Source organism: Choloepus didactylus, chromosome 22, assembly GCF_015220235.1.
Source record: "Choloepus didactylus isolate mChoDid1 chromosome 22, mChoDid1.pri, whole genome shotgun sequence".
Classification (NCBI taxonomy): domain Eukaryota; kingdom Metazoa; phylum Chordata; class Mammalia; order Pilosa; family Megalonychidae; genus Choloepus; species Choloepus didactylus.
In genome coordinates, this window is record NC_051328.1 from 17,398,592 (window position 1) to 17,542,770 (window position 144,179).

Sequence of the window (144,179 nt, forward strand, 5' to 3'; positions counted from 1 at the left end):
TTAACAAATTAATTAGCTAAATTTGGGAGCTGGGGTGCTAAAGAAGGGCTGGGCTCCGAGAAGTGGGGGCACGTAAAAGTGGGCACCCATTCCCAGACTCCAAAAAAGCCATTTTTTTTCCCCTACATTTTGTCCCTTCTGGCTTCTGACTGATCCCTTATCTTTTTGCATTTCAATAGCCCCCAGCAGGGGTGGAACTGAAGCCATTGGAGGTAATTCTCAGACAACAGCCCAAAGCATATCTTTAAATGCTCTATTCTGACACTGACAAAACTTCCAGGCTGGGGAAAGACTTTTAAAAGAGACTCTTTTTTTTTTTTTTTTTCCTTTTTTCTTTTTCTTGATTTCTTTTCTACTTTTTTTTTTTTTTAATCTAAAAATAATATATGTGGTTATTTTCTATCGGAAAGCCCAGGTTGAGGGACTAGGCTGGGCTTCAGGGGAGACAGAGTACCCACAGTGTCTTTGAGTTCCGTATTCACTACTGAAGGCCTCCAGCCCCATCTTTAATTGGCAACTCAGGCTGACCAAGGAATCTACCTGGAGAGGCCCCAAAGAGGAGAGAGGAGAAGGGAATAGTGCCCCTGAGAAACAACTGGAGTTCTGAGGATTGGGAGAGTGGAGGGAGGTCCAGCTCAACTGGCAGTCCTCCTTCTGGGAATTCAGACCCCAGGGGCTGGAATTCAGATTCCAGCTTCAGTCAGCCATGCCCCTGACAGGATCAGAGTCACCAGGAGAACTAAAGGCTCCACACCTCCTTACACTGGTGGGGGAGCTGCAGGCTGGCCAGTGCCACCTGCTGGACAGGAGAGGAAAAGCACCAATTCTAAAGGCCTCATAGGAGGGTCTCATTCTCAGGAAAACTCCATACCCTCCCAATGAGACCTGGGCCTCACTAGACTGGGAAAATCTGACTAGGGTCAACCATATCTGAGGAGGCCCACTCACAGAAAGGTTACATAGAGACAGAGCAAGAAACAGAAAAAACAAGAGGGGAAAAATTCTGATCAACTAAATAGAACCTAAGTTAGAGGTCTAGAATAAGTTGAACTGAACAACAGAGGCCAGAGAACAAAGCCAACCAACAAGAAAACCACTAGGTAAAAGATAGAAAACAAGCTCCAAAATAAACTAATCAAGAAAATCAGATGCCTAGACAACTTAAGATAACAACCCATACCATGAAACACAAAAACATGGAACAGCCAGAGGAACAAACTAATAGCTCAGTTGAGACACAGGAGTGGAGGCAACTAATGCTAAATAAATTTGATGAAATGAAGGAAGATATAGCAAAAGAGCTGAAGGATATAAAGAAGACACTGGCTGACCATAAAGAAGAATTCATAAACCTAAAAAACAAATGGCAGAACTCATGGGAATGAAGGCCACAATGGAGGAGATGAAAAACACAATGGAGGGACACAACAGTAGATTTGAACAGGCAGAAGAAAGGATCAGTGAACTGGAAGACAGGTCATTCGAATTCATACACACAAAAGAACAGATGGTGAAAAAAATGGAAAAAATATGAGCAGGGTCTTAGGGAGCTGAGTGACAACATGAAACGCACAAATATACGTGTTATGGGTATCCCAGAAGGAGAAGAGAGGGGAAAAGGGGCAGAAAGAGTAATAGAAGACATATTCACTGAAAATTTCCCAACTCTTAAAAAGACAGAAAATTAGAGATTCAAGAAGTACAACGTACCCCAAATAGAATAGATCCCAATAGACCTACTCCAAGACACTTACTGGTTAGATTGTCCAATGTCAAAGACAAAGAGAGGATTCTGAAAGCAGCAAGAGAAAAGCAATCCATCACATACAAGGGAAGGTCAATAAGACTATGTACAGATTTCTCTGCAGAAACCATGGAGGCAAGAAGACAGTGGCATGATATATTTAAGATACTGAAAGAGAAAAACTGCCAACCAAGAATTCTATATCCAGCAAAACTTTCCTTCAAAAATGAGGGAGAGATTAAAACATTTTCAGACAAACAGACACTGAGAGAGTTTGTGAATAAGAGACCGGCACTACAAGAAATACTAAAGGGAGTGCTACAGGCTGATAGGAAAAGACAGGAGAGAGAGAGTTGGAGAAGAGTGCAGAAATGAAGATTATCAGGAAAGGTAAAAGGAGAGGAAAAAATAAGATATGACATATAAATTCCAAAAAACAAAATGGTAGTAGAAAGTACTGCCCTTACAGTAATAACACTAAATGTAAATGGATTAAACTCCCTAATAAAAAGACACAGACTGGCAGAATGGATTAAAAAACAGGACCCATCTATATGCTGTCTACAAGAAACTCACTTTAGACACAAGGACAAACATAGACTGAAAGTGAAAGGTTGGAAAAAGATATTTCATGCAAACAACAACCACAAAAAAGTGGGAGTAGCTATATTAATATCAGACAAGTTAGACTTCAAACGTGAAACAATTAAAAGAGACAAATATATAGTGATATATTAATAAAAGGGTCAATTCATCAAGAAAACATAACAGTCATAAATATTTATGCACCAAACCAGAATGCCCCAAAATTCATGAGGCAAACACTGCGATCACTGAAAGGAGAAATAGATACCTCTACAATAACAGTTGGAGACTTCAATACACCACTCTCATTAATGGATAGAACATCTAGACAGAGGATCACTAAAGAAACAGAGATGTTGAATTGTATGATAAATGAACTAGACTTGACAGACATTTATAGAACGCTGCATCCAACAACAGCAGGATACACTTTTTTCTCAAGTGCTCATGGAACATTCTCTAGGATAGACCACATGTTGGGTCACAAAGCAAGTCTCAATAAATTTAAAAATATTGATATTATACAAAACACTTTCTCAGACCACAATGGAATGAAGTTGGAAATAAATAAAAGGCAGAAGGTCATAAAATTCACAAACATATGGAGGCTAAACAACACCCTCTCAGAAAACCAGTGGGTAAAGGAAGAAATTACAAGAGAAATTAGTAAATACCTCGAGGCAAATGACAATGAAAACACAACTTATCAAAATTTATGGGATGCAGCAAAGGCGGTGCTGAGAGGGAAATTTATTGCCCTAAATGCCTATGTTAAAAGAGAAGAGAGAGCAAAAATTGAAGAGTTAACTGCTCACCTGGAGGAATTAGAGAAAGAACAGCAAACTAACCCCAAAGCAAGCAGAAGGGAAGAAATAACAAAGATTAGAGCAGAAATAAATGCAACTGAGAACAGGAGAACAATCGAGAGAATCAACAAAACCAGAAGTTGGTTCTTTGAGAAAATCAATAAAATCGATGGACCACTTGCTAGGCTAACAAAAAAAAAAGAGAGCAGATGCAAATAAATGCAGTCAGAAATGGGAAAGGAAATATAACTACCAACCCTGCAGAAATTAAGGAGATAATGAGAAGATACTATGATTAACTATATGCTAATAAACTAGACAACTTAGATGAAATGGACAACTTCCTAGAAAAGCATAAACAACCAACATTAACTCAAGAAGAAATAGATGACCTCAACAAACCAATCACAAGTAAAGAGATTGAGACAGCCTTCAAAAAGCTCCCAAAAAGGAAAAGCCCAGGACCAGATGGTTTCACATGTGAATTCTACCAAGCATTCAAGAACGAATTAGTACCAGTCCTGCTCAATCTCTTCAAAAAAATTGAAGAAGAGGGAAAGCTACCTAACTCTTTCTATGATGCCATCATCACCCTAATACCAAACAAGGCAAAGATACTACACAAAAAAGAAAATTATAGACCAATTTCTTTAATGAATATAGATGCAAAAATCCTCAACAAAATACTCGCAAATCGAATCCAGCAGCACATTAAAAGAATTATACACCACGACCAGGTGGGATTTGTTCCAGGTATGCAAGACTGGTTCAACACAAGAAAATAAATTAATGTAATATACCACATCAATAAATCAAAGCAGAAGAACCACATGATCATCTCGATTGATGCAGAAAAGGCATTTGACAAAATTCAACATCCTTTCCTGATGAAAACACTTCAAAGGATAGGAATAGAAGGGAACTTTTTCAATATGATAAAGGCAATATATGAAACACCCACAGCTAACATCACACTCAATGGGGAGAGACTGAAAGCTTTTCCTCTAAAATCAGGAACAAGACAGGGATGCCCAATATCACCATTGCTATTCAACATTGTGCTGGAAGTTCTAGCTAGAGCAATTAGGCAAGAAAAAGAAATAAAAGGCATCCAAATTGGAGAGGAAGAAGTAAAACTTTCACTATTTGCAGATGACATGATTCTATATGTAGGAAATCCAGAAAAATCTACAGCAAAGCTACTAGAACTAGTCAATGAATACAGCAAAGTAGCAGGCTATGAGATCAACATGCAAAAATCTGTAGTGTTCCTATACACAAGTATGTGTAACAAGAGGAGGAAATAAAGAAAAAAATCCCATTTACAATAGCAACCAGAAGAATCAAGTATTTAGGAATAAATTTAACCAAGGACACAAAAGACCTTTACATAGAAAACTATAAGAAACTGCTAAAAGAAATTGAACAAGACCTGAAAAAATGGAAGAACATACCATGTTCATGGATTGGAAGACTAACTATAGTTAAGATGGCAATTTTACCTAAACTGATTTACAGATTCAATGCAATACCAATTCAAATCCCAACAACTTACTTTACAGAAATAGAAAAACCAATAACTAAATTTATTTGGAAGGGTAAGTTGCCCCGAATAGCCAAAAATGTCTTGAGAAAGAGGAGTGAGGTGGGAGGTCTCACACTAACTGACTTTGAAGCATATTACAAAGCTACAGTGCTCAAAACAGCATGGTACTGGCATAAAGACAGATACACTGATCAATGGAATCGAATTGAGTGTTCAGAAGTAGACCCTCACATCTATGGACAACTGATCTTTGATAAGGCAGTGAAGCCGAAGCAACTGGGAAAGAGCAGCCTGTTCAATAAATGGTGTTTGGAGAACTGGATATCCATTTCCAAAAGAATGAAAGAGGATGTCCATCTCACACCTTATACCAAAATTTACTCAAAGTGGATCAAAGACCTAAACATTAGCACCAAGACCATAAAACTCTTAGAAGAAAATGTAGGGCAATATCTTAAAGATCTTGTGAAAGGAGGTGGTTTCTTAGACCTCACACCCAAGGCACGAGCAACCAAAGAACAAATAGACAAATGGGATCTCCTCAAAATTAAACACTTTTGTACATCAAAGGACTTTGTCAGAAAAGTCAAAAGGCAACCTACACAATGGGAGATGATATTTGGAAACTACATATCAGATAAGAGTTTAATATCCCGAATATATAAAGGAATCCTGCATCTCAATAACAGAAAGACAAACAATCCAATTAAAAAATGGGCAAAAGACATGAACAGACATTTTTCTGAAGAGGAAATACAAATGGCTCAAAAGCATATGAAAAAATGCTCAACTTCACTGGCTATTAAGGAAATGCAAATCAAAACCACAATGAGATATCATCTCACACCTACCAGAATGGCCATTATCCAAAAAACAGAAAATGACAAGTGCTGGAGAGGATGTGGAGAAAGAGGCACACTTATTCATTGTTGGTGGGAATGTAGAATGGTGCAACCACTCTGGAAGACAGTATGGAGGTTCCTCAGGAAGCTAAATATACATTTGCCATATGACCCAGCTATTCCATTGCTGGGTATATACTCAGAGGAACTGAAACTTAAGACACAGACAGACATTTGTAAACCAATGTTTATTGCAGCATTATTCACAATTGCCAAGAGATGGAAACAGCCCAAATGTCCAGCAAAGGACGAGTGGATAAACAAACTGTGGTATATACACATGATGGAATATTAAGCAGGTGTAAGACAGAACAAAAACATGGATCATGTAATAATGTGGATGAACCTTGAGGACATTATGTTGAGTGAAGTTAGCCAGAAACAAAAGGACAGATTCTGTATGGTCTCACTAATATGAACAGACATTAATGAACAAACTTTGGGAGTTAAAAGCTGACAACACAGGCGACCAGGAGATAGAAAGAGGGCAGAGATCAGCCATTTGATGCTGAAGGACTACAGAATGTTTAGGATTGATTGCATAGATCCAGAAATAGATAGCATAATACTGTGTGATGGTAGCACGGTATTGTAAGTACACTGAACAAAGATGTCTGTGAGTAAAGCTGAAAGAGGTGGGATAGGAGAATGTATGACACCAGAGGTAAAGATAGATGGTAAAGACTGGGACTGTATAACATGGCAAAAACTAGAGTGGCCAATGACTGTTACTAAATATACAAATATAAAAATGTTTTTGCATGTGGGAAAGCAAATGAATGTCAACCATGTAGAAATTTGAAAAAGGGATGGCATTCAGGAAAAAACATAATCAAAGCAAACTGGAGTCTGTGGTCAACAGTAACATTGTAATATACCTCCATTAAATGTAACAAAGGCAATATGCCAATGCTAAATGTATATGAGAGGGGGATATAGGGGAGTCATATGGAATTCTTGGTAGTGGTGTTATTTGCTGTGCTTAGTAGTATATTGTATTGTATGACATGTTATTTTTCTTTTTATCATTTTTTCGTATTGCTAAAAAAAAAAAGAAATTTTTTTTTCTTGTAGTAATCAGTATGTTCAAGTGCTGATTGTGGTGATAAATGTACAACTTTATGATGATACCATGAACAACTGATTGTACACTGTGGATAAATGTATGGTATGTGAATATAACTCTATAAAATTGTAGGAAAATATATATATAGGAGTAAAAGTGTTGGAGAAAACATGGTGAGAGGGATGATGCCTCACCAATATGGACTAACTACAATGTGTAAACTCAGAATTGAATCTTAGAACATAGCCTAACGTGGACACAATAATTGTAATACTCCCTAGATTGTAAGCTCTTACAGCAGTTAACTCTATCCCTGAATTGTAAGGCCTATCTCTAAACTCTGAGATGCTGATCCCCTAGTGTATAACCTGATTGGTCTCTGGAACAATGCATATCTCTGAGACACCTGAAACTCAGAGCTAGAGCTCGGCAGATATGAATGTCAGTATTAGTGCATACAGCCACTGTCAAAAAAAAAAAAAAAAAAAAAAGCTGAAAAAGAGCCAAGACTTCAATTAGTGATATGAATGAAGTAGGTCTGGTTAAGACCAGGGCAAGCCAGGCCAAAGGGTAAAGGTTGAAACTGATTGTGTTTTAAAACTTCAACTTTCATATGAGACCAAGGGAATAGATATCTATTTGGTACAGGATCTAAATTTTCTAAACGGTACAACTCTACAGTCGATTTGTTCAAACACCACAATTGCCTGGAACTTCGAATAGGAAGTGAGATACTGTAGGTTAGTGTAGGCTGGAGTGAAATAGTTTCACATCCTAGAGTAATTTGGGCAGATAATAAAAAATATATTTACAGCCTCCCCCTCCCCAGCCCCGAGGATCTGGGGGAAGGTGCGGATGTGTTGGACATCCTCACCTGGACTGGTGTTGATGTTGTCACAAACATTGGGACTCGCGGTTTGATGTGCTGAGCCCTCGAGCATGGGACTTGCCCTTATGAAGCTCATTACCACAAAGGAGAGTCTAAAGGTGTATGTAATGGTGCCTAAGAGTCTCCCCCTGAGTACCTCTTTGTTGCTCAGATGTGGCCCTCTCTCTCTCTCTAACTGAGCCATCTTGACAGGTGAACTCGCTGCCCTCCCCTCTACATGGGACCCGACTCCCAGGGGTGTAAATCTCCCTGGCAACGCAGAGTATGACTCCCGGGGATGAATGTGGACCCAGCATCGTGGGACTGAGAGTATCTTCTTGACCAAAAGGGGGATGCAAAATGAGATGAAATAGTTTCAGTGGCTGAGAGATTCCAAATGGAGTCGAGAGGTCACTCTGGTGGACATTCTTATGCACTATATAGATAACACCTCTTAGGCTTTATTGGAATAGCTAGAAGTAAACACCTGAAACTACCAAACTCCAACCCAGCAGTCTGGACTCCTGAAGACAATTATATAATAATGTAGATTACAAGGGGTGACAGTGTGATTGTGAAGACCTTGTGGATCACACCCCTTTTATCTAGCGTATAGATGAGTGGAGGAATGGGGATAAAAATTAAAGGACAAATGGGGTGGGATGGGGGGATGATTTGGGTGTTCTTTTTTTCACTTTTATTTTTTATTCTTGTTCTGGTTCTTTCTGATGTAAGGAAAATGTTCAGAGATAGATTGTGGTGATGAACGCATAACTATGTTATCATACTGTGGACAGTGGATTGTATATCATGGATGATTGTATGGTGTGTGAATGTATTTCAGTAAAACTGAATTTAATAATAATAAAAAAAAAAAGAAACCATTGCCTACCACAAGATCTTGAAAATGCTTCCCCACATTTTCTTCTAGGAGTTTTACGGTTCTGCTTTATGTATTTAGGTCTTTGATACATTTTGAGTTAATTTTTGTATAAGGTATGAAATAGGGGTTCTCTTTCATTCTTTTACATATGAATTTCCAGTTCTCATAGCACCATTTGTTGAAAAGACTGTTCTGTCCCAGTTGAGTGGGCTTAGTAGCCTTGTCAAGTATCAATTGGCAATAGATATGAGCGTCTATTTCTGAACTCTCAGTTTGATTCCTTTGGTTGATATATCTTGTGCCAGTACCATGCTGTTTTGCATACAACAGCTTTGTAATATGCTTTAAAGTCAGGAAGAATTGTGAGTCCTTCATCTTTGTTCTTTTTCAAGATGTTTTTGGCTATTTGGGGCCCTTACCCTTCCAAATAAATTTGATAATTGACTTTTCCTTTTCTGCAAAGTAGGCTGTTGGAATTCTTATGGGGACTGCATTGAATCTGTAAATCTGTTTGGGTAGAATTGACATCTTAACAATATTGAGTCTTTCAATCCATGAACATGGAATGTTCTCCCATTTATTTAGTTCTTCTTTGATTTATTTTAGCAATGATTTGTAGTTTTCTGAATATAAGTCTTTATATCCTTGGTTTAATTTATTCTTATTTAAATATTTGATTATTTTAATTGCTATTGTAAATTGACATTTTTCTTGATTTCCTCCTCAGATTGCTCATTACTACTGTATATAAACACTACTGACTTTTGCATTTTGATCCCCTATCCTGGCACTTTTGTGAACTCATTTATTGGAGCTGGTAGTTTTGTTGTAGATTTTTGGGTACTTTCTATATATAGGATCATGTCATCTGCAAATAATAAAAGTTTTACTTCTTCCTTTCCAATTTGGATGCCTTATTTCTTTTTCTTGCCTAATTGCTCTAGTTAGAACTTCTAGCAAAATGGTTAATAACAGCAGTGACAATGGGCATCCTTGTCTTGTTCCAGATCTTAGAGGAAAAGCTTTAATTTGTTCACCCTTGAGTATGTTAGCCGTAGGTTTTCATAGATGCCCTTTATTATGTTGAGGAAGTTTCCTCTATTCTAACCTTTTGAATTGTTTTTATCAAGAAAGAATGCTGGATTTTGTCAAATGCCTTTTCTGCACCAATCGAGATGATCATGTGGTTTTCCCCTTCAATTTGTTCATATGGTGTGTTACATTAATTGATTTCCTTATGTTGAACCACCTATGCATAGCTGGGATAAAACCCACTTGATCATGGTAGATAATTATTTTAATGTGCTATTGGATTCAATTTGCAAGTATTATTTTGAGGATTTTTGCAGCTATATTCATTAGAGAAATTGGTCTGTAATTTCCTTTTCTTATGTTTATCTGGCTTTGGTATTAGGGTGATGTTGGCTTCATATATAGAGTTAAGTGTTGTTTCCTCCTCTTCAATTTTTTCAAAGAGTTTGGGCAGGATTGCTATTAATTCTCCTTGGAATGATTGGTAGAATTCAGATTTGAATCTATCTGCCCCTGGGCTTTTCTCCATTAGAAGGTGTTTCATGACTGCTTCAATCTCTACTTATAATTGGTCTGTTGAGGTCTTCTATTTCTTCTAGAGTCAGTGTAGGTTGTTCAAGTGTTTCTAGGAATTTGTCCATTTCATCTAAATTGTCTATTTTGTTGGCATACAGTTGTTGATAGAATCCTTTTGTGATCATTTTTATTTCTGTGGGATCAGTAGTAATTCCTCCCCTCTCATTTCTGATTTTATTTATTTGTGTCTTCTCTCTTTTTCCTTTATCAGTCTGGGTGTTTGTCAATTTTATTGATCCTCTCAAAGAATCAACTTTGGGTTTTGTTAATTCTCTCTATTGTTTTTTGTTGTTGTTGTTCTCAATTTCATTTATTTCTGCTCTAATCTTTATCATTTCTTTCCTTCTCGTTGCTTTAGGATTAGTTTGCTGTTCTTTTGCTAATTTCTTTTTAATTTAGTAGATCTTTGATTTTAATTCTTTCTTCTATGATATTTCACTTGTCTTCCCTTCTAGTTGGCTGATTCTTTCTTCCACCTATTCAAATCTGCTGCTGTTTGCCTCTGGCATATTTTTAATCTCTTCTATTTTGCCTTTCATTCTCCATAAGTTCTGTTATTTTTCTATTCATACTTTCAAATTCTTCTTTATGCTTACTCAGTGTCTTCTTAATATCCTTTATCTCTTTAGCCATATTTTCCTTCATCTCCTTGAATTAATTTAGGATATTTGTTTGAATATCTTTGATTAGTTGTTCCAAATTCTGTGTCTCCTCCAAGGTTTTAATTTGTTCATTTGACTGGGGTGTTTCTTAGTATGGCCTGTAATTTTTTGTTGATGTCTGGGCATCTGATTATCTCAATGAGTTTACACTGAAAGTCAGCTTCTCTCACTTGCCTAGGGCTTTGTTGTTGATTGGCTTTGTGTTGAGGCTCTTCTTTGACACTTGGTTCAACTTATTCTAGACCTTTAGAAATGCCATGTTTGACTGATTAGATCTTTTCAGCTCTTCTTCATTTGTTTCTTGTCCTGGGTATGCAGTACAATTTTTAAGATTTGTGCAATTGTTTCACCCACAGGGGAAAGCTTCTTTTCCTCTGTTCCTTCTCAGGGAATTCTAATCTGGCCTGTTTGTTTTTGTTTTTCCTGTATAATTTTGTTTTTTCAATCTCTTTTTCTTAACTCTAGCTGTTTTTGCTTGTAGGGCAAAGTCTAGGAGGAAGGTCGCCTCTGAGAGGACTGTTCCTTTTTTTTTAGAAAATAAATTCAAAGTTATAGGAACAGTTGCAAAAACAATACTAACCCCATACACAGAATTTCATCATACCAGGACCCCCCCTCCCCTGATAGCTCAATCCACCAACTTTAATATGCTGTCACATCGCTATTTCTTTCCCTCCCTCCCTCCCTCCCTATCTATCATCCATCATCTATTGCTCTGTCTTCTGAACATATGAGAGCTAGCTGCACACATCCTTGAACATACACTATAATTCACGTATACGCTTCCCATGAACAAGAACATTCTTTTATGCAATCCCATTAAATGCAGCTAAGAAGTACAAGAGATTCAACAATGATACAAAGCTTTCATTCTATATTTCCTTTTCCTTATGTCTCAACTGTGTCCCTTTGAGCCACCTGTCCTCTGTCCTCCAATCCCAACCATATTCATCCTTGGCATTCAATTGTCATCTGTTTAGACTTTTTATTTTTTTTCAGTTGTGGAAACATATATATAGCCTAAATCTTCCAATTCCACCCCCTCCCTAGCCTTCCATTAGCAGAATTAATCACATTTAGAATGTTGTAATGCTCTTTCCCACCATCCATTACTAGAAATTTCCCTTCACCTTAAACAGCAACCCTACACTCATTTCTTAACTCCCCATTGCCCCTTCCCCCATTTCTCTTAACCCAAATTCTACTTTTCATCTCTATGGTTATATTCTTTGATAATTTCTTTGTGTTTACTGTAGGGCTTAAAATTAACCTGTTAAATCCGTATCAATCTTGTTTTCCTTTGATACCACCTTCACTTCAGTAGGACACATAAACTATGTTCCTATACTCCTTCATTCTCCCACCTTTATATAGTTGTCTAAAATTACATATTTTACATTGAGTTGAAAACCACTGATTTGTCATTAGAGTTTGTGTATTTTATATCATGTAGGAAGTAAATAGTGGAGTTAAAGTTCAAAAATTATTCACTTCTATTTGTATTCCATTGTGGTTGGAGAATGTGCTTTGAGTATATTCAAATTTTTTTTTTTTTTTTTTTTTTTTTTTTTACTTTCTTGAGGCTTGTTTTATGTCCCAGCTTATGGTCCCTTCTGGAGAAAGATCTGTGATCACTAGAGAAAAATGAGTGTCTTGGTAATTTGAGATGTAAGGTACTATATATGTCTGTTAAAATTCTCTATATCTCTTTCTCCTTTCTTTGTTTCTCTGTTGATAGGGCTCCCTTTAGAATCTGAAGTAGGGCAGGTCTTTTATTGGCAAAGTCTCTCAGGATTTGTTTGTCTGTGAAAAATTTAAGCTCTCCCTCAAATTTGAAGGAGAGTTTTGCTGGATAAAGTATTCTTGGTTGAAAATTTTCTCTCTCAGAATTTTAAATATGTCATACCACTGCCTTCTTGCCTCCCTGGTGGCCGCTGAGTAGTCACAACTTAGTCTTATGTTGTTTCCTTTGTATGTGGTGAATTGCTTTTCTCTTGCTGCTTTCAGAACTTGCTCCTTCTCTTCAGTATTTGAGATTCTGAGCAGAATATGTCTTGGGGTGTGTTTATTTGGATTTATTCTATTTGGAGTTCGCTGGGCATTTATGCTTTGTGTATTTATATTGTGTAGAAGCTTTGGGAAGTTTTCCCCAACAATTTCTTTGAATACTCTTTCTAGACCTTTACCCTTCTCTTCCCCTTCTGGGACACCAATGAGTCTTAAGTTTGGACGTTTTATTTTATCTATCATATCCCTGAGATCCATTTCGATCTTTTCGATTTTTTTCTCCATTCTTTCTTTTGTTCTTTCATTTTCTGTTCTGTGGACTTCTAGGACACTGAGATGTTGTTCAGCTTCCTCTAATCTTGTATTGTGAATACCCAGAGTCTTTTTAATTTGGCCAACAGTTTCTTTTATTTCCATAAGATCTTCTATTTTTTTATTTACTCTTGCAATGTCTTCTTTATGCTCTTCTAGGGTCTTCTTTATGTCACTTATATCCTGGGCCACGGTCTTCTTGATGTCCTTTAAATCCTTTGCCATGTTTCATTCCTCGATTGTAGTTCTTTGATTAATTGTGCGAGGTAGTGTGTTTCTTCCAATATCTTGATTTGTATGTTTGGAGTTGGATTCTCCATATCGTCTGGTTTTATCATATGCATTAAGATTTTCTGTTGTTTTTGGCCTCTTGGCATTTGTTTTGCTTGATAGGGTTCTTTCAAGTTGTAAAAAAAAAAAAGGATATCAATCTAATTTTTCAGAAACACAGTTTGGTGATGTACACTTTCTCTAACTAACCAGCAGATGGCATCTGTGAGTCGCCTTTTCAGAAACACAGTTTGGTGATGTACACTTTCTCTAACTAACCAGCAGATGGCATCTGTGAGTCGCCTATACCCCTCAAGTCAGTTCTCAACCTTGTTCCCGCAGTGTGTGAGGAAATGATTCTTGTGGGATTCAGTTGGTGAACTCAGTTTGGGCGTGTTGCTGGAGCCATCCACCCTGAATGTGGGGCGTGTGTATGGGTGGCCAGGGAGGAAGGGCAGTTTTAATATTCAAATCCTCCAGGTTCCCGGAGATTCAAGGCCGCAGCAGGAGTCTAAGCCTTCATTTCATTTCAGCCCCAGCCCCTCTCTCTCGCTGTCTCACAAACTACCGGACTTGGCATAGCATCCCTGGGTTCTCCAAGCGGGTCACCCCTCCCAGCCACAATCCTCCAGAAGCTCAGCCGAGGGAATGCCATGCTACGTCACCAGTGCACACCATCCCTCAAGGGAAGTCCCAGGCCACCGGGCCGTGCAGTGGCGTGCTCTCAGCCTGAAGCAAAAACGGCTGAACAGGGCGTCTCAACCCCCTCCTCCTCGCACAGTTCCTCCTTCCCAGCTCTGTGACAACTGGCGGGGTTCTGGGCTGTGGGCACAGCCTCAGGCAGGAGTTTATCCAAGGGCTGGGGAGCCAGCTGCTAGCCACGGGGTTTCTTTCTGCTTCCGGCTCTCCCCTCCGTTCCCCCAACCCCAAGGGTATCTGAGTGGGCTATCCTCCAGGCCAAACACCGAGAGGCCAGCCCAGCCCCCTCTTGCTGTGTTTTACAGCGTGGTTCCCACTATTGCAGCTTCAGCCGTTCCTGGGTTTTTCCCCTTTTTTTTTTTTTTTTAAAGAGCCAGTTGGTCTCCAAACGCCAAACCCTGGCTTCCCTAGACCGCTGCGCGGCTGCGGGTCTTCCAGCCAGCTTACTCACTCGTTTCAGAATGCAGACTCCCGGTTTCACCAAGTATATGGCCCCTCTGGAACTAGGAGACCTCGTCCAACTGGTGCATCGCTGTAACTGGTATTCTGGGTCACTTTCTGGTTTTTCTCTAGTGTTTTTCACGGAGGTGTTTTTTCACCCTGTCTTACCTAGCCGCCATCTTAGTTCCTCAATACTGTCTGAAAAGACTTTCTAAGTCAGTATTTCCCAATCAAAATAAGGTCAGGGATCTACAAAGATAGTGCAGACAAGTTCCAAAGAGCCCTGGGCAAAGGATCAGGGAAGATGCCCAAAAGCCTTTTTGACAGCTCTCCAAAGCTGTGCTTTCTTGGCCTACCTAGCAGATCGTGTTCTTCAGCAAACTTTTCCCAGCAGCCCCACATAGGCCCTATTTCTTCAAATCTCTACTGCTTTCACCCCCATCAGGGGTGGGGTTGAATCAAGACATGGTCATCCCTGTCCAGGGTAGTCTGAAGAGCAGCTCAGAGCTGGAACCCAGTGATCCAAACTCACTGATAAAGAGCCATGATCAGTACTTTACCTTGCCCCCTACCCTGCTCCACTCTTGAGGAAGACAACTTCTATTTCCCTCTCTGTCTGCAGGAGCCAGCTAGGAACCAGACCCCAGGCAGCTGGCCTTGAGAGTGGGGATAGGTTCCCATAGTCAATGCTGAGCAATTTACTCCCAGTTTTTTTTTTACCAGTGTCTCAGCCTCTTTGTCCCACTCTTCCTTGGATGTTGTACCATGCTCGCCTGGTCTCCATAGATCCAGAACAGTTGTTTCGGACAGTTTCTGTCCATCCACTAGCTGTTTTTGGAGGAGGAGTGATTACTGCAGCCCCACTACTCCACTATCTTCCTTGGAAGTCAAATTCAGTGCAATGAAGGTGCCACTGCAGCTGGGACCCATTAATATTTTTCCTGGAAGAAGTCACTAGCCCTATCCAACAGAAACACTGTTTGCTTTTGCTACTCAGAGTGGTTAAAAACATGCTTTCTATTTGTTTCAATATTTGTGTTTTCCCTTGTAAGAACCTAAGAGTGAGGACTACAAGGGCTAATCTGGAAGAAGATATGGGCACCAGTCACAGTAGTTGTATTAATAATTAGTACCTCTCAGCAAGCATCAACCAAACCAAGTTGGACTAGGAAGAAGGGGGGCCTCAAATGAATCAAGGCATTCTTGATCCACCCGATAAATATACTCTTTGAAGGACCACCCCAACAATTATCTCAACCTCAACTTACCTGCTTTGGTGTTCAACAATGTAGCCTGTTGCAGTGGCCGAATAAGAAGTGAATACACTCATTGGTCTAGATAACATTGTCTTATTTTTACAAACAAGACTTCCATCAGGACAAAGCTAAAGTATTTGCGAATTTACCACTGTGAACCTAACATTGTAGAAATTTTTCTTAGGTCTGTGAAATATAAAATGAAGGCATCAATTTAGCTATGCTTACAGGCTTTTTGTCCAACTATGTATTTATGACCCAATCTTCAAATAATAAATCTATTTTTCTAATGCCATTGTCACCTACTTGACTCCAGAGATAAATGTTTCTTCTATGATTATTGATCTTTTAAGTAATGCATCATTGTGGTGTGTGTATGTGTGTGTGCTGGAGGGGAGACAGGAAAGGAGGGTTACTTTTAAAAAGACTTTTTAATAATAAGGACTTTGAAATCAGACCTGAATTCTCCTCATTGTGAAATTAATACGACATAGATATTGATAATGTAGTGAGAACCCTAAAAATCTGAATTCCTGCTTAGACATGTATCAGTGACTAGCTCTTTGACTTTGAGACTATCGTATCACCCTTGCGAGCCTTATCTATAAAATTAAAATAATGATGTATCTTGCACATAGTTATTGTGTGATCAGAGAGACAATCAAAATAAATTACTGAGCACTAAGCATTTGGACATTAAAAAAAAAGTAAAACAAAACGGTCTGTATGAATGCCTTCATTGTTTCCTAAGAGACAACAAAGTTGATGTTTTGCTGACTGTTTGTTCTTCTCCCCAAATAGCTATGTGAAACTTCTATTCTCTTTGAGCTGTGCTGAGCCAACCTTGAACATTATTTTTTTTTTTCCTTCTTGTCCTGAAACCAGTGCTGGATCACCAAACCACTCAAATAAATGTATGTTTAGGACACCAGAAAAATAAGCAAGCAGTCCATCCAGAAAGTGGACCAGAACCTATTGACCCATCAAATATTCTTCATGATGCTGTTGATTAAACTGCATGACATTTTCTCTGCAAAGTGACCTCCCAAGGGAGACTGTGGAGTTCCAGCCCAGGTCAAAAAGAAATATAATCAGATGGAGAACTCTTTGGAGTTTGCTTCTTCTCAAATTCTCTTACATGTTCTTATCAGAGGTTCCCTAGCTCTGGAAAAAGGCTATTCTAGGAGAGGTAGGGATTAGATAACTTGTCATAAGTGTTCTCAGTGTCCTACTTATCACCTGCAGGCAGAAAGGGCACAGAAAGAAAATTACATATAGGGAGCATAGATAAAACTATTATGCTTTGTCTTTGAAAGAATTTAAATACAATCATAGCTAATAGATAATTATAGTTCCATTAAGGTAATGAGTTAATTATTATGTTAATTGACGGTTTAATGGGACTCTAATATGGATTTTTAAAGTGCGCATTTAAATAACAGAGAATCAATATATTATGTTAAGAATTTTCTTTAGATAATGTATCTTTATAGAAATGCAGCCCACCCCACCTCCATGAAGATTTCCCAATGGCATATTTATTCCCTTTGAACCACTATCTTGGAAATACTTAAATAAGAAAGCTTGGCAGACACCAACAGTATGCAAAGATTTCAAATGCTGTTTAAAGACTAAAATTGTGATTTGAGATATGAAGTTGTCACTGTCTTTTAAACTTGATTTCTATTTATGGGGGAAATATTTTAAGTGATGATTTCATATTCCTCTAGTTTGATAGTTGCTGCCATTTGCAGTTCTTTCAAGGTTGAATCACACTCAGTTCAACATGGGACAGGTCATTCTAATAAGTGTTAACATTCATTTTCCTCCTTTCAACTAGTTTGCCAGAGACTGCAACCTGTAATATACAAATCCTGCAACATCTCTGTGTTGGAAGTCAACAGGTTTAGTAGAAAGATCATGAGCTTTGTTGTTTCAGAGATTAAATTCCGATATCGTTTCTAGTTAAAGGAGGTACAAAAGTGACGCCCTTCTTAAAATTGCCTCCCCATCAATAAAATAATATATGATGCTGGTGCTGGCACAGCCTTTACCAAAGCTATGGCCATTTATGGTCATAGATTCATAAGACAGACTTGATCAAGAATTTGAGATGATAGGTAGACAGATCCAAATTTGCCTTTTTGATACAGAAACATGAACAGACATCTCCAATCTTGATTTTTTTTTTTAAAGACATTCTGAGCAAGAGAGAAAAAATTCTTACTCTCTTCAATAGTTCATTACTTTCCTATTATGTTCAGCCCATTTTCAACCAAACAAACAAAAACCCTACGTTTTCAGAGGGAAAAAGGAGTCCAATTCCTGGTTCTTGGAAAAAGAAAAAGAAAAAATATTTTCTCTGTAATATTTGCCTTTAACCTGGAAATGTTTGTCTATCTTGTGAATTATTGCAGTCCTTAATATTCAACTCAGCATCTTAGATTTGGATACATCCCCAAAGTCCAGTATAATTAGATCAAACCAATCAACAGAAATACGTAGTTTCTATGCATTGGTATGGGGAAGGGTAAACTAATGGAAAACACTACTAATTATCATGCTGGATGTGAGTCTATAACATTACTTAATTTCAGAGTCTCACTGACTCTACTCCCCATCCATTTAAGCTTGAAGTTCAGAATAGGCCTTTAAATTCTCACTGAAACTGCCTTCAACAATTGTGACCTGGCATTTCTGTTAAACAATACATGGAAAGCATGGCCAGCCCCTGGTACATATTAGATTCTCAACAAATATTTCTTCCCTTTTTTTATCTACTTGGAAATCTCCCAATTGCTGTCACTCTGGTGGTTTCCAAGGTTTTCAGAATACTGTGTTTGATATTAGCAGGTGATCAGCACCTATCTCCAGCAGTGAGGGCCACCACACTTTTGCCAACATTCTAATCCAGTCTCTGAAGTCACTGCAAGGGTATATATTATGTGTCTCCAGAGAACTTCATATTAGCACTTGCTGAGTAGTACAATTGCTGAGATACAGACGTTTCATTAGGAGACAAAAAACTCATCAGGCAGTGAAATCTTGGTGACGACAAAATCGTGCTTTTTTCTTCACTAGCTCATTAATTTCAACTGTGCACACCAACTGAAATAGGAGCCTTAGCTGGAATTTATGTAAATGTTACGTAACACATTCTTACTAGATAGGAACAAAACAATTTTCTCAAAATCCAATGAATTCCTTCCAAAGTGTTCAGAGGAATCCTCTGCAAAGCAAATTCATCATCGCAAAGAAGATAGAAGTCCATTGAAGATTCCATAGCAGGTGCTTGATTTAGCTTCTTCAGAAGAAGTCAATTAAATGTGATTCCTGAAGCTATTACTCAATGTATACATTTTGTTGTTGTTGTTGGTTTCGGTGTTTTTAGTGATTTTAGATAACATTCTTTAGCTTAGAAGTCAATTTGCCTTTAATGATGATGGTAACTCAACATTAAAGATACAAATTGATTCTCAGTTTAATTGTTTTAACTACTGTAATTTCTTTTTTCCTAAGGTACCAGCGTGCTTTAGAAATACTAATTATTCCTTAAGCAGTTTTAGACTGGTGACATTATTCTGCAGTTTTAAAAAGATAAAATTAGAGAAAAACCAGTCATTACTCTAATATTTACACCCAGAGTATGCAGTAGCTGAAGAAAGGAACATATTTAGAGAGCAAAGTGTCATGCAAAGATGTGGAACAAAGACTGGCCTTTCATGGCCTAAATTTTGTACATCACCCTTTTTGTAAAATGGCATCATCACAAGATCAAACATATCTGTTTACCTGTCTCTGGTTTGCACCCCAGAGATTCCATCACTTAGCTCAACAATAAGCAGAGAAATGTCATTTATGAGTAGAGAAAAGTCCAGTATGTCAGACCATGAGCATTAAAAGTCAAAAGAACCCATGCAGGTATGAAATTTTCTTGCAATTGTTCTAATTCCGATGTAACAGGAATGCCAAATATTCTGGTTTTGTTTCTTACCACCACTACCAGAATGAAGTCCTCAAGACTTTCTTCCATTTCCCATGTTTATCAAGGAAGAAGAAAAAAAATGAGCTATTTGGAGGTTACCTGAGAAATGTTTTATATAAACTTTGAACATTGTCAATTTGGGGTTGCTGTCAAGATCACTAGTCCTCCACATCCTGTTATCTTTCTGAGTAGATCACCAATTGCCTCAGAATTTAGGACACTCTGTGGCTTCTTGCACTGAAAAACCACCTGAAAATGGGCAGCAAGAAGTTTGACACTCTTTCTGGAATGTCACATTCAAGGAAATCAATTGGGAGGCAATCCTCCTCTAAACTACTCTGCAAGTGGCAGTCAAACCTTTTTCTCATTTTGCAGCATTTCCAAGAAACTTAAGAAAGAGAAGTGGCCCAGAAAACCCTCATTGCCACAAATACTGAGAGGGAGATGCAAAGAGAATGGTTTCTGTGGCAGAACAGAACAGCCCATGGTGGCTTTTCTGCAGGAGTTATAAAAGTGAGGCTAACACTCAGTGTGAGCTCTCCATCGCCTCAGCCATGGAGATGCAGAAAGCTCATGAATACTTACTTTCCAGCAACTGCCACAGCTGCCAGGCTCCACAGGGAGGAGAAGCAACGTGTATATTCATTCTGTTCGGAGGGAAGAGCAAACGGGCGAGATGTCTGTGCCCATGCTGGCTTGGGACTCCAGGTGAGCCTCCCAGGCACGCATGGTCAGCATCAAGAAGGGCAAGTTCATCCACTTCCTCTGGGCTTCTGCTGACCCTTCTCTCATTGGTTTTCTAATTGATCTTAATTTATTCTGTCTGACTATACTGTATGTTTGCTAACTGATTTAAATGCATTTTTGGAGTAAAGCAAGTTATTTCCAATTAATCATCTAAAAGTAAAAGTGAAGGCTCATATTTTAAGTTTTAAGGTAACTTCTCAGGCCTGCCTAGCCTACTCCCACACCCCATCCCTCCTCTAAGCTCTCCTGGGTTCACCTGATGTCTCTCTCACCCTTTGCATCCTCTTGTTGCCAGTTTTTAACTTTGTCATCAGATATGGCAACTGATCCTGAATCTTGATTCTAGACTGTTGACTGACTTCTTTGGATGCAATTATTTATTCAGGACTAGTGTGCTTCTGGCTATGCCAATGTCCTGCCCAGTGGCACTGAAACTCTCTGGGGACTTGTTACAGATGCAAATTTTCTGGCCCCATCCCAGACCTACAGCATCAGAAATTCTGGTGGCAGGGCACACCAATCTGGTTTGTGACAATCTCACCAGGTAATGCTGTTTTACCAAGACCCTCAGTTGATGCCGGTGACAACCATTAGGCTATGCAATTCACCCTACTTTAACCAGCCTGGGTCCCAGAATACAGGTACATTGTCAGCACCCAAGCCCTAGCCCCTCCCCAGAAGGCTTCAGGGCTAGACAGAATGCAGGCAGGTGCCACTAAGCTGGGCCAGGCAACTATGATCATAAGACAAAAGAATAAGCATACTCAGTGATCTTGAACTGGAAATATATATACACAATGGCAAGCAGAAATTATTGCCCAAATCTAACAAGTGAACTTATCTTAAGGGAGTATAGGTTCCCATATTGGGATTAGAAATAAAAGGACAACCTGGAAGAAGAAAAATAGGAAGGAGAAAGCAAGGAGGGAAGGAAACTAGGAGGGAAGAAAAGGGGGAGGAAGGGAGAGGGGCAGGAAGGAAGTATAGGGAAAAAGAGATAGAAAAGGAAGAGAGTAAGAGGAAAGAAGGAGAAGGAAAAGCCATAAAGTGAGTGACAGATGAGGGGCATGGATTGAAAGACATGAGGTCTGGCTGACTTCAAGGACAATCCGATGGAGAATAGAGAAGGTGTTTACACAAGGGAGCAGAGTCCTGAGTCTATTAGTTGGAAGACAAAATAGGCTTATTTCCCTGATGCCCCTAATCATAAGTTAGGCTCAATAGCTGCAGATTACAAGGAGGTAAATTCCAGCACATCCTGAGAAAAGTTGTGATCTCATACAAGAAAGAATCAACTGCTTGATATGGTTAGGAGAGATCTGTCACTAGAACTATTCAAAGAGCAGTTACAAAACATGCACAGAGGTAATGAGATGTATTTGGAGACGGGGTGCAGCTGAGAATGTTCCATTCCAATTTCAAGTTAATTCCATTTTAAGAGACCACAATTCAGTGTTTAAGAAATATAAAAGTAGTCATTTCACAAAAGGCAATTTTATTTAAAAAAAAAAAACAACTGAGAATCCATGCATGTTTCATAATTTCATAATCATAAATCAGGTATTAGAAAGTTTATTTAGCATCACTGTAGATGACAGTGTCATGGGTAAAGAGTGATAGCCTCAATTCCCCTCACCTTCACCCTCCCCCCCAACCATGTCCAAGTCAGAAAGCTGGTAGCTCAACAAGACAGCCTAACAGCTGGAACTTATATTTCATACAAATTTTCTCTAATTATGAAAAATAATTAGACCGTGTCTCAAGCCCTTTCCATCTGCCATTATCAGTGTTGTGAAAAAGAAAAAGCAGCAAATGCCCTCTCCAAAGTTACCCTCAGAAGCTGGACTTTCTTAGAAGTTCTTTTGACATGCCATAGAAATAAGGTGGCCTTTAGGGTCCCAAGAGGTGTGATCGAACCACAGTTCTTCTGACTAGCTGTGTGACACTGAGCAAGTTCCTTTGCCTATTTGAGCCTTAGCGTTTTCATCTGCAAAGTTGAATGCATCGACAAAACTTCTGTAAGGGTACATGAGAAGAAGTGCAGCTTGTTAGAGTGTGGCTGACTGAAAGCTTCTCAAAGGGTAGGGAACTCAGGTTTGCTGCTTTCCAGAGCCTGACCTGAAGCCAACCTGGGTCTCAGGGTGGACAGATTTAGGGTTTCTGGCTCAGAAGAGATGATTCTGTGAAACTTGAATACCTTTATTTTTATATATGCTGTGAGGTTTAATTGCCCAGAAAACTCAGTACTCCTCATCCACTGGCAAGCTTATTTTGAGAAGCAAAATTATAATCTGAAAGGGGGTTGGTGAATAAGAAATTAAGGGTGATAGATGGGTGGATTATGTGTCATTATTCACGTTTCATGATTTCAAGCCAAGAAAACCCAGTAGAGCTGCTTCCATGTAGAAATTCCCTTGATCTGGGACAATAATACGTTCATTACATTGTCCAAGGCACTCTCTTCCCAGTATAGTCTTTGATTAGCTACTGCCTACCTTGATATTCTTGACTTGCCTTTATTCTTTGTTACCTTCCCTAAGCCATGCCCTTCTGATTGACACACTCTTTACTCAAAAGAGGATGTATATTGTAATTTAAGAAGTGAAATTTGAAATAATGCAGACTGAGTTTCACATCCTTGCTCTGCCAAGGTTGAAACATTGAATGAGTAACTTAACTCTTCATGTCTTAGTTTCGCATATGTTAAATGGCTATAATAGCAGCATCTGCTTCATGGGTTTATGTTGAGGAATAAATAAAATAATGTTTGCCCATTATTTAGTCATTATTATTATTTCTACCGTATAGATTAGTATATTCAGGCTTATAGAAGTTAAATGTCTGCCCAATACTACAACACTAATAAGTGGCTAATCCAAGATTCAAACATAAATGTTTAGACTACAAAGGTCACCATGCTTAACCACTACTCCATCAAGGGAGCTGAGAGGCTACCATGTCAAACCTCTTAAAACAGAATATACTTCATGTCATAAACACTTCTGAAGCTTGACCTTTGTAAATAGTGAGGGATTAGGTGAAGAAAATGTTCTCTATTCAGCATCTTCCTCAGAGCTAGAGACCTCCTCCTTCCTAGTGGATCCTTGTCTTTTCTTGGTCAACTCTCTGACTTTTACCACTTTTGATCTCTTGACATTTTGCTGGCACGATAAGGAAAAGCTCACTACTACTTGGAACAATCTATTTGTGACATCTCTAAGACTCCATTTCAGTTTTAAACTCCATTTTGTTTAGATTAACATTGACATGAGTGCTTTAAACCCCACACGCCCCCCACACACCCACTTGCCTCTCCCAAAGCCCTTCCTGATCACCTCTGACCCTTCTTCTGCTCTCCAGCCCCCAGTTGTGTTCCTCCCATAAGAGGCCCTCCTGGCAGGCTGTAATAAATGTGTTTACGACGTGGTAACCGCAGAGAACCTGCACACACAGTTGTGATTTACATAAGCCATTCAGCCTACATCCCAGTTCATCCTGCCTTCCTTCCTCCCTAACCACTTAAATATTTTCGCTTCTGTACTTGGTTTGTTTCCCCTTTTTGCTTTGTCTCCAAATGTGGAGGAGCCCCTTCAATCCAGAGGATCCCCTGCTTTGTGAACATTAACAAACATTTGCGCCTTACATCTCTGGTGCCTGTCATGTCATTAGCCAAGATATCCAATTAGTTCTTGTATGAGTCACAGTTGAAAACTTTGGAAAGGGGATTTTATGTAAGTTGATAAAAATATTGCTTAAATTCTGTCTTCCTATTCTGTCACATAGTTTTTCTTTCAAAAGGTTTTATAAAGATATCAAACTTAAATGGGCATTTCTCAAAAACAATCTAAAATTCAACACCTCATTGGATTTCTCCTCTCTCCTGATATCCCTCTTTTTTTAGTCTAAGCTGCAAAGCTCTCCTCTATTATCCAAATTATGCAGTGGGAAACAGAAGACACAAAGATGAAAACCATGTTAAATATAGTTACCATACATTTCTTTTCCTTTGCTGTCTTGGAATTCAGGTAGACGGAAGTCATCAATTGTTCATGCATAATATTTTCTTAACATTCAACCTAGTTTGTTTTTTTAACTACTATTACTATTCTTCACTTTAATATTCCAATAGCCTCCACTTTGTGTCAGCACTACAAATGGCACTGTGACGCCCGCCACACCACACATACACAGAGCATCCTTATATCATATACACGCAATTCTTCTGTCCTTTTTTAAAACACACAGGGATTCAAATTACAAAATGAATTTCAAACATCACAATTTAAAAACTAATAATACCAGACACTCTACCTACCCTTTATATTTTCCTACTTTGCATGTTCCCAACTTTTCACTCAATTCATTCTTATGCTCTCTCTTGAACCAAGTTTACTTTCCCCACTCCAATTTCATCTATCACAAATCCTACTCTTTCTTTTTTCTCCAACTTTTGATTTTGAATAATTTTAAACTTACACTAAAGCTGAAAGAATGGTACAAGGGAGTTTACTTCATTGAACTTTAACTCTCTGTCTCTCTCTTTCTCTGTCTCCATACACACACACACACTCATACACTCGTACACAGTCATACCTATAAGATCTATTTGATATTAAATGGTAAACACCTGGACATTTCGCTCTTTCAGTATTTACCTCATAAAAACAAGACATTATCTTACATTACCACAGTAACATTGTGTATACAACTGGTGCCTTATGCCACATGCCCTCACCTCAGTTTTGAGTTTGGCTGCTGCTCACATTGAAAACTTCCAACTTCATGCACCCTGCCATATATATTAACTCTTACTCCCTTCAGTCCTTTACAAATGGGCTTGGAAATGTAGGTGAGCTAATACCCCTCCAAAGCAACTCAACTAATAAATCTTGAATCAGCGGATAAAAGCCCCACACCCTTGTCTTCCAGTTACATTTCTGGGACACATTTTATGCAATTCCTCAGAGAATTCCTGGATTAACAGATCCCTAGAATTAATAACTCTGTTAAAGGAGAAGCATTTATAGGTGGTTACCACTTCCCCCTTTCATTCCCTTCACTACATATCTCTTCCTGGGACTACCTTCAACATAAAAACTGCCAACTCCCAGTTGATGTCTCAGGCTCATTTTGGAAGAATCATAACTATACCAAGAAAGTACATATTCAAATGTCCTTAATTCTCTAAAAAGGTTGCCCCCCCAATCTAGGATCCAATCGAGGGTCACACATTACATTTGGTAGTCCTTGAAACTAGAGCACCCCTCCCCAATCATTTTTGTTTCTTTCACGGCATTGACAATTTTAAACAGCCTAGGCCAGTTTTCTTGCAGAATGTCCCACAATCGGGATTTGTCTGATTGTTTCCTTATATTATTTCAGGTTAAACACTATGTGAGTGATATTGTATAAATCCCATTGTATCATGCCAGGAAAAATCTACCAACTTTTTAAAAAACTGCTAAACAATTTATTATTTCCAAGAGATAATAGTTGCCAACATATACCATTCAAACATGTGGTTGAACAAGACATGGGAGATTCTTGCTTAAGAGTTTCCAGTTCTCTTTTAAATTAGTTTTGCAAACAATGGCTTAGAGAACACAGCACAGCAAGCTACCTGGCCTTTTTTTTTTTTTTTTTTTAACTCTCCTCTTATCACTTCAAAATTCCCTTTGTGGCAACAGGCATTTCTGGTTGGCTCTACCTGCTGAAGGCTGCTTTTCCAAACAATGACAGAGTTTAATTCTCACTTTCTATGCCTCCAGCCTCTGATAGCTTCCTGGAATTTTTGTTTCCATCCCGTAACTTCTTTTTCTTCTTTGTTTTCATTCTAGGTTAAACTGCATGACCTCTTCATTTTTCTCTCCGATGTATTTTAGCTTGCAGACATTTCAAGGTCTTTGGCAAAAATTTTGCACTATAAAAGAGTCACCTCTGAAATCTCTGCAATGGCTTGTTTGCTGAACTGCATCTTTGTCTGATGCAACTTTTTCTCAAAGACTATCCACAGTTGGGTGAACTGGTACTTTTAGCGTCAGTCGTAAGAAAATCCAGACTCCTCAAATTCATGGTTCTCCATCATGGCAGGCAGTTCTGGACCGGCATGTGAGGACAGAAAGGGCAAATTCAATCGATTATTAAATAGTGCTGTCTGGCCTCTGTATTGGGAAGCATTTTTCTTTGCTCATTCCAGAAATGACCATTCCCTGGATGAACTGTGTCTCTTTCACACAAGGGACTTCCATACATACCTCAGGACTCAAGTGACTTTCAAAATGTTGATGGTTTTCAACTGTGTGAGTGAAAATATAAATAACACCAATGTAAGTTTCTAGATGTTATAACAATCCCTCTCCCTAGTATATTAATTAACATCATGATAATGTGTTTCTCCTTCACTTACTAAACTATTTAAAAATAAACAAACCAGCATAGTTGGGGTCATCTAATCAAAGGAAAGTAAACAGAATATGTTTATCCATACATTGCATGTGTACAAATAAATGTATGCACAGAAATATACATCTACATACATAATTCTATGAATTTTTTATCCTTCCTGGGAATTCAATAGTCTCTTTTTAAATTATGAAATATGGCCTGCTATTTCAGTAATTGAGTATTAAAATTTTTGACATTTTCATCTTTAGAAATACAGCCCATTCACAACCAGTCATTTGTTAAATTTGGAAACTGCTCATTTTCTGGGTAAGTTTTTCCCCTTCGGGACACACATACAATGCAAGTGATTGCACCAAGATTTTTTTAAAACATATCCTACAGAGAGCTAAACTTCAAACTCATGTGGTGAAAAAAATAAATTTACCCTGTATCCTAGTGTTTTCAAAGACAGGGCAGCTTTTTGATCTCCCACTCTTTGCTCACCTGCATAGCCATTGTGTGCTAACCAAACATTATTTGAGTTGGCAGTGTTGCTCCCCCCCCCCCCAATCTACAATGGCACCACAAAACCTGCTACTCAAAATGTCTCTATGAGGTGCTATCTATTTCAAATAAGGGATATGGTATGGAGGGGGAAAAAAAACCCTTCTTTTAAGAGAAGTATTATTTTATATTATAATATTGCCCTGTAAAGCATATTACCCTGTGACTACTTGAGCTTTGAAAGAAATCCTGTCCTTCAATTCTCTCCAAAACCCCAATGATCCTAACCATTCTAAGGTTAATTTACCCAAACAAAGGACTTTACTTTGTTAATCCACAATGTCTGCCATCTTTTTCGGTCTAGCCCAGCAGAATTATCGGAACACCAAATCTACTGGCCCATAATAAGATTAACTATAATCAACCCCTAAATTTTGTATCACTCTCCAAGGTCCATCCTTAATTGTTTTGACTTGCTTTTGTTTCATCTAGCTTTCATCTGATATCTGGATTTTGTACCCATATGCCATTTAGATTATGAGTTCCTGCCTTTTCTATTTTGTAGTGACATCTCATCTCCCCATGTCTTCACTCTTGTTTCTTCATCAAAGACCCAGGCTTTTTGCTTTTCTGGTTATTGCTGAATGGACTTCCACATTAGAGAACTAAAAACTAACTCTTTGGGATCTATCAGTGCTTTGTTTTTCCTGAAACATACCCCTCCATATCTCTCCATGGCAGAGGAAGTACAGAGAGATGCAGAATTTTGTTTTTATTTTTCCAATTTCCATTGGAGAGTGTGCCAGTTTGAAACTGTTTTACCCCAGGAAAGACTATGTTCTTTTAATCCAGTCTTTTGGGGGCAGGCTTATTGTGGGTGGGATCTTTTGATTAGGTTGTTTCCATGGAGGTATGACCCCACCCATTCAAGGTGGGTCTTAATTAATTTGCTGGAGTCCTTAAGAGAGCTCACAGATAGAGAGATGCTTAGAGAGGAAACACCTAGAGCCAACACAGACCCGAACCTTTGGAGAGCTAAGCTAAGAAATGAAGCCCAGAATTTACCCCGGAGAAGCTAAGTGAGAACCTACAGATGCTTAAGGAGAAACCACTGGAATCAGAAGCCAAAAGCAGTGCAACTCAGGAGCAAAGGACTCGCAGATGCCACCCTTCCCAGCTGACAGAGGTGTTTCAGATGCCATTGGCCTTTTCCTCAGAAGATATCTACTTCTTGATGCCTTAATTGGGACATTTTCATGGCCTTAGAGCTGTAAATTTGTGAACTAATTAACCCCTATTGTAAAAACCAATCCATTTCTGGTATATTGCATTTCCAGTAGCTTTAGCAAACTGGAACAGAAAGGTCAAAATCACATCTTATATGCATATGATTATTTAGGAATATCACTGTATAACATTTATTACATACCTACTCTATTTGCAAGTATTGTGCAATACTCCTGGGATGCAGAACTACTCAAACCTTAGTTCTTCAAAATCAGATAATGTATTGGTTTTCATTTATTTTAGAAACAACCCTCTGATATCTGGAAGGCTTGGATTTTCATCATGAAACAGACTGATAAAAAGTTTAAGCACCTTTTCCAAGATCACACATCTAATAAATGGCTGTGCTGGACCTGGAGACCAGGGCCTAGACCTTGCCACAGAGTCCTGTTGCCAAACCACACAAGTCAAGAGAGACGTTTCCATCACAACAATGATTTTGAGCGCAGATTGACTAGTTCTGTCATATTTTGATTGCTTTTTCTGGGCTCCTAGAATCTGTGACTCTCAAAATGTACAATTAGTTGTATGACTATACAAGAACTTGGTGAGAATGATTAAATTTACTCTGATTGATGCACATTTCATGCACAGTATATGGCTATAATATTTTTGATTGAAAATAGAATGTCATTTGGGAAGCATTTGTATATTCTCTTTGAGAATGCTCACTTTTTAAAGTAAATCCCAAGTTTATTTGCAGATACTTTGAAAGTTTTGCAAGTACATCACAGGTTTACTTATAAATACCATGAATATTTTGTAACCAAATTCTAGAGTACTGATTTAGGGGAATATGTGTTATGTAATTAACCAAATGTGTCTGTGAATAGCAGATGAGATCTTTACTTTATAGAGAGCACTATCTCCCTTTGATCACTCATCACTCATGCATTCATTGGTTCATTTATTAATGCATTCCTTTATTCTTTAGCATATGTTTATTAGGGGCTTACTTTGTACTGGGCTCTCATTTTTCTGAAAACTTATGGAATCACCATAGATTGGAACATGCAATCTTATTACTTAAGGACATTTATCCTCCTTATAGTGTCTTTTCATATTTGAGGAGAAATTTAAGTTTTGTAGTTGCTGTTTTTAATCTAATCAACTTACGCTTTCCCCTTGCACCCTCGCAACACAACCTGGAGGGCTGAAAATGGTCAGTAGCAAACATGATACTCAGAAAACTGGGAAGTTATTGCTTGAGTGATTTGAATTGTGTTTTATTCTACTCTATTCAATATATATTAGTATTTTCAGCTGCTACCTTGTTATCAAAGCCTAGAAATTTCTCTGATGGGCATGGTTCTTGTTCACAGGAACAGTAGTTTTATGGGAAAACTGTGCTGCTGTTACTGGTGACAGTGGGTAAGGTGAATTGTTTGCAAAAACAACAATAAATGAAAATAAGCCATAAGAACAAGGCAATTATGGTAGTCTGAAAAAGTGCTCCCCAAAAGATATGCATGTTCTAATCTCTGGAACCTAAGAATGTTACCTCTTATGGCAAAACTAGGGTCTTTGAAATGTGATTAAGTTAATGATCTTGAGATTGGGAGTTTATTCTGTATTATCAGGGTGGACTTAACTGAAATCAAAGTATCTTTAGAAGAGAGAGGCGGAGGGAGATTTCATACACACAAAGGATCAGGTGATGTGAAGATGGAGCGGAGAGACAATTGAAAATGCTGACACAGGAAGAGATGCCAGCAAACACTAAAAGCTGGAAGGGATGAGGAATGTATTCCCTGCTAGAGCCTCTGGAGGAAGCACAGCCATGCTGACATTTTGATTTTGGCCCAGTGATGCTGATTTCAGACTCCTGACCTCCAAAATTCTAAGAGAATAAATGTGTGTTGTTTGATGCCTCAAAGTTTGTAATGACTTGTTATAGCAGCCTCGAGAAACTATTGCATTTTAATAAGAACATTGGATGAATATATTGAGTTCAGAAGTAAACAGGTAGTCACTGTGTGACTTTAATGGATTGATAAATTTGCTGGCATCATTTTCTTCAAATACAAAATGGTGGTAAAGTAGCATCTCTTCCCCTTTCCAGCCTAAGTGGAGTAACCAGATTTACCCTCCACCTTAAAACCTAGAAAACTGCAAAAAAAAAAAAAAAAAAAAAAAAAAAAACATGAAACATGAAACAAAGATTTTTTACACACTGAATATAAGGCCCCACAGGACAGTGATCATTCAGAGAATGGAAACAAAAGAGGCAAGGCCCACAGTTGTCCGATTAATGCCAAGAGGGAGCTTTTAGGTCAAAGCACAAGAAGGGTAAACCAAAACAAAAGTCCAGAGGTATCATTGAGTGAGGAATATCAAAATGTCTGTTGAATTATGTATCCCAAAGTAAAACATGTTCTTTATCTTAATCCACATTCCTGTGGGTGTGAAACCATTTGTAAATAGGACATTTTGGAGATGTTACTTTTAGTTAAGTTGTGACCAGACTGAGTCTTTATCCATATTACTGAAGGCCTTATAAAGGGAAGAAACTGGAAGCCAGAAGTCAGAGAAAGCCAGAAGAAGGTGCCAGAAGTCAGTGGAAACCAGAAGAGCAGACACAAGGAGGGGGAGCTTGCCATGTGTTGGGAGGTGGAGATGCAAGCCAGTGAACCCCAAGGATTTGACAAGCCAGCACTGGAACACCAGTCTTCAGGGAGAAAGCCTGGTCTTGCCAAATCCTTGATTTTGGACTTCCAGCCTCCAAACCATGAAATAACAAATTTCTGTTTTTAAGTTAACAAGTGTGTGGTATTTGTCATAGCAGCATGGCAAATTGAGACAGGAAGGGAGAGATGAGAGTTATGGGACGCTAAAGTGGTAAAATATGTAAGGCAAAATGCAGAATTGGAGAAAGTTTCCCAGGATGAAGATTAACGAGATCTGTGAGATGGGAAACATAGAGGTACTGAGTAAACACTTTGTAGGATTGTGAGTATATATATATTGTCATATACGCTACTGTCATATACGCTGAGTTCTTGGAATATACATAAAGTAGAACACTGCTATTTGAAGGAAGACTGTGATAAACTATGACATATGTTGTAAACCTAAGAGAAACCATAGAAATTAAAACAAAAAAAGAACACAGAGATTTATAGCTAAGAAGCCAATATGGAGAAAAAAAAAATGGAATCATAAAAAATATTAATCAAAAAGAATGAAAGAAAGAAAGATAGAGTTAAAAAGAAGAGAGGGGACAAATAGAAAGAAAAAATAGCAAGATGGTAGATTTAAACACAAATGAAAAACATACTAAATGTAAATGCTCACATTAAAAGGCAGAGATAGTCAGATTTGATGAAAAACAAAGACCAAACTATATGTTGTCTATGAAAACACCCATTTAAAACCTACCTTAAAAACAAATAAGTGGATGATGTCATCAACATGGCGATGTAAACAGCTACTGAAAACTCCTCTCCAGAGATTCAACAAAAAAAAAGGACAATTTTTAATTGCTTGAAACTTTGGAGGAGGATATAGACTGGAGAAGAACCCTGCAGATGCCAAATTGAAGAAAGAGAAGAAATACCAGGTAGGAATTTTTAATCCCAGACCAGCTGTTTCTCTCCCCGCCCCCCAATCGGTCTCCATGTGAGAAAGGCACAGAATCAGCAGATGGGACCCCTCCCACCAGGGACACAGATTTGAAAATCTCTCACAGCAGTGAGACATACGCCCACCATTTGAAGACCTGGGGGTCAGGGGAGAATATTTCAAGGCCCAGCTTAGTGAGGGACAAAGAGACTGAGTAAACATGGACAGAGACTGCATTTCCAGCCCTAGGTCTGAAAACCCTTCCTTCAGCCTTGAAAGAAGCAGCAGCTGGCAGCCATTTCCTTCCCTAGGGGATGACTGGAGTACTGGTCAGCTGAAGGAGAACTCTGCCACAGGTGTAGCCCCACATCAAGCCAGATTTTGACCAGCAAAGTGAGGGCATAGGAATCCTGCAGTTTCAGCTCACCTGTGTAGATATAGCCTGTGCTTGGAGGCAAAGGAGCCTCAGAGGATGATTAAGTTACTAACAGTGCCATCTGATGGACTGTCCAGAAAATGCAAGGGAATGAAAGACTTAAAAATGATGCTCCAGATCCTTCATTAGGACCACAGGAGCTGATCTACATGCCCTGCACAGAAATCCAGCCCTGTTTTGCCTGAGAAATACAGAAAATCCAATTGTTTAAGCAGGGCTCGAAAACAAACCCAGGTCTTGCTGACTGGTGGAAAACAGAGCACCACTGGAAGCCAGCAGATCTATATTGCCAAACACAGTGAACATGCTATGGTGCCCAGTGCCTACCTTCCATCCCTGTGGCAGGCATGGTGGGTGCCTGATTTTGGGGGAAAACTGGGGGTGGAGGTGGAGAGACAACCTGACAATTGGCCAGCAAGAGAAACAAAGAAATATAGAGATCAAAGAAAACCCAAAGGAAAAGAGAGGAAAAAACCTCCCAAATAAACTAATCAAGAAAATCAGATACCTAGACAGCAAAATATCATGAGCTACACTAGGAAACATGAAGATATGGCCCAGCCAAAGAAACAAACTAACACCACAACAGAGACTCAAGAGTTGAAACAACTAATTAAAAATGTTCAAACAAATCTTCTAAATCAAATCAACGAGTTGAAGGGAATTGTGACAAAAGAGATGAAGGGTATAAAGAAGACACTGGGTGATCATAAGGAAGAAGCTGTAAGCTTGAAAAAAAAACAAATAGCAGAACTTATGGGAATGAAAGGCACAATAGAAGAGACGAAAAACACAGTGGAGACATACAACAGCAGACTTGGAGAGGCAGAAGAAAGGATTACTGAATTAGAGGACAAGACATCTGAAATCCTACGCACAAAAGAACAGAAAGGGAAAAGAATGGAATAATAAGAGCGGGGTCTCAGGGAACTGAATGACAACGTGAAGTGCATCAATATATGTGTTTTAGGTGTCCCAGGAGAAGAGTAGGGAAAAGGAGCAGAAACAATAATAAAGGAAATAATCAATGAAAATTTCCCAACTCTTATGAAACACATAAAATCATAAGTCCAAGTAGTGCAGCATACCCCAAACAGAATTGATCCAAATAAACCTACTCCAAGACACTTACTAATCAGATTTTCAAGGGTCAAAGACAGAGAATTCTGAAAGTGCAAGAGAAAAGCAATCCATCACATACCAGGGAAGCTCAATAAGATTAAGTGTGGATTTCTCAGTGGAAATCATAGAGGTGAGAAGGCAGTGGTATGATATATTCAAGGCACTGAAAGAGAAGAACTGCCAACCAAGAATCCTATGTCTGCCAAAACTGTCCTTCAAAAATGAGGGAGCATTTAAAATATTTACAGATAGACACTGAGAGAGTTCATGAACAGGAGACCTCCTCTATAAGAAATACTAAAGTGAGTGCTACAGATAGGAAAAGACAGGAGGGAGAGGTTTGGAGAAGAGTGTAGAAATGAAGATACCAGGAGATAGAAAGAGGGTAAAGATCACACATGTGATGCTGAAGGAGTACAGATTGTTCAACAGGATTGATTGTGTAGATCTAGAAATGGATAGCACAATGCTGGGTGGTAGTAGCACAATATTGTGAGTACACTGAACAAAGATGACTGTGAGTACAGTTGAAAGAGGAAGATTAGGGGCATGTAAGACAATAGAAGGGAAGACGGATAAAGACTGGGATGGTATACCTTAGTGAAACCTAGAGTAGTCATGATTGTGAATAAATGTACAAATATAAGAATGTTTTTACGTGAGGGAGAAAAAATGGATGTCAAATTTGAAAGGTGTTGAAAATGGGATGGTATTGGGAAAAAATACAATCAATGCAAAGTAGAATCTGTAGTTAACAGTAACATGTAATATGCTTCCATGAATTGTAACAAAGGCAATATACCAAAGTTAAATGTCTATAAGAGGGGAATATAAGGGAGGGGTAAAGGATTCTTGGCATTGGCATTGTTGTCTGATGTTTTTATTGTATTCTATTTTATTTCAATTTTATTTTTTCTTTTTCTTTAGTCATAATTTTTTCTCTTTCTTTTTCTATTTTTCTTTTTTCACCTCTTCCTCTTCCTTTGTGGAAGAAATGGAAATGTCCTCATATAGATCATGATGGTGAATGCATAACTATGTAATTATACAGGGAACAACTGATTATTTACTTGGAGGAAATGTATGGTATGTGAATAAAACTGCATTAAAATAAATAGAGGATACAAGTGCTAGAGAGAAATGTGGAGAGACAGAGTACCTAATCACCATTTGTGGGGAAGTAGAATGGTGCAGCCCATCTGGAGGGCAGTGTGGTGGTTCCACAGGAAGCTAAGCATGGGGTTGCCATATGGTCCTGCAACCCTGTTATTGGTATATACTTGGACTTGGTTAGGACTAAAATAAAACAGATTAAAGGGTAAAGGACAAATTGACAGTGTTTTAAAACTTCAACTTCTGTGTGAGTCCAAAGGAAGAGATGTTTACTAGGTGAAAAATCTGTATTTTTTGTAGCACACTATATAATTTAACTTGTATGGTCAGTTAATTCAAACACCATAATTACATGGAACTTTGAAAAAGGAGTGAAATCTCATTGGTTTGTACAGGATAATGTGAAGCCCTGATACATCCCAGAGTAATTTGGGCAGAGAATAAAAATGTATTTGAAAAGCCCCCTTGAGAGATTGGGGGAAAATGTGGAAATATTAAATTTCCCTACCTGGGGAATTCCTGATATTCTCACAAGCATTGGAGACTACCAATTTAGAAGGCTGAGCCCTCGATCTTGGGGCTTGCCTTTATGAAGCTTTTTACTGAAAAGGAGAGGCTAAGTGTATTAGTTAGGGTTCTCCAGGGAAACAGAATCAATGAGAGATATCTATAAATATAAGATTTATAAAAGTGACTCACGCAACTGTGGGTATGCACGAGTCCAAATTCTGTAGGGCAGTCAGCAAACTGGCAACTCCAATGAAGATGTGCAATGAACTCAGGAAACAAACTGGCAACTTCAACAAACTCCTCGGGAAATGAACTGGAATCTTCAAAGAACGTGTTCGATGAATTCCTCAGGAAATGAACTGGCAACTTCAATGAACTCCTCAGGAAATGCTTTGCTGGGCAACTGGAGAAGAAGAAGTGAAGGTCCTCTTACCTGTCTTGCTTAAAAGTCTTCAACTGACTGATTGGATTAAATCCAGACAATTGCATACTCTCATTGTGGAAGACAAGCCCTTCGTTGATTCATCAGTCACAGCTGCAGCCAATTGACTGATGATTTAATAAACCAGCCTGTTGGTTTATTAACCAGCCACAAACATCCTCACAGCAACGGTTAGGCCAGTGCTTGCTTGTAATTGTGCCTGAGTCACCCCCAGAGAACCTCTTTTTTTTATTTTTTTTTGGCTCAGATATGGTATCTCTCTCTAAGCCAACTCTGCAGGTAAACTCACTGCCTTCCCCCCTGTGTGGGACATGACTTCCAGTGGTGTGAATCTCCCTGGCAATGTGGGACATGACTTATGGGGATGAGCTTGGCCCTGGCATCATGGGATTCAGAAAGCCTTCTTGGACCAAAAGGAGGAAGAGAAAAGAAACAAAATAAAGTTTCAGTGGCTGAGAGATTTCAAATAGAGTTGAAAAGTCATTCTGGAGGTTATTCTTATGCATTATACAGATATCCCTTTTTAGTTTTTAGTGTATTGGAATAGCTAGAAGGAAATACCCTGAACTGTTGAACTGCAACCCAGTAGCCTTGATTCTTGAAGATGATTGTATAGCTATATCGCTTACACTGTGTGATCATGTGATTGTGAAAAATTTGTGGCTCATACTCACTTTATCCAGTGTATAGAGAGATGAGTAAAAACATGAGGACAAAAAGTAAATGATAGGGAGGGATGTGGAGTATGAAATGTTTTGGGTGTTCTTTTTTACTTTATTTTTTCTTCTTATTCTTTTTTTGTAGTAATGAAAATGTTCAAAAATTGATTGTGGTGCTGAATGCACAACTATGTGATGGTACTGTGAACAAATGATTGTACACTGGATGACTGTATGGTGAATATAGCTCAATAAAATTGAATTAAAAAAACAAGTTAAAATAAAAGGGTGAAAAAGATATACCATAGAAAAACTAATTTTTAAAAGCTGCAATAGTTATCTTAATATCATATAATGTAGCTTTCAGAACAAGGAATATCACCAAGGATAAAGGAGGATATTTCATAATGATAAAATAAAAAGTTTATCCATCAAAAGGATGCACAATCTTAAAATGCATTTACCTAATATCAGAACTTAAAAATACAGGAAGCAAAATATGAAAGAACTGAAAGAAAAGAATAGACAAATCCATAATTTTAAGTAGAGATTTCAACATTCCTTTCTCAATGCTTGATAGGATAAGTAGACAGAAAATCAGTAAGTATACTGAAGACCTGATCTACTCTATTAGTAAACTTGATCTAATTGACATTTTAAAAATATACCCCCCCAAATAACAGTACAGTTCTTTTCAGTTGTGCGTAGCACACTCACCAAGATAGACCACATTTTGAACCATAAAACAAGCAACCAATAAATTTAAAATGATTGCAGTCATACAAAATATGTCCTATGGTCTACAACAGAAATAAACTAGAAATGAATAATTGAAATATATCTGGAAAATCCCCAAACAGTTGGAAATCAAAAAAACATATTTCTAAGCAATCCTTGCATCAGAGAAGAAATAACAAGAGAAATTAGAAAATAATTTGAATTGAAGAAAATCTGAACAAAATAACAAAATTCATGAAATGCAACTAAATCTGTGCTTCTTGGGAAATTTATGGCATTATACTAGAAAGAAGGAAAATCTCAAATCAGTGATCTAAGATTACATCTTAAGAAACTAGAAATAAATTATATCCAAAGAAAGCAGGAGAAACAAATAATAAAATAAAATGAAATATCAATGAAATAGAAAAACAAGACAAAAATTCATAAAACTAGCATTGGTTCTTTAAAAAGATGAAAAAATTGATAAACTCCTTGTCAAACTGATCTGGAACAAAAGAGGGAAGACAAAAAGTGCTATCATCAACAGTGACCACATATTCCACAGACATTAAAAGGATAATAGTGGAATAAGATGAACAACTATATTGCAATGAATTTAAAAATTCATATAAAATTGAAAATTTTCTTGAAGTATACTGTGATGGTTCAGCTCACATGTCAACTTGGCCAGGAAATAGTGCCCAGTTGTTTGGTCAAGCAAGCACTAGACTAACTGTTACTGTGAGGATATTTCATGGACTTAAAGCATCAGCAAGCTGATTGTATCTATTGCTGATTATATCTACAATCAACTGAGGAGATTGCCATCAGCCATGAGAAACATTTTATCCAATCAGTTGAAGGCTTTAAAAGGAGAAGTGATGATTTCATCAGTCAGAAAAGAGAATTTTCATCTCTTCTCCAGCTGGTGAGATTCTCCCCAGGAATTCATCGAAAAGGTTCACTGGAGTTCCCAGCTTGCAGGCTGCCCTATGGAATTTAGACTTGTACATCTCCACAGTTTAGTGACACAATTTTATAAAATCTCAATATGTACAGATATCTCCTGTTGGGTTTTGTTTCCCTAGAGAACCCTAACACAGATTCAACCTACCAAACCAACTCAAGAAGAAATAAAAACCTGAGAAGTCCTATATCCATAAAAGAAATTGAATTCTTACTTACAACTTTGTCATGAATAAAACTTGAGGACCATGTGGCTTCACTGGTGAATTCTACTACATATATAAGGAATAACTGGTACCAATTTTACACAAATTCTTCCAGAAAATAAAAGAGGAAACATTTCTCGTCTCCTTTCATTACACCAGCATACTCAGGCAAAGGTATTACGAGAGAACTTCAGACAACTAATCCTCATGAATATAAAAGAAAAAGTCTTAACAAAATATGAGCTAACCAAATCCAGCAATATATTTAAAAGATAACATATCAAGACAAAGTGAGATTTAGCCTAGAAGGGTAAATTATAAATTCATTATATTCACTACATTCACATGGTAAAAAAAAAAGTATGATTATCTTAATAGATGTCAAAACAGCATTTGACAAAATTCAACTTAGGAATAGAATGGAAATTCTTCAACCTGATTAAGGGCATCCATGAAAAACTGACAGCTAACATCGTACTTAATTATGAAAGACTTGGTTCTTTTTTCCTGAGATTAGGAACATGGTGGATGTTTTTTCTTGCCACTTCTTTTCAACATTGTACTGGATGTACTAGCAAATGCAAGATAAGAAAAAGAAAACATATTTAAAAATGTCCTAATGATTAGAAAGTAAGTATAAAACTGCCTTGATTCACAAGTGAAATGTTTGCCTATGTAGAAAATCTTAAGGAATGTAAGAGTCTACTGGCACTTGGAAGTGAGTTTAATAAGGCTGAATGAAGGTAAAAAAAATTAAGTCATTATATTAGCAATGAACAAATGGAAAGTAAAATAAAAATAATACCATTTACAATTTCACAGCTTATGAAATACTTAGGGAAAATTTTACCCCCCAAAATATGCAAGCCCTGTATATTGAAAACTACAAAAACATTCCCAAGAAAAATTAAAGTAGGCCTTAATAAATCAGAAGATTCATGAACAGAAGTTTCAGTATTTTAAGATCCCTATTTTCCCCAAATTGAGCTATAGGTTCAACTGAATCACTGTCAAAATCCCCGAAGACTTTTATTTTGTAAAATTTGGCAGGCTGATTCACATATTTCAGTACTCTCACTACCTGATTTGAAGACCTACTATAAAAGTTAAGGAGTATGGGTAGAATATTATTATTGATATTAAGATATCTATTTCCTGATAAGACAAAATAGTTCAAAAATAGACTAACACATTCATAGTCAATTAATTTTCAACTGAGCTTCAAAGGGAATTCAATAGAGAAAGAATAATCTTTCAACATATTGTGCTATAATATTTGCATATCAATATACAAAACAATGAGTCTCAATCAACCCTTACCTCACTCCATTGAGAAATTATCTCAAAATGGATCATAAATCCAGCTATTAGTCAAAAAACTATAAAACTTCAAAAAGAAAACATACAAAATAATATAAGTGTTGTGGGTTAGGGAAAACTTTTTTGAATAACAAAAATAAATCATGAAGTAGAAAAATGATATATTAGACTCCATCAAAATTTCAAAGTTTATTTCTCAAAAGGAAGCATTCAGGAAACTGAAAATGCAAACCATAGACTGGAAGAATATAAGAACAGGACATATCTTATAAACAACTTGTATCTAGAATTTTTAAGAATTCTTACAAGTCGCTACAACAAAATACCTGTGTTTTTGTTTTAAATTAGCAAAGGATTTGAAAAGACATTTTACCAAAGAAGAGACTCAAAGGGCAAATGAACCAATTTTTCAAGGTTTCTTAAATGCATTTGTGAAATGCAAATAAAGACTATAATGAAATACTATTATAATATAATATAATATAATATAATGTAATATAATATAATATAATATAATATAATATGCTAAAATTAAAGACTTACTGAGTTTTGGCAATACTGTAGAACAACTGAACCTCTCATACATTTCTGGTGTAAATGCAAAACAGTGCAGCACCTTTGGAACACAGTTTGGCAGTTTATTATAAAGTTAAAAATGCTTTTACCATATGACCCAGCAATTCCACACCTGGATATTTACCAACAGAAATTAGAACCTATGTCTACCCAAAGACTTGCATTCAAATATCCATTGCAACTTCCATTATAATAGTTAAAACCTGGATACAACTCAAATGTTCAACTGGTGAATAGATAAAAATATTGTGGTATGTCCACATATAAAGTTTATCAAAAACTTCTATCAGTTAAAATTTTCTCATATAGGTTGTAGTGGTGAATGCATAACCCTGTGATTGTACTGGGAACTATTGATTTTACCCTTAGGATGGATTGTATAGTGTATGACTAAAACTGTCTAGAAAATAAACAGAAGGATACAAGTGCTGGAGAAGAGGTGAAGAGAGAGATATACCTATTCACTGTTGGTGGGGAAGTGAAATGGTGCGGCCCCTCTGGAGGGCAGTGTGGTGGTCCACAGGAGGCTAGAGTGGTGTTGCCAAGTAATCCTGCAACCCCACTATTAGGCAAAGACTTGGAAGAACTAAAAACAGTGACACATACAGGCATTTGCACACTAGGGTTTACGGTGGCATTATTCACAATTTGCAATGGATGGCGGTGCAATTATTCACATCAACTGAAGAATGGAAGGGCAAACCATGGTGTATATGTACAATGGAATACTGAGCTACAGCAGGAAGGAATGAAATCATGTGGCATGCAACTAGGTGAAGGAACCTTGAAGACATTATGTTGAGTGAAATAAGCCCAAAACAAAAGGACAAATATGTATGGTCTCAGTAATATAAACTAACTATAATGAGCAAACTCTGAGAATTGAATTTGAGTGCACAGGTTATCAGGGGATAGAAAGTGGGCAGAGAATGGCAATTGATGATTAAGGAGTACAGAATGTTCAACTAAGTCTCAATGTAAAGGTTCCTAAATTGTAGCTCTTAACAGCAGTCACATCTATTCCTGAGTTTTAACTGTTGTCTCTAAATTCTGAGATGCTTGTACTCTTTGTGTATAACCTAGTAGTTCCCTGGAACATTGAGTATCTGTGTGACACCTAAGACTCAGAGTTAGAATTATGCAGTTCTGAAAGTCAGCATTACTCCACACAGCAACTGTTAAAGGAGCTGAATAAGAGATCAGACTCCAAATAGAAATATGAATGAAATGGACTTGGCTAGACTAAGGCAAATCAGAGTACATGGTTAAGGATGATATTGTCTGTATTTTAAAATTTCAACTTCTGTGTGAGACCAAAGGAAGAGATGTTTATTTGGTCCAAAATTTAAATTTTTCTGTACCATGCTGTCTAATTTAATCTGTCTAGTCAGTTAATTTAAACAACCCAAACACATGGAACCTAGAATAGTGAATGAGTTCTTATTATTCTGTATAGGCTAATGTAATACCCAGATACATTCAGTGTATATTGGGCAGAAAATAAAACTTGCAAAGTCTACTTGAGGAACTGGAGAAAGATGTAGAACTATTAAACTTCCCCACCTGGGGAATTCCTGATATTCTTTCAGGCACTAGGGGCTCACAATTGATTAAGCCAAGCCCTCAATCTTGAGGCTTGCCTTTATGAAACTTTTTTCTGTAGTGGCAAAGCTAGGCCTGCATGTAATTATGCATAAAAGTCACCCCCAGAGAACCACTTTTGTTGCTCGGATGTGGCCTCTCTCTATGCCAACTCGGCAAATGAACTTACTACACTCCCGCTTAAATGGGACATGATTTCCAGGGGTGTAAGTCTCCCTGGCAACATGGGTCATGACTCCCAGGGTGAGCTTAACCCTGGTATCATGGGATTGAAAATGCCTTCTGGACCAAAAGGGAGAAACAAACGGAACAAAATAAAGTTTTGTGGCTAAGAGATTTCAAATAGAGTCAAGAGGTCATTCTGCAGTTTACTCCTATGCAAGCTATAGCCAGATATTGCAAACTACCACAGTATGCCAAGCCCCAAACAACAGTATTCCTGAAAACCCTAGGGAGTACACTGGGCTCTGTCTAAGTCTCTATAAATTTTTTTCTTGGTAAGTTTATTTTTTTCAGAAACTTAGGGCCTTCTGATTGATCCTATGCCAGATAAGCCCTGAAGCTCAGAGGTACTGGTCTCTCCAAGAACATCAACCAAGTTCATGCCTATACCCCATAAGGTCAACACCCCTTTCCAGCACAAATTTAAAGTGGTCATTGCCCACATATTCCTAAAGATTGAGAGAAAGATCAAATGAGAGGGAGGGGGTGTAACAGAAAAATTTGGATTTAACAAATGACTGTGAATACTGACTCATTAAATAGATATTTCTTTTTAGTGTCCAGTGTTTTAGAATAGCCAGAGGGAAATACCTGAATTTGTTGAACTGTAATCCAGTGGCCTTGATCTTTGATAACGATTGTATAACTATATAGAAAAAAAAAAAAGAGTTGGTTTCCCGTGTTTGTGTGAATCTATTTCTGGATGTTTTGTTCTATTCCACTGATCTATATATCTATCTCTGGCAATACGACACTGTCTTAGTAAACCTACTTCTATTGTTAGTCTTGAATTGGGTAGCGTACAATACTAGTGATCAATAAGAGGGAAGGGTAAGGGGTATGGGATTGTTTGGGGTCTTCTTTTGTCTTTTTATTACTTTTCTGGAGTAATGCAAGTGTTCTAAAAATGATCATGGTGATGAATACACAAATATGTGATGATGCTATGAACCATTGATTGTATACTTTGGAAGGATTGTATGGTATGTGAATATATCTCAATAAAATTACATTTAAAAAAAGATAAAAGGAATGTAAAGATCAGTGAACAAAGAGTCCTGTGATAGGAATCCCATCCTTATCTCCCACCCTCTTCAATAAAAGAAAATTTAAGGGGAGGAAAAGGCTCTTAAATGTTGAGTTGTAGAGAGAGATAATATAGTTTAGCAAGGATAACTTTCATTTACCAAAGTGAAGAAAGAGAGAGATATCACTGATGTTAGATATAAACAGAAAATATCACATGTTTCAAATTTGTGGGAAATAAAATTTGAAGGAAATTTAAAAAAATAAAAAGAGGGTTTAGAGGTCAGACTCAAAGCAACAGAGATACTTTCCTGTTGGATTAGAAGAAGCAAACTCCCATCTTGCCAGGTGGCAGAGCACATTACACAGTTTCTAGGACCTGAGTGCCTCATCCTATGACCACAAGAAACTGAATTCTGCCAACAACCACTGAGCCTGTAAGGAGACTTGGAGTTTTGGGTGAGAATGGAGGCCTTGTGAGACCCAAAGCAGAGGACCCACCTGAGTTATGCCTGAACTCCTGATCAACAGAAAATATGAGATAATAAATGTGTATTATTTAAACAAGTAAGTTTTTGGTATATTATAATGCAGCATTAGAAAACTAATACACATTTGAAACCACCACCAAATTTCTTGATTTGTGTTATGGGATTTCCTGTATGTATAACACATTTGCAAAAATATTTACAGAACATCATCTCTTAAACTTACCAAAATGTCAATTTTTCTTTCATTAATTTTAATAGATGTGTGGTGTCTTTCATTTTTGCATATATTGCATTTCAAAATAAAATGTTGTCATGTAATAAACTATTTCTAAAATTAAAAAAAAATTATCAGCAACTGCAAAGACTATAGCAATTCAATTCAACTTAATTCTGAATCCAACCACTGGATTTAGGCCAGAATCCACAGATTAAGGGCAATCTTCTACAAAATTTCCCATCAGGCTATGGTCACAAATTCGCATCCCAGGCCACCGCACTTCTGACCAATTGGGTACAAATTTTGAGTTTCCCACCACTCCTTAGTTTTGATCATTTGCTAGAAAGACTCACAGAACTCTCTGAAAGCACTGTACTTATGATTCTAGTTTTATTATAATAAAAGGATACAAATAAGAAGCCAAAAGAAGAGACATATACGATGAAGTCTGGGAGAGTCTCAAGCATAAGCTTCCATGTCCACTCCCTGTGGAGTAAGAAAGTAGGCATGATTGAAAGAATCAATGTCCCCATTGTTGAACACAATCTGGAGCCCCCCCTCCCCTCCCTGAGGTGGGACTGATAATGATGTGGCTCAAAGCCCTAGCCCCCTAATCATCTGGTTATCTTTCTGGTATGGCCACACCACCCCCACAAGACTGCAGGTGTGGCTGCCACCCCATCTCCCACCCCCCACTTTTTTCTCATTAGCATATAAACTGGTCCTGGGTCCACCATGAATAACAAAAGACAGTTCTATCATAAGAAATTCTAAAGATTCAGAGGCTGCTTTCCCAAGGAACTGGGGACAAAGACCAGCCAAGTCTTTCATTACAGTACACCATGCAAAGGAATACTACTTAGCAATGAAAACAAAGGAAATAATGATACACGCAACTAATCTCAAAGGCATTAGGCTAACTCGAAGAAACCAGACACAAACACTATATCCTATATGATTCCTTTTTTGAAAAAAATCAGTTTTATTGAGATATATTCACATACTATACAGTCATCCATGGTGTACAATCAGCTGTTCACAGTACCATCATATAGTTGTGCCTTCATCACCCCAATCCATTTTGAACATTTTTTTTACACCAGAAAGGATAAAAATAAGAATAAAAACGAAAAAAGAACACCCAAATCATCCCCCCCATCCTACCCCAATCTTCATTTAGCCCCTGTTCCCATTTTTCTGCTCATCCATCCATACTCTGGGTAAAGGGAGTGTGATCCACAAGGTTTTCACCATCACACTGTCACCCCTTGTAAGCTACATAGTTATACAATCACCTTCAAGTGTCAAGCCACTGGGTTGGAGTTTGATAGTTTCAGGTATTCACTTCTAGCTATTCCAATTCACTAAAACTTAAAAAGGGATATTGTTCTGGTTTGCTAATACTGCCATTTTGGATTGACTTTTATAAAAGGGGTTTATTTGGTTACAAAGTTACAGTCTTAAGGCCACTAAGTGTCCAAGGTAAGGCATCTATAATAGGGTACCTTCACTGGAGAAAGGCCATTGGCATCCGGAAAACCTGTTAGCTGGGAAGGCATGTGGCTGGCGTCTGCTTGCTCCCAGGTTGCGTTTCAAAATGTCATTCTCCAAAATGTCAGTGTCAGCTTTCAACGGCCATTTTCAAAATGTCTGTGTGAGCTACAGCAGCAAGCTCCTTCTGCCTGAGCTCTTATATAGGGCTCTAGTACACTAATAAAGGCCCATGCTGAATGCACAGGGCCATGTCTCCATGGAAATTATCTAGTCAGAGTTAACACCTACAATTGGGTGGGTCACATCTCCATGGAAACAACTTAATCCAAAGGCTCCAACCTTATCAACACTAATACATCTGCCCCCACAAGACTGCATCAAAGAATATGGTGTTTTGGGGGACATAATACATCCAAACCAGCACAGATATCTATATAGTGTATAAGAATGCCCATCAGTGTGACCTTTCAAATCCATTTGAGATCTCTCAGCCATTGAAACTTTATTTTGTTTCATTTCGCTTCCTGCTTTTGGTCAAGAAGATGTTCTCAGTGCCATGATGTCGGGTCCAGGTTCATCCCTAGGAGTCATAATATATGATTCCTTTTTAATGAAATTATAGAGAGGGTAAAACTGTAGTGATGTAAAGATCAGTGTTTGCTAGGATCCAGGAGATGGAGGAGGAGATGGACTGCAAAGGGGAGGAGAGAACTTTTGGGGATGATGGAAGTTCTATATCAGGGTTTTGTTAATGGTTATGCCACTGAATATATTTGTCAAAACTCATCCAATTGTACATTTGAAATTGGTGAATTTTGCGTTATATAAATGTCACCTCAATAAAGTAAATTAAAATAATGTCTGTTCTAACTAACTTAAGGAGATGTTTTTTTCAAGAAAAATGGATTATCTGGCATGTGAAATATAAATTGTCCTTTGCTTATACTGTTAGGCAAAGAAATAGCTGTGGTTCAAAGGGACCCTGATCCCTGAAGACTTTTACTTGGCACTTTCTTCCTGCTCATGTGGAAAGGAATTGGATGCAGGCATGTGTTCCCCATTGAGGGAGGTTATTTCTCAGGAGGAAAAAAAAATCAATGTTCAAAGCAGGCAACACAAATGTTTCAGATGCATGTTGATTTGAAGTTACTTGGCCAAATATTAATCTTCATCTCCAATAAAGATTTGATGTTTGGCAATGGCATTGCTGATAAATTTAGTGGATTAAATAATTAAGCTGAGATAGAAATTACTTATATTGAGTCCTTAAAGACTGTACCCAAGTCACTAACTTTAGAGGGAGTTTCATGTTCAAACAGTTTACTTAGGGAGTTAGATGACTGCAGTCATAACATGTGCTTTCAGTAGAGTGCATGTGATTTAACCAGGATGTTTTTTTCCAAAAAAATAAATAAAATAAAGCAATTAATTAATTAATTAATTAAATGTGGTAAAATAAATTAGGGCATCATTCCTTAGACAACCCCTTAGGATTTCTAAGCATTCATGTCTTTTTTCCAGACCCCTTTATCTCCTAAATTAAATTTTATTACAAATTCTAGAAGACAAACAAATTAACTTCTTAAGGAAGTGGGCAGGAAGGAAGGAAGGAAGGAAGGAAGGAAGGAAAAAGAAAAGTCAAAACTCCTCATTTGTTGTCGATGAATATAATCTGCATTCTGGGTGGCCTCTCTGAGTGAGCACCAGTTTATCAAAAGCAATCCTAAAGAGGGCATATTGGAAGATGATATCTCCTCATTTGCACTTGTTTCAAAGGTGACTCCATCATCATTGTCTGAAAGACATGTTGCCCCTCAGTAACAAATGATTACAGCTAAATGAATCCCAGAGGTTTGCCACTAATGCAGAACAAAGGGGTAAGAACACACGCGGTGGCTCCAGATCTATTTTTCATCGCTGCATAATGTTTTGCTTCACTGATCTATCACTAAACAACAGCTGCTGGGCTTGAGGCAGAGTTCACCCCAGGAGTGACAAATACCTCCTTTAGTGACTGGGAATCTGGGCTTGCCTCGGGCTTTGAACAAAATCACCGACTGAGGAGAGAGAGCTGGTGGGTTAACGTTACCTTGAATCTTCTGCAAGGGTTGACCGATGCTCCACACATCAGCATGACAATCTGCAGCAGAGAAAAGTCCCCCTGGATAGCCTTCACTATCAATACAGAGGCAGCTCATCTCTCTTGGACAAGAGCGTCATTGGAGACAATAACTCTTTTTAAAAGCATCACCCATTTGTCCACAAAAGTGGTGGTGAAGATTGCCTTCTTCTGTACTCCATTCCAAGTTAGGATCTCTTCTCTCCTTCCTGTCTCGTGCCGTGCCCTATGTTCTTCTGCTCCACTCCTCTGCTGCTCCCACATCAAATACCTGCTTACAAAGTAGATTTTGCTTCATCTGTAAGTTATTCTAATTAACAGGTATCCCTGTTTCCATTTCCAGATGTTGGAGAATGACCTTCACATCAGTTCTCTGGTTGTAATTATTGCAAACAGCTAAGATTTTTTAAAGGGGTTTTCAAAGTGGAGTAATTAAGAATAACAGGGAAAATTAGCAGTTTTTTTTTTTTTTAATTTCCAAAGACACACACACACACAAAAAAAAACATGATGCATTTTTTTTTTCTTTGTTGAGAGGAAAAAGTGCACAGGACAGAAAAAGAAAATAAAATTTTCTTTGATTGTAGTGTATACCACCATTATTTGAATTGAGCATTTCTACCATAATTTCAAGTTTTAAGTGCATTTTAGGACTGATTACCTATTCCAAGAAAAGAGGCATATTTTATTTAACAGTTTTTAGGAAGCTGTTCAAAATATATGTTTGGTGAAGAGGCATACTGTCTGTTCAATTATAGAAGAAAACAGTAATTGTTTAAAATAATTTAAAATTAAACTTTAAGTACCCAATAGCCTAATTTTCTAGGATGATAAAATCATCTAGCATTAAATGTAACTACAAGGGATTGTTTTGCAGAGTAAATACCTCTTATCCCAGTCCTTTCTTTTCTCTCATAATTTTGGAATCCATGATATTTGCAATGTGAACAAGTGTAGAAATTCTATTACTGTACCATGAATCCATGTATTCTTGAAAACAAATGCAGTTATCTCACATTTTACAAAACCTCCTTGTTAAAAAAATTCACTTGCTTTATGTATGTAAAAGACATTTTGAAACTTGATATTTTTACACTTATTTTTCCATCCATCCATCATTTTGTCCATTCATTTGTTTAGAAAACAAATGAATCATGAGGCACTTTTGATAGGTAATGGACAGTATAAGACACTGCAGAGGCTGTGACCATTACTTCAGGATTAGGTCCTAATGGAAAGACAGATTGCAAATATTAAAAACATGGCACACCCTCGTTGTTGGTTGGAATGGACTTTTTATGCGATAGGAGCATAGAAAAAGAACCCCAGTCATTTGAAGTTATCAGGGATTCAAAGTGGAAGTAGTATTTTGATTGAGTTGAAGGACAGGTAGGGATTTTCCAAGTAGAGAAGAAAAAAGAAGAATTTTAGTCACAGGAAAGAATATTGTAATTTGTGTGTGTGAGGGTTTGGTCTTGGTATGTTTGGTTACACAGAAATGGTTCAGCATTGCTGGGGAGTGATATTTGAGATGATTTTTGGGAAAAGTGGAATCAGGAGACGAGGCTGAACAAATAGCTAGGAGACAGATCATGAAGTGCCCTGTAGGTGTGATTTTGAAGTTTAAATATCACCTCCCAGTTGGGAGCCTTTTAAGAATTTGGGGCAAAAAAGGAACATTACCACTCTTCAAATATAGAAAACCTGCTGTTGAAATCTTTCTGTAATAAATGCTTTTAAATCCTTGAATGAGAGAACTAAATGCCATGTATATTGGTCCAGGATAATTTATGTTGAATATATTAGCTTTTCATAGGTGATTTAGATGAGCAATAATGAAGAATAAATTGTTTAGAATGTTTTTTCCCCTTAGACCTTTCTCCCCCTCCCTGGACATTCTCTGCTTTCTGCTGTGAGGGAAAGGAATGTTGACAGGGGGTCTAAGGTACAGCTGGTTTCCTGGGTGATGGTAATAAATATGAGGCGCTCTCAGGAGGGGCCCAGGACACCAAAGCCTTCTGAATCCTTCATACAAATGAAACATTTTATTCTAAGTGCTTTAGTCTCAGGTTCACTAACTCCATTGGGAAAATTATGTGAGAAAAGATTATTACCTGCTTCTCAAAACACTCATTGTTATGGCCCAATTTGTTCCCTTTCCTCTATCCTGGTACCTTTCTTCCTCTGTGTCTTTCTGCTGTTACAACTCTCTTTGTAACTCCCCATCTTCCAAAGAGTAAGCCTTGAGTGAAATAGGCACATGTTAAATAAGCTGCTAGGGCTGGGCAAGATATTCCTACTGTTAGGAAGATCTGACATATAAAAGTGCCATGTTCATATTCCAGATAAATGAGATAGTACATGCAAAAACACCTAGCATAACGCTTTACATAGTCTCTTGTTAAATGAGACTGTGCATGCAAAAGCAGCTCACACATTTGTTTTTCAGGTAGATTCACACCTCTGTGTCTAGGAGAGTTAAATGTCAGAGTGAGGACAAAGAATGAGAAGAAAACACCATATTGGAAAGTGCATCCCATCTGGTATTACATATATATATGCTGTTACAACTTTATTCTTCTTTATCTTGGACTGTAAGATTTTAAGTGGCCCCAGAGTTGGAAATTGTGATCCAAGGAGAGGCTATCTGAGAAGTTTATTCTCATGGTTACATATACACAAACTTTAGATGGTAACCCAGGAATGGAAGCTATGCAGGCTCCCAGATATAGCATCAAACATGTTTCCTTTCCAGGAGGTATCATCTGAGGCCAACAAGAGCTTCAGGACATAGGTCTTAGATCCTTTTACAACAGGACTCTAGGAATGGCTGGACAGGAAAAGTCAGTCTCTGATCTCCTCACTTTGTTGGACACACACACAGACTTACAAAACACGCACATACACAAACACACCAGAGTAGTTCTCTAATAAGAGACTCCAAAATCTCAGTTACCAAAATCCTAGATAAAAGAACTTTGGTTTAGGGCATGGTGCCAGGATCAAAAAAAGAAACACTACAGAATTAATAATGTGGGAGATGGTGGAGGAAAGAGAGGTAAGCCTGTGACTTGGGGGTTATACAAAGACTAGGACTTACCCTTGGGGTAATGGCTCCCAGTTCTGTCAATGGCCACATGTGTAAAATGATCTTAGTTTCCAGTTCTTCCAGATAAAGGAAAGATCGCTCCTTAATGTTCTATTCTGGTCAGATTTGACACAAGATTTGATTTTTTTGTTTATGTGTCTGAGTGAGAAGGTATGGTTACTAGCAGAAATAACTCTGGATCTATGATGAGAAATGTTAGAGAAACTAGGTAAAGAAGAGATATAAAGGAAATCTCAGGCACAATTAGTGCATGTCTTCAGAATTATTCACACTAACTTATATTGCCCAGTTGGTTGCAACATTTTAAATGGATTAATGACCTAGTTGAGCACAGAAAATTATTTGTCTGATTGAACTGATCATTTATTCTAATCAAAAAGGTAAAAGCTGTGTAGATGAAGTCAGCATCATAGAAGGCATATGTCCTCAATCATATATTGTTCCCTTAACTTCATATCACACTAGCCTTACAAGTTCTAAAACCATTTTAGAATGTAGACTCATAGTCAGAAGACAAGGCTCTAATGCTAAGATTATTTTTTCTGGGATTATCTTGAGTTAACTTATTTCTTTAGAGTGAATTTTGCACAGCAGCTAGTTAATTAATGAGTCTAAAGACACGGGTGTGAAGCAGTTGGCCTTACAGCAGTCCCTGTTTAATAGAAAATACATTTAGAATATTCATTTTGCTTGATTAGTCTCCACAGTCAGAAAAATCCTATTTCAAACCACATGTGGTGAGGTTTAAATAATTTTTTTCCTGCCTTTGGGGGTTTGATATTCTTAATGACCAATTGTTTTCTGAAAAAGAAAAGAAAATGTAATGTTTTCCAGTAGGAAGTATAGTTTAGGTGAAAAACGCAAATCTAATTTGGAGACTACAGTAATAATAAGCTTTCCTTTAAATTCTTTTTGGTAATAGTGTGATGAGGGTTTGCTATATATACATATCATGCTGTAGAGTAATATAAAGATGTGCCTCCCACGGTTATTGCTCTCAGACATCTTTCCATTTCGTTAGGGAGATTGCTCAAGGACCATGTATTTGTTATACACATTGCAAAATAGTGTATAATCAAATTCCATTAATGGAGCTAAATTTTGAGTTGTGGATGGGAAGTTGGAACTATCAGAGAACTCAATGAACACAAGCCATGATTCTTTTGTGAGAGAAAAAACTCATGAAAGGTAAGTAATTGTTCCTCTCTCTCTCTGCTTTAGTTTCCTAGGCTGCTCTGGCAAATGCTATGACATGGTTTGGCTTAAACAATGGGAATTTATTAACTTACAGTTTTGAGGCTGAGAAAATGTCCAAATCAAGTTATCATCAAGGTAACGCTTTCTTCCTGAAGACCACCTGCTGGTGATTCTTGGCTCCTCTGCCACATGGCAAGGCACACGGGGGTGGCTGTTGGTCTCTCCCTTCTCTTACAGGTTCTGTTGCTTTCAGCTTCTTGCTTCCATGGCTTTCTCTCTTTGAATTCCATTCTCTTATAAAGGCCTCCAGTAATGGGTTTAATACCCATCCTGACTGAAGTTGTACTTACAATGGATTTGCATCCAGAGGAATGGATTAATTTAAGAACATGTTTTTCTGAGGTACATACAGCATCAAACCACCACAACCTTCCATAGAACCAGGAGTCTATTTGCTGAAAATGAAACTGTATACTTATTCCAAGATAAAATCATAGACTGTGGATCCTCAAAAGTGGGGTGAAAGAGGTGTCAGTTTTATAAAAATGGAGGACTGTTTCTAAAAGAATGAGGGAGAAGTGGTGGATATATAGGATCGTAGATGTTCACTGAACCTATTTTAGTGCTTAGCAATCTTTTTCTGTCACAGTTGTGACGTCTTCTCATGAATTGCCCCTTTGGAAAATTGTATGAAAATTTTGAAGAGTCTTTGTCTCTACCTAATTCCTTGGCTCAGATCCTTTAGGAGTACACCATAAACAGAGGTAAGGGGGAAAGGAGCCATCTGTGTGGGACAAGATCTGAGCAGATTTGTAAAGTATTATCCAAAGAATGATGAATGAACATGCATTGAGCTCATGCCGGAAACTTTTAATGTCAGAGCTCTGAGAGTGAGTACGAATTTGGACTCCCATTTAAATCAGCTGAGGATGTTCTAGAATAAAGTTCAAACAAGAAGCATCAGGTTAGATTCAGTCATCATTGTGTTGGGGAAGTCATGATTGGAAGGTAAACAGGTGTCTGCGGATTTCTCCTCATCATAATCAGACATCAAATCACAATGGCAAACCTTAGTTTAGAGCCAAAACTGCTGATATGCAGCCTTTTCTGTCTGCATTATATTAGGAAAAAAATGAAATTGTATTGGAAAGTGAATGGTAACAGGAACTTTAGCTTGGAGATGTTAGGGAAAAAGGCATTAAGATATGTTGCTTAACCACTAGAGTTAAAAATACTTAAGACCAGATGACCAGGAGAAGAAGAATTGAGGGATGCATCTCTCTCTTGAGCATGTCCCATGCTCACCCATTAGAGCATGTACTTTTGCTCTCCTCGATAACCTTTTCTCACTTGCTTATACCTACTTGTCTCATCCCTGAATTCTTAAAAAAAAAGAAAAGAAAGAGAATTGAGACTAAAATTGAGTAAGATATGCAATGACATGACAGTCATCTACATCGATGTCAGAACTTTATTAACTATAACAAATGATCAACTGGGTATCTGTAAGATATTTACTATACCTTGTATAGACAGATAGAGTGACTTGTCCTCCTCATGTAGATCCACAGATTAATTTGAGCTACTCAAGACAAAAGATAAGAATCAAGAAAAATAATAACCAAGAGAAAGAAAAAAAAGAGTTTGTGACAAAACTTTATCAATCATTTAAATCTGACTCAATTCTATCTCAACAGAACAGCCTTGCAGAAACATAGATCAATCAAGAAGCAAAGAAAACCAGTATATTAACAAAAATGAATATTATAACAAGAAATAGTTTATTCATAAATACTGATTGCAGGTACAAAAATACCTCATAACAATGATGCCTAATGGCCTGAAGTTAAATAATTATGGGTACCAAGAACTCCACCCTCACCCAGGACCTGCACCATTCCTGACCAACACTGAACAATTGGTAGGTTGGATCCCTGTCTTCATCATAAGATAAAATGTTCTTAGTTGAAAGGAATGTTTACAAAATAAGTTGCTACCCTATAGTCCATCATCTTTCCTTTCTCTGTGTGGATTTTCCTGCCTTGGTTTACTTATTGCCATTCAGGCACTCCATCTGCCTCTTTCCCCTGCGGGACCTGTCCTGAGCCTTGACTAGATTTCAAAATATTGCTTATTTTTTACTAGCTAACCAAATACAAGTCTTGAAACCATTGTTGTGCCAAACATCTAAATGAGGGTACTGACTGCTGAGATCTTCCATGTTTCCTATCAGATTGACCAAGCACATAGATGAGGACATGGGAAGAGAGGAAACTAATATCATCATATCCCCTTAAAGATAGTGAATTGTGTGAATGACATACCCCTAAGGCTTGGGAGATCAACCCTATAGCCTGGCAAGTCCTCCCAACCTCAGTCTACTCCTTCCTTCCCTCCAGCTCATGAGTTATTGCTATGCTTCAGAGTAAAGTTGGCAGGAGTCAATAATGAGACAGAACGAATGAAAAGTTGAGTTACAAATTTCCAAAAAGTCAGTATGAGACAGATTTTTTAAAGCAAGATGGAATTCTGTGGTCTAAGACTTCATTCTTGAGGCAAGATGAGAGTCATTTCTCAGAAAATGGGGATTTTCAGGTAAAAGATCATAACTTTCTGTGCACATTTCCAAAGAATGGAAATTTATCAAGTCAGAGAACCTTCTGAAGTATCTGTTACACCTTTTAAATTATTTCCTGAAAATAAAAGAAATTCTCTTACAACTGGGGGCACTCTCTTGTCATAAAGCCCAATAATCTATTCCTTAAGTTCAAGAAAGAAAAGAAATATAGAATATTTTTCATAATGTTTCTCATCTCATGATCACAACTGATACCCTCCTATTCTGGCAAAAAGGCATCTTAAAATCATAACATCTGTCCCAATTCAGGATACATATCAGTATAATTTTGAGTCTTAAGAAAAGTTTTCATAATAAAATCAGACCCTAAAATTCAAGATTCCTAAGCAGAAGGTACAGAGGCTAATGAGAAGAACCTTATTGTAAAGAGTGACTTGTTCAAAATCTAAATTTCGTAAAATGTTTTCCTTCTAGGTAAAACTACAAAGAAAGTAATGTTTTCATGAAGTTGAAAAACTGTTGTGAATCATAAGAACTACATTTTGTTGGGCACTTTGCCAGGCTCATTGTGTATAAATTTAATTTGACTTTAAAATAATTCTATGAGATTGTATTATTTTCCACATTTATAGATGAGGAGACTGAAAAAATTAGTCAATATCTAAAAGTTTAAGGATATATGGCAAAGAGGTGACGGAGTTAAAATAGTTAAAATACAGACTCAGGGCTATCTGACTCCAAAACCATCGCTACAGGTAGAAATGGACTAACAGGTAGTGTCACTGTTGTAAATGGTTTCCACAGCCCTTCATGTTTGAAGCTTGGATTTGCCTACTGTCCTAAAAGTTGATGGGGACAACACTTATTATGAACCCTATGAGTAGACTAGGTCACCTTAGTGAGACTCTTGTGGGATCATAAACTAGGCAATTTCAATTCTTCAGAGGAGATTTGCTATAAATCATGAAATCTTCCCCTTCAGAGCTCATTCTTCTCTGCATTGTTTTTTCCTTAGTCTCCTCTGTCCTTCCTAGGAAAGCATCTGGCTCAAACTTCAAATTAAGCAAATGTGTCTTTAAAACCACTTCTGTTTTACTCCTTAAAACTAAGAACAATGAATCTCAAAATTGGTCTGTTGAAACATGAACCAAAGGGAAATGTTATGGGTGTTAATAAAATATATACATAGAACCACATAATCAGGCACTCATTTAAGTAATGAAAATGGCCCTGCCACTTGCATTCAGTGTTAGAAAATGTGATCACTCAAAGATCTTTCTTAACCCCCAGGCTAAATTCCAATATAGAGGAATTTATGATGATCTCAAACACTAATCAGGAAATTACTCATCCCATTTAAAGGAAAAAATATAAATTTCCTCCAAATAATAGGACCCTTAATGTAAGAAATTATGCTTTGGACATGAAGCATGGGACAAGATCTACATTAAAAAACAGAAAAACTCAGACTAGAAGCAAATAATGTTGAATATCAGGTCAGAACACAAATCCTTCTCTTAATCATAACACTTTGAGAGTTATCTAACAATTTCTTAAAGAACAAGAAAGGGAACTAACATCAGGACCCAACTGTGTAACATTAACATTCAAACACACACAAATACACGCAGGAACATATACACATATACAGTTGCTTTAGAGCCTTATGATCCTCGTTTCATTGAGTTCAGTCATTGGCAACTCTTCTTCTTTTATTTTAATCTTCATTAAAAAAATCAAGGTTCAGATTCCCCAAGATATTGTTATATGTAATTATCTGGATAAAGGGATTTCTTGCTGTTAAAATTCTGCTACTTGAAGAAGGCAAAATCAGGAAGCAAATACATTTTTTAAAATTGAATTGACAAATTTTTGTTTTTTTTTTTCTTTTCATTTTGGACATATTTCAGTTCCACTAACACTTGGAATACACTGACAGTCTTAGGAGGTGATCTGGTTTCTTGTATCAATTAATCTTTAATGACTATGAGTTTGGGTGCAGTATGCAAACTCTGTCTCAGTTTCCCAGGCATAATATTGATGATGGAAATCTATATTGACAATCATCGACTATTTAATGAATATTTAAGAAGTCTTTACAAATGCAAAACATCATTTTTTAAACTGTATTTGCTTGTCTGAAACAGTAGCTGAATATGCACACACCCAAAAAAACCTTTTTTGCAGGTCATTTATACTAGCAAGTCCCCAAGGTCACAGACAGAAATATGACAGATTCTATTAATTCAGTTTAGGAGACAGGGGAAATGAGGCATGGGAAAGTTTAGTTATCTGCTCTCATTTTTCTACTTTACATAGTTTTATAAGATGCAAATACCAAATAATGCACATTGCAGTCAAGCATTTAAAAGAGTATGCTCTGAAGAGCCCCAGTTTGAGGGGATATTTTAAAAGCCAAAATAAGTTTGGAAAACTCCAGTTTAAAATACAATTAAACATTTATGTGGGGGGCCTAAAAAAGATATGCTAGATTGAATTGTTTTTTAATCTTTCTTAGATGGAAGAATTGGCAGGGCTTCACAGATGGGCAAGGACAGAAAATCACCTTGAAAAAGACTTCTTTTTTTGCAAGTAAAAAGTTGAGATATGAGCATAAGTTTAGTTGGCTTCACTTACCTGAGACAAAGGTGTCAAAACTTTTTTTTTTTTTTTTTGTCATTTTCTTATAGACAAACAGAATAAAAGGATGATTCTTCCCTTCTAGAGCTTGGCCATCAGGAAGTAAGAAATGTGTGTGCATGCATGCATGTGGGGAAGGAGTGTTTTAGGTCTGAAATAGCTGATTCTGGAGCCAAGACTGACTGATGTGGTGCTTTTAGGACTGGCTGACACCCAAAACTTTACTTGTGAACTCAAAGTTCTGAGTATTTAAGAGCTATATCATTTGGATTTCCAGTCTTTTGAACATGAAGTCCTTTTGAGTGGAGGTGATCTCTTTCCAATTATTCTGAAATGGCTTTTTGATGATTTGGTACCCAAAGAAGCACTCTGCTTCTGCCACCACCCTCCAGCCTGCCATACAGGAATGGCCTCTTAGGTCTGGGCAGATCTTCAGTTCTTGGTGGACCATAACTTCCACTGAAGGTCTAATCATAACCACTTGACTGAGCAACCCCACTTTTTCCAACAGAGAAACTCGATTGCTGCTGGCTTTCTGAGTCACCTGGTCCCAAAATGAAGGTTTTAGCACTTCGCAGCACTGGTCCAATGTAACAGGTATCACCAGAAAATCATAATTGTGAGGACAACCCACACAAAACCTTGCCAATCCTTTTTATGCTACCTTTAGAAGTAGTGAGGGAAAGAATGGAAAAAGATTAACCAGTTAGTTGCCCAGTTTTCAAACCTCAGTAAGGGAACTACCAGCCTTTATAATAGGCTGCCTATTCCTAACAAATTCTGTTGTTGCAATGGGAGTCAGGGATTTTATCCATTTCCTTCTCTTTAAGCTCTGTTTTTCAAGAAGGCTCCCGCTAGCAACCACAACTCTCCATTCTATACCGACAATGTAATAAGCCAGGCTGAATTCTTCTCCCTGTTGGGAACTTGTAAGCTCTCAAAAATCTTGGGTATATAATGAAGCAGGGACTGACCTGTTATCACCATCATTCTGAGGCCGATGGTAGTGTGCAATATTACCCCATACTGTAAACAAACAAACAAACAAACCTCCAGTTACAGTTTCTCTTCAACACAGGATTTTTTTTTCAGAGCCTTAAATATGCTAACATGCATTGCAAATCTCCAAAACTGAAGAGTGCTGTATTTCTAAACATTTCTTCATGGAGTCCCTCTTTTTTTAAAAAAAAGTGTCTCATGAGACATACTTTGGTAACTGTTGGATTAATAATTATGTCTGAAATTACAATAAGCTACTGGTAAGATACCTTTTGCCCACAGCAATTGTCTGGGCCACTGCTTTAGCTGAAATTCAAAGCCATTTACTACCTAGGTTTCCCATTGATATCAAACTACTCACTTTTCTTTTGTCACTCAGTACTAGATAGTTCCATTTGATGAACAGTTTCCAACTATGCCACTTCTTAAAACAGCTCTTAGAGAACTGTTTTAATTGTTAACTTAGGAAACAGCTAATTTTTTTCCTGCAATTTTATTGAGATATAGTCACATACCATACAATCATCCAAATTGTACAAGCAGTTGTTCACGGTATCACACAGTTGTGCATTCATCACCACAATCAATTTTTGAACATTTTCATTACTCCAAGAAAAAAAAATAAAAATGAAAATAAGAATAAAAATTAAAATAAAAGTACAAAAGAACACTCAAAACATCTCTTACTCCTTTTCCCCCATTATTCATTTACTTTTTGTCCCCCTTTTTTCTATTTATCTGTCCATACAATGGATAAAGGGAGTGTGAACCACAAGGTTTTTACAGTCACACGGTCACACTGTATAAGCTACATAGTTATACAATCATCTTCAAGAATCAAGGACACTGGGTTGCAGTTCAACAGTTTTAGGTATTTCCTTCTAGTTATTCCAATATACTAAAAATTAAAAAGGGTTATCTACATAATGCATAAGAATCACCTCAGAATGACCTCTCAACTCCATTTGAAATCTCTCAGCCACTGAAACTTTGTTTCATTTCTCTTCCCCCTTTTGGTCAAGAAGACTTTCTCAATCCCATGATGCCAGGTCTAGGCTCATCCCTGGGAGTCATGCCCCATATTGCCAGGGAAATTTACACCCTTGGGAATCATGTCCCATGTAGTGGGGAGGGCAGTGTGTTTACCTGCAGAGTTGACTTAGAGAAAGAGGCCACATCTGAGCAACAAAAGAGGTTTTGGGGGTGACTCTTGGGTATAATTATAAATAGGCTTAGCTTCTCCTTTGCAGTAACAAGCTTCATAAGGGCAAGCCCCAAGATGGAGAGCTCAGCCTACTAAATTGGTAGTCCCCAATGTTTGTGAGAATGTAAGGAATTCCCCAGGTGGGTAATTTTAATATTTCCCTATTTTTCCCCAGTCTCTCAAGGGGGCTTTTCAGATACATTTTTATTCTCTGTCCAAATTACTCTGGGATGTATCAGGACTTCACACTATCCTGAACAAATAAACCAGATCTCACTCCCTAATTAAGGTTCCATGTAATTACAGTGTTTGAATAAGTTGACCATACAAGTTAAATTATATAGCATGCTACAGAAAATAAAGATTTTCCACCAAATAAACATTTCTTCCTATGGTTTAACACAGAAGTTGAAGTTTTAAAACGCAGTCAATATCATCCTTTACCCTTTAGTCTGATTTACCTTAGTCCTAACCAAGTCCATTTCATTCATATCTCTATTTGAAGTCTGATCTCTTTTTCAGCTTCTTTAACATTTGCAGTATGGGGTAATGTCAACACTCATAGCTGGTGAACTCTGGCTGTGAGTCTCAGGTGTCACACAGATACCCGAAGTTACAAGAACTGACCAAGTAATACACAAAGAGCTCAGCATCTCTGAATTTAGAAATAACCATTACAACTCAGGAATAGATGTAACCTCTATTAAGAGCTAACAGTCTAGGAACCATTACAATAAGCCTTCCCCTGATAACCTTTGCTCAGTTCTCAGAGTTTGCCCATTATAGTTAGTGCATATTTGTGAGGCATTATAATGTCTATCTTTTTATTTCTGGCTTATTTTACTCAACATACTATCCTCAAGGCCCAATTACCTAGTTGCATTTCTCATAACTTTATTCCTTCTTGCCACCACTTAATATTCCATTATATGTATACACCACAATTCACCATTCCGTTTACCAGTCCATGTACCCTTAGGCCACCTTTACCCATTGTGAATCATGAATACTGCTGCCATAAACACCATTGTGCAAATATCCATTCACATCCCTGCCCTCTGTTCTGCCAAGTATATACCCAATAACGGGGTTGCAGGACCATATGGCAACCCCATAGATAGCTTCCTGTGGAACCACCACACTGCTCTCCAGATGGGCTGCACCATTCTACTTTCCCACCAACAGTAATTAGGTACATCCCTCTCTCCACATTTTCTCCAGCACTTGTATCCCTCTGTTTATTTTTTAAACATTCCATCCTAAGTAAACAATCAGTGGTTCCTGGTATAATCACATAATGATGTATCCACCACCATAATCTATATGAGGATATTTCCATTTCTTCCACACAGAAGGAGGAACAGGAGAAAAAAGGGAAAAAAAATGATGAATAAAAGAATAAAAATGAAATAAAATAAAAAGTTCAGGCAACAACACCACCACCAAGAATCCAATACCATACCCCTCCCTTATATTCCCCTATTATAGGCATTTAGCTTTGGTAAATTGCCTTTTTTACAATTAGTGGAAGCATATTACAATGTTACTAACTATAGACTCTAGTTTCATTGGTTGTATTTTTTCCCCAACACCACCCCATTTTCAACACCTTGCAATGTTGACATTCATTTTTTCTACCTCATATGAAAACATTCTTATATTTGTGCATTTAATCACCATTACTGACCACTCTCAGTTTCACTAAGTTATATAGTCCCAGTCTCTATATTTTGTCTTTCCTTCTGGTGTCAAACATGCCCCTAGCCTTAGGAAACAGCTAATTTTTGATATAATAAATATGCATTTTAGCTAATGAGTTAAACTTCTGGGTCCCTTGTGTTACATTTTACTGTGGGGAGTCAGGACCTTCTCTCTTATTACACTTTGAGTGGAATATTTTCACTAAATAATGTAAACCTTACTGGGTTAGCTGTTTTCATTATTTCTGAATTCTTAGGCAAATGTAATTAAGGGTCAATAAGAATTTATTCTAGAATAAATTTCTTCTCTCTTCCTTACATACACACACACCCACATTCAATATTTTTTCCTCCCTCCAAGAAATATCTGCCACATACATGTTTTTCCTTTTCAAAAGCACTTTCTGCCATTGCTCCTAAATTCCTTAATATTACATAGGTTTATTACTCACTCTATGAGATACTCTAAATATGTTATATTCTAATCTTTTCTGCAATCCAAGCAGGCAGATACTATTATTACCTAGTTTTATGATGATGAAAATGAGATCTGCAGAGATCATTTTACTTGCTGAAAATTGTGAGCTAAATGGAAGTCAAGCCCAAGGTTAAATACCAATCTTGAGGACTTTTCCACTCATTTTCTGCATGGCATCTCCTTTGTGATGTTTAATTTCATGCGTCAACTTGGCTATACTGGGTGTCCAGTTTGGTCAAGCAAGCAGTGGTCTGCTTGTTATTGCGACGGTGTCTGCTGGATTTAACTCATTAAGTCAGCTGATTGCATCTAGAGCTGATTACATCTACAGTCAACAAATGAGATTGACTTCAGCAATGACAGGAGTGTCTTCATCCAATTAGTTGGGGACTTTAAAGGGAAAATGGAGGATTGCAGCACTTAGAAGATTTTCTATTTCTACTTTAGATAGCCAGCTCCCCTGGGGAATTTAATATCGCCTTCATCAAGTTTCCAACTTGCAGCCTGTCTGATGGAATTTGGATTTGCCAATCCCCACAGCTGTGTGAGCCAATTCTTATAATAAGCCTTTTAATATATACATATATATCCTGTCAGTTCTCTTTCTCTGGAAAATCCTGACTTATACACCGTCTTGCCTTAAAGCCTCCAAACTCTCTGACCAACAAACTGCCTTACCGTAGTTCTTTCTCACTTTGTTTGGATCTTGTCTTTAGACTCTCTCTTCCTCTTGGAAAAATACAAAATAATCTTCCCATTGTTCAAAGCCAGAAACTATCATCTAGGGACCACCCAGTTAGAATAAATAAAAGACAAGTAGAGCAAATCTAAAGGAGAATTAGAAACAAGTAAAAGGAGATTTGGTATCAAGCTTTTAAAAAATATGATTTAATATAATTTCCTTTGGTTTTATTAAGGAAAGAGTCAATAAACAGCTTGAAGAAGATGCATCTCTAAATTTTATGAAGATTTTATTTAAAATGATTTACCTCTGTTTTTAAAATTTGTTTTGCCTTGCCTTAGAGTTTTCTTGAGAAAATGATTTATTGCTAGAGTATTCTCAGGAGAAACCTGTGATGATAGTAAGGGAAATAGAATTGGGCAGGGGGAAAATGGTGGGCAAAAACATAGTCTCGGGAAAATGTTAGGCTCAACCTAATTCCAAGATGGACTCTGGAGTACAAGCCCTTCCATAATGTTGTCCCATTATAAGACTGGCTTGTTACATTCTATATCAGTCCATCATTTCACAAGTCATCCTAGGAAGAAGTTAGAACCCCCCACCCCTGCCCTAAGCATCTCTGAACTAGGTGGTTCCCATTAGACAAAGGAAATCCTCCGGAGAAAGATGCAGGTGTAATCAGTTTGAGATGGGTGCACCAGCTTGGTAAAGGGTATCCTGTGGGATGTCAACATTAACAGCTACAAGCCTTACATAAGAATCAGCATAATAGAAACTCATAGAGCTCAGAGTATGGAAAAATATTATTTGATAATCTGGTCTTTTTTTTTTTCTTCTTAACAAGTGAGCAAAATAAAACAGTTGTTACATTTCTTTTGGGAGCCTTGACTGATTTGGATTTTGTGCTAATTTCTTACTTCAAACCATACATAAACAAGGTTTCTGGTATAATTATTGTTCTTAGTTTCCCAGCTCTCTAACCAACAAGACTTTGGCCTTTTTGTCATTATTTCAAAGGCCTGATTTTACTGTTACTTTGTTTCTAATGTGAGCCATTTCAAATCCTTTCTCTAAGTTGATAAACAATAACGCAATTTAAAAATAAGGAAATGCATTAGTCCAATGGCATGGAACAAATATGGATAAGTGCAATACCTTTGTGTGGTGGTTTTGGAGCTATATGTACCCAAGAAAAAACATTCTTAAACTTAATCCATTCTTGTGCTTGTGAACCCATTGTAAGGAGGACATGTTGATGAGGTAACTTCAATTAAGGTATGGCCCACCTCAATCAGGATGGGTCATAATCCTATTGCTGTAGTCCTTTATAAGTGCAATGAAATTCAGAGAGATAGAGAAAAAGTCACTGGAAGCAAGAAGCTGAAATTCAGCAGAATCCAGAAGAGAACAGAGAGACCAGGAGAGGCTGCCATGTGCATTGCCAGCTGACAGAGGAGCCAAAGACCAAGGATCGCCTGCAGCCAGCCCCAGAATCCTAGTCTTCAGGAAGAAAGCATTGCGTTGATGGATGCAGTGCACCTTGATTTGGACTTTCTCTTAGCCTCAAAACTGTGAGCTAATATATTCCCATTATTTAAGCTGGCCCATTTCATAGTATTTGTCTGAGCAGCCTGGGAAACTAAAACACTTTGTTACTAGAGTATTTATGCACTAGTAAGATGACATTATTTTTTTCAAGAATGTAAGACTCCATTAAAAGTGACATTTATAAGACAAAGTGTACTGCAGAGTTCATTTGCATAAGAATACAAATTTTAATTTCATCTTTAACATTTATTAAAATAATATTTCTTTAAAATCGTTTTCAAAAAATGATTATGGAAATATTATCAAGATAAACATATTCTAAAAACCTTTTAATTTAAGAAAGGCACCCATTGGCCTTACCAATGATTATTCTATCTAACTAAGCACTTAAAAATGACAAGGTCAAAGTCTTGGATGTGACATTTAAACCCTTTGAATGCCCTAACAAAAATTATTTATTATTCACAAATCCAAAATAAAATAGCAAGGTCAGCAAAGTGCATCCCCCACATTTATAACCTGAGCAAATCATTAAGCTACCATAATTATCTTTGTCTTATCAAAAAGCAACCAACTCCCTACCCAGTTTCACTTTGGCTATCTAGGTCATTATGTCCTTTTGCCATTTCTCAGAAGAATAAATAAACAAGAATTGTTGCCCCATTTAGGGACTGCAAAGAAAATAAAATAGCAAATAGTCAAAAGTTATTAAGAAAAAGTGTAAGATGAACTCTGGGCAAAATTATGAAATCAGACTTTGATTGCTCCAACTTCACTCTTTCCATTCCCACCATTAAAGCCTACAATCTGGATAAATCTATGCTTTATTATTCACATGAGATAGGGTCTCAGCTGTATTGATTGTAGGATTGTAATAAACTTGGGCACGGACTTGTTTATAACCAATGTGGCTATTGTGTGGGTAATCCCAAGTACTCAAACTATCTGGAGTCATCATTTATTTTAACATTCAATTAGCATGGCTCATAACTCCGTGCCATTACTGTGGAAGTCTACATATTAATCAAGATTTCGTAAGTACCTCTCAGTGTGGAAAATACATTTTCAGAATTTCATCTTACCTCCTAATTGGCTGCTATCCATTTGTTGCCCCCCACATACAACAAAACCTCTTCCTTTATTTTCCAAGGCACACTAATACACATTTTGGTAAGCAGCAGAATTTTACTAAAGGTTTGGTGTGACACCAGAAATTGCCAAGTGAAAATAAAACCAGGTAACACCTTGACATTTAATATTAGACATGTATGTTGTAAACTCCCTCAGCGTTCCCAAACTGCAAATTTCTCCTTCACTATCAGTATATTCTGATGAAATGTTGAAAAGATTCATTAAATCTTCATAAAAATAATGGCAAAATTATTTTTAAAATTTAGTGTAGCAGCCAATGCTGGTATCTTCATGAGCTACCCTATTTAATATTCCCAAAATGCAGGGGGAGTCAATCTTATCATTTTCATGCTAAGGATGAGTAATAAACTCAGGATTATAGATATTAAACTGCCTGAGGTCGAAACATTATTAAGTTATAGACGCAGAACCTGAACCCCTTTTGTTGTTGTTTATCAGAATGCTATGTACTGCTTTGCATATCACACAACAAACACAACCTGGTATGGACTTGTGATTTAGGTAGCAGGGCACTTCTTGCAGAGGATGGATGAAGGACACCTTTACCATTTGACAAGTTTATTGGAGCAAAGATATACATAGATGTTTCAACAGTGGTTCAGATCAGCTTCTTCTATGCTGGAGAAGAAACAGGGCAGGAACCTCCATTTTAAAAGGTGTCATCAGAAAATTATGCCAATTATTTACACAACTGGCACCATTTGAAGGAAGTGATTTCTGCCACAGATCTTTGGAGCTCTAAGTATCTTTATGTGATTACATCATAGATAGGGGAGCAATGAAGCCTCTCAAGTAAACCTCAGTGCTGGAAAATGAAGGAGTGGCGGAGAAAAATAGTCAAAATTGCTATTTGTATGGTTGAAAAAGGAAAGCTAGAGTTGGGTATGTCACCAGAAGGAAATCTAGAGGATACAAACTGGGACTGTATAACTTAGTGAAACCTGGAGTGGATGATGACAGTGGTTAATTGTACAAACATAGGAAAGTTTTTACATGAATTAGAACAAATATATGTCACTATTACAAGGCATTAAAAATGAGATGATATATGGAAAAAATACAATTAATGCAGACTTAGGTCTATAGTTAACAATAACATTGTAATATTCTTTCATTAATTGTAAAAAAAGGCATTACACCAAAGCTAAGTATCAATGGGGGGATAATAAGGGAGGAGTATGGGATTCTTTTTTCTTCTGGAAGAAATGGGAAGTTTCTTGTATTGACTGTGATGGTGAATGCATAACTGTGTGGTTATACCAGGAGTCAGTGATTGTACACTTAGAATGGATTGTATGGTTTGTGAATAAAACTGTTTTAAAAAAATAAAAAGGTGCTATGTGGTGATTTGGAGAGGAGACTTCATGGAGAATACCAATAAAAGTCCCTGGACTCCCAGAAGTAGTCAGAGAGGACACACTTTGAAATTGGGTTAAGATCCTATAGTATCTATGGAACTACACTGTGCGAACAGTGAACCCTAAGGGAAACCATGGACTATAGTTAATAGTACGATTATAAAAATGTCCTTTCATCAATTGTAACAAATGTTCCACACCAATGCAAGGTGTTAATAATAGAATGGTATCATTATGGGAATCCTGTATTTTAAACATGATTTTTCCGTAAACCCACAACTTCTTTAATAAAGAAAGAAAAGATCCTATAGTAAAAGATCACAGCAGAATAAAAAAAAAATGGATTATGAAATCTGTTAATATTTGTTTGGATGATTGAAACCCCAGATTACAAATGGTTAGAGCTGTAAAGAATTTTAGAAATTACTTGGTCAAAGATGGTAACTGTAGAGCACCTATGTTTCCACACTTTCTCCTCTTTTAGCGTATTTTATGAATCAATTTTAGTTATTTCCTTTTTCTGAACCTGGTGTCTACTACCAATGGAACTGAATTTATCTTAGAGAAGTAAATTGCTTACCATCCCTAATCTAGTACCACCCCCCCTTTATTAATGAGGAAATGTAGTAGTGGTGTGCTGGTCAATGTTTTACAATGGCCTTGGGATCAGGGAAAGAAGAGTTTAGCTCTGACTTTTATCATTTGCCCATTTCCATGGTGTAAATACCCCCACCTTGGCAAATTTTAAGCTTCCCATATGACATTACAAATTGCAGAGTTTGAAGAATTTCTCACAACCAGCCCTAAAGAGACTGCAAAAGCCTTCTGCAAGACAACACTGAAAACCTAAGAAAGATCTGACATGCTCAAGATCACATGTATTTGTAAGATTTGGATTAGAACCTATGGGTCCTGAATCCCAAACCAGTACCCATTTCACACAGAAATATCTGCAGTTTCAGCCTCATTCATTATATTGTCCCATTATAGAAAATGTCAGCATTGACAAGGAGGGGGCAACAGGGGAAGAGGGTGGGAAGTAGCTACCTCAGACCTCAAAGGACTTTCTGGACGGCCTGAAGCCTTGCTGAGGATTTTGGGTGGCTCATTATCGCATTCTTTCCTTCATGTCCAAGGTGATGTATGAGAGCAGAAAAAAGAATTGAGCCTTCTTTAATAGAGATCAATGCCAAATCAATTCCTCCCAGCAAGGAAACCCAAGACATAATCTGGTAATAATAATGTGATAGGCAGTATAGAAAATAACAGCAAGGTATTGGGAAAAAACTAATTTCTGTTGCTGCCCTCACCATTACTGGCAGTATGACCTTGGGAAATGTAATCTCTCAAAGCCTATAAAGCAATAGACCTGAACTATTCACTCAATAGTGCTACTGATAGGATTTAATGTAATCCTGAAACTGAGCACTGAGATACTAACACATAGTAAATGTTCAATAAATGAAGGAACTATTATTATTGGTGAGAATATTATTATTTTGGTTACCATACTATTATAAAATAGTCCATTGGAACTCTTGAGAAGAAATCTATGATGCCTAAAGCTAGTTTAAAAAAATGCAGAAATAAAGTTATCAATCTGAATACTTGATTGCCCTATAACAGTCTGTCTGACGAAACTTTTATCCTTGAATGATCTGCATTTTATCCTAAATTCCCTTTATATTTTCATGCCAAGTAGACAAAGGTTTCATTTTAAATCTAGGAATCACAGTCTTCCTTTAAAGCTCTGTGGTTCACTACACAACGAAATACTTAGAAACAGGTGACTTTGGGCAAAGTCTTTGGAATTTCCATTTTATTTTCTTAAGGCAGACTCAGTGTCATATCTAAACGAATTGCTTAGTTCTTTTTTGCTTTATTAAGATCACAATTAGACAAATTTTCAAGGTATATTGTTTCTAACAAGGTCTTTTTCCTTCTGTGCAAAACTCATACATATTCAAAGGATTATGTTTCAGAAAATGTCCCAGTTTAGTACCAACTGATATATTCCAAGTACAAAACATTACTGAAGTCCAGTGTTTGTTGGGTCCATTAAATTTTTCATTTTTTTCTTTACTTACAATTCACCAGTTGGTAAATTAGAAGAAATTGATATGCAGTAAAGACAATATAGAAAGTCTACATTTTCAAATCTTTTATCTAACAGGCTGTTAGGAAAGTTGGCCTAATTACATTTTCTCTATTTAAAAATGTCCAAGCCTGTTGGAGTTTAGTTAAGTGATTCTGATTTTATTATAAGCTCAATAGGAGAAACACTCCAGGGTGTTCTTCTGCCGGGGTTGGGTTGTCTGTTTAATTGCCTTGATTGCAGAGCATTTTCTAAAGCAGCAACATTTCAGGTGGCACTGGTTCTGTAGTCCAGAGTTTTAGCAAATGACATTTATTTTCATGTTTAAGCTTTTGGGGACCATTTTAAAGTGGTAACAATGGGCGTGCTCTGTGAAATATGCTACCTCTTGGTAGAGGGTGAAACAGCTCACTTGCTCACAAACTGGATAAGTAACTTCAATTCCCTGATTTCCTCTGTTTCTGCATCTGGCAAATATGACTGAGTTAAGTAATTTGCAAGTAGATTAGAGTTTATTTAGTACTGGGTAACTGAAAAGAACAGTTATAATTGGCAAGGCAGTGGAGCTCCTTTATTCTGATGTTATAATACAATGAAATTGATTCTAGAAGTGACATGATTTGTAAACCCACAACTCGGTCAACATTACTTTCATCCTTTTTCATCTTTTTGGTCTGGAAGCAACTTGAGGGTAGTTACTATATCCTGACTCTCTCAGTAGTCCTCCAGGTTGTGCAGTAAATGACTCAATTGTCTATACCATCGTCTAAGAAACAATTTGATAGCTTTTTAGTTGTATTGTTGCCCTTAGAGTTCATTTCTTTTCTGAACCAGATCTGACCATGGTATGTGGTATGTGTGTGTGTGTCTACTGGGTAGGGGCCAGGGAGAAGATGGGACATTTAATACAAAAGTGATTTGTCTTTAATCCCTCATTAATCTTGTTATAATGCTCATTCAATTTACTTCAATTCCAGAAACATAATGAGCACAGACTCTGTGTCCAGCATTCTTTTTCCACCTACCAAGCCCTCTGTCAGATACAGTAATTAGTTAATACTTAAAACAGAATCACACTTTCTTAAAAATGGAACATATAAAGGTAATGTTTTTCTCTCCTCAATCAACAGAAATTGTTGTGGCTCAGAAATATTGACACAACTAATATCACCAGGCTGTCGGTGGCAGAAACAATCAGCTCTAGAATCCAGGTCTCCAAGCCCTTGTATCTTTGCCTCCCTATTATATCTCTGTGGTTTTAGAAACACAGATATTTTGTGAAATATCTACTTCAAAGGAGCATAATAGTCAAAAACCCAGTATCTGAGTATAGTCTGTAGATTAATGATTGCGTTGAAATTGTGCTGTGTACCTGTTCATGTAAAGGACTTCATTACCCAGAAGAGACCCTTTGATATGGACACTTACCTGCTGGACTTTGTCTTCTGTTGTGTGTTTCTGCTTCTGATTTGGTACGTAGGCAACGGTCCCCTCAGACAGGAGAGACAGTTGTAATTCTCAGCTGTGCTCTGCCTCTTCCTCAGGCTGCAGGTGGTTGAAGTTCTCACCTGGAGTGCAGTCAGGTGAACATCTGCCGTGGCATGTCATAGCGGAAGGGGGCACATCTCCCACTGTTCTCATTCCCACAACATAGCAGGAGATGGAGCAGCATATTTTACAGCTACATGAGATGAATACTTGCAGTACTGAGCCACCAGGGTATCATCTTTTTTTTTCCTTTTTTCCCATTTTACCTTACTGGATTTTACAAATATAGTCTTTATTGTTGGGTTGGTGGGGGTACCCTTTATGTTAACCAAACAGCATGGCATAGTTAAATGAGCCCTTAACTCAGAGAAAACCATCTGGGTTCAAGTCCCAATAGATCACGTGCTGGGCAGAGAAATAGAAGCAAGTTGTTCAAGCTGTGTTTCTACCTACCTCAGAGAGTTATTTTTGTGCTCCTGAGGAGATTTCCTTTTTCATTTAATAATTATTTATTGAGTATTTACTGTCAGGAAGTTCACAAGGTAATGGGTACAGAATGGCAAATATAACTGCAGCCTTTGTAGCACTATAATTATAAATACTTTTTTTGCTACAGAAGACCATATATTTAAAAAAAAAAAAGTTGGCCCTTGCCATATCAAGAGTTTACAGAAGTTTGGATATTTTCTTGCCAGATTAGCAAATGCCTTATAGTAAAACAAATAAAATTAATGTTTAAAATGTGGTCTTAAAAGCAATTGAATATCTTGAATTGCCTTATACAGGAAAGGCATGTTTTAGTGCTGTTAACTCCCTCATCTCCCCTAAATTCAGTGTCTAATCAGTTTCCCAGTTCTGGTAATGAATGATCCTGTGCAAAATTTCCTACTTCAATCCTGTTCATTCTTGTCCCATTGCTGCCACTGCAGTCCAGACCCTCTATTCAATCTAAATCATTGCAAAATTCTCCCAGCTGACTTTACTGCTTCAAGTTTATCTCTGTTTCAGCCCATAAAACATGATGCCCTCTGATTATTCAGTAAAATGCTTTATTTTACTGAATAAAGCAATGTCACTTTATGGCTCAAAAGTCTTCTTAGCACACCCTCTATCAATTATAAAAATTCAGTCTTAGCATGGCATTCAAAGACCACCAGCATTTTCTCAGGTATGCGTTCCAGCATTTGCCTATCCAAACTTAAATTACAGCCAAACTATTTATCTATTTATTTATTTTTAGCACCTTTACGATCAAAACCATTATTAATGGTTCCTGGTTCTGAGACTTAGTGGCTTGGACAGGCTACTGAACATATATTTGCTTCAGTTACTATCTCTTTAAAATGAAGTTTACAGTCACCACCTCACAGGATAGGCTAACTGTAAAATGTAATACATTACATTTTAGCACTTTGAAATTTGGTAATTTTGTTTTTTGCAAATAAAGGTAATTCCTAGAACTGTCAACTAAATTGAGTAGAGTATTTATAACCACATTATTTATTGTTCAATAGAAATAATTTTGTTTCTGTTTATTCTTGTTTATGGTGTTTGTTTTAAGTTCTGGATGGTATCATCTGGTGCCTAATAGTTGCTTCAGGGACAAGGCCTGGAAAGCAGCTGTAGAATTATGAAAACTAGAGAAAAAGGATGACCAATGTTGAACCAAGAGGAAGAATTACAGCACCAAATAATCACTGAGAGAAGCAGTAGGGTGTTCTGAGTTAAGAATCTAAAGGCCTTGTTGGAAAAATGGGCAGCTGACAAGGCAGTTGTTGGAGAAAGCCTCAGCCTGAGGATTGCAGGGTCCTAGCTATGATATTTGGTCTAAACACATAGGATATTCTAAGGCTCAAGCCTTTCTTCAGTTGAAGTTGCTCAAATGCAGAAGGGGGCCTACATAGACATTTTATGTGTCAGAAGAAAAAGTAAGACAGACAGGGATTGAAGTAAGGTAGAATTATGAAAGAAAGGCTAGTTGTGGAAGATATTTTCAGCCCCACCACTTCTCAAGATTTCCTTCAAGAGAAGAAGCAAAATGATGCAGAGAGAGAAAGCAATGCATAGGAGTCACGCAGTAGTAAAATCTCAGAGGCAGTGCAAGTCATAAGTGAGCAGAAGCGGCGAGTGAGTAGAAGTGATGAGATAGAGACCAGTAAAGAGAAATTAACGGGAGGCAGCCAGAGCTCCATAGGCGGTGACAACAATTAGCTCTCATCATGACGGCAGGGTATTACTGCACATACCTGAATGCCAGCTGCTGAGCAGCCCACAGAAATACTTTGTCTCCTGCTCAATATTATCTTGAATGAAATTTCAGTTGCTAAAATTACAATTCAAATGTTTTGTGATACCAGTGTCTTTTAGTCCCTCCACGTGCAAACTTTCTTTAATGTTTGAGATTATTCTGTTTCTCGGTGGTAGACTAGATTACCTGTCTGCAAATACTCCCTGCTGCACATTTCCATGAGAGAAGCTTCTTGTCTGACCACTGATGGTGGGATTAACCAGGTGCATTGCTTTTGTCAGTGAAATGAGGATGGTGGTGATAGTGTACTGTTTCCACATCTGGACATTAGGAGGCATCGTGCGTTGGTGCTGGGTGCCAGCTCCCCCTCACCATGAGCATGATGTGACCGAGACGGCTGCTGCCTCCCCAGCGTGGGCCCCAGAATGGGACATGTGCAGCAGAACCGAACTTCACCTGAATCAGAACTCCATTCGAGCCACAGACCATGCGCGAGAAACAAATGCTTATCATTGTATGCCGCTGAGATTCTGTGCTGTTTCTTTGCTATATACAGAAAAAGCTGGCAATATAAATTACATTTTTAAAAATTCTAAATAACACTCTTTCAGAGTAAATTTAAAATAGAACCAGACATATTTAAAATACACATAAATAAACATATTAAAATGTAAAGTAGAACCAAACATACTTTATGAACGTGTAAATTTATAGTGGCATCTTTTATAGAAGAAATATAAAAGGAAATGGTCCAAATGCTCAACAAGTCCTGGGTTTCTTACCATCCTAAATTTTCCTCCTATCCCCTCCTCTCTGGATTAAATTCCTCTGTTTGAAATATTGGCGTGTTTTTCTCCTCCTGACTAACCCTGACTGAACTAATCTGTACTATAATTGTTGCCATGTTATAGAAGAAGAATTCAGTGACTGGAGAGGTTGGATAACTTGACTAAACCAAGCTGGGGAAAGGAGACCTAATGAGTGAGAAGACAGAGTATGTCAATTACAATTCCTTATTTAGAGATAAGTAGTTTCCCAAGATGTAGGATGCTTTCTTGATCTTTGGAAAGGTCACAGCTGTAACAGAGGATAAAGTACTCCACCTCGCTCTTGACTGGCTTGTTTTGTTTTTTCTTGATGCATGTATACTGGCATCTCTCTGAACAGCCTGCATTAGTGTGTTATATTTGTTACAACTGATGAAAGCACTTTTTTATAATTATACTATTAATAGTAGCCCACTGTTTAACTTAGGGTTCATTGTTTATACTGTGAAGATCTATGGATTTAACATACACACACACACACACACACACACACATATATTAGAGAAGTTGTAGGTTTTCAGGAAAATCATGCGTAAAATACAAAGTTCCCTATATAATATAATTATATAATACCCTGTAATCAACACCTTGCATTTTGGTGGTACATTTGTTACAATTCATGAAAGAATGTATTAGTAATTGTACTATTAACTATAGTCAATTGTTCACAACAGGCTTCACTGTATTTTACAGTCCTATGTTTTAAAATTTTTATTCTAGTAACACATATACAATCTAAAATTTCCCCCTTTAACCACATTCACATATATAATACTGTTAATTACATTCATGATGTTCTGCTACCATAGCCACCATCCATTAAGAAAACTTGTTCATCATCCCAGATAGAAACTCTGGACATTTTAAGCCTCAACACCCTCTTCCGTATCCCACCCTGTCCCCTGGTGAACCATATTCTAGCTTCTGACTCTGAGTTTGCTTATTCTAATTATTCCATATCAGTAAGATCATGCAAATGTGACCTTTTGTATTTGGCTTATTTCATTCAACATGATGTCTTCAGGGTTCATCCATGTTGTCACATATATCAGAACTTCATTCCTTCTTACAGCTGAATAATATTCCATTATGTATATATACCACATTTTATTTACCCATTTATTGGTTGATGGACACTTGGGTTACTCCCATCTTTTGGCAGTTGTGATTATTGTGAATATGAACATTGGTGTTCAAATATCTGTTCTAGTCCCTGCTTTCAATTCTTTTGGGTATATACCTAGAAGCAAGATGGCTGGGTCATATAGAACCAAAAAGCTCTCTTCCACAGTGGCTGCACCCCTTTGCATTCCTGCCAGCAATGAATGAGGATTCCTATTTCTCCACATCCCCTCCAACAGTTGTAATTTTCTGGGGTTTTTTTTAATAGTTGCCATGCTAGTGGGTGTGAAATGGTATCTCATTGTGGTTTTGATTTGCATTTCCCAAAAGGATAATGATGTTGAGCATTTTTTCATGTGCTTTTTAGCCATTTATGTATCTTTTTGGGGAACATGTTTATTCAAATTTTTGCCCCTTTTTAAATTGGGTTGTTTGTCTTTCTGTTCTTGAGTTGAAAGATTTCTCCATATATTCTGGATATTAAACCCTCATCAGATATGTGGTCTCCAAATATTTTCTCCCATTCTGTAAGTTACTTTATTTTCATGATAAAGTCCCTTGAGACACAAAAGTTCTTAATTTTGATGAGGTCCCATTTATTTACTTTTTCTTTTGTTGCTTGTGCTTAGGGTATAAATTTTAGTCTAAGAAACCATTTCCTAACTCAAGGTCCTGAGGATGCTTCACTACATTTTCTAGTAGGAATTTTATAGGCTGGCTCTTTATATTAGAGTTATATTATCTTTAATTCATTTTAAGTTGACTTTTATATATGGTGTCAGGTAGGGGTCCACCTTCCCTTTTTTGCAAATGGACACCTAGTTTTGCCAGCACCATTTGTTGAAGAGACTATTCTGTCCCAATTGAGTTGTCTTTGTCCCCTTGTCAAGAATCAGTGAGTCATAGATATGAGGGCTGACTTCTAAGCTCCCAGTTCAATTCCTCTGGTCTAGATGTCTGTTCTTGTGCCAGCACCATACTCTTTTGATTAATGTGGCTGGGAACTGTGAGTTCTCCAACTACGTTTTTCTTTTTCAAGATGGCTTTATCTGCTAGGACCCCTTACCCTTCCACATAAATTTGATGACTGGCTTTTTCCATTTCTGCAAAGAAGGTTGCTGGAATATTGTTTGGGATTGCACTAAAAATGCAAATTGCCTTCAATAGAATTGACACCTTTACAACATTTATTCTTCCAATCCATGAACACAGAATGTCCTTCCATTTATTTATCTTCTTTTATTTCTTTTAGCAATGTTTTGTGGTTTTCTCTGTACAAGTCCTTTACATCTTTGGTTGGATTTATTCCTAGGTATTTGATTCTTTTAGTTACTATTTTAAAGGGAATTTTTTTCTTGATTTCTTCAGATTGTTCATTACTAGTGTGCAGAAATACTACTGATTTTTAGGTGTTGATCTTGTACCCTGACATTATGCTGAATTCATTTATTAGTTTAGGAGCTTTGTTGTGGATTTTTCAGGATTTTCTGTATATAGATCATGTCATCTTCAAATAGGAAAAGTTTTATTCTTCCTTTCCAATTTGGATGCCCTTTTATTTTTTCTTACCTAATTGTTCTAGAACTTCCAGTACAATTTTGAATAACAGAGTGACAGTGGGCATCCTTGTCTTCTCCCTGGTCTTAGCGGGAAAGCTTTCATTCTTTTACCATAAGTAGGATGTTAGCTGTGGGGTTTCCATATGTGCCCCTTGTCATGTTGAGGAAGTTTTTATTCTAGTAACATGTATACAATCTAAAATTTCCCCCTTTAACCGCATTCAAATATATAATACTGGTAATTACATTCATGATGTTGTGCTACCATAGCCACCATCCATTAAGAAAACTTGTTCATCATCCTAAATAGAAACTCTGGAATTTTTAAGCCTTAACACCCTCTTCCCTATCCCACCCTGTCACCTGGTAAACCATATTCTAGTCTCAGGCTCTGAGTTTGCTTATTGTAATTATTCCATATCAGTAAGATCATGAAAATTTAGCTTCTGATTTTCTCTTTAACCCCTTGGTTGTTTAATTTCCATATATTTGTGAATTTGGCATTTCTCCCTCTATTATTGATTTTTAGCTTCATTCCATTGTGGTCAGTGAAGGTACATTGTATGATTTTGATATATTTTTTTTAATTTATTGACACTTATTTTGAGACCCAAGGTATGGTCTACCCTGGAGAATCATCTATGTGTACTCAAAAAGAATGTCTATTCTGTTTTGGTTGGGTTAAATGTTCTATAATATGTCTCTTAGGTTTACTTGGTTTAGAGTATCATTCAAGTCTTGTATTTCCTTACTGACCTTCCATCAAAATATTCTATCCATCATTGAAAGTGATGTACTAACATCTCCGACTATTAATGTAGAGCTATTGATTTCTCCCTTCAAATCTGTCAGTATTTGCTTCATATATTTTGGGGCTCTTCTGTTAGGTGCATACATATTATAATTGTTATGTTTTCATGTTGAATATCATTATATAAAGATTATCTTTGGCCCTAGTAAACTGTTTTTGACTTAAAGTCTATTTTATCTGATACTTGTATAGCTACCTCAGCTCTCTTTTGAATTTAAGGTTGGTCTCCTACAGACAATATAGTTGCTTCATTCTTTATAAAATCTATTCTGCCAATCTATGCCTTTTGACTGGAGAGTTTAATCTGTCACTGCTGATAATGGTTTCACATTTATTTGATTTTTTGTACTATATCATGTTGATTACCTTCTCATTTCTATCTGGATATATTTTTATATATTTTTTTGTGGTTACCATAGATGAAAAATTTAATGATGTAAAAATATAGCAATAATATTTGTTTGATGCCAACTTGACTTCAACAGCATACACATACACTGTTCCAGTACCCCTTTGTCCCCCACTTTTTTTGTATTTGTTACAAATTATATCTTTGTACCTTGTATATCCTAAACCATATATTTATCTTTACTGTTTACATATTTGCATTTTAGCACCTGTAGAAAGTAAGACGTGGGGTTGTATACCAAAAATAAAAAAACACAATTTACCCTTATGATTATCTTTACAGAGGTCTGTATTTCCACATACCACTTGAAACTACTGACTACTGCCTTTTATTTTCTTTCTGAAGAACTCCCTTTAACATTGCTTGTAGAGCAGATTTAGTGGTGATGATCTCCTCCAACTTTTGTTTATCTGGGAATGTCTTAGTCTCTCCCCTATTTTTGAAACAAAGAAAATCTCACAAGATATAATATTCTTGATTGGCAATTGTTTCCTTTTAGCACTTTAAGAATTTCATCCCACTACCTTTTTGGCTCACGGTTTCTGATGAGAAATGGGCACTTCTCCCTTTCACGTAACACATTGCTTTTCTCTTACAGCTTTCAGAACTCTCTCCTTGTCCTTTGCTTTGGATGGTTTGATCAGTATGTAACAGGGCATATTTTTCTTCAAGTTTATCCTGTTTGATTCCTCTGAACTTCTATGATGTGCATATTCCACAATGTCTTTTGCTACGTTTGGGAAGTTCTCTGTCATTATTTTTTTGAATATTCCTTCTGTCCCTTTCTCTCTTTTTTCTCCTTCTGGGACTCCCATAAGGCTTATATTGGTGTGCTTGATTATGTCCCAGAGGTCTCTTAGGCTATTTCTACCTTTTATACTTCCTTTTTCTTTCTTCTCCTCAGCATGATTCATTTCAATTGTCTCTATTTCATGTTTGCTGATTCTTCTGTTAGTGCCAACCTGCTGTTGAAACCCTCCTGGGAATTTTTCATTTCAGTTATTGTGTCTTCAACTATAGTAGTTCTGTTTGGTTCCTTTTTAAAATTTCTATCTCTTTATTAAAATTCTTGTATTGCTCATTCATTGTTTTCCTGATGTCCTTTAGTTCTTTCCCACTATTTTCCTTCATCTTTGTAAGCATGTTGAAGATCACTGTTTAAAAGTCTTTGTCCAGTATGTCCACGGTCTGATCTTTTTCATCGAGTTTTCTGGATTTCCATCCTTTTCCTTTCGATGGGCCTTTGTTTCTTTGTTATGTAATCTTTTGTTACACTGTGTATGTTTTAATATTTTAAAATATTAACTGTAGGATTTATTCCCCGCAAGGTCTGCCTCTTGAGTTTGTAGCCAGCTGGTGATGTGACAGAGATTTTCTTGAATGTCAGCTCTCCTATCAAAGTGCAGGGTCCTCTTTGTCTTTTTTTGGCCTGTGTATTGTCCCAGGCTTGTGTTTGCTAGTGGCCTTATGAGTTGCCCTGTTTATAGGGGGAGTTTGAATGTCCCTTCTACTTCCCAGGAGAGACACCTTCTCCCTTCTCCCTACGTTCCGCTGCAGGAGTTAAAGCGGGTGAGCCCTGACCACAGGCCGTCTACCTCACTTGTTCCTTAACCTGCTCTCGTTGTCTCATCTCAAGCTGCTTTTGTCTGGAGGACAAATGCAGGGGAGGAGTCTAAGGGGGACATCGGAGTGGAGTTTCCAAAGTCAGTCTTTCCCAGTGGAACAAGGCCAGACACTCACAAAGGGACACTGGTCAGCTCCAAACTGCCTTGGAGAGGACATGAGGGAGGGGCCGGGAAGGGGACCCAGAGTTTCTTCCAGGGCTCCCCAAATCTGAGCTTTCTTAACCTGCTCAGCAAATACAACCCTTCAACTGTATTCTGCAGCTCTGAGGAAGCTTACCGTCTTTCCTCTGCCACCTTTGTCTGGGGCAGGTTGGCACAGTGTCCACCCTCAGAGCCAGGACCCCAGTCATCCAAAGTAGCTAGTCAAGAGCAGTGATCAGTTATCAGCCTGCATTCCCTCCACCCCACCCCCACCCTCCACCCCCCAAATCTTGAGGAGGTAGATTTTTCATATCCCTTTCTGGCACCAGCAAGCTTCTCCAGGGGTTGGACCCCACTGCTGCCGGCTGCGAGGTTGGAGATTGGGTGCTGGTGACCACTGCACACAGAGAGCAATTTACTGGTATTTACCATAATTTACCAGCTTCTTCCTCCCGCTCTTGCCTGGACGCAGTACAGTGTTCTACTGGATTCTGGAGTTTCAAAATAGTCAATTCAAACAGTTCCTTCCTGTTTTTTAGTAGTTCTGGCAGAGGGACTGATTCCTGGAACTTCCTACTCTGCCATCTTCCCACAATCCATGCACCAACTTTTAGTATTAGCAGACTCACCAATATGAGAGCTAGGAAACTGCTTACATCTTAAAGTGTCGAAGAATTTCAGTAGGTCAATGATGTTGCAGGTGGGCAAATATCTAGGAGCAGATATTTGCAGATGCAAATTGTGAATTTTGCATGTGTAAAGTTAAATAGCTAAAATTGTTATTAAAGCATAGAGGAGAATAAAACAATATATAAAATGCAAATATGCAGTGACAAACACATGGAGGCACTTTGCTTGTGAACCTTGGCCTCCTCTAGTCAAACATCTCTGTGCCTCCTTCTTTGCCCTGTTATTTGCCGTAATGAGACAGAGTTTCAGAGTGCAGGCTCTGTGCCCTGCCAAAGACTTTCACTTACCCAGGTCTCAAAGTTATCATTTTATAAATTACCACTTCAAAGCAGGAGTCACCATCTACATGCTGTAGGACTGAGGTGAGTGTCATGTGATATCAAACCCTACCATTTTCTTATTGTCCCATTTCAGATTTGATTAAACAAGTCTGATTTTCTTTGCAGGGTCAAGGTTTTTATTTAGCAGAAAAATGAATTTTTCTGAAAATAATGTCTGTATTATTTGTCAGCTCAAGAATCTTCTTTGACTCTCTAAAACCTGATATATTGATCCTGAATGCAACTTCATTTCCTCCAAGATCTCATTTTAGCCTTTCCAACTTGTTTCCTGCTCTTTCCCTCCCTGAACATTAATTCTTCCAGTCATGTCCCCATGCATTTTTGAACATGAGATCAGCCGATTTCCACACCATTCTTCTCCACTCCCCTACTCCTAACCTTGAATGCCCTGGCCCCCCAACCTTCTACCAATGCCACTCATTCATTCATCTATTCATGCATTTAAAAATTATCATTGCATGCATACTCTTTCCCAGGAAATACGTTGAGCATTAGAGTTATAGAAATGAATAATTATGACTCTCCTTCTTAGATCTGGTGGGAGACAGGTATCTATATAAATTAAGAAAATATCTAAACTAGGTTTTGGAGTATGGGTAGGAGGGTGTCTAATGGATGACTTAGAGTATGTACTCCAGAAAAGAGAATAACATGAATAAAGACTTGGAGGCATTAAAAATTTGGCGATTTCTGGAACTTTAATTGTTCAGTATGACAGCAGCAGAGAGTTCAATGCAAGGCAGGAGGTGAGGATAAAGAAGTGGTCAGGAGCTAGATGATGGCATCTTTACTGAAGCAAATCTACCCGCTTTGAGTCCCCATTTGAATTCCTGAATCTGTCAGTCACATCAATCTCTCATTTCTATGTGTCCTTAAGCACTGATTATCTAAACCATATATTAAAATATTATATCACAATCAAATTGGATTTGTATTTTGTTGTGCCTGTGAGCATGTGTGTTATTTCTTCAGTTACTTGCAGGTGCTATCAAACCAGCTAATGATAATAAATCAGGGTTCAGACTGAACTGAACCAGGGAAATGACCATTTTGGTCCAGTTTCTATCACCTTGCAATTTTGCAAAGAGAGGGAGTTGCAATGAAATCTATTCCTTCATTCTGCTAATTGAGCAAAAAATATCTCAATTCTAAAAGCTTAAATACATAATTCACTAAGTGAAATGCTGGGTTTGAACTCAGAATAGAAACAGAGACAAGCCCACAGATTGAGGGAGGGTCAGTGCCAGCCCATCGAAGCTGTTCATTGCAAGTGTTTGATGTGAATGAACATCAGAGTCAAACTAGAAAGTATGGGCTCCATAGGAAAAATATTTATTAGTAGAAGTTCTTGACACATTTTAAAATGCTATTTGGAATTTTTTGTTTCTTAAGGTTTAGTGTTGGAGACCTGGGAGGAGGCTGTGTCTCTTTAAGGACATTTGGAAATAGAGCATCATACAAGTCTTTTCGTGATTGGCCTTCTCACTCAGTGCTACAGGCTCAATAAATCTAATTCATTTCCTTCAAAACACCCAATCTATTATTCTAAGTTGTCTTGAATTGCATTCAAAACCAGTTTTCGGATGGGAAAAGCAGCCAGAAAGAAAGCTGTTAAGACACCAATTCCATGAATTTTTGAAACTGCTCACTCACAAACCCAACATGTTGTAGTTTTCAGTGTGATTTAACTTTAGATTTTGCTACTTTACTCAAATGTATCCTTCTTAAGGATAGAAAGAATGTTTATCTTCTATTAAATCAAATTTTCCCATGGCTATAGCCAAATAACAGTGATCCTTACCCTTCACAAATGATCACGTATTAAATAAGAAGGAATGGAACATTTTCAGATCACTAGTTGGAAGGGCTATACTGAAGTATTATTGAATCCATGATTCTGGTCTCATGGAAGAATTGAAACAAACCTAAGTTATCATTGGATGCAGCCTAACTTTACAGATTAGAATAGTGAAGTCCATCAAGCAAAAAAGCTTGCCTGAAGTCACATGGCTTTTATATGAATCTTCACTAGAGCTCCATGTTAGTTTTGTGGTTTTTTTTTTTTTTTTTTGTATGTGTGGATGCATATGTATATGTCCACATATAATTATGCTCCCTATTATCAACTCATGCCAAATTCTGGAAAAGTAACGTCTTAGAACAATTTGATTTTTCTTTTTTTAAGTAGAAAGGCACCCTTAGATGGAATTGTTGGTTTTATTGAAAAATGCAATAGCCTGACCTAAAATTTTGAGATTATTCACTTTTCCAGTTGGCATGGGCTTTACCGGGATTATCTCAATCTTTGCTGCCAACAATTCTCTCAAGTAGGAAGTTAGTTTTAAATGCATCTTTTTTGTCTTCTTCTTCAAATAAGGAAACTATGGTTTGCAAAGTTTAGGAATTTGCCAAGGCCACAGGATTGGTAATTGGTAGAGAAATCTTGAAAACCCTAGCCCTATATTCTTAACCACAGAACGTCCATTTAATAATCAATGTGAATGAGGGAATGTAATAAGTGCCATAATGAAGGAACCTGTGAGAATTCATAGAACCCAGAGGAGGTACGATGGACGCAGCCTGGGATTTAGAGGAGGCTTGCTGGAGCACAGGCTGCCTGGGCAGTCAAAGGAAGGCTTCTCCCAGTGAATTTTAAAAACTGAAAGAGTGAGAGTAGGGTTTGGGGTAAATTTGGAGAAGGTAACATGAAATGAGGTGAGATAATATGCTGTGGAGGATTATGAAGAGTGAGGGACTGGGGTTTTATTCCAAAATCTATGAAGGTTATTGAATAACTTCAAACAGGCATGTTGCATGCCCCTGCCTGTGTTTTAGGAAGATCACTCCGGCAGCAGTGTGGAGGGCAGAGTGGAGTTGAGAGTAAACACAGTCCTTACCAACAATCACAACCCCGCAGGGCTCATCAGCTCCGCTTGGGGGGCGGGGTGGGGACTATCAGCCAAATGGTTTAAGTCCAGATCATCTTGGGAGCTCCCTGGGCCACAGCACGTCCTGATCCCCTGATAGCTATGGCAAATCCTTTTGGTCAGATCTGTGGTGCCACAGTCCATTTATTTTGCATTTTTAGACATTCCCAGGAGACTAGCTTAACGTTAGGGAAATCTGACTCAACACAAAATGTTCTATCAAATTTGTTTTTCACTGGGGTTTACAAGAAATTGAGTTAGTAAGCAAGATGCCACGGGCTGCAATTTGAATTTGCACAGAAAACAGATTTTTTTTTTAAATGTTACTTATCCCTGTAATGGAATATATCAAATTTCAAATAACAAATAATATTTTGTTGCAGTTACTCTCCTTGGCAATGTTGTGGTCTATATATTTTTCATCACTATAATTAGTCTTTCATCTTAAACAGAGTGATGATTTACTGCATGACATTCAGTCAGAAGTTTTGTTGTGGTCGATAAGTCTAAGCTTATCATAAGGGAAAAGGGGGGAAAGTCTAATTTACTAGAAGAGAACAGAGTATAAAAATAACATTATCCATTCAGTTGGATTGAAATCTTGGCAGCTGCTCTTCAGAAATGTTGCTGACATGGTTTATATTATATTAAAATTCAAAATAACTGCATTTCATCAGTTTCTCTGTCTGCAGCTGGCATATCATGCTGTCAGCATCTCAGGGTTTACAAACCTATGTACACTGTAAGAATATTCCTTTAAATGGGCATTTTCATAAGCAAGTTTGCTAATGATATGCTATGCAATTTTAAAGTATAAACATGTTATGAATGTCCTAGTGCTTTAAAATGTAAACGGAATACACAAGTTGTGTTCTCATACCCCAGTTTTCATTAGGTTTTCTTAAAAGCAAAAGAATTTCTTTGGGATGATTTTTAACATATCTTTTAATTTTCAAAGGCATTATTTATTTCACTGAGGCAAGTTGTTAAAAGATAAACTGAATGATGGATACATCAAACAAAAACTAATTTATTTTTAAATGGGTGTCCCTAATTTGTGACACTAGGAAAAAAATGCCACCAAATAAATATTTACAATCTGCAATACTATAATAATATAGAAGTTTTAATAGAATTATTAATCTCACATATTAATTGTATAATCTGCTACTAATCACAGAATAGAAACAGTTTGAAAAAAGTTGGATATTGTTAGCATATATGCTTTTTCTGTGCACAATTCAGAGTTCTTTGGAAACATAATAAATTCTAAGAACTCAACAATTTCATACTTTCAATAATGTTAAAATATGTATGCTTACACGTGGATCCCGTAGATATTTATAAGCACATATGTGATTATGATGATAAAACTAAATTAACATATTCATATCAACTTGAGAGGATCCTTAAAAATTGGATTCGAGGCTAAATAAAGCCGAATTTCTTTGTAGATTGAAAATGTTTAAAGGAACTTAAAGTACCTGGAGAGCACAGCAGATGAATTTTATATTTGAAAATAATAGTTTTGATGACTTTTCATAATGTCCATGTAGAATGCACTTGTGAAAGATGTAGAAACATTAGAGAACTGCGCATTCTGTGAAATGGAGGACCAGAGTGGACAAAGCCAAAACATGCAGAGCCAGGATTCTGACTCTGATGCATGAGTACAAATGGCTTTGTGGCATCAAACCATCGATTGAAACTTTGCTAAAGCTGAGATTTTTTTCCCCACAGTGAGGCTATAATAACTGCATTTCAATAGAATTGAGATCATTAATTTATAATTATTACTTTCTTTAGTTGGAAAATATGAATGTGAAAGTTTTGGCCGAAGTGCAATCTCAGGAGGGAAATTAGAACACACGGTAATCAATAATGATGGGCCATTCTGAGTCTCTCCTCAACTTTCATCAGCTGGAAAGAGAGCACGTTTAAAGGAATGCTAACAAGTATTGATGTTTAAATTTGATTTATCAGTGCTATTTAAATGTATATCTGCACTGTGCCCAGCTTATTTTTCTACATTAAAGATTATTCAGTGATATCTCCTAGGGTAAGACAACTTCTAAACAAGATAAAGCAACCTGTGAATTAATTTATTTCAGAAAAACAAGGAAACGTAATTTGCACCTCCTTTTCATTAAATTATCCTTAGTATATTGATTTAACATAAGCCAAAAACTTATTTAGCTAAGGAAACAAAACACAGGTACAGCACTCGGTCACTTCGGTGACTCTTACTGAAGAAAGAATGATTATGCACAAAGGCAGGGCTTGTGTTGTGTTTCTGTCATCTGTGTGTGTATGGTGGTATTACATACAATAGTGCTGTTTTGTTAACGAAAAGCATTGTTCAGTTCCCTTTGGAAGCAGAAAAAAAGAGGCACGGTCAGTGGATGCTTGCTACCTGGCCCTTTTCATTTTGATCATACTTTATATAAACAATAAAATCATTGTGATTATGTCATCAAATCTAAGAATATGGATTGCATAACTATTTGCAAGTTAAATGTGTACAAACATCTTAAGGGACCACCTGAGTTCCAAAATAACAGCCATTTTTCCAATCCTTTAAATCAATGGCCAAACATGATAGGAAGGAATTTTAAAACTGAGACAAACAACATATACTGTAAGAAGAAATGTTTCTTTTATATGTGTGTATGCATGTGTATGTGTATAAAGTCTTCATTAATCTGTTAATTTTATCTGTGCCAAAAAGATGTGAATTGCTATTTATGCAGGAAATGTTTAGTCTTATGAACTTGAATAGGTGAACGGTTATTAAATTTGGTCCCTTAAGAACACTTAAGTTCTGATGGTAGCACAGAGGCTGAGCCTGTGTAAGCTATCATTACATGTTGAAAAACTACCCTCTGTAATTAACTTGCAATATTATACATAGGGCTCCAGTTACAGTGAAATCCAATTTTCCACAGGATACACACCAGGCACCTTTGCTGAATATTAGATTTTAATGAGATTTATGACCTTATTCATAATTTATTCTTTAAGTTGGGAAAGTTTCGGTTAAACTTTAAAGCAGTATGTTGAAGCATGGACACAAAAATATTTACCAAGCTTTTCGGGAATACATTTTAGAATGAATTCTGAAACCGCAAAAAAAATGCTTCCCTGATTCTCAGCACAACCTGTGGAAACCATCCCGGCTTTCACAAGGAACAATTCCCGGTCAGCCGTAAGGAGGTTTTCCATGCCCATTGCCACTTTTAGGATAATTGTTTAGGTCCCTATGCCTACCCCCATTAGTTGTCTGCAGATTTAATTCATGGAGTAATCTATTGTCTCAAACTTCAGTTTGAGAAATCACCTGGAGATCTTGTCAAAATGCAGATCCTGGTTTAGTAGGTGTGGGGTGGGATGTGCAAGTCTGAATTTCTAATGTCATGCTGTTTCACAGCCCACACTCTGAGTAGAAAGGGTCTAGTTTGTCGTAAAGCCTCTGCAGTTTCAGTTTTTTCTACTTATTTTGCAGATGAAGAAAGTGAAGCTCAGCAGAATAGGAAACACCTTTCTTAGGTTAATAATTCTTAACCATGGCTGGTTTAGAATCACCTAAGTTTTTAAACCATAAGCTACCCAACCTCCCCCAACCCAAGCCAATTAAATCAGAATCCCTGGGGACATGAGTGTTTTTACAAGTTCTCCCACACAGCCAGGTTGAGGCTCACTGCTTAGATTGTGCAGCCAATTACTAGAAGGGCTGAGTCTAGTGCTAGGCTGAATGATTGGCAGACTAATTGATTGACTGAATGGTTGATTCCTGTTTACACACAGCAGACATTTGCTGAGCTGTATCCCAGATGGTCTTGGTTCCCTTTAAAATACCCAGTCCTCTTATTATTTAGTCTCACTGTCAATGTTATCTCCTCAGAAAGGCCTTCCTTGGCCAGTCTCTGGAGAAATGGCTCCTCCCCTATTAGGCCATCATGTCATCCTGCTTTTTTTCTTTCAGAGTTAGTATCCCTAACTGGAATTATATTATTTATTTTTATTTTGTCTCCCATTTCTGTTAGAATGCAACTGTCATGAGAGCAGGGACTTGACATTCCATATTCACCTCCATATCTTGTACTTCGTAAACCCAGAGTAAATGTTTGTTAAGCGAACTAGATTTAAAGGGAAACAATGTAGCTTAGAAGTGCAAGGATGAACTTTGAATGCAGTTAGACTCTGTATTGTCCAGGACATGGTACTTCTATCCCTCTAAGTCGAGGTTTTCTCAGTTTTAAATAGGTAGTAGCACTAGCTCATAGAATTGTTTTTAATATTAAATGAGATGTTTCATGCACAGCACTCATTCCAGTGTCTGGTATACACAGAGTATTCAATATACATCACTATTATAATCATATTTAATGACCACAAAGTAGCTGAGAGGTAAATATCATTATCTTCATTTAACAAGTGAGAAAACATAAAAAGAGATGGTTTGCCCAAGATTGCAAATATGATTTTGGGGAAGGCTGGACCAGAACCCAAATGCTCAATTATACACATGAGCTAAGCCTTGTGTAAAACCTTTCTCCACATGTCTTGTTATAGCCCCTCATAAAATGAGGCAACTGCCTTCTGATACCCAACCCAGTGCTCTTTGGAATATACCATTGTGCCCCTTTGATTAGCTGCACAGCATGCAGCTGCTCTCCAGATACACAACTCAGCGGTCTCATCAGCTGACATCCAATTCCAAGACTCATTGGTGAAACCAAGGTTTGAATGGGCCAGCAAACGCGTTAGCCGCAATGTATTCTGCTCCTGCCATCTATCAAGCACTGATTAATATGCACTAAACCCCTCTGATATAAGTAACATTATCCCCAATTTGTAGTTGAAGATATTGGATGTCAGAACAGTGAGGTAACTTAACATGGTTATCACAGCTAGTAAAAGCAAAGCTGGGCTTGGAACCCACAGCTGTGCATAATAAAAATAAGAGATGAGTTTATTATACTTCATGCATGGTTCATGGTCTACTTTTTCTGAAATGGCAAACACACTTGAATCCTTTTTCTGTTTTTTATTTTTAGAGTCTTCCTGCTTTCTATAGAGAAGATTCCCACCCAGTGAAAACCTTTAAAAAAAAAAAAAACAGAAAACAATTGTCTCCTAAAGAGGAAGCAAGGAAAGCCTAGCAGAGGGGTTGAAATTCATTCAATAGTATATGTGTATATCATCTGTCTACATCTATATCTATATCTATATCTATATCTATATCTATCTTTCTGTTGTCTATCTATCATGTTAAACCCTGAAGATAGGTAATGAATAATACTCAGTCCTTAGCCTCAGGGAACTCAGAGTAATGAGTACTACTTTACTGAAATATATCCGATGTCCAAATGAAAAGATACATGTTTAACAGAGGTAGAAACAAAGCGTACGGGGAGGTCCAATGCCCTGAGAACATTTGGAAAGGCCTCAGAGAGGAGGTGACATTTTGTCTGCCTCTTAAATTTGGAATAGTAAGAGCTTGTTTGAAGGTTATCCCAGTTAGAGAAAACAACATGTGCGAACTCAGAGGACTTGAAAGAGCCTGGTGTGATTGGAGAATGGTAAAAAATAGTCTGTGGCTCGAGCAGAGGGTGCGTGGGGGATGCGTAGAAAGGAAAGAAAACTTAGAGTTTTATCAATAACATACTTTTTTAAGTTAAAAATAATTCCCACTGCAGATTTGTTAAGTGAGCTGCTTTCCCCTCTTTCCCCCTGCCGTGGAACGGCAGGAAATTGTCACAGGAAACATGCTGTAAATTCCACCTGCATAGGTTAATGTTACTCCACAGTTTTGAGAGCTGCTAATATGGCAACATTTTAGAATGTCTTAAAAGATTTTTTAAAATTTATTTTTCATATGTAAGGGATTGACATTTTCCTCTTTTCTTTGCTTTCTCCTTGCAACTGCTTGCCACTCTCACTCTTTCAGTATTTACCCAGCTTGCTTACAGGTTTGAAGAATCAGTTTACATATGCCCAAGGAAGAATAAAAAGATTTGGGGAGTTCCTGAAAGGGAGCATAGTAAAGTCACACATTCCCCCAGAAGTTAAGTCTACAGCTTCCGGAGAGCTGAGGCCGCCACCATGCAAGGAGAGGCTGCCTGACCTTGTATCCTGCCTCAGGGACTGGCCTTTGCTCCCTCCATTCCTGGAATCAGCCTGATCACAGCCTGCTGTGAAATAAAATGCCCATCCTCATCTACAGGCAGATTCTGAAATAGTCGCCACTGCCATCTTCTAGGAAGGGGGGTGGGGGAGGTGCCTGAGTTGAGCCACATTTTTCTTTCCAACCTAAAATAATTAGCTTTGGTATCAGAAAAAAAATATGCTTTTAACTGTTCCTTTACTATGTTTTTTACTGAGTGGCTTTAAGAAACCTGATTAACCACTCTAGGCTGTAATTTTATTATCTGCCAAAATTAAGATATTAGTATTTCCTGCAAGGTTCCTCTGAAGATTGATTAGCTGATTTATGTAAACCATCCACTGTAGTACAGGTTGAAGAACAATGTACTTAATTAATGTTAATTATGATGATAAGGTGTTGATGATAATGAAAGGAAGGGGGGAAGAGGAAAGATGAAGAAGGAAGAGAAAAGAGAGGAGGGAAAGAGGAAGAAGTGCTGGGAGATGAACCTATACTTATTAACAATTGCATAAAACTGGACTTCTGCCTTGGCTGCGGAGCCAGATTAGCTCCCAGGAGCTTTGTCCTAAAACCAGATCATAGCACATACCCCTCTCCCTCAACAATCTGTCCTCCTCTTCTCAGGAGTCAGATCCCAGTCCCTCGGCCCATAAATATTCATTGAAGCATGTATCTCATCTTCCCAAAGGCTTCTTGAAGACATAAACCATTTATAAAACTACTTTCCTATGTTAGGCACTATTCTAAGCCTATCAAAGACATTAAATGATATAACTGTTACAACAAATTTCTGACTTATCTATCCACCACATTGGCAAGGCAGAGAAAATTTTTGGTGTGCAAATTTCTGACAACAGGGAAGTTGAACTACATTTCATTTTAGTGACCTTTGTCTTTCCTTTCCTGGAAATGCCTTATTCATAATTTTCATACTTTATTTGGTAGTGAGTTATATGCCTTTTAAAACCATTTTGTGTATGTGTACATATGCGTATGTATGGATGGATATATAAATATGATAATGTGTTAATTTGTTAATTCTTTGCTATTTGTGTTGCAAATATTTTCACATTTTAAATGGCAAATTTGAGGCTGAATGAGATAAAGAGGCATTCTCAAAATCACAAGGTTAGTAAGGAAATTGGAGAGTGATGGATCTACAAAGGGGATTTCAAAGCAACGAGCAGTGCACAAATGCATCCACTAGCTGTTCTGATCTTAATGTTCCACATACCTCCACACACTGTTCTTTCAAACACCATTGGGAAGGTGGGTATTCCTCTACCAAAAATTAATTTTAAAATGTGTTTGGCTTATTTACATATACAGGGGCACAACATAATTTAAGAAAATCCCCCAAATAGTTTGAGGTACCATCCCTGTTAACGACTGGAAACCAATGTTCTCTGTGGATGTATTAGTGTTGGGAATGGGGGACAAGTAATTGACAACTTTACTCAAGCACAAATCAAGCTTTGTTTAATCAACTCTCAATTTTTTATGAAGTCTGAAAAAATTCCTTTTGCTCTTGATTATTGAGTAATACTTTTTAAAAAAATTTTGAACATTTTGGAAAACAGATAATAAGTAATAAGTATACCTATAATCCCACAACCCAGAGTCAATCAATGTACATCTTGTTTACATTTAAGGTACATTTTTTTCTTTCAATCTTTAGCAAACAAAGTACAATCCATAATGACAAACTGAAATAATTGCAAAACAATAAAAGTATGTGAGGGCTCCCTATTCTTTCATGTCCACAGCTAATGGGGCAGGCATGGTGGGAGGACAGGGAATAGATCATCCAATTCAGCAAACCAGCCAGCCTAAACAGCTCAGTTTATTGGTGCCTATCTGATTGCTCTAACTGTAAAGGAAATTTCTCTACCCTAAAGGTCCATTTCAGAATATTACATAATTGTTTGCCTGCTGAAAGATTTGTCCTTTTTCAGCAATCCAAATCCATGGTACACAGGGCTCATATTGGTAGGCTGATTTGCAGAGGTCCCAAAGTACCTAAACAAGGCATGGTGAGAATTAATATGTCACCAGAGTGGAGCAGCGTTTAGAGCTGACTAGTCTAGAGGACCCTCGGCGACATGGGCTGTCCGTGAGCCAACGAGGGAACAGTTTTAAGCCAAATGGAGCCCACATTAAATCGCTGCTCAATATTGCAAAAAGACAGAATGAATTCAACAAGGAACAGAGAGAATAAGAACATATGATTTCATCCCCTTCTCTTTGATTATCAGAAATTCATGGAAGCCACATATTCTTTTAAGAGTTCCTTGACAATTTGTCGCAAGCATCCCTTCAAAGATATATTTGTCCAGGCAGACTGGGTTGCTTTCAGCTCTCCAACATAATGTTCTGGACCTCACTGCAGGCATCCCATAAAAAAACGAAAGCACTGACACTGACTATCCCTGAATGACTTCTTCCACCTCATGGTCTCCTGCTTCAGGTGAAACCCTGAGGCTGGACTGGAAAGGACTTGCCAACCCACCTTTCAAGCTTGGAATTCAGAATGTCTTTCCTCCCATGGTCTTCGTGCCCCTTCAACCCTAAGCTAGGCTTTCCTGCCACCAAACTGGCCTTTTTTGAAAATATAAAATATATACCTTTATATGTTTGCTTACATACTATATATTATAAATCCATATACTTTATAATATATCTGAAAACATATACCTCCAGCCTACCTTGTTTGCTTCATTTCTGGGACTGCCGAATCTCAGCAGCACCATGGACAGCACATGTTCTACCTGCCCGACAATGTTGGCATCAACAAGAGGACGTGAACTTTTGACATGAAATAGAAAATTTAGAAGATTGTAGTGATGAGTTGCACGTATATTTGGCTGGAATACCGGTCGTCTACAAATCCTCAATCAGTTTTATATTGCAGTAATACATTTACAAGAATAATTCACAGATATGCCCCAACAAAGGGAAAAATGAAGCATTGTTTACTACTGGCCAAACCATTTGATCCAGTGTGACTCCAGATATCTGGTGACTGGACCGGATCATAAAGAGATCTTTAGCATTTATACTCTAAGGGTCAGGCTGAAAGGTTATTAAAATATACCTTTGATTCCTTCTACACCCTAATTAAAATTTGCAGAGGGCCTTTCCTCTCTCCATTTCATTTAAAATAATCTCCACCCAAGTCACTATCATATCTCTTTGTTTTATTTCATTTTATAGCACTTATCACTGCATAAAATTGCTTTATTTATTTCTTGTCTGTTCTTTGCCTCTCTCCACTAGGAATATCTTCTGTAGGTCAAGGATTATGCTGTTTGTTTACTCTGTTATCTGAGCTCCTAAAATAGTGTTTGACTCCTCTTAAGTAAATATTTGTTAAATTGATAAATTCCTCTAATAAAGCTAAAGAGATCATCTCCCCCTAAGACTTGAAGGAAATCTAATCCAAACTGCTTTCTTCTTGACTTTTTTAATGGCTGTGGGGCAAATCTGATGTGTAGTTAACAGTCTCAAATGCTCAGTGAAAGTAGGTAAGTCATAAAAAATAAATATTCTCATACACATTAGTCTTAAGTCTATTTATAGATACTTATGGAGGACATTTCCATTTTCCCACAATTTCTAGAAAGAGTGCTTATCACACAAGGTGGAAGGAACCCTATAAATAGCATAGAATAGAGAGAGACAAGTGATCCTATAAGGGACAAAAACCAAACTAAACATTAAAAAGAGGGATATTTCCCCTGTCAAATTAGAGTATTTAATTCTGGCACTGGATTTCTTAAATCTGAAGATTATTTGCATATTTCCTTCTTACAAGAGGCAAATAAGAAGGTAATGTCATTAGCATGGCAACATAAGACATACTCTGAAAAAGCCTCCCCAAAGATTTAGCACATAAAAGGACAAATCCTACTTTCTTAAATTCTGGTGGATAGAAGAGACTGGGGATGGGCTCCACAAATGCTGAATCAAAGGAAAAGAAAAATATCAGGTTGGAAATTGCCTTCCCATACCTGCTGGTCTGTTCCCATTCCCCTCCCCCTCGCTCAACCCTGTGCAGCTTAGGAGTCACTTGGTGGTAGCAGCTTGGGTCCCTCCCACTACAAACAGAGACTATAGATCCACTTGCAGCATTGAGTTAGAATGCCACACAAGTCCAGGCACAGGGACCCAAGACCACAGAGACCCAGAACTGAACACAAGTGTCTGAGGAATGCTGTATACAAGCGGGGGCCCAGGGCAAGGGGGGAGGGGAAACCATGGTAGAACTGTCGGCAAGAACTGTTTCTTTGGATGGACTGCCTACACCCAAACAGACTTTTCTGAAGTGACCCATCCTCCTGGATTTACCCCATCTGGCTCCACTGAGCAGAATACCCCAATGGGAAAGAAACCAGAAGCAGAAAATCCTCGCAGAAAATAAAGGTGGGGGTAAACTGAACTGCTGTAAGATAGGATGGGTCCAAGAACTGAAAATTGTAAGGAAAATGGGGCACTGAGTGAAGGAGAGAGTTTTAAAAAATCATAGGACCTAGGGAAGAAATTCTGCATGAAAACAAACAGAATAGATGACGATTCCAAGAGAAGAGAGGTAAGAAAGCTTTCTCTTGGAAGTGAAACAACTGCACAAAATACAATCTTAAAAATTGCACCACATATCCAGGGCAAGATTCAGATGAAGAAGAGATGAGAAAATCTGATCAGTTAAACATGGGCTATTCTAAAGGTCCAGAGTAAGTTGGATGAAACATCAAAGAACAGCCTTAATACAAATCCAATCAACAACAATAAAACCCTAGCCAAGAGGGAGAAAGGTATCTTCAGAGTTAATTCATCGAGATAACTAGATGCATAGACTTCAGCAAAAAATTACAAGCCATACTAAGAAGCACAAAGATATGGCTCAGTCAAGGAAACAAACAAAAACTTCACAGGAGACTCAGAAGTTGGAACAACTATTCAAAGATTTTCAAGCAAATGTCCTAAATCAATTCAAGGAGATGAAGAAAGATATGGATAAGAGCTAAGGATATTAAAAAGACAATGTGTGAGCATGAAGAAGAATTTGAATGTATAAAAGGAAATATAGAAATTATGGGGATGAAAGGCACAATAGTAGAGATTAAAATACACTAGCAGCATACAACAGCAGATTTGAACAGGCAGAAGAAAGTATCCATGAACTGGAAGACAGGACAGTTGAAATCATATTATCAGAAGAACAGATAGAGGAAAGAAATAGAAAAAAATGAGCAGTGTCTCAGGGATTTGAATGACAGCACAAAGTGCACAAACATATGTGACATTGGTTTCCCAGAAGGAGAAGAAAAGGGAAAAGGGCAGAAATAATATTTGAGGAAATAATGGCTAAAAATTTCCCAATTCTTATGAAAGACATAAATATGCATGTCCAGGAAGAAGAACGTACTCCAAACAAAATAAATCCTAATAGGCCCACTCTGAGACACATACTAATCAGAATGTAAATGCCAAAGATAAAGAGAGAATTATGAAAGCATCAAAAGAAAAGCAATGTGTCACATACAAGGGATCCTCAATACTAACAAATGCTGATTTCTCATCAGAAATCATGGAGGCAAGAAGGCAATGGAATGATGTATTTGAGGTATTGAAAGAGAAACATTGACAGCTCTTTACCGGGCAAAACTGTCCTTAATAAGGGAGAGTTTATAATATTCACAGATAAATAGAAACTGAGAGTTCATCAACAAAAGACCTGCCCTATAAGAATTATTAATGGGAGTTCTGCAGGTTCAAAGGAAAAGACAAGAGAGAGTGATTTGGCGTAGTGTGAAGAAATGAAGATCATCAGTGTGATGGTTAGGTTCATGTGTCAACTTGGTCAGGTGATGGTACCCAGCCATCTGGTTAAACAAGCACTGGCCTAACTGTTGCTACATGGATGTTTGTGGCTGGTTAATAAACAAACAGTCTGGTTTATTAAATCATCAGTCAATTGGCTGCAGCTGTGACTGATGACTCAACGAAGGGTGTGTCTTCCACAATGAGAGAATGCAGTTGACTGGATTTAATTCAATCAGTTGAAGACTTTTAAGCAAGACAGACAGAGGACCTTCACTTCTTCGGCTGACCAGTGAAGTGTTTCCTAAGGAGTTCATCGACGGTGCCAGTTCATTTCCCGAGTTCATCGAACACATTCGTCGAAGTTGCCAGTTCGTTTCCTGAGGAGTTCGTTGAAGTTGCCAATTCATTTCCTGAGGAGTTCATCGAACATCTTCATTGGAGTTGCCAGTTTGTTCCCTGCCCTATGGAATTTGGAGTCATGCATACCCACAGTTGTGTGAGACACCTTTATAAATCTTATATTCATAGATATCTCTCATTGATTCTGTTTCCCTAGAGAACCCTAAACTAATACAATCAGTAAGGGTAACTAAAAGGACAAATGCAAAATCCAATAGTACTGCATCCTCAATATACAACTTTATTGTTTAATTCCTATAAGAGTCAGAATACAATTGAACAAGCAAAAGACATTTCCTGATAATGGATGTGCAAAATATAAAGTGTCAAAGTGGGACAAAAACAACATAAAGAGGGGAAACAGAGGGATATGGGGTCAGAGAATGTGTATGCTACTGAAGCTAAGTTGGAATATTTGCAAGTTAGTATATTATAGATGCAGATTGTATAATATAAACCCCAAGGTAAACACAAAGAAAGTATTTTTAAAATATACAGAAAGAGAAATGAGAAAGGGATCAATCAGATACATCACAAAGGATCAACTGTACAGAAAACAAGGTTGCAATAAAAGAAATGAGAGGCAAAAAAAAAAAGATGTGACATGAAAACCAAAGGATAAAATGGCTGACAATCACTGCCTTTACAGTAATAACATTGTTCAGTTTTGATTCCTGTCCCCTATTGGTTTTACTTCATTGTGACACGTGCTCCCCTTTCTCACACCTTTTCAGAATCACCTGCATACCCTGACCTCCACGAGGAAAAAAAAATCACAATTTTCAAATCCTGCCTATTGACCCCAATATAAACTCCAGAGGAAAATAAATAGTTCGTTTCTTTTCCTTTTAAGATTTTTTTTTTTTTGTTAGAGAAGTTGTGTGTTTATAGAGCAATCATGCAAAACTACAGGATTCCCATACACCACCCCCTCCACTAACACATTGCATTGGTGTGGAAGATTTGTTACAATTAATGATAGTCCTTTTTTACAATTATACTATTTCTTTCAATATTAGTAGCCAGCATTTACTGATTCTTTGCTATAGCACTGTGAGAAGCAATTTACATGGATTACCTCATTTAAAACACCTGATACAGAAACCCATGAAATATGTCCTATTATTATTATTATTTTAATTGCAGAAGTAGGTTTACATATAAATTATGTAAAAATACAGTGCTCCCATTTTCCCATTATTGACACTTTGCATTGATGTGGTACTTTTGTTACAATTGCTGAAAGAATATTAAAATAGCACAATTACCTATAGTTCATAGTTTACATTAGAGGTATTTTTCCCATATACTATCCAATTATTAACCCTGATATTAGTGTCATATATTTGTTATAATTCATGAAAGAACATTCTTATTACTTGTTCTATTAACCCCCAGTCCATCATCTACTCAGGGTTCACTGTATTATACAGTCTACGTTTTAGCTTCTAACATTCATTCTAATAACATATATGATCTAAAACTTCCTCCTTCAATCACATTCAACTCCTTCCATCACTTTCACTCCTTCAATCACATTCACATAATTCAGTGCCATTAATTTTACCCACAATAATGTGCTACCATCACCACCATCCATATCCAAACCTTAACAATCAACCTAAAAAGAAATTCTGAACAAGTTAAACATCAACTCCCCACTCTCTAATCCCAATCTGTCTCCTGGTAACCTATATTCTAGATTTTAATTCTCTGAGTTTGCAATTGGTTCATATCAGTGAGTTCATATAACATTTGTCCTTTTGTGTCTAGCTTATTTTACTCAGCATAAAGGTCTCAAGATTAATCCATGTTTTCACATGCATCAGACATTCTTTCCTACAACTGAATAATATTTCATCATATGCATATACCACATTTTGTTTACCCATTCATGGATTGATGGACACTTGGGTTGCTTCCATCTTTTGGAAGCTGTAAACTTTGCTGTGCAAATATCTGTACAAGTCCCTGCTCTCAACTCTTCTAAGTATATATCTAGTAGCAGGGTTGCTGGATCATATGATAATTCTATAGTTGGCTTCTTGATGCACTGACAAACTGTCTTTCACAGTGGTGCACTCATTGTTCATTCCCACCAACAATGAATGAGTGTTCCTATTTCTCCACACCACCTGCAACACTTGTAGTTTTCTGTTTTTTAAATAGTAGCCATTCTAATGCCTGTGAAATGATATCTCATTGTGGTTTTCATTTGCATTTCCCTAGTAGCTATTGATGCTGAGCATCTTTTAATATGCTTTTAGCCATTGGTATATTTTCTTTGGAGGAATGTCTACTCAAGTCTTTTGCCCAGTTTTAGTTGGGGTGAATTGTCTTTGTTTTTTTATTGATTTGTAGGATTTCTTTATATATCCTGTATATTAAACCCTTATTGGATATGTGGTTTCCAAATATATTATCTTATTGAGTAGGTTGTCTTTTCACTGTGTGCCAAAGTCCTTTGATGCACAAAAGCTTTTAATTTTGAGGAAGTCCCATTTATCTATTTTCTTTTTCCTTCATTGCTTGTGCTTTGAATGTAAAGTCTAAGAAACCATTGCCTAACACAAGGTCCTGAAGATGCTTGCCTATGCCCACTGTGACCATCATTACTTAACATTTTAATGGAAGCTCTAGCCATAGCAGTTAGGCAAGAAAAAGAAATAAAAGGCATACAAATTGGAAAGGAAGAAGTAAAACTTTCACTATTTTCAGATGGCATGATACTATATATTGAAAATCCCAAACAATCTACAACAAAGCTACTAGAGCTAATAAAGGAATTCAGCAGGGTGGCAGGGTATAAGATCAACATGCAAAAATGAGTAGTGTTTCTATACATTAGTAATGAGCAATCTGAGGAGGAAATCAAGGAAAAAATTCCATTTACAATATCTGAGAATAAATTTAATCAAGGATATAAAGGATTTAGACACAGAGAATCACAAAACATTGCTAAAAGAAATCAAAGATGATGTAAATACATGGAAGGACATGCCGTGTTCATGGACTGCAAAACTGAGTATCAGTAAGATGCCAATTCTACCTAAATTGATTTGTGGATTCAATGCAATCCCCATAAAAATCCCAATAGCCTACCCTGCAGAAAAGGAAAAGCCAATTATCAAATTTATTTGGACGAATAAGAGACCCCAAATACTAAAAAACATCTTGAAAAAGAAGAACAAAGTTGAAGGACTCACACTTCCTGACTTTAAAGCATATTACAAAGCTAATCAATATGTTTACCTAGAGAGGCATGGTTAGATACTCTTTTTACAAGATCCATGTAATACATTTTCTTTCTCCATTTTTTTGGCTTTTTATTTCTTTTGACAAAAGTTATATAAAGCCTACTGCTTTAAAGACATGTTTTTATGAGAAAAACCTAAAGCTGGATGGTAGAGAAGAACTCCAAAGACCATGTTTAATGTTGAATACCAAGCACACTGTGGGTTTTTCTTAAACATAAAATGTCAAATGCTAAATACCTCTCTCTCAAAAGCATGGTGGAATACCATTTTTACTTGAAAGAGAGACTAAAAAATAAATTACAGCTATTCAGGCTTGGGTATTTGGTAGATCTTCTCTTGAAAATGAATAAAGTGATCCTGTCACTTCAAGGAAACTGACAGTATTTGTTGCCAAAGATAAAATTCAAGTTTCAAGCAAACATTTGATTTTGGAAAACTTGTATCCATCCCTGACTGCTTCACAGATTCCCAATATTTAAAGACTTTCCTGAAGAGATAAGTGGTGATATTTTTAAAAATGTGATTAAAAAAATACTCTATAATGAAATGTGTCAACATTTGGAAGATCTGCTTAACTTAATAATCCATTATTTCCAAATGACTCATGCTTGATGCAAAATCATGCCATGATAAAAATTCCCTCAAAATGCAACATAGACTAATTGATTTTAATTTAACAGAGGATGAAAAATTCATTGACATGGTTTTCAGATTCTGCTTTACAACTAACCTGTAAGAAAATACTATTTGTCAAGTTTGGTACAGTATCAAAAATAATATCAACAACTAACTAATAAGGCTATTAAAATACAGTTCCCTTTTTCAACACATGTGTGTAAGTAAGGCTGGATTCTCCTCTTTATACTTCAACTAAAACAATGTGTTGCACCAGACTGAATGCAAAAGTAGAAATGAGAATCCAACTCTGTTAAGCCAGACAGAATTTGCTATAATTTAAAAGAATACCACTCATCATTCATTATTTCTGTTTTGAGAAATAATTTTTTTCATAAATAAATATCATTTACATTAACGTAATGAAATTATCATTTTTAGTTGAACAAATACATATTTTTAAATTGACTAGTTTTACTTTCTAATATAGTATATATTGCTAGATATAACCCACATAAACAAAGCTATTTGTTGGCCTCAGTAATTTAAAGGGCGTAATGATATTCTGAAACCAAAAAGTTTGAAGGTGGCTATTTTAGAGTAATATTTTCAACAGGGCAATATGGTCCTTAGCCTCTATTCTCTCATAATGGGCAAACAACAGTTTGTGGGCCAAATATAGGCAACCTTCTGTTTTTGTAAATAAAGTTTTATTGGAACAAAGCCATTCCCAGTCATTTAAGTATTACTTACAGCTGCTTTCACACTATAATGGCAAGTTGAGTGGTTGCAGAAGAGTTAAGAAGCTGTAACAAAAATCATATAGCCCACAAAACTTATAATGTTTACTATCTCACCCTTTAAGAAAATGTTTGCCAACACCTGATCAGTGGACCATGTACCTAATTTTGTGGTATGGGGCCAGGATTCTTAGAACATGAAGAAGAGAATCAAAGAAAAAAGAGAGGACAAATGAAGTGAAATGAAAAGAAGAGATAAGAAAAAGGGTATACTACATACTAATCATTATTAATTTATAACAATTATTTCAGTTGTATGTGTTTCTCTCCACACACGTGTGTGTATGTTTGCATGCATGCACATTGAGTTTGTATATAAAACATTTTTCTTACTGTGGGTCATGGTCTGTGGTGGTTTGAAGCTATATGTACCCCAGAAAAACATGTTCTTACATTTAATCTATTCCTGTGGGTGAGAACCCATTGTAAGCAGACCTTTTGATGAGGTTACTTCAGTTAAAGTATGGCCCAACCCAATCAGGGTTGGGTCTTAATCCTGATTGAGTCCTTTATAAATGGAATGAAATTCAGACAGAGAGAGAGAAAGCTACAGAAGCAAGGAGCTGAAACTCAGCAGAACCTGAAGGGAACAGAGACACGAGGAGAAGCTGTCCTGTGACTTACCATGTGGCAAGCTAAGACCAATGATCACCAGCAACCAAACCCAGAATGCCACAGTCTTTGGGAAGAAAATGATTCCCTGATTTGGAATATTTCCCATGCTCAAACCATGAGCGAATAAATTCCCATTGTTTACCCCAACTCATTTCATTGTATTTGCTTGAGCAGCCTATGAAACTAAAACAGTGTCAAAAAATTGAGAGTTGCTGATTTAAAGTGCAAGCTAAGTACAATTAGGATTCCCTGAGATACATTGTTATCATTGTAAACTGTCTTAAGTTCTTCAAGGCAGGAGGTGGCATCTAAATCCAAAACAGATAAATTGACACATTTATATCAGTCTTACTGAAGATATAGATATATATGCAAAAAACGACTCTAATGGTTTTTATAGAATGTAAATTTTCCTTAACTATACAGATTTGTTTTTGCTTCATGAACTGTTATTTTAAGAACACCACAATGTCATTTTCTCAACATATATCATTACAGATATGAAGTTTCTGTTTCTTACTCTGAAATTATTATTTTTGAGTGATGGGTTATATTCTTGTTAATATATAAATGCCTTTGGGAAGTGGATACCTTCTAAAAATTATTTATTGATGTTTAATACCTTATATGCATACCTCATAAGTACAAAGTAACATGAATTTTTAAAAACTGAATGTACTAATGTAACCAGATGAATTGCAAGTCATTTCACATTGTACACTGGAAAATATTAGAACCAAATAATTTACTGAGGCTGTTCATTAATATTGAGCATGGCATTAAGCATTCAGGATATAAAAACTAGTATAGGTGTGTTCTCTGTCATCAAAGAGTTTAAAATTAAGATGGGGTAAGATCTTGATGCTAAATAAATGTTAAGTCCCTTAAATTGAAGAAAATGACAGCAGCCTAAAGGGCCACTTTTTTTTTTTCTTTCTTTTTTTGGCTTTTTTTTTCTATCATCAGCACAAAATGCTGTGACTTCTTGGAGGAAGCACTTGTTGAAGCAGTATTGACAGACCCAGCGGCAAATTCCAATATCAGAGAAAAGGGCTTTGGAGCTGCAACCTCAGCAGAACAAAGATAAAAACACTTGGGTATCATCTCTCCAAAATTTAAGGTGCAAATTTGAGCAGAAGGATTTAAGAAACATGATCATTCAAATTCCAACATTAATTCCTTCTTTCCTTTCTTTGGAGTGTCAAGATGTATTCTTCCAATTCATTTGCCGGCCTACAGATGGTGAATTTAATCTGCTTAGGTGTCTAGCACCTTTTCTAATCCTGAGCCATAAATTACACAGTCAAGAAAAGAGCAACTTTCTTTGAATCTTTGTCTTAGGAGAAAATGTTAAGCATTTTCAAAATCATGGAGATCATTCTAGAGCAAGATATTTGTACCATGTTGTGTTGTGTTGTGTTGCATTGTATAGTACAGTATTCTCCATGGCGGTACTTAGATGATTAAATTGCCCTAAAAGCTGAATCAATACATTGCAAATAGTCAAACAGTCCTTGTAACTTAAAAAGAAATAACCCTTAATTACATAGACATAGCACATATATCTATCCCTCATCATTCTTCAACAATGGTTTCTATCAGTCATGGATCACAATATGCTTTCCTTTTGATCCTAAAGGGAATCTCAGAATATTCATTAATACATTCACGCAAACAACTGCTACAAATATATGACCATTGTCACACATGGTGTGTGTGTGTGTGTGCAGGCACAAGCACGCACATTTATTTCTATACAATTTTATCATCTGTGTAGATTCATGCAAACTTAATGTTTTTAATACAGCTTTCACTATAAGATTCAGTCATTATAAAGGGACTTCACTGAAGTTCTGACATGTTTTCAGATGTTACTGCAAATGACCATTTGACCATTTACATGCAGTAAACTTTTCCTAAATGTAATTCTTCTTAAACATAGTTCTGCCATCATATGTATGGCATTGCCAGTTACCTTTTCATTAAGCATTATTATCTCCTTCCTTGAAAGCAGAAACCTATCTATTTAGGAAAATGACACATACTGAAGTCCAGATGAGATTTTATCTTTCCCAGCTTATTTTGCAGATATGAGAGAGACCATAGGACACAGTTCTTGTTGATGAGTTGTAAAGTAGACGTCAGTTGGAATTTCTGGAAATTCATCGTCTTTTCCTAAAACAAGGAAAAATATGTGGCTAACGTCACTTCATTCCCATGATTGATTTAGCTTTTCACATGAACTGCAACAATCATATTGTGACCATGTGTACAAACATGAGGAAAGACCAAAAGAATCAGAATTGCCAGCCCGTACATCAACGAACCACTCAACCACTGTCGGCAGTCACTACCAGCAGACTTTTTGTTAAATCAGAAAGGTAAATCACTTTTTGTTTAAGCTACTTTAAGAAAAATTTACTTTAACTTTGAAAATGCTCCTAGTTGAATCATATGGCTTTACCTCTAGTTAAAAATCGCAAGTATTTTCTTTCTCATTTATGCAATTTGTAAGTTAATTCCTTTAAAGATCAGTAGAAAAAAGAAAAGAAAAATAATATCAGAGTTTCTAGAGAGTGAAAAGAGACATGGAAGGTAGGTAGGGCATATGCACAATTATTTGCCATGAAACCTTGAGAGATACTCAGTAAGCTGCAGGTAATGGCATCTTTGAGGAGGTTGGCAGATAAATTTTGCCTAGGAGTTAATTTGTAGGTCAGATTAAGACTATTCAACATACCTGATACATAATGTTACCATCACTACAGACTCTGCTCCAGATAAAGCGTCGTATGGGATGAATCCAATCACAAGTCTGCAAATATATATCACAATACAGGATTTCAAATTGCAATTTCTGCTTGGATTGACATGTTTTCCTCTTTGTATTATTAATTTTCCATCCAATCTTGAGTTTAAAGTACAAGAGGGCTATTTGCCTCCTCTCTGATGGCTATCAGGGGAGAATATCAATTGCAGTGTGCTCCATGGGTCACAGACAAAGGAGTTAGAATGTACTGAAGTAGCATCAAAGCCCAAGCTATTAAGGAGAAAGTCTGCTGCTGGCTTCACTTATTAAATTTGCCATGTTTTGCTCCATAAGACAGCACTATCCTGATGGAAGCTGGCTAACCAGTGATTGGATGTGAATCTCCAAAATAATTTTACAGAAGGAAAGTAGTCACTGTAAAGGGTTTCTCTCTATTGGATAGTGACTAAGCAATCCTATCATATCTTCTTTCTTGAATAATTTGAATATGAGGCATAGAGACAGATGCAATGCCCCCCAGAAGCTGAGAGGTATATGGCAAGAAGGAATAAGCACAAACCATAAGGTAGTGGAATCAATCAATAAGCCAAAAACCATGAAACACTGCAATGATGAAGAATCAAATAACAATACTAGTGATAGCTAACGGTTGTTGAAAACCTATAATATGCCAGGCACTGTTCTGAACATATATTAACTTAGGCAGTTTTTTACACCTACCTATGAGTTATGCATTATTATCTCATCATTCCAATGTTACATGTAGAAAATAAAAGTACAGGCAGGCTCAACATCCTCAATTTCACAGAGAGAATACATGGAATTGCTGAGCTTTGAACCCAGGCAATCCTACTCCAGAATCTCTGCTTTTAACCATCCCACTACATGGCCTCTTGTGGAACAATTTGGGCAATGAAAACTTGCTGTAGCATCTTAAAGGATGCTCTCTAAGAGACTTCTTAGGCCAACTCTTCTCTGTGCTTCATCATTTGACCACTATATCCTTAAAATAAGCTCTGTCTGTTTCATTCTGGTCCTTGCACCCTGAAAGAAACCAACACAGTTATTAGCATAAAGTCTGCTGCTTAAGAGGGGCTTGGTCATGGGAAAATAACTTAACTTATCTGACCCTTGACTTCTCTTTTGGAACCTAGGAATAATAACCACTACCACCACCACGACCACAAAGTGCTACAGAATAGATGCCCAGAAAACGCTGTTGGGCTCATATCCCTCAGTGTCTAACGTGGGGCTCAGCCAAGGTGCTTAATGACTTTCCTCGTTTGACTGCACTCAGGAGAACTCAAAAAACTGAGGAACTAATAACAAATGATCCCTAAGACCCCAGAGCTCTTTCTGTGAAAACCTGCTCTTTTTTGCTATTATATTTCAGTTGGATGGTACAGGGGATTACTTCTCATGCTATGAAATGAATCTTTCACTCAAAGGAAAAATGGAAAGCAGTGATATGTTCATCATTTCACTGGTTTGAGTTTGTTTGTTTTTTTTTTTGTTTTTTTTCCTCCCCAGTTCTGCATTAGCTACAAGGTATCAATATCACTTTTTTTCCTGAAGGGACATATCTTACAAATCACTCCTTGGTTTTGAACAAATATTGTAGTGAGCAACACTGCTGAGAAGAATCTTGCCCCAAGGGACTATTTATTGTCAACTAGCATCCGGAGTAGTTAAAATAGCATTGTTTTTCTCAACTAATATCAGCTTTAGCATCATGTTTTTTGAAAATATAAATGTAAACACAAGAAAGAAACTTCTTTTCCCCCCAAGAACCTTCCCATGCATGTAGGACAACTCACACAAATCTCAAGTATGAACCCATGGTTCTGAACTGTTCTTAAAGTTTTCTACATTTCTATGCTACACACACACACACACACACACACACACACACACACACAAAGTTCTAAATCATCACCATTGAATGTAAATCGAATCTAAAAGAGAATGGTTAGCCTTAGACTTTTCATGAGAATGTAACAAGTAATTTTATTTCTGAGCATTGATAGCTAGCCAGACAAAACAATATTAGGTACAACATCTCATTTAATCCTCAGCCACAATTGGAAAGAGACATTTTTAACTTCATTTTACAAATGATAAAAATAGTTGACAGAATTTGCTCCAAAGGTCACACTCGTAATAAATATCATGATTGCCATTTGAATTCAGGTCTGTCTAATTAAGTCATCTGCACTCTTTGAATTATTACTATTATTTATTTGTTAATGCATTCATTCAAGCAGCGCATTGTGTATTGTTTTAAGCAAACAAAGAGTTTTTAGTTAAAATTCAATTAACTCGAGTCACTCCAGAATTCTAAGTAGAGTGGTACAATTTATATCATCAAAAAGATAACGTTTAACGCTGCTTCCAAGTTATTTTCCCTGCACAGAATGAGTAGTGGAAACTGAAACTTAGAAGTCTTTGTCATTGTTTTTCTGTGTGACTAAGAGATAACACCAAAAATTGTTGACCATTGTTTAGTACAGCTCCTATTGACCCTCTGGATTTGCATAGGTAAGTCTGATGATGGGTACAGAGTTAAGTTTATTAGAAAAATAAAAGGAATTAAATTTCCTATAAACACTGAGGAGAGGGGACCTGAGGGGGAAAATTAAAGAGAATCCATGGAATTGTAGAGAAATAGGAAGCCAGCAGATGGTGGGGAACTGAAATCCATTAAGAAAAAAAAAGATGGGGTGGGGGGCACAAATTAAGATCCCTTTGGCCAAAATGAACAAAAGTCTCCCAAAGATATGGATGCCTGATATACAGTCTGTGGCCCTTTGCTCTATGGTAGGTACTAGAACACAACTCTTCTCTGTCACCTTAAACGTAAGATCACCTTATGTAGTGACCAAGTCTGTTTTTCATTCTCTTGACCAAGCTGCCAGCCCAGCTCCTCATGAGCCCCTACCAGCACCCCACCCCCCATCCTTCCACTTTGAAACTAATCTTTCCTTTGTGGGTCTGCAGAGGAAGACAACTGGAACTGCAGGAAAGAAAAAAAAGGAAAAGAACGTCAGACCCCAACCAATGTAAATATCAATCGCTCTTGCTCCCCCACCCCACCTCTCACCCAGGCTACCCAACCTCCTGAGAATCTCCTAACTAGACAATTCCTTATCTCCCTGCTCCTCACCTCAAGCACTTTCAGACTCCAGGTGGCCTAATAACTGTAAAGGAAAGCATTCTACATCAAGTGGTCCTTATTGCAAACTCAGTAAAATCCCTCACGCTTCTTGGCAGAACCAAACCATCCTAATGGCACACTCAGTAAATCATTCACCCCTCCCCACCTTACTATCCTCTAGGGCCTTTCCTCCAACCCACTCATTCCCAGACCTTAAAAAGCTGGCTTTTCTTCCTTTTGATGGAGTTGAGTTCTATTCTCTCTCCCCTGTTACAGCATCCCCCAAATAAAGTCATCCTTTCCTGTTACACATAGTCCTGGGCAGTTTTTCCTTTGACACTGGTGATATCATGTGGAAACTTTAGGGAAAAGGATTATGGTTTTGGCAATGCCAAGTGGAGTAGGATCTAACTATGGAAACAAGGAGGCAAACCCTATGTTAATTTAGCAGAGGTGGGAGCTCAAAAATAAACGTAGGAAAAGACCGTATCCTGCTGTCCCCTAAATGCTAAAATATCTGACAAGTTAATAAGAGTAGATTGGCATTCCCACTGAGTGTTCCATAGTAATAATTTGACTTTCAAAGGGCAGGATATTTAGTTGAACTTCAGGTTTAACAGATATTTGTTGAGCATCTACTGGTTCCCCAGTATACTGATATTAAACCTAGTGGACAAAAACAAAACACCCAGGTGACCTTCAAGCCTATGAATATTTTAGTGAGATATAAACAAGTGAACTTACAATTGCATTATACTAAATAATAAATATGGCTTCAGAAACATCACTCTGGGTTGTGAAAACACCTTTGAAGAGCTCCACATTCTTCAAAGAAAAACTTTGAAGAACTACTGCATAAGGCAACCATTGAATATAGGGAATGTAGAAAAGAAGGAAGATGTGGTAAGGTATTAATGGATGATAGCTGTTAATTACTTTACTTTCTGGAACCTGTAAGGCAATCATTTTTTTTTTCTGAAATTCAGTTTCTTAACACAATCCAGATTTTCTGTATGTGACTGATTGCCAAAATAGTGTCAAAAGCATTGGAATTATTTTATATCCACGAAAAGATATATTTGAAGGAACAACCCTCATTTGAAAGTTAAATTATGACTAGTTCATTGAAATATGAATCCCTTTATTTTATAATGGCGCCCTGGATGTTGTTGCTTTCTAAATGGTGTTTGTAGCTATGTTTTGGATTTCTGGAAATGTCCAGTTTTTTTAATTCAAAGATTTAATATCATTTATCTTATAGTATTGTAAAATTCTTTTTAGATAAAGTATGTGGCAGAATGGGCTTCAAAAATTTTTTGTCTTCAAAAATAGATTTTTTTTATTTCTTCTTTTCCTGAAATGACTGTAGTAGCTTATTGTCTTGGATGCATAAAAGCACTCATATTTAAAATGCTAAAGTTAAAAATTTGCATTATAATGAAACTGGTAACTGTCCAAAGTCTTATTCTAAACCACTAAGTTCAGACATTATACCTTCAGGGGCAAGAAGTCAAATTTTCTACCTAAGATAAAGAGTTGAAATAATCATAAAATTTAAATGTCTTTCATTATAATTTTTATAATAGGTCTATCTCATATTTTCTTATTTCTACATTGTCTTCATCAATGTAAGCCTGTGACATAAATTTTAATACATGATTTATGGTTACAAATTCATTTTTTCATTCTCATTTATTATGGGGTGTCACATTTTATCATGCCTGCATTTAATCATCTCCTGTCTGCATATTAATGGCTACAAATATGATACCTGTGAAGACCTAGAAAGCCAGGAGCTTAGCTGTCTTGGAGTGTAACGGTTGAGTGCCTTGAAACGTGGAATTGGGGAAAAAACTGTAGATGCCTTTGTATATACATATGCATTGCAGAATAGCTCATGTAGAGGGTTTTCTACTGTGTGGAGTCAATTTGTATAAATTGATTTTTCATAAGCCCCCATAATTTATACATCTATAACTGTATTGAACACACAATAAGACTTGTGTCAAAATCAAGGGAGATCATAAACAAGACATTGCAAAGTTTTAGTATCAAGTTTAGACCAATGGGAACTACAAAACACATCCTCATAGGTACATTTATTCATATTGACATATTTACTGTATAACTCGCTAAAATGCATAAAAGAAATAGCATGTTATTAGGAAGTTGGAGTTCATCTGAGCTTGATGACACGAGGTTTTGAGGGCTGAGTAGGGAATTTGTAACTAAAGACAAGTAATGAACCTGTTGCTACTAGAATGTGCATGCTTGACAAAGATTAGGTACTTAATACATGCTTGTTTAATGAATAAATATTTTATCTCATTTTGCCAACATATACCAGGGAGCCACTTCTGCTGAGGCCAATTGAGCTGCAATGCCATTGACGGGGATGGGATGGTCGAGCAGGTATCAGGGAGGACCTAAGCCTGAGGTTTCCTGGGCTAGGTCTACTAACAAACCTCAAGAATACGATTAATGAATCATGGGCAGGGCATCAAGTGCAAAGAACAAAACCAAACCAAGGCCAAGGAAAGGTCCAAATTGCAGAGGAAAAAAAAGGAACTGTGATGAACTGGAGAGGTAGTTTGGATAGTGAAGAAACTGTAATAACCAGAAAAATTATTTTCTGATAATAATCAGAAAAAACTAAGTCTATGATCAGTGACAGAGTATGCACTGCTGAGTATGCAAATTAGGGTTAGGTTTGAGGACTTCAAGAGCCCAGGAGGAAGGAGGGAGTATATTAATTAAGATGAACTGCATTCATGATTGGTACTGTACTGGAGAAACAGAAATAAAATAATATGTTATCCTTGGCCTCAAGGATGGCTGCATGGGATGATTCCCCTAACTCACAAAGAAAATTAGAAGAGAAGACCATTGAAGATATGCTAAAGTGTAGAAGTGTAAACAAGAGAGAAGCCGGATTGAAAAGAATACCTTTGCAGCCATGTTCAATACGTGAGAATAAAGGCTTAATATTACCCTGTTTTCAAAATAGAGATATTGGTCTTGAAATAAACTGAACCAGCCTCCAGATCTGTTTCCCTACTTTCTAATGTTACCCTAGTCCCTAAAGGAGAAAAATTTCCAAACAGGAACTTCGTGGTCAAACAGAAAAATCCCAGGTCAGTTTTCCTTTGAATCTGTATTTTTCATTGTTTAAAGAAAAATTTTAGATTAAAACATCAGTGTAACAAGTAGTTACAGAACACATTTCAAAGGATGCTATGGGTGACAGTTGCATCATTTCAATTCTTTCCTTCTAGCTGTTTATACCCTAGCAGCTAAGAAAAAGAAAATTATATAGAGAGTCAGTATTCATAATCCATTATTAAATTCTATCTTGTCATTTGCTACCCCTTCCTCTAGTTTAATCATCTTCCCAATCTTCAGGGATGTGTAGGCAGTGACCACCCTAACTTGTTCATGTTGAAAAGGGGTGTTGACATTATGGGAAAGGGGACACAACTGTTTGATGTTCTTGAAGAGGTTGGGTTTTGGATTTTGGGACTTAGCTAGCATAGGAATTCTCTGAAGGACTTAAGATTTTGAAAAATAGCTTTTTGTATATATTTCACAATAAGGAAATAACTGAAACTATGGTACTGTAACTGATAACAACTTTGTAAGTTTCCTATATAACTATGTGTTAAATTATACTTTGAGAGATATTTCCTTTTTGTATATATGTTATATTTCACAATGGGGGAGTGACTGAAACTTGGAACTGTAATATTCTTTAAAATTTGCTCTCTAACTGCTTGTTACATTGGACTTGGAGAGTTATAACTTCTATGTATATATGCTATATCCTACAATAAAAAATATGAAAAAAAAACGATCAGCAAAAAAAAAAATCAATGTAATGAAATAGGGCTCATGAATTTGATAAAGCCATTACACATAAATAAATGTAGATTTCTGCAATAGAAGGGAAATGTGTGCTTACCTTTCCCAGAGGTTCTTAATGGTTATTTCTACCATTTCGGACATGATAAAGTTCTCATGAGTAGTAACTTCTATGGATGTCAACGAAATTGACAATAGTTTTGCAAGGAAATAAATTCTACAATTAGAAATTTCCATAGTTATTAACAGTAATAGTTGCTCTCTAAGCATTGTGGAGTTGTAAAGCCTGTAAGTTACATGCATTTTCCCGCAAATTGCTTATAATATCTCTTTTCTTCTCTTCCATAGGAGAGAAAACATTTAAAAATTCACAGGTAACTGATGTCACTATATTAACCTGTATTATATAAACTGTAATGATCATTGATTTGAAATAAATACCTGTGATGGTATAACTTATGCCATGTTCTTAATGCTGAAAGCTTAAGTTTTACCTTTCTCTGAGGAAGGAGCACAGTGGGACTTTATAAGATTTAATAACACAAATTATAGAAAATGTTATTTGTTTACTTTGACTGACAGACACATAAGTATTTTTAAGTATAATTAGACTATTTGCTTTAAGCACCTCAACAACCTACACATAGAAATGTAAGCACAGGTCTTATTAATAAGAAAAAAAAAGAAAACTAAAAAATATATAATTAGAATATTTTTGTTAAATATATAAAATATTTTATATTAAAATATTTCTTAAAATGTTTGCCTTCCCTATTGACTCCATCCCTAACCCTCTTTGTTCCCTTATTCTTAAGTTTCTTTTTATGTAGTAAAAAGAGAGCTGAATATGGGGTAAGAAAACTTGTTTTCAAATAACCCCCACCCTTCCTCTGTCTTACCATGTACCTTTAGACAAGTTGCCTAACTTCTCTAAACTTTACATTTTACTTGCATATAATTTGGGGATGAGGAAATATCTGGGGGAAAATTAAACCAAATAAATAATTACAAGATGCCTTGTAGGAGCTTAATTATGTATTATATAATATTATTTATATATATTATATAAAATATATATATACTTAACAAAATTGAACAACCACCAATGAGTTGGCTTTTTTCCCCAAGTTTGTAAAATTTATCGAGGTCAGTGTCTTATGTTTGAGTTTTGCATTTTGCCACATAAAGACATTTAGAATATTGTGTTAAAATGTATAGTCTTACCTAATTTTTCACTTGAGTAATCCATGAGCTCATCAACAAGAAACACACCCCTTCCCCAGTTTATTTGGGTGAGGCCAATTTTAGACCATCTAGCCTGTCTTCCTTGATGTGGAAAGATATGCTTCCAATACGAAGAGAAATGGAAGCATCACAACCAGGGTGCAAAGTGCAACTTCTTAATAGTGTTTTAGAGACAGTTGTTCCTTACAGATAAGAGAGATTTTTTTTCAATCAATCCAAGCTTAAAGAGACGCTGTGGTAACTATGACAAGAAGGTGGAGCCTCTTTTTGTGAAGGTACTGAATGATGGTGTAGAGAAGTGATTTTCAGAGATTAATATACATGCAGATCAACGAGGATCATGGTGAAATGCAAATGCAAAAGGCCTTGGGTGAGGCCTGAGTCTCTGCATTTCAAACAAGTCCCCAGGTGATGCTGATGTTGCTTTTTTCCCTGGACCACATTTGAGTCACAAGGCAGTAAAGCAAAGCAGCCTGTTAATCCACATTAGACAAGAAATGAATGTTTGTGGTGAGAAGCCATATGATTTTGGTGGTATTTATTAACCCAGCCCAGTTTAGTCAATGTTGAATCTCATAAGTTAAGTTCCCCAGAAGCTGACCCTGAGATAAAGAATCAGGCAAGTGATTTATTAAGAAAATGCTGTTATGAGAGAGCAATACATGAATGGAAGAAACAGGCAAGGGAAAGAGAAAATGCCAAGCAAGGATGTGATTTGGGCCAAGTTCCATGGAGAGCAGCTTCAGTTTAATTCTAAAAGGGAACTCGGAGTGAGGATTGAGCCTGGGAGTTTTCTGGTCCTGAGGCCAGGGAGCAGAACTGTCAAACACAATCCCAATAGTCATTGGCTAGGAGACCCGCTGAAGAGGGAAGCTCAATTCTAGGCACTTCCTGCTTTTTGTGATTGCCAGGCAAATTCTCTCCGATGGCTCAGGGATGTTCTACCAAGGAGAATCACAGAGTCAAACCTTTGGAAGCAAAGTACATTGATGGTAGAGGGATGCATAGAAGAGGTGGATAACATCCAAGGGGATTTGAGTGGAAGGTTAGTAGTGTCTGCTAGACTGACTTGTATGTGATTATACACCCAAGGGTCCCTAGATTAATTAGTTAGAGTTATACTGTGGATATCTGTTTTATATGTGAGTAGGTGTGTGTGTACATGTTTAAATTTAGAAGGCTTTACCAACTGACAATTTGGAGGGTAGTAAAGTAATAATGAAGCCTTGACCTTTCCTCTAAACTTTGGTCCCAATTGCCCAACTGCCTACTAACTAAATATAAGTTGCAGGCATCATGAACCCACAGTCTAAAACTGAACTCAAAATGTCCTTTTTTAAACCTGCACTTCTTGTGCTTTCCATTTCCATCATGGAACTCGGGTAGGAAACTTTAGAGTCATCCCTCTTTCTGCCTTCCTCATTAACCCACAAATCCAGTTAGTTATAGTGTTCTATGGCTTCTGTCTCTTCAATGTCATTCTTCTCTAGTCCCACACTAAGTGCATCAGTGTCTTGTTTGGGTTCCAGAAACGCTGGGAAACTTGGGGAAGTATAAAATGTACACCTCAATGTTATCCCACCTGAGGGACAAGAGAGTTGTTGTATCTGCACACAAGCTTCCCACATAGTTTGACTGATGCTCCCAGCATTGCCGCTTGACACCTGAGTGTGTTCAGTGGCATTTCTTGGGCCTCAGAACAAGCCCTCAAGCACATAGGTGCAGATCAGCATTCAGATGTTGGCTCAAGCATTTTGAAGGGGAGAAACCAATGGGTATGGGCCAGCCACAGAAAACCTCTGCTATAGTCAGTTTCATCAACTTTAAATTAGAAATCCTAGGATTAACCTCATAGGTATGTTGTGAAGATGAAATAAATACTTTTAAGGTGCTTAGACCCAAGACAGGCACATGGTAAACAGTCAGTAAATGTCACCTATTATTAAGGTTATCATTATTCTAATAACTATCATCTGATTTTAAAGCTCTCTCTCTGATCATCCTCATGGTTTGGTTCTCTCTAGATTTTTTTTTTTTTTTATCCCTTTTATCTGTGTCTCAATTTGAAACAAAGCTAATCTTTCTAAACTTTGATTCTAAGAAGCTTCTCATTTCTCTAGCTAAAACCTGGATACATCCCCAAATGCCTTTCTTCTCTTGGCATTTACAGCTCCCCACAGTCTGGTTCCATCTTAACTCTCCAGACTTCAGTGTTCCTCACCAGGAAAACTTATACTCCAAAAAAATTCAAGTTTATTAAGCTTCCCATGCATCCCCTGTGTTATCCTTTGATCATCTCTTGCCCTTCTGCTTAAGCAATGGTCTTGTTCTCTCAAAATCTTCTCGCCCTTCTTCTTCCATGCTTGTTAAACACCTACAAGCCTTATTAGGAACTATGCATTATTCAATGTAAAGTGGGTGCTATAAAATGAAAGGAAAGGATCAGGATCTAAATATTCAATGCAATGAAAGTTGTGCATGTCATGGTCTAATTAGTCAGGAGGAGGTAAGAGAAGAGTATAGAAAATCACATTGGGTTACTGGGATAAAACAATTCCAGCCATATTTCACCAGTCAAATTTAGTCAAGTAGTCTAAATTAACTGCAATAGAGACTGAAAAAAATGTATCATTCCTAGGCATACATAGTGAAAGAAAATTAAACAGTGTTTGCAAAAATGGCATATTCTCCACCACGGAAAGCCTGCTAAAAATCTCTAAGAAACCCTCTATCATTTACCTGAGTCAGAGGCATTACTCATTCCTTTCAACATGTGTGTCCTCCTTCAACACATTCATCTCTGTACTCACAGATAGTCATCAGATGAGCTTTTTCTCTTCCCTGTGGCAGTGGAGGCCCCTAGAGGGGGAGAGTTTATGAATAATTATCATTCATCCTCCCCACTACTGCCCCTCCACCATTCAAGCCAATATTGGGCCTTGTGCATGAGCTGCTCAAAAACTATCATTAAGAAAGAATGCAGAAAGAAGAAATGAGATAGAGGAGGAAGAGTTAGGTAAGGAGGAAGAAGGGAAAGAGGGGAGGAAGAGAAGGACAAAAAGCCGGTGGGATGTGAATAAATATCAGAGCCATTTTACTCAATCTTATTTTAAAAATTGCTAAAATAGTAATGACATTTTTGAATTTTAAAAACTTAGATGATTATCTTAGTAATATTTTATATTTAAATGTTGAATCAGGTAGAATGATTGTCCTGCAGAATCCATTTATGGTATTTCTATAAAGAAAGACAGAGTTCGATAACCTTAAGGAATACAACCAGAAAGGGATAGGGGGGGAGGGACTATATAAATTATATCTTGTGCTGTGGAATAAATACGAAGTCTCTGATTAGAGAGCTCCATTATAATGCTCCAGGAAGCAATGCTCTAATCAGAATTCATTCAGAAGTTACACTATAAAATAATGTCACCAGGCCTTAGAGAAAGTGGACCACAGACAGATCTATGCCTGACCATTTTCGAACCAATGGGCAGATTATTTTTTCAGATATTCAGTTTTCCAGCAGTAGTCAATTCATTAAAGATGTTGTACAATGTAGAGAGAGAGAAGAAGAAGAAGAAAAAGACAAAAAAGAAAAGGAAGATAAAAAGAAATAGAGAAAAAAATAGAAGAAACAAGAGGAAAAAAGAATGTAAAAGAAAAGAACACAAGCAAGGTGATTGTATAACTACATAGCTTTTACAGTGTGACTGTGTAATTGTGAAAACCTTGCAACTGACACTCCCTTTGTCCAGTGTATGGACAGATGAGCAAGAAAATAAAGGCAAAAATATATATAAATAATGGGGGGGTGGATATGGGGTATGGGATGTTTTGAGTATTCTTTTTTATTTTTATTTTTATTCTTATTTTAATTTTTTTTGAAGTAATGAAAATGCTCAAGGGTTGATTGTAGTGATGAATGCACAACTATGTGGTGATGCTGTGGGGCACCGATTACATACTTTGGATGATTGTCTGGTGTGTCAATATGTCTCAAAAAAATTGTATTAAAAAAAGGGAACACAAGCAGTATGTGAAGTATTTCCAAATCAGAGTAGTGGTAGTCAATTCTTATTGAGACTTTGTTGTGTGCCCTACAGTTATGCTAAGGAAGTTCTCTGTACATATATGATCTTTAGCAGTACCCCACAGAGCACAAAATGCCATCTCCACTCTACACACCCCACAGACTGGGAAGTCTTCAAAAAGCTGCCTATGTAAAGGCCCAGAATTTCTCCTTTAATGGAAACACCACACTCAAAAAATCCACTTTTCTCTTGTCTCTTCAATTTGTTTCACTCCTGCTCTCTCACCATACTTATTCTCCAGCTGCCAGATTTCACCATTCTTGGTTTTTTTTTTTTTTTGCCCCTTAATAACAACTACATGCTAATGACGCTCAAATTTCTTTCTCCAGCATCAGCCTCTCCCTTGACATCCAGAAAGGTATACCCAATCATCCCTTCACTACCTTCACTTTGATGTTTCATTGACATTTTAAACTTAGCAAGTTCAAAACATAACAAGTGATTTGTTCTGTCCCCAAAGCTGCTTCCCCTGCCAGTTTCAGCTCTGGAAATGGCAACTCATGTAGAATCTGGGTCAAATTTTACGAGTTGTCCATTTTCTCTCTCTCTCCCTCTCTCTCTTCAGAAAGTCCTGTAGACTCTAACTTTGAAATAGATTCTGAAACTGAGCACCTTCTCCCCACCACCAGGCCATGTTAAGGTCTCTCCCTGCCTCTTGGATCTCATCTCCCACCAACCTCCCCTGAGCTGAGTCCACCCTGGCTGCCCAGCCTCCTTCTACCCCAGGGTCCTGGGTGCTTTTCCCTTGGCTGGAGGGTGCCTTTCCCAGATATCTGTGTGGGTCATTCATATCCTTGAGGAAACCACCCATATGTCACCCTATTAAAGTTGGCATCCTGGAAAAACCCACATAAAATTACAGCCTCCATCACTTTCTTTCTCATCACCCTGCTTAAATGCTTTTTCCTCATTCTACTTATCATCAAAACACATGTTATATTATTATGACTTGACAGAGAAACCTTTATGCAGTTGCAGACTCCCTACTTCCTTCCACCCCTTATCCTACTTAACTTTCTTTTTTCTCATAACGCTTATCACCAAAGAACATATTGTTTATTCGTTTGCTTGTTGCATTGGTTTTCCATGGCTGCTGTAACAGCTTATCACAAGTTTATTGTCTTAAAACACAAATTTATTATTTTACAGTTACATAGGCAAGAAGAGTGGCATGGGTCTCACTGAGCTAAAATAAAGGCTTTGGCATAGCTGTGTTCCTTTCTGGAGGCTCTAGAGGTTTGCATCTGGGGTTGGCTCACATTCTTTGGCTCATGGTCCCCTTCTCTACCTTCAAAGCCAGAAGCAACCATTCAAGTCCTTCTCACATCACTTATGCTGACTTTTTTTTCCTGCCTCCCTCTTCACCACTAAAAGACCCTTATAATTACATTGGGTCCACCCAGATAAGTCAAGATAAACTCCCTATGTTAATGGAGGCTGATTAGCAACCCTAATTCCATCTGTAACTTTTATTCCCCTTTACCGTATAATGTAACATATTCACTGGTTCTGGGGATAATATTGTTGATGTCTTTGGTGGGCCATTAATCTGCTTGCCACATTTGCTTGTTTTCTTTCTCTCCATTTCCCCAATGAATACAAGTTTCATCAGAGCAGAGACTTTTTTCATTAGCATATCCCTGCACTTGGCATTATTCTTGGCACATAGTAGCAGCTTAATAAATACTTATGGAATGAAAAAAATAATGAATATATAGGAACAGCAGGCATACACTGTAATACGTAACCAGCCTCTCGAGTTCTCAGTGGTGGGGATGGCCTGAAGCCGCCCTATCAAACTGCGGTCTGTGCATCAGCCACATCACCATCATCTTGGAGTGTGTTAGAAATGCAGCACCTCACCCATGCGCTGTTGAAGCAGAATCAGCATTGCCACATGGTCCTTGGGTGATTCATGAGCAAGGTGATGTTTGGGAAGCCGTGGGCTAATGAAAATAAAAAGGCCTACCAACCGCTCAAATGGCCAATGTAAAGGAATTTGCCGATGTCCTACTCTCTAGGCTTCAGGTGTCAAATGACTGGATCCTGTTTCCACTGATCGGCATATCCTCATCTGCCTGATCTCCTTTCCCCATGTTCTACAGATGCTCTGATCCATTGAAGTAGTTAAATCCATGACTCAGGTTACTGTTGCTGACAAGCGTCACATATGAAACCACGAAACAAAGGGGAGAGGGGAATTGGAGGGAGGGATGCCTAACACTCTCCAGTCCTTTCCCTGTGCAAAGAAGAGTGGCCAAGCATGACAGGCTTGCCTTCAACAGCTCATCCAATTATGAAGTTCCTTGATGTCTGCTTATTTCAAGAAGAGGGCTAGATAATGTGATCCAAGAGTTTATTTTCAAAACAGATTGAGAGAAGGTCACATTAGGAGGCTGGGGGAAAGGGAAGAAGTAGGGGAGACTATCGTGTCAAGAACACCGATCAGCCTGAAATCTGAACAGTGAGAGTTCCCTTCAGTCTGAAAAAATAACAAATAAAATTCTCTGCCAGCAGTAATCTGGTAATATTGTTGGACTTACCTCCAAAAAAAAAAAAAGGCACTCAGTGCATAAGAACTCTCGGAATCATTCCAACTCTGTCACTGAAGGGAAGAAAACCAAACATATCTTGAAACGTCTTAACAACAACAAAAGTTTTCAGGGGACTTTTTAAATACTACTATGTTTCATCAAGTCTTTTTTGACTGTGACAGGAGGTAAGGCTTTTTAAAATTATTGATTTCAGGGGTGTGCCAGTTTGAATGTATTGTGTCCCCCAAATGCCATTATCTTTGATGTAGTCTTGTGGGGCAGAAGTTTTGATGCTGATTAGATTTGCTTGGAATGTGCCCCACCCAGCTGTGGGTGATGACTCTGATGAGATATTCCCATGGAGGCATGGCCCCACCCATTCAGGGTGGGCCTTGATCAGTGGAGCCATATAAATGAGCTGACTCAAAGAGAAGGAACTCAGTGCAGCTGTGAGTGATGTTTTGCAGAGGAGCAAGCTTGCTAGAGAGGAACATCCTGGGAGAAAGCCATTTTGAAACCAGAACTTTGGAGCAGACGCCAGCCACGTGCCTTCCCAGCTAACAGAGGTTTTCTGGACGCCATTGGCCATCCTCCGGTGAAGGTATCCAATTACTGATGTGTTACCTTGGACACTTTATGGCCTTAAGACTGTAACTGTGTAGCCAAATAAACCCCCTTTTTATAAAAGCCAATCCATCTCTGGTGTTTTGCATTCTGCAGCATTAGCAAACTAGAACAAGGGGGATGCATAGTATAAACACATATTTTAAAAACAGAAGAAGCAAAAAAGTGGCATGTAAATAGGCAATTTAACAATAAAACACCTGTTGACTTTTACTTGGCTCACAACAGGTTTAAATATGTTTTGTAAGAAAAGGTGATGACCTTATTTTAAAGGAATTGATCCTTGTGCCTGAACTTGGTAGCCTATGACTTTCCCCTTTCGAAATGGGTGGTGACGGATTTCTCAAGGTTCCTTTTGACAACTCAGTGTCTTGGTTTCAGGATGTGATTTATTCTCATTAAGGCTAGCTTCATCTCTATTTTTGGAAAGACGTTTCTTCTTGAAAGAAGATGTATTAGGTGCTGTATGCCCTTTTCCCAAAAATACTGCAATTCTTTTGAAGGTAGGGACCAAATTCCCTACAGTACAGAGTGGTCTTCCTCTCCAGAAGGCTGCCAGTTCCTAGCTCAGTGCCAAGACTCTGCACAAAACACGCAACTCTGAACACCGAACAGTGACTTCAAACATAACTGTTTATTTTCACTCACTTTTCTGCAATGCAGTTGGGGCCAGCAGGTCAGCTGTGGTTCATGATTCAGCTGATCTGGATTAAGCTTGACTTGGTAGTTTCCAAGCTGAAGTTTGGTTCCAGTTCTGCATCATCTTCCTTGGAGCTTCATCCTCCTGGGTTACCTGGGGCATTATGACTTTCAGGGTAATGGCAGAGGACAGGAGATGGCACAAGTCCTGTCTGATAGTATCTGATAAGAGCCACATCCTACCATGGGGAAAACTGAGTCCTGAAACTTTTTGGAGGTAGACAGATTTGCTAATAAATGTGCTGGGTACCACCAGGCTGTCATCTTGATTTCCTCATCCATAAATTGAGCCTGATAATATGACTGCTTGGGGAATTGTTTTGGAGATCACCTCACAAAATATCTCATAATGCTTAATAAACAATTAAGTACAAGATGACTTGTCCTTCAAGCCCATCTACCTCTCTGTTGCTTTAATAATAATTTTGAATTAGAATAAAAGAAATATAAAACTTCAGTCTGTCTTGGTATCTCTCGGTTGCTACTTAGAGTATGGTATACAGAAAATAAAATCTCTGAACGCAAACGGACACATATTTGAATTCTGCCTACAGCACTTGTCTGTGAGATCCTGGCCAATTACACTTCAACAAACTTTCTTATAAAACTGGCAAAATAGTGCCTCCACAACTAGTTTAAGTAGTAAAAAGAATAATATTTTATTTGTAAGCCATTTAGCACAGCATCAGTCACATTAAGACATGCAAGAAATGCTAGCTCTCTTCACCTCCAGTTTTCACCTTTTGCAAGTGTAGAAAGATTAATTTGCCAGATGCATGTTTCAGTGTGGTGAACAGGAATCATCTGATCTCTGTATGTTAGTTGTGAATACTATGAATGAGCTTATGCTATAATATTCATTTGCTGTACACCTGCAATATGCTGAAATTCAATAGAATTTCACAACATGTTTTCTCTTCCATATATGTATTGGAAACCTAAAACAATCTGTTTGTCTGGCTTCTCAAACCTGCTATGTCAGCAAGAATGACTACATGTTTAGGGTAAAAATAATCATGTGGTGACAAGGGACAGATGCAACTCTTTACAATATAATAACATCTTAATTCTGTTAGATGCAATATCACACTGCCTAATGTTTAATCAGTTGCAATATTAACAGGGATTCATGTGGAATTGCACTCTGGACAATCCAGAGATGTTGACGACCATATGCTAAATTCCTTAAGGTGCAGTGAGAGGAGCTCATGTGCTTGTTAAGTACAGGCCAGGCCATCAGCAACATATGTACCGGATGGCTTCATAACGCGCGTGCTCTCCAGGGGGGATTAGATGGGAAAAATCATGGTCTGAAAGAGGAATCTGCATCCTCTCTTGGACAATTGAAAAGATTATAGCTTTGTATTAAAACTCAACAAAACATCAAACTGCTTATTTTTGCCATATGTATAGAGTTTTTCAGGTACTATTAAGGAATATTTGAAAAAAAAAAGTCGATCTTGTTTCTTATACATTTTGCCTACCTCTGGATTGGATGGAAAGTATAAATGGCTGGTAATTGTCTCCATCTTCAAATCATCATCAATTTCAGGTCATTATTTACTTAGTTCATCGCAGTCGGTCTGATATATCATTTTATATGCATGATTGTATTAAATCCTCACAACACCCCTCTGATATTTTATCCCCTTTTTACAGATCTGGAAATGAATGCTTGGAGAAATTAAGCAACTTTCCCAAGGTTATACAGCTAATGAACAGCAAAGTCTAGCTTTTCATCCAGACTCCATAGAATAGGTTCCTAACTATCTACCTTTTTTGTGAATAAGTGAAGAAAATACAGGTTTTGAGTAATTTAATGGATAATATGATGGAAGTCAAATAGTCTAAGTTATAATTTTGTATTAGGATAAGGGGAACTTACAGAGACTTGAAAAATCATTGCCTAATAATAAAATTATATTTGTCTCTCATGTAAAAGAATGCTAGGACTTGTGTGGAAATTCAATGGTCACGAGGGCCCATGAGTATCTCAGTTTTCTATCCTAGTGTCCCTATTGTACAGCCCTTGCCCTTATGATCCAAGATAGCTGCCAGCACTCCAGCCATCAGACCTATGTTCCAGGTAGCAGTATGGAGAAAAAGGAACAATCGCCTTCTTCATAATGATCCTTTCTGGCTGTATCTCACAAAACTTCCAGTCATGTCTCCATTGATGGCATATGACATCATCTAGGAGCTAGGAATGTTTGGGAAATATGCCTATTATGTGGGAAACAATGTATCAGTTTAACAGTGTGATCCTGTTGGATGAAGGGGAAAATGGATATTGGAAATCATCAGCAATAGATGCCACAGAATCTAGAATAAGTCACTCTAAATAAATTATCTAAAATCATTTTCATTAAAAAAAAACCTAGAAAATACTAACGACAGTATATTCTGGATCATTTGGATGATGAGCCTTAAACAAAGTATTTCCATAAGATTTCTGCACTCACATTTTACATTCCTGCTTATAAAATTGGCAGTAACAAATAGCACTGTTTTAATTGTTAGGAGGTAATAAAAAAAGAACAGTGGTTGTTCTATTACATGAGTGTTATACACATGGCAAAAGAAGGTCAAATTATATAACATTGCACTATTGGAACAAAGATTTCACAATAATATGAACAAAGAAAAATGATCACAGATTTGAATCCTCTAGTGTCCATATATAATAGACATTTCAATTGCAAAAGAAACTGTGCCATCACATTCACATGGCAAGCAGAGACTTATTTCCCAAAATCACCTGTCAAGAAAAATTAATATTTTAAGTGTAAATTTTGTTAATGTGTACTTCTGTTTATCCTTAATTATAAAATGTGTGGTTTTATAGTTGTTTCTAAACTATAAGCCTATGAAGTTTATAACTAGTTTTATGTTCATTGCATAAATAATCTTAAAGTAAAATTAATTTAAATTGGCATGGGTTCTGTTTTTGCTTTCCTTTTAAAGGAGTTTATCTACACATTATTTAAATTTCTGAAACACAGTCTACTTAGTAAATGTAAATAATCACTTATAGTGATAAAGATAGCTTTGCCTGAATTGTCTTCTCACAAACAGACCCCTTCCCTTCCAGCTAAACTGTACAAACTTCAGTCTGAGATTAACTGGTATTTTTCTCTTTAATTCCATCTTCTGAATGTCCATCGTTTCCTTCTGTGTCTCCTGAGCACTGTGTCATTGATCAGGGAAGGTTTAATACCTGTACTCTGACTGCTCATTTAGAACCTTGTTTTACAGGCGGGGTCTGCCTGAGCCCGTCTGAGCATTTCCTAAAAGAGTGACTGATAGACTGACCACATGAATGAAAGCACTGACAGAGAGGAGATGTGAAGATGCATCTCAGGCCTTTGTTCAAGGAAGGGCTTGCTGTTCAGCTGCAAGGCCCACAGAGCTCCGTCAGGGTCATCCTCAGCTGCAGAAAGCTGACCTCTCCCGGGCAGTCTGTGTCCAGTGAAGAGCAAGGGAGGACACTTCAGTTTGTGGTGGGACAACTTTAGTTTTCTCTGGTCCTGCATTATGGTTCAACTTCTCTCTCTACCTAACACTGCTTTCTTCTTCCTTTTTTTTTTTTTTCTTTTTCTTTTTGCAGGTAATGATCCCTAACAAACCTCTTGCACACCTAACTCCAGCTAAGCATCTCTTCTGGAAAGCCCATGCTGAGGCTTTGAGTAACTATTCTGTTGCAGGTTCTAGGGCTGGTTTTGTTTGTTTGTTTTCCTGCCTTTTCTCTTACTCTTGTTTTGCTTCATTTGATCTCTAACAGTTCTTTACAGCTATTACTGGTATTATATTCATGTCTCATATCTAAGAATAGTGAGAATCAGAGAAGGCAACTTATTTAGTCAAAGTCACACAATTAATTAGTAAGGTGTAAAGCCAGAATACAGTTAAAACTTCAAATCCGGTATCCCTGTGTTTATTTATTCATTTACTGTTTTTAATTCAAAGATGATTTAATAGGGTTTTAATTTATGCCAGATTCTGTGCTAAACCCCAAGTGGGTGAATGGAGAAAAATGTTGAGCAGAAACAGGCCAACCCACCCTTCCTTTCTGGAACTTATGGTCTAGTGGGGAAAACAGACATTTTTCAAATAATAAAATTTAAAGAAATAACAACCTGTTGCACCCAAGAAAAGGCACACATGATCAGAAGAATCTTATATATGGAGTATTTGAATAACTCTAGAAGATTGTAGAGGGCTTCTAGTAATAAAAATAACATTTCACCGGCTATTTAAAGCATGATTAAGATTTTTCAAGGCAAAGTGTATGGTGCAGAATGAACTTTACCTAAAGAGAAGTCTGGCTTTTGCCCTAGGCTACTGGGAGGTGATCACTAGATCCTAAAAATGTTATGGCTGACAGGAGCATTTTGTTGGCCAACAGGCAGTATAACAATGTGATTTATGATGGGGGCTTTGTGACATGCAGTATCAGTTATAGCTCCAGAAGGTACCAGGATGACATCTGCGATAGGCTGAAGACTAAAGACCAACCATATGAATAGTATGTGATACAGCCGCAGTAAAAGCTCCGGTCACCAAAGGCTGGGGTGAGCATCCCTGACTGGCTGTCCTCCATGTGTATGTCTCACAATGATGAAAAGAGAGTAACATCTTCCCTAGGGAGAAGACAATGGAAGCTCCATGTTTGGTGCCTTTCCTGGACACAGCCTTATATGCCTCTTCCCTTGGCTGATTTTAATCTGTATCTTTTCCCTGTAATAAACTAAAACAGTGAGTATAACAGCTTTCATTGAGTTCTGTAATTCCTTCTAATGAATAATCCAACCCTGAATTTCCAATTGGTGTCAGAAGGGAGGGTGGTTTTGTGTTCTCTCTAATTTTGTAGTTTGCCTAAGCTCTCATACAAATAAGTATATAAAGGATATTTAGGACAGAAAAAAATTGGATTTGCAAATGCTTTATGACAGAAGGAAGAATAAAAAAATAAAAAGGAGGATCCATGTAATTGGATCACAGAGAAGAGACAAAGTAGTCTAAAATGAAACTTGAGATATATATATATATGCAGGGCACCAATATTCAGGGCCTGGAAACCCAAGTTAAGGAGTTTTGTCTTCATTGTAACAGTGATGAGAAGACATCAAAGAATTTTAAAATTTGAAATAATCACTTTTCTTTGTGGCAAGGAAAAGCCATTAGCGAGGGGGTTAGAATGGATGTGGGAGAACATCTTGGAACTCCAAGACAGAAATGTTCAGGGCTTCAAGTGGGTATTGGTGGAGAAGCTCAAGTGGACCACAAAAGGAATCATCACTGAGGAAGTGGTATATTCCATGTCATAACATGTAATATGGCATAAGACAATTATCAATATGCCATTGGGTGACTTGAGTTCACTGAGTGTTACTGAAAGCACTTGACACTCCAGCTAAACAGAGCAAGCATTTTCCTATAGTAGGCAATGTTAGAAGAGAGAAAAAAGTTAAGCCAATAAGCCCCATGCTCTTAAAGCCTAAAGAAACAAGATACAGTAGCTTCAGACAAGTTGTCATGTTTGGAGAACTGGAATCTCCTGTAACTCTTTTGGCTGGTCCAGAATGGAAATAGGCTTATCCCTCACAGCATATAGATTTTTAAAATGTCCTCAAGTTTTCATAATTAGTTTTATATAGCTACTTGAGAGCCAAGGTTGCCTATTTTATAAGTGGTCTCCTAAGTTACAAATATGCAGCCTGCTCTTTACATTCTTGCCCAAATTTGGCCACTAACTTAGCAGAAGCTTTGACCCATGATATTACATAGATAATTTTGCCTTACCACTAAGTTGTATTAGGGCTTCTGCACAATTCAGTCCCTATCTGGAAGTGTGCAATAGCCTGATGGTGAAACTCCTCTAGGAATATTAATAATTTCAGTTTCCTCTGCATTTCTTATGAATTTATCCATCAGGCTCATCAAAGTGGTTGCATTTTCAAATATTCTAAAGATTGTTTGTCTTTAAAATTAGGATTATTTCATTAAAACACATAACAAGCTAGCTAAAAGCCTTTCATTTTCAATGCAGTGCTCTCATTTAAACTAACATGAAGAGTGCTGAGAGCTAGAAGGTAGGACTCAAGGAGGTAAATCAATATTTCACCCAATAATGGCACTTTACTCTCAAGAGGAGAATTTGATCATTTTTCTCTTCCTGTCTCTTTCTATTCTGGTCTATCCTCCACACACAGCCAGATTTATCTTTACAGATCAATCTAATCATGGCAGGCTCATGCTTGAAAACCTGTGATAGTTGTCTATTTCCTACAGACAGAATGAAGTACAAACATCTTGGCTTGGAATTTAAGACTCTTCAAAATCTTGTCCTAAGCTATGTTTTCAGGATTATCTCCAGCCACACCTCCCCCTGAAGCCCACTACATTTTCCCTCACAGAATTGCTCACTTGTTGTCCACAAAAATACGCTAACACCTGCTTCCTTGGTTTCCCACATGCTGTTCCCTCTTTTTGGGATGCCTCCATTTTCTTCTCATCCAGAAAATACTTGCTTATAATTCCTCCTCTGAAGAGCCTTCTTATGTACCCAGGAAGTTACTCTTTTGCTCCTGTTTCAACAAAGCTTTGTAAATATTTCTATTATTTCTTTCATCGTAGTATTTTGCGATTACTTCTTTACTTGTCTGTCTTCCTGAAGTGTTTCTGGTGGGTTACAGATTTTGAAGAAGACATAACATATACACAGAAGATCCCAGTTTTGTTTGGGTTTGGTTTTTCCCAAGTATATAGAGCCTTAATGCAAGGCGGTTGGCTGCACAAAGCTAGGCAGGTGTAGTATTTCTCATTGTAGTTTTCCTTATCCTTCACACCACTGGAGGTACCATAAACACTTGGAATTTACATCTACAGAGGCTTCCAATATAGGAAAATGTGCATGATCCTACACGATCATTATCTGCATTTAATGCTTTAATTTAAGGGAAGACATATATGTTTCGGGCTTTTGTAGTTCTTGAGTTACATGCAGTGCTACACAGGGGAAAAGAAGGAGAGTGCAGGAACGGAATGTGTGACAATATGGAGATTCTTAGCAATGATCTTTTAAGACGTGAAAGATCTGGTTCTGAATGTTGGGTCTGCCACACATTAACTGTGTGTGAATTTTGGAATAAATTACATAAACTTTCTGATCTTGCAAAGTGTGGATTAGAATAACTAACTCATTACACAGTATAGGACCTTGTACATAAAAAGTATCAAGAAAAGGCTTCTTGTGGAAGGAATATGATTATGCCCAGGAGTACAAAGGAGAAGCATACTAATCCTTACAACAATTTCTCATGAGCAATGATTGAAATGTAAAAGATGTATCTAACCTAATTCTAGCATTTTGTTTTCCTCAGAAGCTTTGTGAAAACAAGTCAATGTTTCCAGACTTATTAATTGGTATCTGGGAGAAATGAAGAGAGGCCATGGTTTGACCAAATTTTCCCCAAGGTTTTCTTTGTCTAGACACAACAGGGTATAAACTGGGCAATGGCATATACTTACAGACAAGCCCCTAAAAACCTGATGGAGTCTTGTCCATTAAAGGATGTCAGAAAGTTGCTCACAGAGTATGAAATTGAAGTAGTTCTGTCCATTTTATCTAAGAACCATGACACTCTTCAACAGCCCATTGACAAATTGTCAATAGGGGCAAATTGTACTTTGGATTATTGTGATGGGGGTGAGGAAGGGCTTAGGGTGTATACCTTAGTGTGAGGGTTTCCAAAATCATACTGTTATAGCTATTGTTGGCAATAGAGACTTCATAGATAATCTTGTATGGGAATCAAATATACCCAACAGGGAAAACAGAAGAAAAATTTTTGAAACACGGTGCCCTTTATCAGCCTCCTTTGAAATCCTTTCCTTCCTCTTCCTGAACCCAAACATTCTCAGCCCCATGGATCACCTCAGAACACAGTTTGGAAGCTTCCAGTGCATTGGGAGAAGCATGGCTTTAGGAGCCAGAGAGACTAGAATTCCAATCCTGTTGTGGTGATACGCATGTCGTGTTTACCTTCAGCATCTTTACCTCTTGAAGGTACAGTTTTCTTCTCTATACAATATATACATATTGCATTTTGACAGAATCATTGCAATAATTGAATAATAACAATGAGATTCATCACACATTGAGTGCTTGCTTAGGTCAGACACTGTTTTCTGTACTTTCCCTGTGTCATCTACTTTCATCCTCACAGAAACTCCATAAGATTGGCACTGTATTATTCCTCAGTCCTTTTCTATCTGCTGTACCAGATCTTCCTCTTTTTGCCATTCCTCAGGGAACACCTTAAGGTAACACAGCTAGTGCTTGGTGGGGTTCAAAGCCGAGCAGCTCATCTCCAGATCCCTCACCATCACTCACTAGCTTCCATGCCTATTCCTAGTGGTACCTAGTGGTTCACAACAAGTAAAAATTCTCTTAATAACAATTTTATGCCAAATTTCATTAAACATGTCAGATAGCAATAATTGACATATTAGTGTTATTATTATTGACATAACACCAGAAAGCCACATATTTAAATATCTCAGTTTGTTGTTGTGTTTTGAGTAGCCTTGAATTTTGATGAAATTATTCTTGGTGTTGAAATTGTATTAATTTCACTAAAGCTCTATGTTTGGTTCACTTTTATGAGTTTTTCTCCCTCTCAAAAATAGTTAATCCCTGTGGGTTTTTTCTTTTGAAGAAATGAGAATGTTCTCATACTGACTGTAGGGGTGAATGCTTAGCTATCTGATTATATTATACCAAGAGCCATTGATCGTACACTTAAAAAAAATAGTGAGATAAACATGTCCCATTTCAAAAATGAAAACAATTCATGCTTGTTGTAAGTATTTCTCAGAAAATATAAATATATATGAAGAAGAAAATTGAAAAAAAAAATCAATCTCACTTTTTACAGAGACAAACAAAGGTCCGAAACCAGAAAATCCATAATGATACCATATTGTCAAATACAATTACTAATGGTCAGTCCTCAATGTACTTACCTTCTTTGCAGCCTCTGATGTAGCTAATTATTACTTTCTGCCTTCTTTATGCTCATGCTCCTGGTTTCCCTCCTACATCCCCAATTTCTCCATTTCTGTTTCCTTTCCGGATTGTTCTCTCACACACATACTTTAACTGTTAGCTTTTCACAGATTTCAGTGATTCCTTCCTTAAAGTTTCATTCTCTAAAACTCTTACTCAAACTGGTGCATCAAATAGCATCCATACACCATGCTAAACATGTGGGACTGAGATATTAAGACAGTGGGGAAAGGATAGATGAGGCAACTCCATTGCAGGTTAAGTTAGAGGCCCTTTTGGTTGTTTTTCTTCTCTGCTCTTTTTTTCTTTCTTTCTTTTCTAAATTTCAATAACTTCATTTACTATTCAGTCTCTCGAAGTACTTCAGACCACCAGAATCTAGCAATCTGTCGAAAACCTGCATTTTTCTTTATCTAATTCCCCTCCTCCCTTTTGAGGCTGAGGGTAGGCAGCCCCTCAAATAGGCACTTCTGCTAGCTGAGAAATTCAGCACAACCACATACTCCCACTTCCTTTGCTGAGTTCTCATGGTTAACCTCCTTCACCCCAAACCACACCCAAGGTTTCCAGGCAGCCTAAACTGACCCTTTGGAATGATTGTCAATTTCTAATAAGGATTCAAACTGAGTTACAAGACAGCCATTCTTTTCCCCTCTTTTTAATATTGGGCATTCAAAGGCAATCTTTGGAGTAATCTAGTTTTATGTCTTCTTATAGCCAAGATCTTTCTTGACATTTTTTCCCTCCAGAGCAATGGGTCTCAAAATTCCCGCCTTTTTATTCCCCCAGAAACTATTTGGTTCATTGCTATGACTCAAAGTTGTGTTCAGAACAGAATGCGATATTTGTTTTAATTTTTATTGCTCAAACTGGAACAATCAACATGGAAACATTTTGCAAAGAGCTCATGGCAGTCCCACCCTAAATTGTTGCAGGAGAGATGGATTTCATCTGAGAGCCCAGGCACATCCCTATACTTAGAAGCTTGCATCACTCATTGTTATCATCATAAAGAGTTCTTCCTTCAAAACATCACAGGGCAATTCTTTCATTGCAGTTGATGGCTCATGTCTGCCATTGGTATTTGGGTAAGGGTAAATAGGATACACAGATATGGTTAGGAGAGACAGGCTTAGTAATTAGCCACAAAACTTTGGGGGTGAGGGACTCTTGTGCATGAGAATCTAAAATGCCCAGAAAACCAGCTCCTGATTATCAGTGAGAGGAAAAGTACAAATCGCCAACTGTGGTTTGAATTGTATTCATTTTGGTTGTCCATCCTGCAAAAAGCATAACACTAAACTAATTATACTTCAATGGTTACTTGATAATGCTGGATGACTTTCTGGTCATTTTTCCAGCCCTCTCTCCCAATTTATCCTTTTGAGAGAACATAACCACATAAAAATGCAACATGCTCCTTTCCAGGAAGTTGCACAATGATTTTGGTATCAAAGTTACTACTTAATATCATTTAAAGTTAACAGAAAAGTTAAGCCCTGACTGCAATGCCACCTTTCCCTTTTTCCTAATGGACACTGACGTTACTCAGTTTGCAATGACGCACATATAATCATATGATCCTTTGCTCTGATTCCAGCACAGTACAGCTGGACCACAGGGACACCTCCCTGTGTGATCAAATCAAAGCCCCTAAGCATTGTGTCTTCTCAGAGCAGAGAAGAGATACAAATTAACCATATCCATTAGTTTTAAGTTAGTGGGTTTGAAGTACCATTGGGGTAAAGTTATTGCTGGTGCATGGAGGAAGCCAGCCTCTAAAATGTTCACACCACAAAAGAGAAAAGGTCTCATCCCTGGAAATATCTGTTTGCACTTTTCTGCCTTATAATTTTTCTCATGGATATTTAAAATTAAATTAGCCCTTGTCTTTTTTAATAAGAGATATAAAAATTACTCTTCAGTCATGATGCATAGCACATTAATGACAATTACATCAATATATCTTTCTCTGTCTCTTTATGCGGTTTTTTTTTTTTTAATTTTTTTTTTTTTATTTCCAACTTCCTTTGGGGAGCTTTTAGGGAGCAATTTTAGGTAATAATTAATAGTAGGAGGATTCTCCAAAGGAAATCATCTTGGAATCGTAATGTTAATAAATTGTCATTTCAGAATTCTAATCGGTAAAATCTGGATTCTAAATGTTAGGTAATTACAGTGCCCCATTGCATCTGGATTGATTAATATGTAAATGTAACTGATTCTGTCTCCAGCAGTCAATATAAAGCAATGTGAATACATTCATATAGAACAGGATCAAGTGCCTGGGAACTTTGAGAGAGAATCTGAAATTGAAGTCATAAAAGCATGCCTTGTAATCTCTACATAGATTGGTACTCTCTTGCATTTGTTTCTTAAATTCAATTTCATTTTTTTCTTTCATTAGTCTCTGCCACAGCCACTTCAAACATCTAGGTTCTTCCAACAATGTCACACAACTCCCATTCAAATTGTGTCAATGTTCATCTGCCTGAAATATATTAGAGCACAGTGCACTTTCATCCAAGGAGCTCTAACCATTGTACAAATGCTAAGTAAAGAGAAGTCCTAGGAATTCTTAGACAGATATGAAAAACAGAACAAATGGAACATTGATCACAGGGCAATGATCAGCTGCAAAAGACCCAGAAGTTTAATGAAAGGAGTAACCAAATCAAAGGCAAGGTATCTATAGTGGACAATTCAACTCAATCAAGATTGGTTTTCAGAATCCCTTTTCTATCTTGTTTTAGTTAAAAATCATGTCTTGTCTACTTTCTTGTTCTTTGAAAATTCCCTCTAATACAATTTGAAACTGAAAAACTTTATTTCCAAATATTATTTTGTAGAGTCTTGAAAGCAGCTTTCTTTACAGCTCTCTTTGGGATAGGTAAAGTAAGCCAGTAATTGTCAAATCTATTTGACAAATCTAGTGCATTTTAGAAACACCCAAGGAGTTTATTGTGTTTATTTATTTTGTATGTTTTTATCAATGCTCAGGACCCACCCATAGAGATTCTAATTTAATTGATCGGATGGAACTTTAGCATCTGTATTTCAACAGCTCCTCAAATAATGCTATTTTGAAGTCAGGTGGAGAACCACTTTTAAGCAAAGGTGCCAATTCCCCCTCTCCTTTCCAGATGTGTTCAAAGGAGTAAGCCTAAGGGTAGGTTAATGGGGGATGGGTTTCCCATCTCCAAAAATAGGTAGAACAATGAGAACAAGAACATCCATCCATTCATCTCTTTATTCAACAAATATTAACTGACTATGCATTTTATACCTAACACTGTTCTAGATACTACAGATGCAACACTGAGCAAAGCAGATATGGGCCCTGCCTTCTCAGAGCTTATCATCTGGTGGAGAAGACAGAAAGTAAACTAATGAACATACAACAAATGAATCAATTAGCCAAATGCGATTCAGAAAATGGAAAGCACTGTGAAATAAGTACAACCGTGTGGTGGATACAGAGAATGCCTGGGGTGTGGGGCTGCAGCAGAGAAGACAACCGGGGAAGGCACCTTTATGGAAGTAACATTTGAGCTGCAACTTGAGTGATCAGTATAATCCTATCAAGCAAAAGTCAGATGGAAAATCTTCCAGGCTGGAGGCACAACTACAAAGGCCCTGAGATATAAGATAAGTTCTAGATTAGCATATCTGATAAACAGCTTTAAGGTCAGTGCCTCTGGAAAAGAAGGACCAAGGGAGGTTGTGAGAGCAGATGGCAACAAGAGAAGTTGAGGCCACATCAGGCAAAGCCTTTTTGGTTATGGGCAGGTGTTTGGAACAAGCTCACCCCACTGTCTTTCACCAGTCATTTTGTTTTGCTTAATCATAAAAACTATGTGATATATTGTGATATATCAAAAAGGGACAGTGGAATCCACCACTTTCATCTACAAACAAGAAAATTGAGTCACACAGCTTGCTAAAGCCTAAAGAAGATCTAAAAATCAGATCTCCTTAATCTTAATGTAGACTGCACTTTTCAACACACTGTCCTTGGCTCTCCTGGAAACAATGTGTGCTGCAACTCTGCCTTGCCCTAAGCCAAGAGTTTTCAGTGACACAGTGGGGACATTGAAGTCTGTTTGTTAACTGACACCAGTTTAGAATCACTAACAGTTACAGGTCTTCAGTTGCTAAGCAGATCTGGATTCTCTATAAGAATCTGGGATATTCCCCAAGCTTCAAAACATTCCATGCCTAACCATATCAAGGATCAATTCAACCGAAATCATGATGTCTAGTTCCTCTTCAATCTACAACAACCAGTCTCCACACCTATACCAGTCTTTCTCAAGCCCTGCCTTCATGCTGTTATACTCACTTGGACTGCCCTTCTTATTTCTTTTGGAGAGAGAACTGCAAAAAAGAAGCTTGTTGTCCGTGCCTCTACCATTATTTGATTCCATATTTTGCATGTTCTTGAACAAAGTCAATTGGTGGTTGATATTAGTAGGTCCATGCTTCTTTACTGGCAAGAGACACAGTCACTGATTAATTTAGCAAAACTTCTTTTTAGGGCTTATTATATGTCAAGTACAGGGTGAGGAATTTGGAGTACTAAGAACCATTGAGACATATCCTTGCCCACAAGGAGCCCCAAATCAAGTGGAAAGATGAATAAATTAGTAGACAATTACAACAGAGTGTGAAAAGAAATGCTCTCAAAACCCACAGAGGACTTGTTTCCAGTTAGTTGAAGTCTAGAAATATTAAAATTCATATATTATGTCAGAAGCAATTTATACTGGATCTCTCTTCTGGCTTCTGATGACATCATTCTTTGTGACATTACTATATATATATTGCTTATTTTCAAAACATATCAAATAAAGTCTTATGACATCCTTGTATTACTTATGGACTTTTATTTAACATGTCATATGTTTATGTCTCAAGTCCTGAATGAAATCTTTGGGAGGACTGGTATTGTCATGCAACTGTGTGTGCATAGGCTCTAAAAGCAATTTCCAAAGTAAACATTATTTTAAGTGTTCAACCAATGTGTTTTTATGTTTTCATCTGAAAACACACCACATAATTCATTAAACTATACACAAAACTGCACTTTGAATAAACTTTAGATGTCTTTCATAATGATCTGAACTACTTACAGCTCACAAAGTTGATTTCCATCTTGGAGTAACTTCAGTCTGGATGATATTAAAAGCTACAGGTTTTATTTCCTTTCTTTAAAACCTGTATCTACAGTAAATGATAAATCCATTAGTCAAACTGTATTATTGTCTTAGAATTTTATCTCCATTATATCTTACACCAGTATAGCTTAGAATGTAATCTCCAACCTCCTGCCAAAAGTTTCTATTAAAATTTTGCCAACCAAAATAACAATCAGAATACCTAAATGCACAACAAATTTGTTGAGAAACTGTTGCCTGCAAAAGGAGTGTTGAAGGAGGAAAAAATGTCTTATTTTGCTTATACTAAAAAACATTAAAGGGGAAAAGAAAAAAGCTTTCAGGAAATGAAATAAGCTTCAGTGGCAGAGAGATTCCAAAAGGAGCCGAGAGGTCACTCTGGTGGGCACTCTTACGCACACTTTAGACAACCCTTTTTAGGTTCTAAAGAATTGGGGTAGCTGGTGGTGGATACCAGAAACTATCAAACTACAACCCAGAACCCATGAATCTCGAAGACAGTTGTATAAAAATGTAGCTTATGAGGGGTGACAATGGGATTGGGAAAGCCATAAGGACCACACTCCACTTTGTCTAGTTTATGGATGGATGAGTAGAAAAATAGGGGAAGGAAACAAACAGACAAAGGTACCCAGTGTTCTTTTTTACTTCAGTTGCTCTTTTTCACTCTAATTATTATTCTTGTTATTTTTGTGTGTGTGCTAATGAAGGTGTCAGGGATTGATTTAGGTGATGAATGTACAACTATGTAATGGTACTGTAAACAATCGAAAGTACGATTTGTTTTGTATGACTGCGTGGTATGTGAATATATCTCAATAAAATGAAGATAAAAAAAAAATGCAAGGGTTACCACATTGATTCACTACTTTGCCTTGATTAGCTAGCTCCCTGCCACACACAAGGTAGGTCAGAACTCCTTTGCATATATTCAGGCCCTTTATGCTTTCACTTCTTTATTTCTTGCTAGGCTAAACTCTTGGTTCACTGGCTTCACCAAACCCCATCCTCCATGTTCCTGCTGTGTTGAACAGCTTGCAATTCCTAGAATATGATACATTTTGTATTTTTATGGCTTTACCTTTTCCTCTATCTTGGTTGTCTTTTTTGCAAATTACCATTATACTTTCTAGACTCAGCTTTGTTTGTTTATTTGTTTGTTTGCTTGCTCTGATGTCATTTTTTTTTTTTTTACTTCTTCTGTTTAACGTTTTTTTATTAGGGAAGTTGTAGTTTTACAGAACACTTATGAATAAAATACATAAAATACAGAGTTCCCATAAACCACCCTATTATTAATACTTTGCGTTTGTGATATATTCGATACAATTCGTGAAGGACATTTTTGCAAATGTATTATTAACTATAGCCCATGCTCTGATGTCATTCTGCAATGACATTCTCCTCCCTTTGTTTATATAAGCTCTATAGCCTATAAAACTTATGTCATAGCCCACAGCAGTTTGTTAACTCAATTTGTGTTTAAATCTGTATTCCTTCACATATAGACATTTTTACAGAAACTTCCATGCATAAACTCTTCCATGGGAAAGTTCAGGGAAGGATCCATGACTTGGAGCACATAATCTTGTTCTCACGGCAAGGCCTTTTGACCAAGAATGTTCAACTGGTGTGAAGGTAGCTATTCCAAGGATGCCCGGTGACCGATGCCTTATGGCCATAGTCACATCAAGCATGAACCTTTGAGCTAGGCTGATAGATTCTTTCAGCGAGTAGAGTTGGAAAGAATTGAGGTCTAACCCAAAGTGTAGAGAATTCCTTTGAGTAATTTCAGTAGTTCCCACCTCCATGTCTGCTCACCTGCCTGCATCATGCCCGTACATTCTTCTCCCTACCTTTACTGCAGAGATGCTGACTTAACTGCTCCTTTTTAAGATCAACACCTCCACTGATGCACTAGATCCTGTCCTATCTTATTTACTGACAAACATCAGGACTCCTCTATTCCTTCTTTTATATTAAAATTTCCCCCTCTACAAAACTGTTACCATCAATAAAGAAATAAACTGTAATTACTTCTATCTAAAAGAAAAAAAAAGTCCTCTTTTCTTCCACATTCCCTTCTAATCTCTACCCAATTTCTTTTCTCCTAGCTATAGTAAAACTTCTGGAAAACATCATCCACAATAGATGTTAAAATAGATTCTTCTAATTCCCTAAACCCTCTCCAAACAAGCTTTTGCCTCTTCAATCCAGAGGTCAAGTTTTAGTCTCTGTCTTTCTTGATGAATCATTGGTTTTGTACGGGTATTCAGGTCTTCCCCATAAAACATTTTATCCACCTTCCTTTCAGGAGATCACACTAACCAGGTTTTCCCTCTATCTCACTGACCCTACTTTGGAGTCTCTGTTGATGATTTCTCCTTGTTTTCATGCATCAAGGCCATTCTTTTTTCTTTCCCAGCTTATCCTTTAGCATATTTATCCAGTCAGGTAGCTTTTTAAAAAATTTATTCATTGATGTTTCATGCATTTTTATCTCCAGCTCACAATGCTGTCTTCAACTCCCAGATCCCAAAAGCATCCTAGATGTGTCCGCCTGTATGTCTTTCTGCTTTGGTACTTGCCCTTCATCAGAGGAAAGAGTTACCTTCCTGTTACCACGTCCAGGGGAGCAGCTTCACTGTGTGTCTAATGTTTTGCCTGCTATACCCCCTGTAATGAAAATTGTACCTGTACAAAATCTATGCTCAAAAAAATGTTTGCTCCTTTTATATTGATTGGTCACAGTTCTTGCTTTGTTTCTATGATGTGTCATCATGGCATCTTAAGTTGTCTTCTTTAAAGACACACAGTTTTTGTATAATTATAGAATTATTTTATATCCTGAAATAAATATGCTTTCCCTTTTTTTTTTTTTTTGAAAAAAAAAAAAAAGAAAAAAAAAAGAAAAAAGCTTTCAAAAACAGAAACATTGTGTCCAGAAACAAGACAAAATACTGGGCAACTTGACCATAAAGAAGGAGACAGAACAAAATCAAACCAAATAGTAACAGTAATAATAAGCAAACAATCAAACTCCTTCCAAAAAAAACAATCACAAGGAAATACAAAGAAGTAGACATAAATTATTTGGAGCTACATAGTATAGGGAACCCCTGATGGTCAGGTGTTCCCTGTACTATATTCGAAGGCTATGAAATCATTAAAGCATAGTCTAGCAATTAATTGTCTTAATGAAGACTGAAGCATTAAAATAAAAATTTCAATTAACAATATTTGTCATTTGTCAATGCCAGCAAAATTCCTGGAACATAGGTATTCCTTCTCGATATACTTTAAAGGTGAAATTGAGAGAAATTAGTCATTTGGCCAAGGTCACTAAACAAGTCAAGGTAAAAGCTAGGACTTACACTTATTCTGATTCCAAAATCTATATTATTTCTTCTGCTCTTGGAAAATACCAGAAATATAAGAAAGCTGAGGAGCTTGATATAAATTTTAGACATTGTTTTCACCAGAAATGACAAAGTATCTGAACAAATTCAAACTACATAGAACAAATAGTTCCCCTTATATGGAGCTGTTTCATTAGTGTGTAATTTCTTATAAATGATATTCTGCATTTAATATTGACCTTTGTTGGCATTTCCTAGTTTAATTCTGGTAGAAATAGCTAATGATGAAGGAAAATGGTACTGGACTTTGATTTGTTCCTATTTATCCTCACCTCCAACTGCAGAAAGGTTGGGTAAGTGTTCATTTGCCCGGCCTCATGGCCTCCCTCTTCTCCCCGCTTTCAGCACAACCAACCACCTTCTGAAAATAACGTGGTAGTGAGGAACACAATACTGCCTTGAAGGATATGCCTTTTGTCACTTTTTGTAATAAAATGAGAACATGCAACAATATCATCCCCCAAAGCCACTCTTCAAAGTGTGAAGAGACATGTTCTAAGGAAAACCAGCCACAGTACTCAGAGAGAGCATCTAACTGGCCACATTCTGTAGGCAGATCTCCATTTTAGGTCACAGCCACGAAGCTCCAGAAAGTCACTCACTTAAGAGATATATGATGAAAGCTATTTGCAATGTTCTAAATAGTATAACTTGAAGCTTCAAATACAACTTTACATTGAAATGTCAGAAAAAGGGTTAAGGATGAAGTGGTATAAAACATCTTTTTTTAAAACATTTCAACTTCGGTTTTGGCACGCCTTCTCAACCTTGCACATTTGATTTCTTTCCAATATTGAGTGACTTTTCAAGTGGTCCTGCCGTGAGTCAGTAGAATTACTAAGAGGTTTTCTGATTTCATAGTTATTTTTTTATTATATTTGGAAGTCGGTCTGAAGTAGAGCTAAAACTTCAGGGCCACCATTTTAGTGTAGTAAAGATTAATATCTAAATTATGATCTAAAGAAAGTACCAGGTCATAGCTTTCACTGAATGTAGGAAGAAGTGAAAAATGGATTTGTCCGTGGAAATGTTGACTATATGATGTCTTTGAGAAATTTTTTCAAGCATATTAAATTCCAAATCTCAGCAATGAAATTGCAATTGACATTTGTCCTCCATCTATTACTTTTAATTAATTCCCTGTTAAAGTTCCTTAAATCTAGTTTTAAATGGCATTTCTCGTCCTGGGGAAATTACACTGATGTATGATTTGGGAGTCTAAAATAGATGTTTCAGGGTTTAGCAATGGTCAATGATAAGACATTATGCACATACATGATTTATTGCAAAAAGAAGGGAGAGAATGCATCTGGCATTTTTTTTTATTAAATCCCAGATTTCAGCAACAAATCAGGAACTTAAATTCCACTTAACTCTAAGTAAAATAGTATGAGTTAAATGTTCTATTTCTCATTTTGTGCATGAATGAAGCTCAGAGAAGTTAGGGAGGTACCCAAGACACTATTCTCTGTGTCTAGAATGAGTTTCTTCAGATTATTTATCCTTATAGGTTCTTTTTATTTACCCTTCAAAATGGAATTTTAATAGTTCCTCTTGGGAAACCTATCCCTAAACACCTCCCTGCATTATGATTTATATATCTAACTTCTGTGTCCCCATAACACTTTACATGTTCATCTTAACACTTATAAAACAGAATAATAAAAATTTGTTCATATTCTGTTTCACCCAGTAGATACTAACCCCATTGAGGACAGGAATCATGCCATAAAAGATTTGAGAAACCCAGCACCTACCTTAATAACTGGCATATATTAAGCAATTTGGACATGGTTGTTGCAAAAAGTAGCATAGCTAGAAATCATATACAGGCCTATGTAAGTCCTAACTGCATGTATTTTAGGAAGGCAATATAAAATAATGTCACTATGGGGTAATTACACTCAAGCCTAAGTAATGAACAGATGTATTGGGTAGGATAGCATAGGGTATTTCTTTGGTTAGTGTTAGAAGAAGGTTCACATGGCTAACCATGTCCCCACACATCTATTCATCCCATATTTAATTTAAAAGACCAAGATAACAAAGAGTTTCTCCTAATTGTCTCCTGATTTCCTAGGGAAAGTAGCACAAGGCTGGCTTATCATACCAGTTTCATTGGACTTCAGCGGTGGTGGGGAAGGGAAGAAAGAGGGAGTGCAAGACTGACTCCCAACTAATGAAAAATGGGCTAAGGAAGGAGGAAAGCAAGAAAGCAGGCACCTTCCTTCCATCATGGTCCAAATTACAATCTTTCTACTTGCACCTCCAACTTCACTTTCTTATTTTTTGGAGACTGGTGGAATCAAAGAACATGGTCTTGAAATCTACATATATCAAAATTGATTCAAAACACATAATATACGTAAACATACATATTGTAGGACCCTATATAATAGTCTGGTTATTTCTATATAACATATCAGTCATTACATTGCTGATATTATTACTAACTGCATTTAAAGGAGGGAATGGACTCGAAGCATATCAGGCACAGGTGTTCAATGACAAGGTGCAAAAACAAATGCGATTTGGGAGGAACTCAGAGAGTACAAGACTCAGGCCATGAATAAGTTGGAGTGCTGCCTGCGTCTTGTTCTCATTAGGTGCTGACCTTGCTGTGGGTGCCTAAGAAGGCTGGGATGAGAATAGACAAATATACACATGTCATAGGGAACCCAGCAAAGATTCAAGTCCATGGTGGCTCATTCCCAGCTAGGTGTTCCTCCACATTGCTGTGCAAGGTATTAATGTTATCTAGTATTTCTGTTTTGTGTGTATATGAAGTTAGAGGGCAGAATTAGAAACAGAGAATGGGCACTGACTGCCTTGGCAATAAGTCCCACTAATAAAATAGTATTAACACTCTTTAAGATGTATTGAAACTTACCAAGCCTGAGATTTTATCTGCTATATACTTTATTTCATGCCAACCTTCTAACTGTCACATGAGGTGGGCTACTATTATCTCCATGTTATAAGGGCTATCATAGACAAGAGAGATTAAGTGGATTTCCCAAGTTCATTCAACTAACATGGATCAAAGTCAGGACTGAAAACAAAGTCTCTGTCTTCCAAGTCAAAGTTTATGGGATGCTAAACCTCTGCCCTACCTGATGGCTTCCTTCCGCTTGCCACATTCAACATGACTCTCTTGTGAACTGACAAGATTCCGAGGGACACAGAATTGTCTTGATTAATGTGTCACACTACCAAGGTATCAGCACAGTGTGAATAGAATTAAACTGTGGAACAAATAGTTGTCATTGGAGGTTGTGGTGGTGGTAGTGGGGAGGTGGCAGCTGTGTTATTGTCAGGCTTAAATTAGTCTATTTAGACAGTCTAATGTCTTCAAGTCCGGCACTATTTTTGGTGCCAATAAGAAGAATGGGTATTAAGAGTTTATTTCTTAATTTACTAATGAGTTAAGGTTGAAGAAATAATGTTTTTCCCTTCTTCTCCAACTCAAGAACACACACACACACAAACACACAAACGCACACACACACCACTCACCCTTCATGTTCAGGGTCACTTTTTGTTGTGCATTCTATTTTTAATTCCAATCTTTAGCCAGTATAATGTCATCCAGGTGTTTTTGCCCAATGTTAGATATTGGGACAAATAGTTGAAATTGTATCCCTTAAATAGGCATAAGGAGACATCATTTACACACTGCTTCTTAGCTTCTGGTAATGATAAATTATTACTGATTTTAGAAATATCTTTTATTTCTGCTAGCTATCATAAGAGCTTAGTGTGCCATTTATCTTGCCTGGAATATTCTAGGTTTTTTTCTTTGTTCCTGCATAATTATTAATACTCTTATCAATACTGAATCCTTTCACTCTAAAAAAGAGTCTAAGTACTGACTATTTAAGATTTAGGATGGTGGTGTAATTATATCCAAAGTAGGATATAAAACAGAGAAGAAAGTTATTTTAGAGGTAAGTCAAGATATTCTTTTATTACTATTTCTCTGGTTCAGGAAGGACAAACTAATATCCTTCAGGTTATCTGTGAGCTTTCTTTCTTCAGAATCAGTCTTGTTAATAGCATCTCCCTACACTTCCATTATCTCATTTGTAATATATATTCTTAGAGATTAACATTCTAATGCATTATATAGATTATAGCTCCATCTCTAAGCCTTTCATTTGGCAATGCAGCTTGTTATGCATTCAGAAATATTTGGAATGTGAAATTAAACAAAAGCAGCACACAGATATGAAATGACTACATGTAAAAATGTCTTTGGCACTTTTTTTGCAATTAAAATACATCTAAATATACCTAGCACATTTCTGCACCCAATTAAAAAAAAACAGAAATGTAATTGGTAGAATTTTATTTTCTATAAATAGGTATTCATTTAGATTTTTACCCCCTGGAAGTCTACAATTGCAATTAGTTTCTACATATTTTCATAGTTCATAAAAGATGCCCTTTAATTAAACACATTAGAGCTTTGATAACACAGAGTTCAAAAAATAAAACTAATTCATTTTTGTAATCATTTTTTTTTTCTTGAGCTCTTTCTCTTAGAAAATATAGATCCAATCAGACACAGACTTTCTTAGGTCGCCATGGAACTTCCATTTTAGCCAAGAGTTAATCTCTATGTTGATTACAATGTTCTTTTATTCTTGAAGCCACAGTGAAATGAACTAAAAGCATAGATGTGGAATTGGGTTATCAACTCTAAAATCTCTGGCACAATCTATCAGTTAAACAGTTTATTATTTTATAATGAAAAGACAGTATCACTAATGGGTCAAACATTCTCTCATTCTCATGTTATTTTCTCTTTTTGTGATGGTAAATACAGTGTCCTTATCTTTGGACAGGATGACAGCTTTGCAAGAGATACAACTCCAGGGACTAGCACTTTAATTTAAAAAGCCAAGAGGAAAAAAACACAGGAGGAAATCAGACCAGGCAACACTGGAAACAAAAGCTGCATTTCACAAACAAAAGTTAGACAAGGAGCTACTGCTACAGCTCAGCTAGACTCCAGGGGTTGTACTTTTAATAGCAAAGCAGAGGAAATAGAAACAAACGACAGAAAACTCTTAGTGAGGGGCTATGGACAAAAATCCATCATCAGATGATACCCAGGATATTATTTTCTAGAACAGATATATGAGGAGGAGACACAGAATGAGCCAATACTCTGACTTTCTTGCTTTCTTTAAGGAAAGGTCTAATTATAAAGGAAAGAGTAGCATGTCTTCCAGTCCTCCAACTACTACAGTCCTCTATTTAGTTAATGGCAAATGTAGCAGGAATACACAGGAATGTAGAGACAAAAAGCAGTGTTCTAATCCAAAGCCATTCTAGTTGCAAGATCAGGTATATTAGGGATCAAGAAAGTACTCAAGTATCTGAGATACTAACACTGAACTATAAGCTCTTGCAAAGCATATATATGATCCTAGTGGCATCCCTGTTGTCTCAGTACTTAGGACAGTCTTCAACTCAGCACATATTTCTTGAATCAAACCATTGAAAAATATGACAAAGAGAAACAGAGTGCTCTGGGAGTGATTAGGAGGGGCAGGGTAACATTTTTCAAAGGGGTGGCTCTTAGCTGGGTCTTAAAAGAAGAAGTAGACATTAACTAAGGGTAGATGGAAGGGTGACGAGTTCTCAGCAGAGACGAACCAGTGTATGTAATTACACAAAGCCTGTTCTATTTCTGGGCATGCATGGAACAGAACTAAGGAAAAATGATAAAGGATGATGAGAGTGGTGATGTTAGCAAAATTTCCAACATTTCACCTTCTCATTGGTTTCAGTGACCGTATTAAACTGTTTGCAAAGTTTGTGATTGTTCATCAATCTTCATAAACATCCAATAAAGTAAATGCAATCCCCAAGACACATTGTCCAAGCTTTTAAAAGCCTTGAGACGAATGTCAATATATTTACATGGGTTAAATTAATTAGTGTCTGTCATATTTGGGGGAAGAAATTTTATCAGTTCAATATGGAAACCCTGGTTATCTACCTCATAATAAGTAAATGTTCTTAATGATATATGTACATGCTTTTGAAAACAAAGAATGCTTAAAAATAAATACCGATTTAGATGTAGTTCACTTGCCAAAGATAAAACATTGGTTTTTAAAAAGGTATTAAGAAAGATCTTTAGTGGAGAAACATCTGCCAATATATACATATATAAATTCTACACATACCCTTTTATTTTAGTCGTAAGTCTCAAAATTTAACTGACTTATCTAAGAGACCTTGTGAGAGGCTTAGCACATGATGCTAGGCCCTACGTTTGCTGACTGACGTTTGCTGACCGGCATCCGAGCCTTACATCCTGTAAACCGCATCACCAGCATATATGGTCTTTTTTTCCCCAGGTTCTTAGAACAATTGCTTATGTGTTGTCATTGTTTATGAGGTAGTCAGGGAAGTTAATTACTTTTTTAGTTAATATCTGAAACAAGGAGTCCTTCTTGATTTGTGTTATCTTCTGTAACAAATTAGCAAAGAAGCAGAGAGCCTCTGACATGTATTCAATATCTTTACTTCAAAAATGCAGCCCTCCTCTCTCCTCCCTTGCATAGCATTGATTCTTCCTCGCTGCAGTACTTACCACGGGGAATATTTGTGCTGCAACTCTGCACTGCCTTTGGCTCACTGCTTCTCAGGAATGCAATGCTAATAAGACAACTTAGTTTTGTGAAGGATGGCATTCTCTGTGAGAACTTGGAGAAGTCTCTCAGCCTCACAGGTTCTCAGGTTTCTCACATAAAAAATAAAGAGGTTGGATTGGATTATTTTAGTTCCACTTCAGTGCACACTTTTAATTTTCTCCCGTTTCTAATAATCTTGGCTTAAACATGCAGATGAGTTAAAATCTAGTTTACTGGGTGATTTTGCTCTTCCCTCCATGGAAGTTTCCATGTCTCTTGTTACATTACTAACCCTCTCATTGAACTTTTTTTTTCCTTGACTTTATAAAGGGGATTTATTAGGTTACAAATTCACAGTTTGGAGGCCATTAAAGTGTCCAAACTAAGGCATCAACAAAAGGATACCTTCACTGAAGAAAGGCTGATGGCATCTGGAACTCCTTTGTCAGCTGGGGAGGCACATGGCTAGTGTCTGTTGGTCCTTTGCTCCTGGGTTGCATTTCAAAATGGCTTTCTCCAAAATTTCTCTGGGCTTCTGTCTTCAATCCTCTCTCTCAGCTCCTGTGCATCCCTGCTTGCTCTCCCAGGGCATTTCTCTCTAAGCACTGGGGGGTCCTCTCCTAGCTTCTCTGGGGCAGACTCTGGGCTGCATCTTTTAGTTTAGCATCCCCAAACATCCTTCTGTCTGAATCTCCAAACAACGTTCCAAATAATTATGTTGCTTGAATGAAATGACCATATAAGTTAAATTATATAGTGGGTTTCAAAAAATACAGATTTGCACCTAAGAAACATCTCTTCCTTTGGTTTCACACAGAAGTTGAAGTTTTAAAAACACCATCAATATCATCCTTTACCCTTTAGTCTAATTTACCTTAATCCTAACCAAGCTCATTTCATTCATATCTCTAATTA